This window comes from Clinocottus analis, unplaced genomic scaffold (genome assembly GCF_023055335.1).
Source record: "Clinocottus analis isolate CAN_PGR_092001 unplaced genomic scaffold, fCliAna1.0.p SCAF_5, whole genome shotgun sequence".
Lineage (NCBI taxonomy): Eukaryota > Metazoa > Chordata > Actinopteri > Perciformes > Cottidae > Clinocottus > Clinocottus analis.
In genome coordinates, this window is record NW_027176207.1 from 15,526,407 (window position 1) to 15,670,585 (window position 144,179).

At 39.9% G+C, this 144,179-nt stretch overlaps 2 protein-coding genes across 2 annotated transcripts; one reads left to right on the forward strand and one right to left on the reverse strand.

Moving 5' to 3' along the window:
• Window positions 1-15,242: 15,242 nt before the first annotated feature.
• On the reverse strand, window positions 15,243-43,044 carry gabra6b (gamma-aminobutyric acid type A receptor subunit alpha6b). The gene is made up of 10 exons (XM_068599925.1): window positions 42,541-43,044; window positions 42,268-42,389; window positions 41,808-41,875; window positions 40,586-40,806; window positions 39,949-40,031; window positions 39,258-39,401; window positions 38,791-38,943; window positions 34,162-34,439; window positions 26,045-26,301; window positions 15,243-20,124 (listed from the first exon to the last, which is right to left on the reverse strand). The coding sequence occupies exons 1-10, from the start codon at window positions 42,627-42,629 to the stop codon at window positions 20,112-20,114; spliced, it is 1,428 nt and encodes a 475-aa protein (XP_068456026.1). The 5' UTR covers window positions 42,630-43,044; the 3' UTR covers window positions 15,243-20,111.
• Window positions 43,045-53,591: 10,547 nt separating this feature from the next.
• On the forward strand, window positions 53,592-110,024 carry LOC137802198 (gamma-aminobutyric acid receptor subunit beta-2-like). The gene is made up of 10 exons (XM_068599856.1): window positions 53,592-53,907; window positions 54,068-54,165; window positions 54,828-54,895; window positions 79,133-79,353; window positions 89,106-89,188; window positions 99,591-99,728; window positions 101,516-101,668; window positions 103,936-104,180; window positions 104,932-105,072; window positions 105,411-110,024. Exons 1-10 carry the CDS (start codon window positions 53,828-53,830, stop codon window positions 105,756-105,758), a joined length of 1,575 nt encoding a protein of 524 aa, XP_068455957.1. The 5' UTR covers window positions 53,592-53,827; the 3' UTR covers window positions 105,759-110,024.
• Window positions 110,025-144,179: the final 34,155 nt, after the last annotated feature.

A 144,179-nucleotide genomic window follows, 5' to 3' on the forward strand; every position in this document is an offset into this window, starting at 1 on the left:
ATTTGGCAATAAACCGTTTCTGATTCTGATTCTGAACATAGCAAACATTTGGAGGCCAACAATATTTTTTTCAAGGTGAACTGCTTAATAAACTCTTCAATCAACATCACATAGGTTAATTCCACACATTGCACAAACACGCTCATAAACATGGTTTAGGAAACCTTGTTTCATTACATATCTTGCTGATTAACTTAAAATAAATCAACAAATTGATGACTCAACTCTATATCAGACTCCCCCTGAGGACATGATTGTGGCATGAAATGCTGTCGTCAGCTATTTTTCCACAAAGCAATGCACAGGTTAAATAGAGGAGACACTCACAGCTGGAACTGCAGTGGTGAAATGGAATTGCTATTGTAAAGCAAGTAAAAGAACTATATAAAGTGTTTGGAAATGTTTGAATGAATTCTTTGCAGTTTCTTTGTGAGTATTGTTCAGACAAGGCATTTTGAAATGCCACAGTAGGAAAAGCATAGATTTAAATATTAAAATTAACGATGGCTGGATTGCATTTATAGCAGGTGCTTCAATTTCAGTGTTGTGTGCCTAATTCCAATGTCCTCTGTAAACGGTAAGCCGTGAACACTTAAGGACGTAACTGACATGGTGCGTGGTTGAATGTCAGAGGCTACACGGCTTCAATTTGTATAAATGCAAATGGTACAGGACTTTGCAACAACATATTGCATCACTTTGATGACACCAAAAGTTGAATTTTTTAACTGCCTGATTTGAACATCTTCTAAGCTCTTCTTGCCTTATGAGACAACAGGTCATTGTCAATAATCTAATTTATATCAAAATAACCTCAACAAGCACAATTAAAAGAAATGTCTGATGAAGACACCAGGTTTGTAATAGCTTGCAATCTTCCAATTTGTATTTGTTATGTTTTGTACGCACCTTAATGTTAATAATATCCCTGTGCAATCCAATTTGTTAACCAATTTGTATAGGCCCTGGGCCCCTCCTGCTAACACAAAGGTTAAAGGAACCACTTTATGAATTGTGAGTAAATCCCTCAGGCAAAGTTGGCTGAAATGGGAAATTACAGAAAGTGTGCAAAGGGCTCAAGATGTCTGGGAGCGAGCCCTCAAGCATTTGACAACTTGACAGTGGGACAGCCCTAAGTCCTCATGGACTTTGTGAGAACATGCCTCAGAGTCCGTAAGTCAGTGAGTGTTGACAGAGGAATCGGGCCCTGGTATTGTGCATGCTGGCTCATGGTCACACTGGCTTATGGGGACAGAGGATTGTTAATGAAAAGTCAAAATGTACGCCGTGATAAAGTCTTTTGGCAGTGGTACTTCAATGTCACAGTTAATTAAGTTTGCAGTGAATATGTAATTAAGTCACTTGGTGAGACAGGCGTACATTCAACAGACGCTATTGCATCTGATTCTGATGAGGAATGATCTGTGTCACTAAAAATAATTTGGTTAGGTTACTATGTGTAATCATGACAACACCAAAACAATGTTGTATGGACAGGATGAACAGCAGCAAGAGAGCTGGTTACTGGTGCTGGTGTTCCAGTTGAATTAATTCCCATTAACAGGAGTTAACTGTACCCATAGTGCATGCACATTGAAGTTCTTCACTGGCTCAGAAAAAAAATGTACGAATACTTTTCAATTATATTGGACCTTTTGGTCTAATAAAAATGGTCACTTCAAAGTTCTTTTTAAAATATAATCATCCTTTTAGAGCTGTTTTTCAGCAGATTTTTTATCAAAGCTACTAAAATCCACTTAGACTAAAACGTGAACTGATTCGAATTTGGTGGTCGAATGTCACTGTGACCGCACAAAACACATTTTTTGGCCAGACAATCTCACACAAATGTCTGATAAGATACAATCATCAGGCCACAATCTGTCCAAACTCATGATGTTTTGAATATGTAATCTGATAACTTGAATGGTTGGCCGAGGCATAATTGCGAGCCGGTAGATCTAACTACATTTGTGTTCAATCGTAGCTTCTTTTTGCAGTTCATCTCTGAAAAGTGTTTGACTGTAACTCCACTTCATGCTGAATTCATCAAACGAGTGACCTTTATGTTACTGGGCAGTCTGTCTATGTTAAATTGCCTGGAAATAACCATTTTCAAGGTATCTCTTTTTGGATGAGCCTCTGTGGTGTGACAGCTGTGCTTCTGAGCGCTCTGGGAAAAAGGATGTTTCCTTTTGTTTGGGTTGAGTGTCAAATTCAAAGTGATATATGCTGATGTGAAATATGTCAACTCAACATTGGCCTGAAGGTTCTCCCCACATCCTTGGAGCAGGCATTTACAATCGCATCGTCAGCATATTGGACCAGGCTATAAATTGGTTGATGTAGAATACGGCTGCATCAGTCCTGATGTGTATTTCTATGGGCAGCAATCTCTGACAAGCAGGCCATCCATGCTGGAGAGACACAAAATAGAGGGGTTGGACTTTGAGGCAAAGCATCTTCATCCTCATTATTGTCATCTCAATACAATGTTTTTGCCCTGTATCTTGGCTCTAATCAGTTTCTGTTAATAATTGCTTTTTTCTTCACTCTCACTTATCTTTTCAGCACACTGACCATGTTCAGATGCCTCCCTTCCCATTGGTTTGGTCCGGCAAACTTCCTCTTTCCTCCTTTACAACCTTAATCTATCCATCCACGCACCCATCCAGCTATCCTCCAATCATTTATTCACCCATATACTTTCATCTGTCCATCCAGCCAATCCTTTATCTTCCTTCCACAGTGTCCATTACCTCCGCCCGCCATCCCTTATCCTGCTTTCACCTGCTGTTACAGTATATGTCTCTCATCCTTCCGTTACCTATTTCAACCCCCATGCTAATTTATCTTCTTCCAATTCCCTCAGTGCTCGGCCCTCTGCCCCACTATTCTTCTCTCTTGGGGTCTTCGTCATATCATTTTTCTGACCCATCCTGCTTTCTTCCTTTTCATTTTGACAGGATCATGATTTTATGTTTCTTAGATGCACAAAAAGACAGATTCACCTAATTTACTTTTTCCATTTTTGTTTTGGTCTCTTGCCACTACATTTGTTCACCTATTCTCTTTCTCTCAATTCCTAACTAATAACTGCACTCAGCACAACCTCACCCCATTTACCCCAGCCCTGGTTTTCTTTTCCCCCACATTATCTTGCCTCATTGCTATCTGTATTTTTCCTTTTTCCTTTCCTTCACCTCTGTTAATAACACATTTCAGCTTAACAGTATTCTTCTCTCCCCTTCCGCTGTTCCTTTTTCCTCCTCAATGTGCTCCTTTGGTCCCTTTGCCCCACACATTATTCCCCTTTAACAATTCACAATGTCTCCGTCTTCCTATTATTGTTTATTATTCTTCATCATTCCTTCATTGCCTCATTCCCAACTTAATTTATACTACCAGCCTTTTACTTTATGGAAATGTATGTAAAGAAATGTAAGGTCCTTTGCCCTCATTCCTCTTTTTCTCCCTCACTCTGCTGTCCTTGTTAGCCAATCTGACATGCCCCCTAGTGTGCATTCAACGTCTCATTTAGGTTAGTTTGAATACTTGGTGTTTTATGTGGTTGTTTTTAGGCAATGTTTTTGGGGAATGACTCATACGATGACACGTGACAAAGCTTTTGAAATTGGTGTTGATTATTGTAAAACCCTATCAGAAAATGTTGGTGCTTGCATATCGAGCCACATATAGCCTGTTATTCAGTGGGAAAAGATTATCATAGAAGAAAAATAAATAAAAAAAATAGCTGCCAAATTAATGTGAAAAATATCAATCTTACTCAGACTGTAAGCTCAACAGGGATTATTTAGGTTTTGCTTTCAGCTAGGTCATGCAAAACCACCCACTAGTGGGAAATACACATATACATATACATACACATATAAGAACGGAAAAATAAAACTGTGACTTGAACCTAAACATTACAATTTAAATATTCCTTAAATCCTAAGTATAGTCTTAGACAATGCTAAGGTGTTCTGGGGCAGGTTTCTGTATTATTCTCAGTTCTTTTTTATTTAATTAATCTCCCTGCTTAAGGAAAACATTGTTTTGAGCATCACATTTTCCATTGTATGACATACAACTTTGAATACGGCTCAGTAACTTCTTAAAACAGCTAGCTACTGTTTTATTAAACTGTTTTCTAAACAGGAGTAAACACTATATTTTTATGGGGCTTTGCAGATTAAAGTGTTCACTGGATCACCCAAAACCTTAAAGAGCCAAAATACCATTATAAACAACAAGTTATGTTGCTGCAGTCATATGACACACAACACTGATAACCCAAACTTATTGATTTGTTTCTATAGCGGCCTATTAATGATTCTAGGGGTATATATAGAGTAACATAACTATAAAACAACTTTGCAAAAATTGAAACAAAATGAAATGAGAATGCAGCTGGAACACCTGAGTACCAGTAGTAACATTTATTGATAAAATAATGTTTAACATAATCAAACCAACTGAAATACAAGAAGGCACGTCAGAATCTCTAAACCCAAATTAATAGACGAACCCCCCCACACTAACTAGAAAATACGGAGTTTAACTGTCCTACTGAAACCAAAAGAAACAATACTGAGCTCCCTGACCACAAAACAGGTGAAAACTGAAATGACAAATCAAATGGAAGACAACCCCAAAGTTACCCAGGCTGGTTGCCAAACACTTCCCCACCAACTAGCCTGCCAAGACAGAGGATCACTACACAGACCTGTACCAGGGAACAATTAAAACAGAGGTGTTGCAGCAGCAATGCTCACAGCAGCAGCAACCAACGCACAACTCGGAAACCAAGAGAAAAGGGGTCAGAAATTTGGGGGTTGATATCCAGCTCCACTGACGGTGACCCTCAGGTGCGAGTGCTCCTGGCACTAAAAGGGGGCATGGCAGACCTGAAACACAAAGAGACAGCTCTCCTCCAAAAAGAGGTCAGAGTAAAGTCAGTGGGCATAACAGTGTCTCTCATTAACCTGATCTGCAGTATCGCCTTAATGGCAAAGCAGCTACCCTACTATCTGGTGTGTTTCGGAGTCACTGCAAATTATAATTTCTCTTGAGACGTTTGTTCTCGTCTTTGTATTCCTTTTTTTTTTTTTTATTTGCGTCATCAGGGTTAGGCAATCAAGAGTAGGTCAAGTGTCCAGACAGACCAGCAAACCATTCAACCAAAAACAACCGTGCCTTGACCCATGTGACACAGCTGTCTGGTCAGTGCTCATCATTCAGTTGAAGATTTCTAATTCAGTAAGATTAGCTCACATATTCATGTTGGTCAAGGTTGGCTCAGATATTTCAGATCCCGATCTCATTCTCCACTTGTCTATATTTTCACGGCACAGTAACACGATGGAATTGACAAAACCGAAGAAAAGAAATCCCAAATGCGTGTGACATTTGAGTTTTCATTTTGTCTAGATCTCTGAGCCAAAACCAAACCGTAGATCCAGGAACGTACAAAAGCCATCTATACACTCATCTAAACCCCGCTCACCCCTTCATCCACTTACCTGCCAGTCAGCTATATCTTATTTATTTATTATTTTTTCCAACTTTTCCCATTGCTTCTTACACTCCCTCTATATCTACCTCTCTCGTCTAGTCTACCTTTCCTCTCTTGCTCGCTTTCTCTCTCTCTCCCGAAGCCCATCTATATGAGCCCTGCTCCAGTGAACAATGAGCTTTTTTTCCCAGACATCCTGCTGGACAGAGAGACAACCTTGGCTAAAGACTTTATGTAAGCAGTTCATTAGCAACTCCCCCCCCCCCACCACCACCACCCACACACACACACACACACACACACACACACACACACACACATTCATATGATAATCAGAGAGGCCGCCATGGTGAGAAATTACCCAGAAAAATATCCATTTGACATACAGACTGAAAACACTCCATCGGGAAATATTATGCAACTGTGACCCATGGTCTCTGGTCTCTGTGTGGTCGAGCAGTGAAGGCATCATGGGGCAGGAATGGCCAGTCCGTTGATTTAGAAGACTAATTCAAATGGCTTTATTTAATTGTCCTTTTTAAACGGGTACCTTCTGCACAAGAGACACCTCCTAAACTTGGGTTTGGGAAACCAGCGCTGCGATATGATACAATTCAATTTCACGATAGAGGGTTGTTATTGGACTCAGCTGCCACTTGCAATGGTTAGCAATGGAGCAGTTGAGGTTGAATAGAACATATGTCGCTGAAATTGCCAGTGCTATGGGAATGGTTATCGACAAAGGGTGAACTTAAAAGCATCTACTGGCTTCCGTGTGAAGAAATACATGTCCAGGTGACATCTGTGCATCATTGCAAAATGAATGGTTGAATTAAAATGTTTAACTTGTTGCAAAGACATATGTTAAATGGGAAAGGTCTGATTGCAGATAGGAAAAAAACACATGCAGAGAGGGGAACAAAGTTTCAGTGATTTAGTGAAAATATAATGATAGGCAGGTACTTGTACAGAAAACAAAGGCATGGCACATCATTATAGCGTCACAACTTTGACAAACCGGTATAAGTACAATATGCTGATTATGGAAAACAGTAAGCAGGTGGGTAGAGAAGGTCAAGCAACCGCAGGGCCGATGAGGGAAAGTGGGAACAGGTGAGGAGGTGGGTGGAGAAGGTCAGGAGACTGGGAATGGAGAGAAAGTTTTTTTGTTGTTTTAAAGCATGGATGAGGGCCTGGTGTCACAGTCAGTGATATGGCTGCGCCAAGAGGAAACAGCAAGAGGGATTTGGAGGATAGAAAATTCCCATGAACCAGTTGGGTGATTGTGAAATGTAATGTATGTGTGGAATGTAACCGAAAACATGTTAAACACATTTAGCCAAAAGAGGAAAACGTTATTTTCCTAATAGAAGATAAGAAAATACATTTTCACAGTATGTGCCAGACTATACCTTATGAAATATATTGCAAAATGGCTACTTTATAGCAAACTAAATCAAATTGAAAGTTTAAAAAGAACCACTTCCACAGAATAAGTGAGTTGCACACAGGCACCAGCATGGACATTATTTCCACCTCACGCCATCGTTCCAAATAATCTAACACGGTTGTGATCATATCTCATGCATGCATAACTAAGCCATAACGTGTTAATATCTCTGGTAAGTCTACTACGTGCAGGATAGAGGACGACAACCCTCACTCCCTCGTCCCCCTCTTTTGTTTCATGCACCTCTCATTCAGATCTTTGACAAAAAGTGAACTTAACGTGTCACTTTGTCTCGGTTCCAGTTCAGCTCACTGGAAGGTTGGACGCTGTCTGCTGTTTTTTTTTGGGATGCAGAATGAAGGAGCCATTGTGTAGGCAAACACAAATATAATAATAATATTGAACCGCTCATAAGACCATAATCATTAAATGCACACTGGATAAGAATGTCTTCCTCTTCCATTCAAGTATTTTGTGAATACATTCTTCGGATTTGGATTTCAGTGAAGTTGCATTGGATGTTGCTGCTTGAGTGAACAGATCCTGTATGACTATAACAACAGCAGCTGGTATGAGGTGTGGGAGAACGGACTCAAAGTTAGCCGGAGAACAGATGGACCAGCTGGTCTCTTCTGGTGGGTTACCATGGTAATGTGGATTTGACCTTATTTGTGTCTAATAGTTCTGCTGCACCCCCACAGCACCAAAGCCCAATGTCGGCATGTATTTCCATACTTTTATACACGCAGGCTTACTCACATGGATATGCATCTAAACACATTGAACTTAGCCATCAAGAAAAACACACCTTTATACCCGTTTTGCCCAAACCCGCTGTGCTTAGAGTAACAGTTGCCTCTGTCGTTCAACATGCTTTCTCAACCCGAGGGAGGTCTCCTGTGTTCCTCATTAGCATAGGTTCTGTCCACAGCATGAGGCCTGTCATCAATCTTCCACTTAACATATGCAAACCTGGAGCAAAAAGGAGGAAGAGAAGAAAAATTCAGACGTACAGATTAGACCTTCGTAATTTCCATTATTTTACTAGAGACTACATTTTTGAGGATATATATATATATATATATATATATATATATATATGTCTAACAGCTTGACATTTGGTTGTCTACATACACACTTTGGGTAAGTATGTAATACGTGGGCCTCTCTTCGATATTCAAATATTATTGAGTTCATAAATATCAAATACAACATTGTGCTCCCGCTTTCCGAGATAAAGCCATTCACTTACGATACTATATTTCTTTAGGTGCATGGCACTATTGTTTTCCTAAGATATAATAACAGCAGTTCCAAGTGTCCAAAGACTATATTGTATCATAAGAAAGACTCACTATTATTCAGCCAAGTCGTTTGACTGAAAATGTTCCAGAGTTGTGCTGAAGCCCGGAGAACACTTTCAGTAATCATTTCGTTGTTTATGTGTAATGTCTACTTTATGTCTAGCCTTGACGGCTAAAATGCATGCAACTGCTTCATGAAGTCATAAAGAAAGCATTAGGTAGTATTCTTTATGCGCTAGACGGATTTATGTTTCCACAACAGTCTGTGATCTAAATTGATAAAGTCTGTGTAAATAATCTGTCCTACATGTTGTGAAAAAAACCCTTAACTACCTTACATCTGAGCTGCTTAACTTTGTATTGAATCCCTCTTTTACAGGCTAATGAACTCTCTCATCCCTCCATCAGTTCGGTATTTACTCATCCCAGTCTCAACCAGACAGGCCGATGCCAAAAGGCCTCAAAAAATAAATGTGAAATGCATTGATTTCAATGAGGAGCTTCTAAATGCTAAGAAGGCAGGTTTTCCTGCCAATGAAAACAGTTTCCTCTCTTGAGTGCATGAATCCAGGAAGCTCTGTTGATGTATAGCGACGCTTTAATGCAAAAATCATGGTGCCCTAATATAGAGATGGAGGGCATATATTGATTATAGCTTGTATCTGTTTATAGTGCTGGCCCGGTTAGAGGAAGTGTGCATCTTACGACTTATTTTTTCTCCTGTCCTTTTCTTTTTTGTCATGCAGTGCATGTTGATATGCATGTATCTATTTAAGACATTAACCTGGTTGGCATGAATTTCTTCTGACTAAGTTTACATTCTGATACATAACATACAGGACATCAGCTTGTTTCTTGCTCCATGTTATGTGGATTAATGGCCGAGTGCCTGTACATCTGCAGTATAATCTAGATGCTGAGGTCACACCAAGCTGCTTAATAGCACTGGTTCCTCTGTAAGTATAAAGATCGGCTTTTCCCATCACCCTCCTCTCTCTCTCTCTCTCTCTCTCTCTCTCTCTCTCTCTCTCTCTCTCTCTCTCTCTCTCTCTCTCTCTCTCTCTCACCCTGTAATCCTCACAATTAATTTTGCATAAACTGCAGTGTCAGGGGTAACACTATGCTTCACACTCAGAGTAAATGTGTGATTTAGGTGTACCAGCTAGTGGACATGGGGAATAGTTAAAGCACACATCACTGGACAGCTGAGCCCCTAGCAGTGCTGTTTAGTCGGGTTGTGGGCTTCTCAATAATGTTTGAATACAATTTAGCCATTTGACTGACGCATATAGTATGCCAAACATCTTTGCAAAGTTGAATAATGATGATTACTATTTAATTCTAACGTATTCTCTGTACATACTGACACTACTATTGCACTTCTGGTTGGATGCTAAACTGCATTTTGTTGCTCTCTACCTGTACATGTATAATGACAATAAAGTTAAATCTAATCTAAAAACTTTTACCACAAATAATACCAGTGTCGTCCTTGATGTCCAATACAAGTAATCACAATTCAAGTGCACGATGAGACAGGGTCAATGTCTATAGTTAGACAAAATATCATGGTGTGGGGTAAACATAACTACCGTAAGATAATGTAAGTTTACTTTTGGTTTCCAGGACAGGACCAATTGTCTCTGAGGTGAAAGTCCTGTGTTTGTTTGACCCATCCACCCCATCTCAATCCCACCCTTTGTGGTCGTGCATTTTACTTATCATTACACCATGTCAAATTCATGGGACAAAACGATCAACGGCGGCCTCTCAATATATCCCTTCGCTTAGTCACTGCCGAGCTCGCAGCACTAAGTCACTCGCTCTGATTATTCATTGTATCCCGGGTTCGCAGAAACGTACAAAGCCAACATTTCCGGAGAGAGTCTAGAGTCGTGATGGGTGTCACCAGCACACCAACTCAAGGTTGAATTGACAATGAATGGCATTGTGGCATATCTTTATGAGAGTGAACGACCAAAAAGACTCTTAGAATCACTCATCAAATATAAGAAAAATGTTCATTTCTTTACAACCCTCAAATTGTGATCATTTTTCAGACCATTTTTGTTGTGTCACAGGATCAAGTGTTTCAGGCTGAATGCATTGCATTTTACACCAAACCCCTCATCACTTTAAGTTGGTGATAACTTTAAAAGACCCATTGATTTTGCTTCAGCCTTTTCTACTCCTGTTTGCACCTGCACTTCATTTATAACGACATTACCAGGCATGGAAATGGAATATGGAAAAAAAAAAAAAAAAGAGGCGAGGTGTTTCACAGTTTTGTTATTTTCTCTTGTATATAGTCAAACACAAACACAGCAGCTGTACTACCTTGTTTAAATGAGATGGTTTTGATTACGATTCAGTTGGCCCGTAGCCCAGGCCACAGAATTGCTTCTATTAATTTCTCTCCCGCTCAAACAAACTGCAGCAACTTCATTAAGTGTAGCCTTCAACTCAGATAAATATGTTACACTCAATAGCAAACGTTATTTTGTTTCCCTTTTGTCGGTAATCTATTTGTAATACTTTCAGTTTAGTAAATAAGAGCTAATTTGTGTGAAACAGTAAACTGATCGTATTTAAGGTAATCCAGTGTCTTGTGCAAAGGGTTTCTGTGAAGATGGTGAGAAACACTGCAATGGACAAACCAACAAGTCTCAGTGAGCTCTTTTGAGTGTCTGTGAAATAACGCCTGGATGTTACCAACACAAATAAAGAAACAGATGTGTACTGAGTAGTTTGTTGGAGGCGAGCACAAGCCTGGTGCAGAAGCAGAGATGGGACCTTTCACTTCCCAGCGTGGGAGACCCCGTCTTTGGTACCATGCCATCTTCTCTACAAGCTCAAACTGACCTCTTGCTCTGAGACAAACTTGGTTGCTATGGTATGAAGAGCAATGTTAATGATATGCTGTTGCTACAGGATGTGTAGAGGCTTGATACAGACGAGTGTGAAGCCTCCAAAGAGTGCACCATACCTCCATTACTACGATGGCAAATGCAAAGGGGGATTTGAACAATTCCTTTTTTTTAAGTAGTGCCCAGGTATAGTGGTTAATATTGCACAGAACACCATGTATCCATACATATACAAAGCATAAGCCAATGGCTTAAGAAAAATAAAGTGTCATTCAAATGTTTATGAAAGCAGAAATTTGAAGGACTTTGCACAAATGCGAGCAGAGTCCAAATTTCTTCAGTTATTTTGTTGTTCATTTGATATCTAATCAATGCAATTTGACAGATGTGTCACCACTATTTTTCACAGTCGTAACACAGTTGAATCGGCCCACACAGACAAGACACACAGTCTTCAGACTGTAGTGGAGGGATCTCTAGATACGAGTAGGGATAAACATCTGTATACCTGTTGAGAAAGAAGACAAAAATTCTAATACTTTACTCCTCCGGGTCCGCCTCGAAATAGACTCAACGCAACCTCCATTTTTTTTAAAAGACAGCTCATGTACTAAGGCTCACACCCTTCGAACCTTTCCTCTTGTTAAATAATTTAGACTGTTCGCTATTAATATATTATAATGTGTTGTTTGTTTTGTGAGAAGCTGAACTTAGATGCACACCAGATGAATATAAATGGCAGTAGAACATTGTTGGTCTTTGGTAATAAAGGAGTCGAGATTATTTCCCACCACTTGTATTTCCCTGTACACTTCTGGTTTATATCCAAATACAGATCTGGGTTCAGATATCATTGTCAAATGAACAAAACAGAAAGTAGCTTTCAATCACATCCATGTGCGATAACAAGAAGCACTGAGTTTCAGTGTTCAACCTCTTTTGTACGAGGCCGACATATTTCATTTTGATTCTGTGGGTCCGAGAACCTGAAAAGAAAACGATAAGCACAAGCTTCCAAAACTGATGCGTTGAATCCTTATGATCGTCTTTTAACTTTGTTGTGATGTCTGAGGATTTGCATCTTTTTGAAGTTTGAATTTTAAATCAAATTTGACTAATTGATGAAACGACGCAATAGTGTGTTGACAATCGTGTTCGAAGAGCACAATGGACAAATTCTATCAAATGTAATCCTTTTTTTTTATTTTTATCTTACATTAACATGTTAATTGAAGCTCATCTGCCCCGTGTAGTGCTTCTCTTCCGTGAGCGTGTGGAGCGCTGTAGTACATCCAAGGAGGTCGTTCGTCACTGATTCTGGGGTTATTTTTAACCCTCCCTCGTGTGCAGGTCTAATCAGAACAGGATGTTCCTCATCAAATTAACCAGGAATATATTTTCATGAAATGACTGCACATGTACCCTCCCATGATGTGGCAGACTCGGGTCAATCACACGGGTGGGTTAGCCCACTGTTGAGAGTTGCAATTTCTCCACAGCTGATAATCAGAAGAGGTTAGGCTTGTTAGTTACTCCGTAATGAGGCAATGACACACACACACACACACACACACACACACACACACACACACACACACACACACACACACACACAGTCATATTTGAGATGAATGAAAGACTGAAAGAAAGAGTTATTGTTTTCTCTTTTTATTGAAACCCCACAAACAATGTAAACGCATTTCATACACACTTTTTTCAAATATTCCAAATCAACTATTTGGACGGAGAAGGAACTTTTGGTGAATATCTAAATCTTGAGTTTAACTCTACATGGTGTGAATACAACTTTTGTTTATATCATTACTGTTTAAACACTAAACCCTCAAGTTTTGTTTTAGATTTTAAAGCATTCATATGTATATGGTATATCATTTATTTACACACAAAAAATCCCCCAAAAGTATCATTTATGTCCTTCTTTTGAGGCGCTCTGGGATGTTGTGAAAGAAGGCCTCAGTATTTATTCACCTCAACTCACCTGCACATTGTTGTTGTTGCTAACAAAGTAAGCGTAAAGTCGTCCTGTGATCAAAATGAAATGTAAACATAATTCTGTGACAGGGTTGAACTGTTAAAATTGTAATTTTAGCATAAACAAACTTAGCAAACTGAAAAGATGAGCTCATCCTAGGATCAGAATCATTTGAGCAGTTGCTGAAATGCATTTAGCAAAATAAGTGGTAATGTTATTTTAGATTGGATTCCTACATTTTACAACTACCAGTGTATTTACATTGAGCCCATGTCCTTCATGCTGATGTATAAGCAGTGTTTTCCTCTTGCCGTTACCATGTGTGTGAAGGAAACAGGTTAAACAACTAAATGACACATCAATTATGTTGTCATCAAACTCTGCCTGTTAAAAATGCACTCCAGCTGTGAACAGCCTCTTCAGACCTCATTTACATTTCAAACAGTGACACATTGCATAATATCACTTAACACTGAGGATTTTCTCCTTGGGTCTAAAAAAGACAGACCGAATAAGGAGCCTTGCCGGATCAACACTCTTCAAAAGACTTCGGGCCCATATATGGTTCCCTATATTTGAACAGCTATAATGTGATATTCCTGGCGATGGTTCCGTTCAAAATGCTCCACATTAAGTGAAACCTAAGCAGTGTTTCATGTAACGTACTGCCGCTAAGCAGCAAATGGAATTGGAGATCTGTGTGCATTACACCACGTTACATCCTTCCGAGGAAAAGGAGAGGGAGCGAAATGAAATGAGATCCGGCCAGCACTTCCACACAAAACACCACCTCAAGTGTTTTTGTGGCTCTTTCACACTGGGAGAAATGGAAAGGGAGAGACTGAGTATGTTTCCCCATCTGTGCAACACTCAGCGTTCCGGGTTATTGGCTTGGTTTGCACCGTTGTTTTCCTCCTCGAGCAACAGCTTGGCATGTTAGGCACAGGAGAACTGGTGTTCTGCTTGTGTGCCTACTTTTATATATATATATATATATATATATATATATATATATATATATATATATATACACACACAAATATATTATCCCTCTTTCATCTTAATACATCCCTCCCCCTCTGGTTCACTCCGCTCTCCACTTCTGAGCTTATTCCTGACTGTCCTCTCACCTCACCATCTTTGAATCTTTCCTCTCGGCCGCCTTCATCTCTCCCGCCTTCTGTCTCTCTATCTTCTCTTCTCTCCTGGGTTGACAGTGTGGAAAGTTGATGAATCAGACAGCATGGGACAGTCGGGCATTTGAGTGAATCTGATGTGGTTAATATGGCGCCTGCTGACAGCGCTTTGGAAATTGTTCACAGTGGAGGAGCACCGAGACACAGCTACACTTTGGCCCAGCTGCCCTCACTCACTCCACTGTGTCAGCGCACGGGACGTGTGCGTCTATTGTGTGGAGGTGTGCATGCGTGTGTATTGTGTGTGGGCGTGGATCCACGTTTGTTTCCTGGCGGGGTCAAAGGTCAGCAGGATAAGGCACCTTCCTTTTTCTCTGCCCACACGTATCATCCTTTCTGTAACAGCTATTCCTTCAAGAGTTTCACTCATGACAGTGACCGTACAGCAGCTTCAGTGGACGAATTAAAGAGATACTCACATGCATTACAGGAAACAAAGTGCTCACGAATCTCATGTTACATAATGACTTACTGTGAAGAACTTGGTGGGTAACGTTGGTTGTCTTTCTCGGTCTAAACTTTACTTTACCACAATAAATAATCAGCGAACCTTTTGCCTTCTCAAATTTGTCTCTGCACCTAAAAGTGACATTTTATTGAGAGTGACACTCAGTGTTACCTTACATTGATCATCACATTTTGGGGTACACTTGAATGTAGTGTTTTATTATATAAAGAACAAATAGCTTTTTAAAAATATGCTTTATTGAAATAAAATGGTTTAGGTTTTAGTCACGAAAAGTGGCTATTACATTTAAATTTAAGAAACACAGTTAATGTTTGTACATACTGAATACTAGATGTATTACAGTGTCAACATACTTCAGATTTTTTTTAATATAGTTTTTTATAATAAAGACATTTGGAAATGTCTTTATTATATATTTGAGAATGCAAATATGCCACAAAAAAAAGAAGGGGGAAAGATTCAGAATAACAAAGGTCCCAAGATGATCTGGAACTGGAGTATTGTGGTTTATAATTGATACTTTCAACCCATATAAGCTACCAGGGTGAGCCCTACCAGGCTGAGCCCGGATGTAAAATCATAAATAAAACAAAACCGCTATAGTTACATTATTCAGCTGCATACCTTTTTCTATTTTTTGTTGAGTTGTTAAGTTTTTGCATCTTAAATAAATGTGTGTGCTGTAGTTCTGCTCATACTAGTGCATGCATGAACATCTTCACACAGGCACACCCCGACATATCTCGACATGTCTTTGTGTGCGTACTGTGCATGTAGTCAAACTGTGATTTTCTCTGTGCGTGTGTAGAAAAACATATGGTGAGTCAGTGTGTAGGAGTTCAGCGCCAGTGTGCCTGTGGGAGGAGGGAGAGCTGCTAGGTGGTGGTGAAGAGGAAAGAGGATTCAGGTTGTGCACCAATAGGTGGCACTCTACCCTTTTGTGATTGGCTACGGTGACCGAGGACAGGTCTGGAAGCACATGCGTTTGTATTCCAACGAAACAGGAAGTCGGGTGATACAAGGAGCTTTTATTCAGGCCTCTGGTTAGTTCTGCTGCTGGCTGCTCTTAGTGCAGAGGAATAAAAGCAGAGTGCGAGGAAAGTGTGACTGGGGGGAGGGGGTGGATGTTACACCACTCTTGGTGATTGAATGGAGAGTCATCCCTGATGGGGATAGAAGCTTACTTTCCCTGAGGGCTAAAGGCATGACTTTGTGTGCCATTAGGTGGTTTTGATTAAAATAACCCCCGAAAACAAACAAAACATTGATTGACTTGTTTTATGATTTGGAAATGTACTTCTTGAACTTCTTGTGTGTCTGTTTGTGAGTATATATAGCCACATAAACAAGATTGTGTCCATGTGTTTGCGTGTCACTGAATGCCAACCAACACACAGTGTCAGTTAACTGTAGCATATAACCCATTCAGAGTCGAACGCTTTGAGACGGATTTATATAGATGTGTGAGTCACTGACTAAAACAACATCCCTACAGTTGTGTCATGACATCTCATAGAACAGCATCACTATCATCATCGGGAGCGGTAAAAGACTCACATTAAGTGCACAGTAGCATTCATGTGTGAAATGAGAATTGTTGGATTCATATCGTGTGATTAAAAGTAAAACATGGAACTGGTTTGATTAAACCATTGTGATCTTTATATAGACTGCAATGATTCAAATGTAATGTGCATGAACTTGTGGTAATAATATCAAAATGTCCAGCTAAATAGGGCTTCAGAGATTGCATCCTCACAGTCTTACAACAAAGATTGTATTTTCAAAATAAGCAGAGCCTGAAAATGATGTATCTCTCACTGCACAGCGGCAGCTTTATACAAAGTGGATGAGATGAATGTATTTAATTATATACATAATCTGGCTTTATTGAACATATAAATATACAATCATGTGGGAAAAGTAAGTCGGGGTTCATCTATTAACAGGGGACAAGAGACCTGGATATGCAAATGTTATTTTCCGTTCCAGTAAAAACAGACTTTCCTGATTGACAGTTCAAACTAATGAAGAGGAATGTGTACAAGGAAACAATGTGGATGAACTACACTGCTAGAAATACAAAAGTTGGTGGTCATTGAAACCAGTACAAATGTTAATGCAGTGCAGCTGATCATCAAGCAGAGTCATATCGTTGGAATACAAATAGCAACTTACATAAATACTTAATCATATTCACAAAATATACAGATACAAATCATAACGTAGAGCATTCATTGTCTTCTAAATTGTGTCCACGATTTCTAGGCAAATGACTTATGAGGTGTAAAAAAAAAAAGAGATTAACACTGGCTAAATGAAACAATCAATGAAGCCCATGCCTGTGGAACGAAACAAACTGACTAACGGGCAGTTCATGGCCGCAGTCACCATAGCAATATAAGTCTATATTCTATGGAGTTCACAACCTTCTACATTCAGCAACCCTAGCAAGCACATAAAGGGTCGGAGGTCATGCAAGTGCGCTTCTTGTGGTGGTGCGATGGCACTGAGCAGCTAGGCTGAGGGGGGCAAGAGGGGATGGGGGTCAGAGGGCAGATCAATAGTGTCACTGATAAAAGCCAATGATCTCAATTAAATGGAGAAAAAAAAAAGCACACTCAGTCATGCGTGCACACATCCATACACACCATCCCATTGCAGCTAACTTCTGCTTGACTACTTGACGGAGGTTTACTCTGCAGAAACACTGCTGGAGGTGGGAGGTCGCTGGTGTTCTGAGGCTCCATTGGGTTTGAGCCAGCAGTTCTGGGGCAGTCTTAGTTCACTGGCGGTCAGGTTTTCTCGCAAAAGTGCCTGACATACAGGGCAATAGGGGGGCTGAAATGCCCTGTCTCATCAGCCTCTGCCTCAAAGACAGAGAGGAGGAGGAAGGTGATGAATGAAGTCGAGAAAGCGAGAGGATACAAATACAGTTCATACAGTCTGACACCACTGTTTCCTTAGTCCTCAGGGGTACAAAGAAAGAACAAAAAAAACATGCAACAACAGTCCTTTGAATGAAGAAATCCTTTGCACCCCATAATTGACACTGGAGTTTGTGTCGTGTCACAAGTTAGCCTTTTTATGTCTTGGTAGTCTAACCCATAACCCTATCTCAGTCATATCATAGTTGTAATTCATGGATATTGTAGAAAGCAATAGTTTAAAAATCCTTGGCACTGGATGTAGTCTGAGGTATTGCAGAATTATAGAGTTGCTTGTTTGCAACCCGTTTATGAAATATTTCAGAATATGGTATTAAGCAGTGGATTTGAACCTTGGGGGTCCAACCAGAGTTTATATATCACATTTGTATAGTGTTGCATATATTTGTTCTATATGTTATTGATGAGGCTTTCCAATCATGCATTATTTATGTATGCTATCAGTATTGTTGAACTGAGCTCTACCATTCTGGTCCTGTCAAAAATCAAAGGGCTCATAGAAAATATACATAATTACAACAACTGAAGAGTCTCCTTTCAAACCAGAATAAAATCAAAACACAATAATATAGAAACCAGGATGACACGATGCTTTTTGTTCAATACATTCTATAGATCGGTCCATCGGGAGGATCAAGATCGAATAAGAATAACTGGGTAACTGCCACCTACTGTACAGCTTTTTTAACATAACGTCTGAGTGAGAATTGTCATCAAAATATAACACCCACTAAACAACCAGAGGAGGTGTACAGTTTCCAACTGTACTGTAATCTTTTGGCACCATATGAAGGATTTTATTTGATTCCATTACTAAAGGTCCCTGTGTTAATAAGAGACACCTTTAATGAGAACATCGTCACAGATGATGGATGTCATGAGGAAGCAAACACATCAGTTTATATTTAGACCACATATTGTCTCTCATATTTAGACACCACATGGCTTAAACATATTACAATCTCTACTTAACTTGAAGCTTTGCATAATAATATGCAAATCCAGACGTGTGGACTATTTATGAATATGTGTTGGCCTTTCATATAATTGATCATGATAGGTTTAGGTGTCTATTTTGTTGACGCTTTTTTAAAAGAAGCCTGTGCTGTTGTCTCAAAAGAAGAATTGGCAACCAGTGTAGGCATCCTTTAACTTCAATTAAAACCGCTTCAATGAGTATAAACAATATAAAAGAAAAAATATAATAATGTTATAGCGTATAGAGGACTAAATCGTCTCTGGGGAACAATGGGTTTGTTGCCAGGATACAGGCTACTCTATGAGACTCTAGCGAGGATATGTAGTAGTTCAAGTTACCATTTAAAGTGTTTGCATCCATTGTTGCACTGAAGTGTCGCGCATGTCATGCATGACATTTATGTGTAATCAACACTTGTTCCTAGCTACTGTGTGTTTCTGATACCAAATGGTTTACAGATTGAGCTTTCATTCTGTGATGGTCATTCAATCATGCACTAATGTGTCAAAATGTAGTTTTTTCAAAGGAAATCCAGGACCTATACTATCAATTTTGTTCAATATGTGCACGTTTCTCCATCCACATATGCATGTGACAGTTAATATTCAACCAGGCCTATGTATCAGTGAAACACAGCATAAAAAAACCCTTTGAAGATGTCGCCTCACATCCTCTGAATACTCCACTGGAGGAAAACGAAGCTAATGTTCCAACAAATGGCGAGCGTTGAAAAATGAAGAGTAGAAAGAAGAGCTGGGAATTCAGTCAGTCACGTTGGATTCAGTCAGGACAATGGGTAAGCTAATTCCCTCAAGAGTGTTCTAAATATTATAGAAGGGAATGAGTCATTTCATATAAACATGCAAAATCACTATGTGTGGAACTGCATGCATGTTGCACGCATACAGATATAAATACATACAAAAAAAGTAGTGGCTATACCTCTGGTTCTGCAGCCTAGCTAGCTTAGCCATTGCATCTTGCCCCATCTACTCGGGCAGGGAATACAGACACTGAAAAAGTGTCATACAACTTTCTTTAAATATTGGGAAAAAGAAATAAAGAACTAAAAGACACAGAGATGTTGTACCTGTTTGAAATGCTTCCAGATCCCGGGGCCCACAGGCTGTGAGCTCCCAGGTTAAGTTGGCAATAGGAGTCGGTACATCTGCTCTCAAAACACTCGCTTTCCAGGGGAGTACTTAAAAAAAAAATACAATGCACTGAGGCGGCTTAAAACAGTGCTTGGCAAGCGTCTGTCATCTATTTATTGTGTGTGTTTGTGTGTGTGTGTGTGTGTGTGTGTGTGTGTGTGTGTGTGTGTGTGTGTACACAGGTGTATGAAATGTGGGTCCATGTATCTTTTCCAGGAAGACGAACACTTGGCTTAGACGGTATCCCTGTAAGACAGAAAGAGAAAAAAAGGTAGAATTAGTAGAAATAATTGCCCCTGTGTGAGTGTGTGTGTGTGTGTGTGTGTGTGTGTGTGTGTGTGCGTGTGCGTGTGTGTGTGTGTGTGTGTGGTAAAGAGAGACAGGGAGAGAAGGAGGGCTACCCTGCTATGCTGTCACAAGTAACTAAAGGTTTTCTCTTCAAACCATGGATTTTTATATTTGATCATGTTGCAATATACAGATAAATGCATACACCTCCACACACACCTACTCCATCTCACATGCGTCCACATCTGCCTGCACAACGCACATCGGTATGATGTAACGGCATGCTTTGGATCAGGCTGGCTGTGAAGCTTGGCATCCATTCGAGAGCTGAATTTAAAATTTGAATTCATTCAGTCCCTGGCTGCCAATGTTGTTCACAAAGACCTTGTGAAACTCGTCTAGAAACCTCTGCCAGGTAGTTCACACCTCCACCTCCTCCGCCCGATGTGCTAAAGCAGGAGACACTTTTGACAGCACTGAGAGCCATTTTCAGCTCGAGAACTTACATGGCTGCTGGCAATAAAGGCCAACTTTTTGTTTTGGTTCGTAGGTAGGTGCCGGAGGCACGATAAGGGATAGAATAGCTGATGTGTCCATGTGCTTTAAAGGCCATACATGGGACTAACACTATGTTTATTACAATTTAATGAACAAATAACCACTATTTCTAAACTGTTTGCAGCTCCAGTGTGTTTGTATAGCTATATACGTAACTGTGGGATGGTGTGAGTCTCTCAGCTAAATGATAGGTAACCCGGCCATATGACTAATAGTGTACATATTGTATATGATTTATAAGGTGTGTATAAGCCATTTGTGGTCATAGTTGTTGTAATGACAGCCTGCTGTATTTAGTGTTGTAATGAATGATTTGTTATGTGCAGCACACAGTAAAGGTAAACGTGCAAACTGAAGCTGCTGTCCACAGGTTATTGGACATTGGCAACCATGATTGGCTTTTCCATTTGACATGAATCGATTGAAACATTCAGAGCAGCCATCGAATTAACAGACAAATGCAACAGCCAGATGAGAGCCATACTCAGCCACAACCAAGTGAGGGACAGCTGATTTCTTTGGACTCTCTGACCTTTTTTCAGACACGCTGCATGTCTCATATTGTGGTCTTCACATTCCACTACCTCACAGATCATTATACTGCTGCGGATTGTGAGTCAGTCCACCATTATGTAGCCGACCTGGGGTGCCTGGCCAGCCTCTGTAAGTTTGGGGCACTGGAGGATGAACAGAAAACAGCTAGCTGAACACGCTAATAACCTGCAACTCAGTGATACACTTGCGATGTGTCCTGATGATTTAACTGAGTGGTGAAATGGTGTTCTGAATATGTGGCTTCTTGGGCGTTACACCCTCCAGCCCCTCCTTCTCCCAGCCCCTACTGGCAAAGGTTACCTCAGCATTGTGAAGGAAGGAGTTTAGTGCGGTGGCCGGGAGTTGGTAAAGTCGGCACAGCCTGCATTGTCAGAGAGACGTGGCAGCCGCTGCCGCCACCTCTGTCGCGTCTGCAGAAGCTACTCACGCGTTGGGAACACATCTAGATGGACGTCAATAGGGAGCTCCATGGCATCCCACATCATTAGCACTTCCAGGTGGCAGCCGACAACATCTATTCAAAGTGGCCACGGAGTCGTGTCCAGCTCCAGTGCTATATTGCACTTGGCAGATGACTTTGCTTTTTCAGCCGCACTACCGGGCGACACCACACTCCACTACGGGCAGCTCCTGAGCCTTTCTGATGACAGGGCGTGAGCTTCAGCTTCAGCTTGATCAGCTGCAATCAAGGGAACACAGGGAGTGAAGCAAACTTGGCCTCTATGGTCAGGGACCTCAGTTTCCCTGCTAAGCAGCTGCAGGTTCCAGTTGAGCACTCACTGGAGCCAGCAGAACCCTGATCCAGAAGCCAACCTGGCCTGAGTCTGGTTCAGGCAAATAACCGCTGACAGAATCATAATGGTTCTTGCAGTAACTGAACTTTTGACCTTTTGTTGATGGGACCGTTTCTCTTTTGACGAGGCTGCCCTGCTGCATTAATTTGGATTTGCCAAAGTAATCGGATGGCCAATATGCATCTATACAGTCCGTAAAGTAGACAGATAGACGAGGCATATCAGCAAAGTCCTATGGAGACAAGAATCTGCTTTGCACTGAAATGAATGGATGATTAATGCTGAGTGGATGAAGTAGAGGGACAACATCTTTGCTCATCCTGTCCGATCAAAGGGGAACTTCCTCATTGGAGAGGGAGAGGGAATTGGGGAGTACAGTGGCAGGGATGGGGTATCAGAGAGAGGGGGAGTGTGTGTCTGAAAGAGTGACACTGAGATAAAGTGAGAAATAGAGAGAGCAATTCAATGTTAGGGATGGTAGACGAGAGAGAGAGCCTGTCTGTGTGAAGGGAAAGTAGGGGCAGAGATCAGTTTTCTTGTGTGATAATTCATCTTATAAGGATTTGTAAATGTTCACATTTCTACGCTTGACTGGGCACACAGATGTCCATGTAAACACACGGAGATGTGTGAGAAATGCACTCATGCAAACACTCAAACTAGGTGACAAAAGCGGCTGTAGCAATTCCCTCGAGAAATATGATAGATAGGGGAACGCTGTTTGTATTGGTCTTCTTCGCTCCCTGTCTGAGTGGCCTGTAATTGAATGATCATTACACCAAAGTTATGGCTACTGCCCCGCAGTCGAAAATCGGGATTGAGTTGGAAACAGCATTTAGTAGTTTTGATTTATGACCAACAATGGGGAAGTTGTTTTTCAAGCCCGGCACTCTGATGGGCAATAAAGAGGGGCAAGGCTTATCGCCGGCTGTACCCACTTTGACACACACACACACACACACACACACACACACACACACACACAGACACACACACCAGTCAGCCAGCCAGCCAGTCTTCAACCAGTCAGCCAACCAGCTGGGACTCTTCATAGAAGGAAGTGTTTTCATCAAATTTGTTTCCTTCATGTCTCGCCCTGAATGGTGCTATTCATTAAAATAGCCTCCAGTCGGTAGGCACTGCTGCCATGGCACATTTATACACTTGTCCGCCTGTATCCTCACGGAAGTAGACAGACACACACACACACACACAAATCCACCTGCACACATGTCACACACTTGCACAAACACAGAGTATTTTCTTCTGGTCCAGCACATCTTTGCAGGAGGGCCTTCTATATTAAAAGCAAAGCTACAAAGAGATAAAGAGGTATGCTGCATGTACCGTTCTCTGCTTTCAGTTGCTGCCAATGGAGCTGTATATTTATCTATCTGGAGTGAAAAGGACTGCCCGGTTACATGTAATGGATACGAGGATTAAGGTGGATCTAACGGAGAATCAAAGGGTTGCAAGTGTGGGCGTTGCTCCATAGAAATTGCTATAAACTGTAAAGTGTTAATTATGGAAGTGTGAAGCATTGTATGATTCAGCTGTGGCCCAGATCCCTGAGCAGGAACACTTTCATTTTCACCAGAGATGCTCTCTACAAAACTCTGAACAGACTCACAATCACGTGTGTGGTATTGTATTTTTTTTTAACATATCTGACTCTCTTAAATTCATCTTCATTAAGCCAGGTTTTATTTTAACGGGCTATATGCAAATCAAGTCATACTCCAGTCCAGAGGGTTTTGATAATGCACCTGAAGCGTTTTTTTTTCTCATCATCACAGGTTGACGCAACTCCCTCAACATGCAGATCACTGCTTCATTATCCATACAGATCATTCAGGGGAAGCTTTAATTAGAGATCAGATGAATTAGATCATTTTGTGGTGCATATGCGTAGACGCAAAATGTCCTGGTGACAGCGAGACTTAAAGTCTAAAGTTAAAGTAAACTCATCTGTAAATTCTACCACACTATCTGCAGCAACCATGCGTGAGTGGCAGCTTTTGTCCATGTTTGACATCTTGATTTTCATGGTGGGAGTGAAGTCACCAAAATCAATCACAGTGACAAACTGTGGTCGTACGTCTTCTTTCACACTGGCTGGTCAGCTACAGGTTCAAACACCACTGGGATTTACAGTTATCAGCCTTGAGGCATGGTGTCACCTCCTCTTCCCTGTCATCACTCCCCCCCACTCACTGCACTTGTTCAGTTATACAGTACACTTGAATGTATACATACATCCATGTGTTTTGCACAAAGCTAAACAAAGATGCAAATTAGAATGGTGTATGTTATTTCTTTATTTCTAATTGCTGTTGATTCCCACCGCCTGAAGGCCACCGCACTTCTGCTTTCATACAAGTTCGTCGAGGTCTGCTTTCTCGTTGAAAGTCCCTATCAATTAATAGAAACCGTTGAGACAGTGTCACTAAGAGGGTTAGTCACACAGTACCATCCCAGTGCCTGCCAACACTGTCATGTCATTTGACTCGTCTCAGTTCAGGCCTCAGAGCTGTTCCCTTTTCAGAGAAAGAGCAATGCAGGGAATGAAATGGGCTGCACCTACACAGCTGAAAAGCCCCCCGAGTTAGGAGTGGCGAAGCCTATCGATAGCATGCACATAAATGCACAACCAGGCACGTGCGTCTGCTGGTGGCATTTGGCAAATTAAACTTACAAACTGGCGTACGCACGTGCATAAATAGAGCTTTCTCTTTCAATCGGCATAACCTTCTGCACGAACGGGATCCGTAGAGGTAGTGTACGAGAGCAACATACATTTCTGGGTGTCATCAAAAATACCACAGAGTGATTTTATCTGTCGACAGACATATTGCTCTGCCAATAACAAGGCCACAAAGACTGCCATGTGTTACGACGGTGAATCATATATATGTCACAGCTTATCACATGCATTTAAAGGCACCACCTGTGAAACTGACATTAATGTGCCTATGAGCTTGTTGAATTCAACGCCGGCAATGGCAGTAGCTATCGTGTTCATTTTCAAGTATCATTCTTTGAATTGTAGGGTGTTTGGATTAAAACAGTACCAGATAGGACAGATAGTATACTTCAAAATGGTTCAGGAGCAGTAGATAGGAAACCAGCCAGAAGGGTTAGAGTGTGATAGCGCTTTATAATCACTAATCTATGTCAGGCAGATGGCCGCTTGAAGACAAAAACACTTTGCTTGCAATCATTAAGACACAGCACAGACACCTACAGCCTCTGAGTACTGCAGCCTATTGGCAATACAGTCCTAGACACATGGAAAGCATTGAATGACACATACGCGGCATGGCAGTGTTGCCTGGTGGTCTTGTATTGCAGCTGTAACATAATGTATCAAGCCTGTGAACAACTCTTCCACTCTGCTGACCCATTTGGAAAAGCCATATGGTAAATAATTAGAGCTGGAAGTGTAAAGGCTTTGTGTGGCTGCTGGAAAATACATCAACTCTCAGGCAAACATACAGAAGAAAACCAACAACAAAAAATGCATACACTGACAGATGCATACTTTACATTGCCATGCTATTCCTCATCACACACGCGCCCACACACACGCACACGCACACACACAATGTGCAATCTAATACACAGCGTGCGTTGTGGCCTTTTTTGATCAAAGGTACAAACTGCAACATCATATATATACACTGATATGATTAACTTACTGCATATGTATCCATCTCTCATGTTAAATGACGAGACAATGACAAATGGCACGATCCAAGAACGTTGACGAACTCAAACAGCTCAAGAACATCTGCTGCTGACATCTTTTTCACATGCGCAATCTAATAAGTTACAACAGGCCAGACTTTTTTTGCAGTTTGTTTTGATGATTGTTTAAATAAATCCAATACAACGTGTTCACACATATGTAGAGCTAATGGGTTAACTTATAACCAACACAATTAACACACACAAACATGTCGTCTTCTCACCTGGACATCTCCATCGTGTCCTTAGTGAGATAGACGATCCAGTAGACCAGGTTGAAGGCGCCAAACGACAGTGGAAAGAGGATGCGGGAGTATTTGTCGATGATGCTGGTGCCTGTCAGAACGTTGTTGGATGGCACAGCTGAACCCTGCTGCAGGAAGGCTTGGGCATTGACGGGTGGATTAGGGAATGTTTTGGCAGGGCGGTCAAACAGTTGGGCAGAGTTCATCCTCTTCTTCAGCACACTGCTGGCATCCATCTTGGAGAGGGAACATTCAAATGTATATAATTGGTTTGAGGAAACTGACATTAAAGAGAATAGTGCATTACGTAATACGAGGGTATTAATAATGAAATGGGTGCTGTGCTGTTTCCAGAGTCATAAAATCATCATATGTTAGGAGCTAAAATATTAATACTTTCGTACAAACTGTGTGTTTAAAGGGACAACTTGTTATAGTGGATTTGTATTACACAGATTACACAGAAAATATATATTTTGTTTAATAAAAATGTATCCTGATGTTATTGCCATAATTACACAGCTGTTAGTTGAAATGTGGGAAATGTGTGTCTGCAAAAACTGTCTGGGATGCGAATGAGTACCACAAGTAATTAAGCCCAACAAAGGGAATCAATAATATTGTATTTTCCTTTTGATGTCATTTCAATCAAGCCGGTCCATGAAGATTCATACAGTTATGGGACGCAAACCAAACATCTTAAATAAAAGATATTTGCAGTATATTGACACATGCTTGTTGCTGTGCCTCATCAGCTTCCAGTAAACTAGTGTGACGTCAGCACATGCTCCAATAGTTGTAAATCAGCTACAGTACGTGTATAGAGCGATAAAGGAGAATACATCTTGGAAATGGGGTCAAGGAACACAGTGTTGCCTGTCGTGTCGGAGAGAGTGAGAGAGACACGAAAAGAGAGCAAGACATTTCTTTTTAGAAATCAAAGAAAACTATAAGTTACTGTACCAACATGAAGTGCCATTGTACAGTTATAGTACACGTTTTTGATCTATAGTATCAAACGACCTAACATAGCTCCATTAACCTATTACGGAGATGTACATTATGAAACATTTACACATTTCTTTCTCAATAAAGAAAACCGGATAATCATATCGTCATATAACCTTATCATTGCAGGACTGTTTATAGTGTACTCAGGCTCACAGACCTCTTCCCATCCACTTTCTAGCTCCCTCAACCACTGCTACACTCTCTCTCTTTCTCTCGTGCTCACTCGCTCCCAAGTTGAGCCGAAGACGTGTTTGCCAAAAGCAATCGACAATAGTACATATTATATCTTTAATACAAGGTATGAAGTGTATTTTTTTGGCTTAATGGAAGCTATCACTATAGACACGTATGATTCCAGTGAATAATTAACGGCGAAAAACACAAAGTCTTACAAATTACTTTTACAGAGAAGTACAGAGGACGTATAGAGAGCTTCATCGTGCAGAAACAACCACCTGAAGCTCAACATTCACTAAACCCATATGTTTACCATGCATACCAGAGGAGGACCTGTCCTTTTGTCATCCATGGAGAGGAAGGTTCGACTCATAAAAGCACCTCAAGGTCCAAATCAATTGGAAAAAAAGACACAACAATCATGAATGTTATTGTTATGCTAATTCAGTACCACATGTGCTCATGCAGTTTCCCTGAACTATTTAACAAAACAGGTGTTTGATCCTGAAGTAAACCATTTATTAAAAGAGTAATGTGCATCACAGTGTGGAGAAAATAAACGTAATATATAGTTCACTGCCCAGCTTTAAACTGGCAAGCTTATTCTATTTTCTGTGCATGATCTTTTTCCAGACTATAGTTTTGCAGCAAGCATTTTACTCGTGAGATTTTGGCTGGATTTGTGAGGCTACAGGATTACAAGCTGCTCTACAGGTTGAGAAACTGTCAAGCTATTACAATCGGCCGGCTCTGGGCGACTCTTCCAAAAATGCAGGTTGGCCAATCTTAAAATGTAACAGAACTTACGAGTTAGTAATATCCCAAAACTTGTGTGTATATTTACTGATTCAATTAGGTTGTAGGAGTAATATTATATCACTTGGTTTAAGGCAGCCATTTTGAGATGTTCATGCTTATTCCCTCTGCTGATTGAATTCAATTCAGTCTTCCTCGTTGCAATTCTGTATGAAGGTCTGATGTCATGAGTATAACCATGTAACCATGGGAACATTAAATGAAGAAAAAACCTGAATGTCTATGGATAGATGGTGAGGTATGGCGCTCGCCTTGACTACATATTATACTAAAAGCATCTCGGGGAACCAAAACACATAATAATGATCTATGCTACCCTTAAAACACAATATCATTATGTCCTGTAGTACTTCTAGTTCACAAGTACAAAGGGACAAAGATAGAGAAGGAAAAAGAAAAGCATATTTAATTATCTTCATGAATGTGAGCAGGTTTCCTTAAGGAACTGCAATTTAGAGTACACAAAATGTATCGGCATTTCACCGTTGACACCAGCAGGACTTAACATGGAATCGGGCACTGTGAGAGGTCGATGGGAGGAAGAAGGGATAAAAACAATACATTGGGATTTGTAAAACCCTCGCAACTAAACAGCGGGGAGGGGCTGTGAAAGGGGGGTTGTGGGTCAGGGCCTGGCGATCCAACAGCTGGTCATCCTGATGCAAAGCTTGCTCATCCCCCAATTACAATTTCTGCCTTTATGTGGGATTCAGGCTTCCTGCTGTGGAATAACTGCCCATTTGTGCATTTATCCTTAGAGGAATTTGGTCTTGAGGGTCTATTGTTCTTTATTTCTGTACACGCTGGTCTCAAAAACTGCATATATCAACACATATATACTCTAGCTATATGTGAATATGTATGTATGTATGTATGTATGTATGTATGTATGTATGTATGTATGTACATATGTATATATATATATATATATATATATATATATATATATATATATATATATATATATATATATATATATATATATATATATATATATATATATATATATATATGATCAGATATGCTATTTTTGATGAAGACAACAGGCTTGTATGGTATCTTCCTGGTCAAATCCCAGAGGGATCAGCTCCTCGTCTCTTTATCCACTGCTGAGGATTTCAACAGAATCACTTTGACTCCGGGAGGATGGGCACTGACGGAGGGATGTATGGATGTTTGTTTGGGTCTGGGTATTGATATGCGTGTGTGGGAGCTACATGCAAGTGTGTTTCATTATGCATGTGTAGGTGCGTGTGTGTGTGTGAAAGCAGGTTACTGTGTGCTACTGGTATGGGTGAAAGAGCATGGAGGTTCATCCAAGTGGGTGTTGAGTGGGTGTGTATACACTTATGGATGAACATAAGTGATGGATATGTATGTAAATGTATTAATGTATTTGAAGTAAGTAAGCAGGATGTATTCTGAATACATCAGCTATGATACTCTACTTGCATTCTTTAGTTTTAGAAAGTAAAAGATTCAAAATGAGTTTCAGTGGAATGGTGGTCTGCTGGCGCGCTGCGGCAGGCCGCAGGCATGTGAGAATGTTAGATTTAAACGTTGGTTATGGCATCATGCCAAATCATGAAAATGGAGAGCAAATTTTTAAAAAAAAGAACATTTTGATATACCCTTTATGTTTTCATAGCATTACCAAGTCACAAAGCAATGAGCGTGTGTGCAGAGATTTTAGATGAGGTTGCTAACAACACTGTGAATGTAGCAAGTATGAATGTATGTTGTGTAACTAATAATTCCGACAAACATATAAATATCAAATTCCTAAACTTGTATGAAGACTAAAGACACCCAGAGGAGTTTTTCTATTGTTCACTAGATGTTGTGGAGCACTTTTTCATTAGCATTAGCACATTTCATTCCCACTTGCTCTCTACAAGGACACAAGCTGGGACACATGAAAACGTGCACGAGCAGGTGGTTGACCGAATACCCTTTCCTGCTGATTGCAGAGGTCAATAATGCAAATGAGGAGTGCATGCGACACAGATAGCCTAATTAGCATAAAGGGGTCTCTCGGTTTCAACCTATTCCACTTATCACGGTACAGTTATAGTGGCAGGCCTCAAGGATGTGGGACAAAGAAGAAAACTCCACAGGTAGCTGTAGGTACCTGTGGAGTGTGTCATATCATTAAATGATATGACACATTATCCGGCCACTTCAACAGCAGGACAAATGCTGGAAAATCAAACCTGTCCCGTTGTACTCAGGATGTGTCTATAAATAAAGGTCCCTTCTGTCTCTCTCTCTCTTTGTTTCCCTGTATTTCCTCCCACCGATTTTTTATTTTCTTTTTATTTCTTGCACCACATACTGCACCGCCTACTCACACAAGCCAAAGAAAACGCACGCAGCACCCTTTACTCACACACGGATAAACACCCACTTCCACCTTTGTGTTCAGAGTCGTATATCTAACTCATTAAATAAAACACGTATCTTGTTGCTGAAAGGTGTTCTCTCCTGTGATGGCTTTACCTGACAATCATAACAGGTAGTGTTTGGAAGCGTGACTCTTGGATGGCTATTTCTATCCCCAATGATACACCATTGTGTTTTGTGTGCCTTTTCTCTGTGTAATGAAGAGTCTTTCCTCCTACATATTTGTTGAAAGCAGTCATTTTCCATGATGCATCCCTCCCACTCTCTCTTTCTCTCAGTGTAACTCTCTCTCATTCTCTCTCACAAACGCAACACAAAAACAAACCCCACTGGTCCCTCACATCCATCTCTCCATCTTGCGCCACAAAAAAAAACGGACTGGGCCAGCTTCCTCAGCCCCCACTCCACTGGCTGCCCTCCTTCATGTGAGCCTGCAGTGATCTGCTGGATATTCCCTTAATCTATGGCTCTTACATAATCTGCAACAACATCGTTCACAGAGCCACTGGCTGTCTCCTCGTGTCACTCGGTGGTTATCACACAGTTACAGGGCAGAATAGAGGACTGGGAGAGAGGGATGGATTGATGATAGATACGCTGGAGATGGATGGATGGATCAGGCGTCACATAGAGTGATGAGTGAATTGTGTGAATGTGGGGGCCCGTACATAGATTACGTGTGTGCATATATATATATATATATATATATATATATATATATATATATATATAAAGGCCTCTATCAGGGTTGGAGTGTGTGCCGCAGATTATGTGCAGACGTGCGTTCTTGTGTGGGGCTGTGAGGACAAGCGTGGATAAAGTGGAGATTGTGGCGTTTCAGTGTGTGTATGTGGACAGCACATTCAGGCCAAAAGAGAGGGGAAAAGGCAAAAGAGGGATGGCCAAGAGATGTGTGCATGCAGAGCGCGAAAGAGAGAGAGAGAGAGAGAGAGAGAGAGAGAGAGAGAGAGAGAGAGAGAGAGAGAGTCAAGGATAGAGGGTTCAAATAAAGAGCACCGCAGGGGGTTAGAGAAAAGGCACAACGAGAATCATAATGTTACACGTTAGTGCAGTTTTGTGTGTGTGTGTGTGTGTGTGTGTGTGTGTGTGTGTGTGTGTGTTTGAGGGGCAAGAAAGGAGAGAGAGATAAATGTATGGATTAGATGCGGGCGAGAGTACGACTTGGTCTGGGCTGAGGCAGATGATGAAAGAGAGGCTGTACACAGCCCAGTACAGTGTGCACTGTTTATATTGTGCATGCTGCATGTGTGACTGCAAAAAAGGAAAATTAGTGAATAGGAGGGTAAAGAAAGACATCTAAAAAGAAGAAGAAAGGACAGGAATGTCAGGAAGTAGAAATTCTATATGTGTGATATAAAAATAATACAAATTGTCTAAATCAGTCAAACACAATTCCACACTCCTCTCTTGAATAATCGGCGCTATGTGGAGGTATGCAGATAACAATGGAGAAAACATAATGAACCACGCAGCAGCAATTTCTCAACAAAGATGTTCAACTGGTGGAATGACTGAAATAAAATGATACAAATCTGCAGGGAAGCAAAATCTGAACAAAAACGGAGAGTTAACAACAATGAACCGGAGATTGCGAGAGGTTGCTATATGAAATGATGAAAGCCACCAGAGGACCGCTGGCACACATGGAAACAGTCCAAAAGATAAAAACACAACAGATAAATATCATAGTTCTGTTAAAGCGAGTTCAGGGTTCAAAACACTGCTTAATGATACAAATAAATGGCATCAATCATTCATTTGTGGTTGCGCCAGTTGGTAACTGCTGCAACGAGGCCAGACAGTATATATGGAGCATGTGGCATTAATGTATGTAACAGTCACACTTGAGTTATCAGGGATTCACAGTGTTTGATCATTTGCTTGAATGTTCACTGTTAATATCTGTTCACCGGTTGGTATAATATTCATAATTGCTTTCTTTTTCTCGATCCACTTTTCATTTCATATGCCTTTGTCACCCAGCTGTGTTGACGTGTTGTGCTAATAAAGCTAATTGGAGAGAGTTGAAAAAAAGAGCAAAGCATTGGCATTGTGATATGAAAGGCAAAGATCTGAGAATGGATTCATACAGAAGAAGAGACAAACACAGTAAGACAGGCAGGAGGAGAAATAGAGGCATGTTTAGCAAGAGACAACAACTGAGAAGCAGGAAGATGAAAAGGGACGCTGGAAACCAGACATATAGAGAGACGATAGTGACATAAGGATTACATGTATAAATCAAAATACTATCCAACTACAGTACTGCAGGCTGTACTAACATCATTCTCCTTCATTTAGGTTCACCGTCTGCACCTGAATGACAATCATGACTGCACAAAATCACGCCCCAACTTCCCAGAGTTATGAGTCAGTCCAACCAGAAGAATAAGTCATGAGCATATTGTTGGTGGAATCTGCTTTTTGCTAGTCCAACAAGTTCCAAAAATGTCGTGAAATACAGTAAAGGTTTGCATCAGCTCGATGTGACCGATCCACATCACAGAGGAAAAGATGTTTTCTGGTCATTTGCTAGGATCGACTCATTTTGTTGTGATGCTAAAACTGTCCCCTTCTGCAGGTGCTTCAATGACTCTTAATATAAGAGCATTGCTACATCACTGATGTGTATGTGGAAGTGTTGACCGTCAACTATCACGACCAAAAAAAAAACAACAGTCCAGACATTTCAATGACAAACTTTTGGCAAATGTAGTTAAATGCCCTGCGGAAAGTTATGTTATTTAGCAGCTCAGTTTAGATTTGGGAGCAAAAAGACAGAATTGTGGTGGAGCCAGTGGAGTGGTTTGATGAAGAGATGTAGAGGCATGTAATGAGGCCAAGTGAAGCCCTTTCCCTTTTCTGTGAGTGCAGCATCAGCACTGATCATCATTTATCACAGAAACTCCAGTAAGTAATCCTACCTCTGCATGTAAACCACATTAATAAGACGAGACGGGAAGTGACACATGGAATAATGATCTTAATTAGTTTAACACAGTATATCCATTAAAGTATTTTATTTAAGAATCATTAGAATAGCATTATGTAAATGACACAATGCGATAAAAACCTGCGCGAAATGGAATATGGAATCATCTCGGCCAAATGTGAGCTGACATTCAACTCATATCACCAGAAATATATTTATAGTGTATGAAACGTAGCCAATATCAGCCGACGTAAAAGAACAATAAAAACTTGCCCAATTGAAACACATTCCTGAAGAATCTCTCTCCATCTCTCTGGTGGATCGGTCAAGGCGATCTGACAAAACACTGCAGTCTAGTTTATTGGCTTCAAACCAGTTGAAGTACATTTGCCTATTTCACATTTCTTTCGGGCGACACTTCAAAAAGTTTCTTCAAATTTCTTTGAGAATTGAATGGAAACACAACAACTAAATTGCCGACTTGAAACTAGAGAGCAAAAAAAGCACTGGTACTCGTAGCATTTTTCCATTCCACATCCAACCTAACCTGACGAACAACCTGCATGGACCATGGCTATACGTGACATATCCATTTTGACAACGACATACTCTGAAAACCTGGTTCCCTTTCGTTGAGTTGACGGTTTAGTGAGTTTACACAGGTTTGAACTGGAGCCGGAGCTGCTTTGTGAACGCATGTAAGCATAACAAGTGTGAAACAGCGGGGCATGCTTACCGAGGAAACGTCCCCGTCGTTCCCCGCGGCCGCAGCCGGTGAGGCAGCTGCGGCCGCCGCCTCCTGAGCCGCCGCCTTCATGGCTACTGCTTTCCTCAGCTCCCTGTTGGCCTGCAGGGTGGAGAAGTAGTTGACGGCGGCAAACTCAATCAGGGCAGAGAAAACGAAAGCGAAGCAAACGGCGATGAACCAATCCATGGCCGTGGCGTAAGAAACTTTGGGGAGGGAGTGGCGGGCGCTGATACTGAGTGTCGTCATGGTCAAGACGGTGGTGATACCTGGATGCAGGGAGGAGACAGAGGTTGTGAGTGCACTGCTCCGTTTATATCGTATCGTCACATGGTGCTTGGGGTGATAAGCGGGTCTATTATTGTGATTACTGGCGTAGTATACTGTGATAGTATGTGAGCTGAAAGCTGTTTTGTCTGAAAGAAATATTCAGAAATATGATTGTCAGAGAGTCAGAGGATAAGACGGGTCACACTCATGTATTTTAGATACATATGGACCAAGAGCCTGCAGGCTGTTAGCTTCGCTTTGGATTTAAAAAAAAAAAAAAAGGACATGGAAAAAGCTTTTCTTTCTCCAAGTTTTCAAAATATGCCAAAATCCTATTTCTATTAATACATGGACCAACAGGGGCAATTTGCCATGAACTGGACTCTGTGTTAGGAATAGTAATGTTCCAGAAAAAAAAAGAAAGTCAAAGAACAATGATGAATATGTGTGTGCCAGAACCATCATTTTAGTTTGTCAATGCATAACAATATCGACGCTTGATTAGGAGAGACCATTGCAATCAGCTTGATTCGAACAGACACATAAACATTTACACACGCACATGCAAATAAATGTAATGGTATAAACAACTTAAATCAACTTAAAGGCAAGCAGCTACCATTCAGCCTGACATGTGTCTTTTTATAAAAATCAATAGATCATATCTGGTCTGCTCATGGAGGGTTTTTTTGTATCATTTAAGTGACAGTAAACTGCAGCATCGCTTTGGAAAAAGACATTTTGATTCTCTTAGTAAGATATAACATCTGGCAAATAACGTCTGTGATCACATCAGCATTGCCGAGATGATAGCAGTTGAATCCCTCGTGGTTTCAGTATTTATGAGACCGAGATGCTTCAGAGGGATTCAAAGCTACTACCGAGTGAGGTCTCGACATGAAGCGCTGACATACGGGTCTGACAGCTATCAACACTAAAATAAAGTGCTTTTCTGAGGACTCGGTTAAGGACAAGATTCACAGGTGCATGAGATTTAAATATAATTTCTATGTGTAGACGCTAATTAGTGTTTAGCTTGTATGTCTATTGATGTCTAAATGGCATGATGTGCACAACTTAAGTACATAAAAACAAAAGCGTTATGTTGATTCACATTTGTCCAATAGTGTTAAACTTGAGACGGATCCTTATTAGACATGTATGCAAACTACAACAAATCTAATTGAAACTGAAGGCAGTTTAATAATCACAATGTATGCTTTTGACTGGAAGCCAAAATTAAAAAAAATATTGTTTAACAATATTCTATGGAAATAATATATGAAAACACATAAATTAGCACAACATGGGTAATGCCCAAGCTGTTAAAAGCCTAACGAGGAATGCAATGAAATGAAATTTAATAAAACAATTAAAAGTTTATTGTAGCGAGTCATTTCATTTTCACTCATTTTCCCAGGGATTAACTTTGACACATGGCAGCAACTCTGTTTGATGCCATACAACTAGAATGTCAGGCCATGTGGCAGTTCTGCCCCGCGAGCTTTGCCAAAAAGTCACTTCAGCGGGAGCTAATCCGTCCGTAAGCAGACTAACCCGTGCCCCGACACTGGCGCGCCAATATTAAACCTAAAATCTGTAAACATTCTGGAGAAAGCCATCCAGGAAGATGACCCAGACACGAGACACAAAGCGTTTGCTAATATTTGTTTATCCGCTCATAAGTACCTCACAATAGAAACTGAGGTTCAGATAGAGACAAACAGACTGAAACACAGAAGTGTGGAAACGCAAAAAACTATTGTGAACAACTGAGTGACAAGCAACACTGTTTTTAAACTGAATTAAGAGTGCTCTTTTCAAAGACTGCCAACAGTTCCTCACAACGTCTGGCCATTGCTCAAAGTGCAAAGATTCTTTTGAGCACATCCTCACAACTAAGAAAAACAATGTATGGATCTGAGCCTGCGGGCCATTCATGAATTCCCTTAAGATACATGACGGTTTGAAATGAGCACAAAAGGTCCATGGAGGTGCATTTTAGAGGCACTTTTGAAGTGTCAAACTATCAAAACACAACAACAACAACACAAATATGAAGTGCAATATTGCCTGTGGAAAAATGGCTCTTGATCACGAGAAAGGGATTTTCCTCTGTCTTTCCCAGATCTTAACCCTATTAAGTCAGATAAAGATGCTGACATTGAACAACTCTTTTTAATGGCCCATTAACAAAGTACATTTCTAATTTGCTTTCAAAGCAAGCAGGGAGACGGGGCCATTGGATACTAACCGTGCTTTTAGCAAATGTGCATTATAGTCGTGTACATTTCATTGGCAGCGTAGGAACTTATGGGGGAGTTAATGCACCCCATAATGTATCTAAAGCATGTTCGACTCAACACTCGAGTCAAAGCTAACAGCTCTCAAAGCACAAACTCCTCCGAAAGCCAGTCATCGCCGACTGTCTCAAGCTCAAGCACAAGTTAAATGATTGCGAAGGGGAGGACGGACATGGAAAGAAAAGCCTGTCAGGGTAGGAGGGAAAGGCAAGGGAAAGAGAAAGGAAGAAAGAGTGTAGGAGGGAGGGGGATGAAGTATAAAGACAGGATAGAAATGAAATGCTTGGGGCGTTTATGTGCTTTTACATGGAAAAAATGCAAGGTACAAATTAGGCCACACTCAATTAAGTCTGTGAGACTTGTGCTCAAGGGACTTTCAGCTTTTAGAGAGGTTGTTGACAATCCAAAGCACAACATACGATGACTTAATGTGCTGCCAGGGTGGCTCACATCCATACGATAATGTGTCTTCTCTTTTCCCTCGTTTCCAACGTCCCATCACACATGCACCATCGAGAGAATTCATTCAACTTAATCAGATAATGGCTTCATTTTTGTTGCAATTTGATTGCTGTGTTTGTTTTTTTTTACCAGGGAAACGGAGTACTTTTAGACTTCCTAAGGAAGGTGCCCAAAATTCAAGAAACATACTTTATCAGAGTTTGAAGATAGAGTTTGGCCTTGTTATGAAAGAATATCCAATACGTGGTGTTTGACTTTTGCAATACAACCCCTTCTAAAATACTCAGTGCTCACAATTGGTTCACCCAAAGCTCATGTTTTACCAACAGCAAATCCAGAGAATGAATAGTTGTTCCTTTCCCTCCGATACTGAATACTGGGTGAAATGAAGACGAGAGATGTGCCTCTTCCTCACGGGGTCCTCAACTTTCACGCGGACGCTAATGATTGAGATCTACTCTCCGAAGAAGAGCGCAGGCTTGTTGAAGCGTCGGCTCGCTTCCCGAGACAAGCACAGACTACCGAGCCATGATCTACAAGGGCCAGCAACGTTACTGCGCTCAGCTTGTTGAAAATGAACGTAAGGGGGAGAAGAATTACAGGAGGGGAATTTCACACACTCGCCCCATGTTTTTCCTCTGGCTTGGTCTCCGTCTTTTCGTCTCTCATTCCCCTCAGTCTCATTTTCTCCGTCTCTCTTCAGTGTCTCTCACCCTCTCTGCTCCCGAGGCTAGAGCTCGGTGGCAACCGTAGCGTAATGTAATGCGACCAAGCGGAACCTGTGAGTGCTCGGAAGAGGGCCAAGTAAACATCCTCACTCTGACTGCCCTTGCATGACCAATTTCAAAAAGGACATTTATTGCCAATTAATTCAACTCCACCACAGAGACCGAGGAATGGAGATAATGAAGAAAGGTGGAAACATACTCTGATGACTGTGTCGGTCTTTGTTCTCTCCTGCGGACGGATGCATTTTAAGGAGCGCTCCGTGCAGTTTCAACCAATCAGATTGCAGTAAATAAGTCGGTGTGCTTGCTTAAAGCTCACACTGGGGTCGAGCAGTGGGCGGCGAGTTTGTACATTTTTATTTGAGTTTTGGATACTCGAAGAAAATAAAGTTGGCTTTTTTTTTTCAGAGGTGAAAACTGAGTGAAAACAAAAACTTGATATAAACTCTTAAAACATAGTACAGATCTCGTTTGACTCTTCAGAGCCCAATGAATTGCATATTAATGATCCGTCACTGGCACAGCTTTAGAAATGTCTGTTCTACTGAGCTGATTTACATTTTCTCAAACGTTATACTCCTATTTTGTAAAATAACAACTGAGATTGCTATATAGAAAAAAGAAATCTGTTATTTGATTGTAATCTTGGCTGCTAAAATGAAAAAAAAAGTTTCATCGCTGCAGGAAAACGACGTGCAGGAAGGACACAAAGTCAGAAAAAGGACACATACTTAAGGACACACACTTCTTCCATTTCCATTCAAGATGGCATTAATTCCCCTTCTCCTTTTAAAACAGGCTTGAAACTTCAACTGGAATTTCGGCAGCATTTGAAAAAACATGTAAATAAATCTTACCAAACACCGTCCTCGCTGGAACTGATTCTTTATTAATCCAGAAAGAGACTTGGGCCAGGATGACGGTCATAATACAGGGAATATATGTCTGGATCAGGAAGAAGCCCATCTTCCTTTGCAGGTGGAAATGAACCGTCATGATGACATATTCACCTGAGAGAGTAAACAGCAAGGACAATTGTATTTCTATTGGTGGGAAATCAGTAATTCATAGACATATGTAATAGTTTAAATGATTTACTTAACATGATTGTATCTTTTTAAATACACAGTTGCAATGATCTATCTTGTAATATACAATAAACTATCTCATCCCGGAGAAATCTCGTAAAGAACAAATCACACATCACATTAAAAAAAATCACAGAGCTGTGAAATGGTGACCTGAGGGGTTGTTCATAAATATAAACACAGACTGCAGATTGCGCAGCACAACTCAGAGCAGATTTCTGAGAACGTCTCCTCACCTGTGTTGGACTTTAGCCTCTCGCTTGACACTGTCTGACCGATGAGGTCGTACTGCAGCAAACTAGACGACTCCTGTGGCACCTCCACGGAGGACAGAGGACCTTTCTTCCAAGTGTACACGATCTCGCTCATGGGGTAAGCATCTGGGCAGGATGAATGACAACTGTGAGAAAACTAACGGCCACCTTCTAAAGATGTCTTTTTCTTTTATAAAGGGGCAAATATTTCTGGCTTTCAAAGAGGATCGGATGGTCTACGTTCAAGAAATCAAATAGCATTAACTAAAATAGATGTATAATAAAATGTAATAAAGGAATCAGCATGCAAACAAGTAACCGGGAAAAACTTGCAAATGCAAAGACTGAGCAATCAACTAAAAACATTATCCCAAAACATAATTTAAGGATAGAGGGGTAAATGGCTGATGGTACTGCTGATGCAAAATGAGAAGATAACTTTTAGAGTTACATTTTTGCAGGCCTGGTCTTCGAAACACTCAGTTTTATCGAATAAGGAATGCTGGAATAGTTTTATTTGTACAGTTCCCCAAAGGTACCCTACTGTCTGAGACATTTCAAACACAAATCCTTGACTCTACGCGTTCAGACGGTCAGTTACTCGGTGACAGAGTGATCATTTGAGAGTGACACCATCTGTCAGACCAGTGAGGCTTAACAAAAACAAACTCACAACTCCCAAACTTGAGCGGGCAGGCGTGGCCGTCCATCGGGAAGTTCATCAGACGCATGGGACACTCTGCATTTATAGTTAATCTGTCAGGATGGAGAAGAGTTGAAAAGAGTGTTTGATATATATTTGATACCCTGTTGCCTGCTCAGCAATTACTGAAACCAGTCATTGTGGTGCCACGCAGTATAATGGCTGACTAAGAGAAAACATAAGTATAGAGGAGAGAATAAATTAAGTGCACCTCCTGCAAAGGCAAATAACAACACACGTTAACAATGTGGATTAAATAAGGATCTTGAACCAAGTCAGTCAGTGTTTAAAGGAAAGTTGATCCACTCAAATAATCTAATTATTTTTCAAAAACCTGTTTTGGTGCCATCTGTAATTTAAAGAGATATTGATGAGTTATTTATGCTATTGGAGCAAAGCTGGAGTCATGTTTGTTTAAATTGCTTTCCATGCCGGTTTTCAATATCAGATGGCACATATCTTGTTGTTTTTTTTTTTGGAATGGCACTCCTCGTTTCTTTTCATGTCTGTGCATATTCTTGGATGCTTGTTTGTTTGATTTGCTTTCCAGGCTTGTGCTCTATTCCGGTCTTGGCTGGGTCTGGAGCTCACCGTCCAGCACTGTTACCTCATGGTGTAGAGGATAGTTCCGTTCTGCATGATGCGGAACAGCTTGTTGGGGGTGGTCATGTTGTGAGAGATCGACCTCTTGCCATTCCGGAAAAACGTGTCCGGCGTCCAGATCTTGCTGACCATCAGGTTGTTGAGCCGCAGGATCTCGATGGGGCCCTCGAATTTCAGCCGCTCGTCGATCCATGTCTGACGGAAGAAGACGTCCATGGTGTATTCCTGGATGGAGGTTGGAGTGCGGGTTAAGGATTTATTTACTACCACAGCTACTACGACCAATCTTACTGCCGGTGCTGCTTCTGCTTCTCCCACTACTATCTCCACTACCCCCGGAGAGAAAGCCAGATGGGTTTTGTGAGCCATGTTTTTGTTTGGGACCTGCTGGATGGCAACATCCTTTGTTTGAATATATATTTATTTATTTTCATTTTTGGACTATTTTACGATCGTGACTAGTACTAACACAAAATATGGGCTTATTAAAATATGTTTTGTTCATTTTAAGGGAGTTTGTGTGAGAGTTTTATGTAGGACTTGCATACAGTCATCGTCTGAAAAGATGTTTTTTCTTCGTCATACATATTAAATCATTTCAATACAACTTAAACAGATACCAAGACATGGAAACATGTATGTTTCCATCATATAGTTGATTGATTAATGATGCAATCATTGAACAGGAATACAGTTTAGTCTATTTTCAGTCACCGCACAGTGGAGTATGCTCTTAGATCACATGGGTGGCCATGCTGCCCCGAAGAGCCTTTTGCATGCATCCCTATAGAGCTGCAACTAGCCTATCACATGGCAGTTCAAGTGGGCTTTAGATGCAGTGAAAGCTAAATCCCGAGGGTAGAGTACTACAGACCTACAGCTCAGCCTATCCCATGGAGCACAGAGCAAACCTATCCCGTCCCAACATCAGCCACATCTCTCTCTCTCTCTCTCTCTCCATCCCTGACAGGGGGATTGTCAACCAGATTAAAACCCTAAGCTGCACTAATGACGTCCTGCCCAAATGCAGGAATAATGAAGGCTGGGGGAGCCGTGACGAGATGCTATATGCACAGAGTTGCGTGGAAAACTGTACATATTCTCATTTGTATTTACATATTTGCACTGACTTTGTTGACGAGTGATGAAACACATGTGTACGGCTGCCAGTGAATTAGCATGTGCATCCTCTATCGGTGTGTCAGAGGTCAGCATGGGTTACGTACCATCTCAACGTCTGAAACAGGTCCAAAGCTGGTGACAAAGATGTCAGTTTTGACCTCTGTAACTGGACCTACAGCGGGACGATAAGTAGTTGAACTTTGGTACAGACATTTGACATGTATTTCAACGTACAAAGCAGTGAAAAATAAAAGCTATATTTAATGCATCATCTATAATAATAAAAAAAAATGTTCACTGGAAATAATAAAAATATGCAATTGATTTGAGGTGATTTTAAATTGAGTATCCAGTTGTTAGCTGTAATGTTGGCGTATATGTAAATTAAAATAAACCAATATTGAACCGTTACAGCGTGGATGCTGAATGAAAATGAGCCACACACACACACACACACACACACACACATCTACTGGAGTAAAACTTTCTCTCCTGAGAAAAGACACTCTGATCCAATAATATATGAGACAATATCGTAAAAATATGTCAGTGTCATTAGCATACCTCCAAATCCAGGTCGCAGCCTGTTGTCATAGCCGTCCAGTAATCTATCCAATATGCGCGTGATGTTATCCAAATAGATGTTGTCGCCGGGCTTATTTCCCCAAACACTGCTCACACTGTAACTAAAGTAGATATGCACGACTGAAATCTCATTCCAACAGATGATTCAACAGCTGAAAATACAGAGTTTATCCAACGCACATGAATCCACGGTCTTTGGTTCCCGTGCGTAAAAGTCGGAGAACATGCAGAGAAAAGAGTTGTCATACTCACCAAGACAGAAATAAGCAAGTTAAAAGGAAAGCCATGCCTCGCAAGCACCCCACAACTAGAAATCCTTGGTCAACTTTTAAAATCAGCATATTCCATCATTTAAATGCATGATTAAATGCGGGTCAGGTCTTCTTTTAGTTGCGAACCGTGCGAGGATATCGCGCCAGTCCAGCACGACTTGACTTTCCCTCTAGTGCGGTTGCGCCCGCCTCAGAATCGCTCAGTTAAAAAAAAAAACCTGAAGAGTTTTTAAGAGAGTGAACAGGAAGGACGAGGGAGGGGGGGGGGGGGGGGGCATTAGCATGAACTGAACAAGACACTTTACAAGACACACTCCGGTCTCGAGAGCAATTTGTATATGTGTCTGTTTGATGGAGATTATAACGCGTATTGTGCCTATTTACTTAAGGAGGTTGAGGAGAAGCGATGGCGAGAGAGAAAAAAAGAGAAACTGGAGGGAGAAGTGCACAAATACTATCATCTCAATGGACAGTATACCAGTGACCTTTTGAGTATCATTTAAAAATTATATCATTGTGCGACCGCCTTCTCTCTCTCTCTCCATCTCTCTCTCTCTCTCTCTCTCTCTCTTTCTCTCTTGTGTGTGTGTGTGTGTGTGTGTGTGTGTGTGTGTGTGTGTGTGTGTGTGTGTGTGTGTGTGTGTGTGTGTGTGTGTGTGTGTGCGTGTGTGTGTGTGTGAAAGCACAATGAAAGAAGGAAAATTGCTACTAGAGTAAAAGCATGATTCATATGGTGGTTGGGTGGTTGAGTGGAGTAGGTGGTAGATGCATTTAGTGCAACTTCAAACTCACACTATCCATAGAATGAGAGCGGGAGGAAACCACACAAAGGCAGCTATTCCTACAGCGCTGGCATGAGGTTAAATCTGTTGCAGAAACACAATTCAAGAAATTGCATCATTTGATACTGTTGCTCAGTAAAGGTGATCTTTCAGTGGCACACCTGCTGGCAGTGTGCACAACCATCAAGTGATTATGACAAGGGTAAGGATGTTTACCACATTTGAGACTAACATGCCAAACTCTTGCATAGAACATGTATAACCTTATGATTCTTAAACAAAAGCACAAACAAGAAAAAGAAGAAAATAAAATGGCAAATCGGATGTTCCAACTTCAGCAAATATCTTCACTACATTGTTTCCTTATTGATCAATTGGCAATAATACATTGTCAAGAATACATTATTTCAGCACATTACTTTTTTATTGTAAGTGGTATCATAGTTATCAATAATTCATGTGAGAGAGAAAAATATAGGATATTCTTCTGACAGCATTCAAATGTAGAGACTGATTATGCAACATAATCCGTCAACTCTGGTCTCTTTGTACTCAAAACACAAGTTATATAATGATCTAAAATATGATTCAAATCACATGCAGAACACAATGGATCACTTCTAGATCAGGCGCATCCAAAGTTAAACCTCTCAAAGAGTAGACGAGGTGGGGGATCAGTTAAAACCTCTGGCGAGTACAGTTTACTCTCCGTCGTATAACAAGAAGGTTCAACACGCTTAAGCTGTCTTTACATGTTCCACATGGTATAGAAACTAGAGGAGTTTCTTGATGCTGGTGGTGTTGTTCAGGGACACATGTAACCTTGTTGGGTGTACTGGAGGATGAAATCAAACAACTTTAGATCTTTTTTTTTTTCTCAGGATCCACTGCAACCCACCATCTAGGAGTTGACGCAACAGAAGGCATAGAAGTAGCGGGTTTAGCAGTAGGAATAGTGAGCATGGTCGACGCAGAGGTAGGACGAAGCAAGCAAGTAGAAGAAGGAGCAGCAGTGTTCATACACATATACTGGAATCTCATATAAATTGCAAACAAGTTGATGTTTCAGTTTCTCTGTTGGCTTGCTGTATGTACACAGTCATTTGACCCGAACGCTGTGATCAACTTGATCTGATCAACCATGAGGTCAGCTCATCTGACCAACCGCGGCGCACTGGACGGCTCCTGACCTGATTCACTTTGCTGGCACTGGGCGAGCTGGTGGATGACCCAGGGCAAGAGTGAACTTATCCCCCCCCCCCCCCCCCCCAATTGTTGCGGGTGTGTTACATAGCATGCTATGCGATGGCTTCTGACGTCACAGCCAAGCAGAGACCCGTGTGTGACCCGGGCAAGAGCCATTACTCTTTAATCCACCTCCATGCCTGGCACACCCAGTCATTATTAATCTCTGCTTTTTAGGCATGTCACAAAGTCCATCCAGAATTCACACCGAATTAGCACTCCAGCGTCACTGAATTCATTCTTGTTGAAACAATATCGATGGCATGATTCATGTGAAGTGGCCGCAATCAGGATTTCTCGTGCGCACTCGCACGTGTGTTCCTGCATACATCTGTGTCCTGTTTGTCCTGTCAGACGGGCTGGATAAATGGCCCATTTATAGAACGGTGTCCTGAGTGGCTGGATGCATCTCCTGAATGTCTGGAAGAATGACTGAGTTATAGACAGCTATTCAGAGGTAATGCCTGTCTTCATGACTGGATCACTGTCTTCCTGGATACCGTCTTAAAGCAAATGCGCCGTCAGGCACCCGGCCAAACATAAGTGCTTCGGAGAGCAGAGAAGCAGATGGTGAGACTGGATACAATGGGAGCTGTGTAAATGCACATCATTACATAAGACAGATATTAATCCTAGTAACTGAAAGTCAATGGAGATAATAGTCGGCTCAGGTGAATCCTTTCACCAGTCTTATTGATTACCCTGATATAACCAACATCTTCCAACACCTCGTGCTCTATTCCATTTACACCTCGTGCTCTATTCCATTCGGCTGAATTCATGCCTCTTTGTAATTGGTCATTACGTTTTAAAGCCTGTGTCATTGGGACAATGTTAAATAATAGGAGGCCATTACATCTTATAGACAATATTTCCACAAAACATAATCACCGAACCATTATTCGACTTTTGTCTGAATTGAGATGAAAAAGGCGCAGTGATTGTGATGGATTGTAATTATGTATGCTTCATTCCTTGAGAACAATACACCTCATATGCCAGGGTGGGTAGCAATTCAATTATGTCAGTTTAGGATGTGCAATTACTTTGGGAAGATAAGGGGACATACTTCGAAATCCAACGTGTTTTGAAGAAGAAGAAGAAGAAGAAAAAGCCTTGAGTAGGAGTTTGTTAATTAGTTCATTATTCAACAAAATAGGATTTAATTAAACATGTCATGATATGTACGCTGTATTTGATTCCCAATAACACTCGGCTTGGTGCAGAGCTAGCAGATTATTGGAAGAAACTTTCCAAAACTCGCTGACCTTTTGAAGGAAGAGGAGCTCTCAGATGGCGGAATTAAAAAAAAAAAAAAGGGTTGTTAAGCTGTTTGCTCTGTGCGAGTCATTCTAGTGTGTCTGTGGAAAGACAGAGGCTGACATACACAAAGGCATGACGTGAGGAAGAGTTTTAAAAAAAAATGGCTGAAATGGATGACAAAGAAAGAAAGAGAGGAAAGAAAAACCGTATTGGCTTCATATCGGTACATTCTCAATGCCTTTACTTTACGTCCAGCACCACGGACAGTTCCAACACGCAACTTATGAGTATTACACTGAAGTGGTGCAGACAATTACAATTAAACATCACCGCTAACATACAAGTGCAATGTGACTCACAGTACCTCTTACCCGCGACAGCACTTCACTGCTTATTATCGCCCCAAAAAGCGCATTGTCTAAACTCATTCCTGGCCACACCACAGTGCTTCTATAAATACACGATGGCTCCCACGTGAGATGGACCCACTGTACTTCATGAGCCTCACCATGTGGTATCTATGGTAACCACTTACAGTAGAAGAAGCTCAGCATGTGTGGTGGAATGCGTGTGTGTGTGTGTGCGTGTGCGTGTGTGTGTGTGTGTGTGTGTGTGTGTGTGCACATCCAGGCTATTTAGAACAAAATGTCTTCACAGAAATAGGGTTGGATAAAGTTAGAATGAACTTAAGGTAAGTGTGTTTGTTGAGGTTCAGTCAGTATGTCGTCGTCAAAACGGCTGAACTAAGAGTTTTATTCAGGAATGTTTTCAAGGGAAAGGTCAGGTTGTGGTAGAAAGTAGAGTGTAGTGGTCAACCGTTGGAAGATATGAGCTACAAGAACAAGATATTGGTGATGAAGATTCCCAATTACATGTGTATGTTAGACACAATGTATTGGACATGCAACACAAAGTGCCTCTTCGTCAGCGAACTCATTGCTTAAGATCTACTTTAAACTCAGAGGTTTGAAAACTTTGGGTTTCAGCCTGGGAAAAGGATTGTTCTCTCCCCCATAGCCACACACCCACAACCGTGAACACAAGCCGTCGTTCTTTAACATCTCTGCTCCTCAGACGTGATGTGCTGCACCACCTCCAGTGGATTCGACTGTTGGAAAAAATAAAAAATATATATTCCAGTGCAGTTTCCATGGGAACCAGACCATATCATAGTAAGATAAAATAAATGTTGATTTTGAGAAAACAGATGTCCTCACTGCCTCGATCGACCTTTCACCCGACTGCAGCCAACAGCTTTACAATGAGCTGCTCTGGGCAACTGCTAACAGCCGGCAGCAGAAAGAGGGAATAAAGGCAGTAAAACACACATCAAGTTAATTTTTTAAAAAGCATTGCCTCAAGGGTTGAAGTTTTATTGAAATGTAAATGTTATGCATTAAAATTGATCTTTTCTCCAAATATCACAGAACTTTAGAAATGAAACTTATACACTTGACATACAAATACATCTACGGAAGAAACAAACTATTTTATCTGCAAATGAATTATTGAAGAAATGTACTTTTTTCACTGCCTCAGCTGACCTGTAAGCAGGACAACTTCAGCGGTGTAAAACTTTGCCAACAGCCCCCAGTGAAATACACAAAGAAGTCAAGACTATTTCAACACCTACACACACACACACATACATATATATATATATATACATATATATATATATATATATATATATATATATATATATATATATATATATATATATATATATATATATATATATATATATATATATGTGTATGTATGTTGAAGCAGTTAACTTAGTGTGCAAGCATTCAGTACAATCACAGCATTACTGTGCAGCAAGGACTTGTCCAGAAAAAGGTAATTACTCCCAAAAATCATACTTATTGTTTAATAAAGACATGTATTAATGACTTTCATCACTGCCATTGAAACATATCTTCCCTTCCTCGTCACTAAAGTCAAGACAGGCACACGTCTTGTAAAGTGTGTCAATTAAAAAACATCTGCAACTGTAATTCAATCATTTTTTATAATTACTTTACAACACCTCTTTGAGTGTCAGTGATGCCCACAAACAAATATAGACTCTGATTTATTCAAACTAAAAACAAATGAGAGTAACACACACACACACACACACACACACACACACATCCACCATGATGTGCACACATCATGTGAGTCAAGTGTGTTGCCCTTTCAACACTTGTTCTATTCTGAAAAACACACGAAGCCTGTAGCTGATGCTAAATGTGTGCCGTGCATATGCTATCAGCAGATGTAAGAATAGACCGTTAGTATTTAGTCTCTATGGTTACCACTTGTAGTTATGGAAAAATAATCAATGTCAAGTTAAAGTCAGCGAGCCTGCGAGGGAGGTACTTTTCCAACCCTGCGGAGCTGCGTCTTCAAACTGAGTTGAGCCGATTACACTTGACCTGGTCACGACAGCTGGTTATCACCTGCCAGCATGTGGGGGCTGGGTAACTTTTAAAGACAAAAATATCAACTAAAACCTTTGATTCCATAATTATAACCACATCATAATTGAACCGCGTGTTGGATTTCGAGACAAAAAAGACTTATATGACAGGTCTGTATACCATTGTACGTCCAGTACATGGTTTCAGAATAGTCTCAGTTGTGTACTATCTACGTTGCATGTTGAAAGTGCAACTTTGAAACGCATCGGATGTCTGCCTCAAAAGTAGCCGTTAATCTTTGAAATCTGCAGGTGGGATTACGAAATGGCGATCGAGTGGCCAACTGCTGTGTTATCATCCTGTGTCATCGACTAAATCATCACTTCAGTCACCAAAAGACGGGCTTTTGGCAGAGGCCCTCAACATAATCTTCCTATCGCTCGCTCCTTCCACCACTCCCTCCATCTTTCCACCCGTTCCATCTGTGGCCGAAGCCGACACTCACCCCGGACTCCTGTCAGCAGTTCTGGCAGTGGTAACCAACGTCTGTCAGGAGCAGAGTGAAAGACTGAGCGAACGAGAGAGAGAGAGAGAGAGAGAGAGAGAGAGAGAGATGCAGAGAGAGAGAGAGAGAGAGAGTGAAGGTAGGCAAGGCATTCCTGTCTGCTGTTTTGGTGGTAACTGGGGAAGGGCACCATGACCTTGAGGAGGTAACAGGTGGCAGCTCTTCTGGTAGAGGGAGTGTAATGAGGCATACAGTTTGGCTGCTCGACTGCGTTTGTCCTGCTTATTTACACTTCAGAGGTCGAAACCACCACCGTGCCATTTTGCCAGGGACATGTGGAGACCTGGCCAACAGCAGCCCTCTGGTGGAGCGAGGGCTTGCATAGGATACATTCAGGGGCATTTTCAGGCTATGATGATGGGCTATTTTGACTCCAGTTAAAATGAAGAGTGATGGATGGAGGGCAACTATGGGCCTATGAAATATGGGCACAAAGTCATGAACGTTTTTGCCGGAAAAAGTGTTCGATCCTCGCAGACTGGATGCTAGAGGGAAATGCCTGGTTTTGGTGTCTGAATATTTAGTGGGTGATTTATGATGAGCTGGAGGGAAAATATATATATATATATATATATATATATATATATATATATATATATATATATATATATATATATATATATTATTACACACAGTATAAACACAGAAATTCAAAAGCTGTTGTGGCGTTACTTGTGGCGTTACTTGGGTTCATGCTTTAACCATCAGTTATCTTGGTTATTATAACAACTGTGTAAAGTAATTGGTCGGAAAAAAGGACCTTGAGAAAAAAGTAAATTATTTTTTTTAAATAGTATAATTTCTCAGACAGATAGCTCCACTATACTTTGGTGGTTGTCCTTTTTTTAAGTTGCTTTCTGCATTATGTCTTGCATCATACATCTAAATACTCACCAAGTCAATAATTAGAAGGCCATTATTTAAATATGCCCTCCACTGTCCTCTACTAGAGCTTTCTTGCAGAGTTAAGTAGCTCTATTCAGCAATGTCAATGATGTAATTGCAGTACAGCTAAAACCAAAGGACTGAAAGTTTCAATGTTTTAAGTACAGAGAAAGGCAGAGAGTAATGGTCACCAGGCACATTGTGTATGATTATACTAAACAAGTTAATTGAAGTCACTGCATTTTTTTTAGCTGACGTCCAATCTGAAATGCAGTTTTCCGAGTTATTTTAAGCTAAATACACACACAAAAACACACACTTGTACACACGTATGTATTCATATAGTAATTGCATCTCCACACTGGAATGAAAACACTGTCATAGATACAGCCCCGAGTGGGTGAAATGATGCTACTATCGTTTGGCCATGTGCTTTGGCATACTGCCGCTTCCTCCTTGCGGGGCTGGATGGATATCAGACAGTCGTTCCAAGGGAGGTGTTACCTGCTGAGAACAGACCAGGTGCAAACTCCACAGTAAAACCACAAGCTGCAGAAGCTTTATAAAGCACTGCATAGTAATCCACCCTCCTCCCTTACCACCTTCACAATGGACACATCTTTCATTTGTAAATAAATTAAAGCTGATTGCATTGGCTTTAATAATTTGCCAATATTTGGCGAGGTTTAACAAAAGCTTTCGAAATATTGAATTGAAGAAACACTCACAAATGAGACACGTGGTGGGTAGAGACATAATTATAGCCATGCAATTTACCATGCGTGGTGTATTACTATAGACAAACATCTTTTCAGAGCAACAATGTAAAAACACTGGAAAGAAAAAGGTAAACCATGACAATGTGTTCCATGTGTGTACATCTATATGTGTGTGTGAATAACTAAAGCTTTAGACATCCAATGCAATGACCAACTAAACACTGAGTGTGTGACATTGTCTGCCAATATTTGTTGTTTTTTTCATCCCGTCAAAAGTCAATGTCATGGCAGAGAATGGACTGAGATGTGTTATCTATGTACTCAGGCACAAAGTCCACGCACACACACACACACACACACACACACACACACACACACACACACACACACACACACACACACACACACACACACGCTTCCTCTCTACTCATGCACATTTTCCATCATCTTGCCATGTTTTCAGCAAACAAACCTTTTCTACTGACATGAAACAACAAAAATGCCTTTTTTCAGACGTCGTGGACATCCCTTTGTATTCATCAGGACACAAAAACCTGAATATTCCACTGGCGGAAGCGCACGGTGTTTTACCAAGGGGCTCAGAAAAGCAGTCATTATGTTCCCTCTTAGTGCAAAGATGCAGAACGACATAGATAGAGAGAGAAAAGATGAGCGCTAGAGCCCTTTTGGGAATGTTAAACAATACAGTAAATCAGGCATTAAGAACAGCATAGCAGGTCAACATATTTGTCTCGCTCGCCTCTGTACCAGTTTCAAAGGGATGTGAAAATACATCCGCTGACAATGCCGAGTTGCCATACAACTTTTTCTTTACTCACAAGATTGTGATTGACAAAGGGCTCATGGTTCCACCATCTGTTCGCCCGCTGATGATATTAGGGAGCTCCGAAATGCATGCTAAAAGAGGTCATGGTAAGCTTTGATGGATAGTGATCACGTCCTAATCACTATCCATCAGCCAAACTTATAATTACTAGTATTGACTCGCTTCTCATGAACATCACTCAAATATATGCACGCACGGAAACCAAACACTTGACGTTTGATTCTGACATCAGACCATTTTTAGTGGATGACACGATTGATGACACTATTGGTCGACCCTTGAGTAAAGTTTACCAAATGCCTTGAGCGCTATCCATGGGACTGATCGTACTGGATTCCCCCCCAAGCAGACGAAGGCACATACTCAGGAACACACTAATATTCTAACAGTCACCAGACTAACATTGCTTAACAGCATCAACATCAATGCACACTATGATAACATTGTGCTGCCTCTATGTATACACACACTGCACATATTTTGCACAGGCTTTGCATTTTTGCACTTTCTTTATTGTTTAATTTCCTAAATGAATACGTTCTGCTGTTTTGTTGTGAGTATTTTGCATTCCTGTGTCTTTTGTGTCTTCTATGTTGTGTGCTACTGTGACAAACTAATTTCCCCTTGGGGAATCTATATGAATATCTATATCGCTTACTCTTGTAAAGCTCTGCTTGTAAATTTAAATATTCTGTGAAGGAGCATCTAATTGAATGTACAAAACGACTCAAATTCAAAGACAGGTGACTGGAAAACCAAAACGACGTACCAGAGGAAAACTGCAATACCCAGCGAGTTAACACTTCAGTACATCTTTAGTTGAAATCAGTGCATTAAGCGACGAAAAGAACATTATTATGAACAATGTATAATCTTGATTAATTCCCTGTCATATATTTTGTTCATACATCTGTCAAAGCAACACAAGACAAAGTGATGAGGTGCAAGATTGTGTAAATATATTGCCATGCATGTGAATTGGATTATTGACATGTGTGCAGGCTTATTGGGTAAATTCCCAGCCAGGAATGTGGCAGCTAAACTAATCTTTGTCTCAATTAAGGTAAAATGGGCCGCCGAATTTGATTCGATTTTCGTATGTGAACAAATCAATAAAATCCCAACATGAAAAGAGAAGATAATGGACCATCATCAGGTTGACAATCCAGTGCACTTAGCATCTTCCAAGTGGGATCAGTTTCGCTCCCTTCCTTACTTGGGCAACAGAGCCGCCGTGGGACTTCTACACAGGGGCTCACAGCTCCAGCATCCGCCTCTGATCCCACCATATCCATGACGATTCATGTCCAAGTTTACACAGTGGCGCACATCCTGCTTACCAGTGCTTGGAGCCACGAGCGTGCATGGCTGCGAGAGATGTGCCGAGTGTAGGCTTCAGTGCATACTGCTCTGCTCGGCTCCATGCATGCCCGCTACCAACCCCGAGGCACTGCACTGGCACGGCGCCGCTCAGAGTATTAAGCCACGCTTTCGTGTTTCTCGTCACAGGCCCGAATGCTTGGGGATCGATGCGTGAGCAACTGTTGGTGCGGGGACGCGTTCACGTACAGCTCGGAACTTCTTCGTTTGTGCGGAGGGAACGCGATAGTGAGAGAGGAGAGCCCAATTAGCGCGATATAAAAGAGTCAGAGAGAGGGGAGGGTGACCGGAGTCACACATTTCAGCACCATGGACAGAGTCAGCAACTGATAGTGAGGATTTTGTTCTATGTTTTATCTTCATTTTTGTCTCTCTGTCTTTTGGAAGGAGTGAGCAAACGGTGAATCTGTTCTGTTCCCTCAGCTTTCCCGTGGGACCTTCTTGACAGTACTCATAAAATCGGCAAGATAAAAGAACAGTTCTTATCCTACTTGTATCTGCCTCACGTACAAGTTCACACCCACGCGCGGACGGTAATGTCGCTATATCAGTGAGCAATATCAGTATTCTGCAATAAATGCAAATTAGATGCAAATGCAATAAGCCTAATAAGGCAATACGATCTTTATCGGTGTCATTACTGTCCCACATAAGCATTCCTCTTGATTTAGTTGAATGCGCTTGCTTTATATTGTTCTGCTTCACGCTCAAGAAGTTACATACACTTAAACCAAGCGGGGAGACCCCCGAGAAGCTCTGCTGGAGCAGCGGGGTTAAGTGCCTTGCTCAGGGACAGCTCGATGAGTTGGCTGACGGGCGTCTAAAGAGCGAACGGCGAAACACAACTCCACCCACATTTTTCCTCCTCGCCCCCATTGGATTTGAACCGACAACTTCCCCCGTCACGGTCACCGTTTCTAAAACAGTCACACGAGGGTGTATAGAAACCAGGGAGATCCCCATGTACCACTGAATAACTTGTAGTCATGGTTCTTCTTTAAATTTCCTCCGTGCCCGGGTACTCCATCTGCCACTACCATTACCGGCAGCAGCGCTGCTTCTTGATGTTGTGGTCGGGAATACGCATGCGCCCGGCATTGGAATTACTGCACTGGGAAGAATAAGTTGGACCTCGTCTGTCTTCACTAAAAGAAAAACACACATAACATAAGCATGGCAGTGCTGAGAATAAGAAGAATGAGGTGTTTTTGCGTCTGGTTCTTCCTCGTAGTGACCGTGGTGTGCGCCCAGAGGTAAGTGAGCGGTTCGGAGGATGCTCCACTCGTTTTTTTTGTTTTTTTTAAGTGTGACTGTGTTACAGACGGCATGGAAAATACTTGGGCACTTTATGGTCCAACAATGTCTCCTATTTAAATTTCCTGTGCACCTTTTTCTCTCTTTTCTCTTCCATAGTGCCGGTGTCAATGATCCTAGCAATATGTCTGTGGTTAAAGAAACGGTGGATAGACTGTTGAAAGGTTATGATATACGATTGAGGCCAGATTTCGGAGGTAAATGAAGTCGTATCATCATCAACTCTGATCGAGTTTTCGCCTTGTCAGCCCGTATAATAGTACAGTGTTTAATTTCCGGTAACTCAGATGATAATTGCAATTTCGGAAAGTAAAAGAGACATGTCTTATCAGATTCTGCCACAGTCTCAGGCATGTTACGATACAGTCGAGGCAAAATATGCCAAAACAAGCCAGAGTAGCGACCCGATGAGACAACACGAGTGATATGGGGATGAAGGTGGACGATAACATACTCCATCTTATTTTCTTTAATTATAAAATCACTACAGGGGGAGGGGGAGCGGTGGCTGTCAACTTCTAGTGCTCGCCTATTGGAAATTAAAACAAACAAAAAAAAGCTGCCTATTCTTGTTTATGTCCATGTTCCAATTCAGGTGTTCACTTTGACGGAAACGTGTTTAGGGCGAGGTGATTTAATGTCAACAACTTTTCGGGGAATTACCAGCACCTTCACTGGCGCTCAGCGCGTCTAATCCCAGCCCAAAATGAACACTGCAAACTATTATCCGGCTGACAACAGCTACATTGTGTCAATGTGTGTTTTCATCACGCACACCTTATAATGTGTCAGTAAATCATGCAGGCTGCACCTGATGTACAATGTCTGTGTTGCTGACTGTTGTTTTGACCTGTTCTAGGTCCTCCGGTTGGAGTGGGAATGAACATAGACATAGCCAGCATAGACATGGTATCAGAAGTCAATATGGTAAGTAGGCTATCATCACCTCTACTTTGACAATGGGAGAGCATTCTGGACCAGTCATTCGCTGCTAAGCATAAACCTTCATGGGGAATACCCTCCCGAGCCACCGGGGAAACCCCCTCTAAATGCAGGCCTCTGTTAATGTGTCTTTTGCCCAAACACTCTCATTCACTTGTGGGCATTTGGTCGTTTTGTTTGAGGGTTGAACACATGGATTACACTTGTCTAGGGTATTGAAATTGGTTGACATAGATTATCAATTTCTTGTAGGTCTCATGAGCTGATTTCTAGCGAATTGACTAAGCAGGCAAAAAGCCTAAGCGTCCCTAACTTCACGAAACAAATGATTTGGGGAAATAAAAGTGAAATCCAATCATCACTTTCCCATTGGGGTCGTTAACGTATTAGCCCAAGTCTTAACTCTGGGGATATTTCACACTGACATTTATGTTGCTCCATGAGAAATGTTTTAGATTGTCTCTTATGGCTGGTTTAAAACACTGAACTAGAAAATAGTGACAGTGGAATAACTTAAGAGCAGTGGATATGAGAAGTGGATATTAACTTTTGCTTCATACAAGTGCACCTCCTAGTGATGAGATGTTGGAACTGCACCTCCGTTTACAGGCTGCATTATTTTCTTCATGGAAGGTCAACCTTGACATGTATGATACAGTTGACAGAGTGAGGAAACATGTTTTAATACATATATATATATATATGACAATATGCAACATGTTGATGCGTCCACTGTCATTTTGTAAATTCTTTTGTAACACTGTCTTTTTCGTTGACCTCTACTGTTTTAATTTACAACTTCTTTACATCTCACACAGATGTCTCCTGCTGTTGCAGTTATTTAGGTGTTGCAAGCTGTGATATGAGTCATGTTGTAATCTCGGGGAACGGTTACGCGCTGGAATATTTTTGGCAGCAGCACCCAAAGGCTGTTGCTCATGTTGTTATCTCCGTGCTCCTGTGGACTATGTTGATGTGTCGAGATGAGATGAGAAAACAGATGATGCCAGGTCTATTTGCATGTACCCAGAAGACCTGCACATCCACAGGCACATGCATGCACAGGCATACAATACAAAATGCATGAGCCTTCCAAAGTGGCCTTGAATCCTTAATTAAAGGCATGTTCTGTGTGTAACCGATGCCAGAGCTGGAGAGATGTTGTGTTCGTGCACATGTGTGTATGTGTGTGAATGATGCAAGTACAGTATGCATGTTTTAAGTGTGCACATGAGATGCACTTCCAGGAATCAAATACTTAAGGATTATGTAAGATGTTATTTGTATCTACATCCCAATCAACTAATGCACACGAGACTTCTCACTCAATTTATATAAAGCTTGTCTCTGCAGAAAGGAAGGAAGTGATTTAGTTACGTCAAAAGGCCAATTAATTGGTTCAGCAACAAGCACATGTTGATATCTGTGGTATTTGTTCTTAGAAGATAGCATAGAGCAAATAGAAATCCAGGAAGAGTGAGAAAACAGGGCACATGCAAGATTTGTAGCCACGATGTTGTATGTTTATGATTTATTATGAGTATACGTCCAACAACAGGAAACTCCAAATTGTTTTGTGCTTTGTCCACTATTCTCTCAACTACTATCATCTTCTCTCGTTTACAACTTTCTGAGAAAAAAAAAAAGTACAGTATATCCCAGGTTCATTACTCCTACCCAGAAGTGCGTCATGGACCGGGGCTTATATCCACACACACCCACACACATGGCCAAACAAAAATAAATCCCACTCGCCATCCAAACACACAAAGCCAAAGGCGCACAGCGTCTTTGATCATCCCATTCCTTTGTCAGCTTTGGCCCACTAAACACCCTCTAATGTGAAAGGGGAGTCATTACCACCTGACCCATTGGAGTCTCATGAAAAGAAGAGGCCACATGTGTGCGTAATGGTTTCGGCATCTTTGATCTGCTCCCCTTCCTATAAATGTAACCACTTTTCAGGAATTGCAGCTGGTGTAGAAGCACTTTCCTTTCTTCCATTTCCTCTCCCCCATCTGGCTCTTTGTCTGCCACTTATTTTGGTGTGGGGACGGAACCATCCTGTGTTCTTTCTCTAGAGAGCAGATGAGAAAGAGGGTAGAGGATAATGGAGAGATGTCACAGAGGGGTATCTCCAGCAGTGTCCTATTAGCCGTTGGTGTGTATTAACAATACATTTTTCTATCCCCCACCACTGCTCTCCGTTGAATGCCTCGCATTGAAAGCAGAGATGTGAACTAGTGAGAAGACAGTTATGCATTGAATTATTTTTCCAGGGGGGGCTAATCAAATAAGGAATTGCAAAGAGATTTGTCTTAAACCATCTGTTTTAGCACATTGTTACCTGTGTCACATCGCAGAAGCCCATTTAGGAACTCAGGCCTCTAATCCACTTGAGATGAGTCACCAAACTAAGTATGCAAGTCCTCAAGCGTGAGTCCCCCAGAGGACATGGAGTCCCCCTCCACTAATGTCACGAAAGCAGGTCCAAATGCAGAACCTGGACTCAAGCATGTTGCAGAGCCTTTCCCCCAAAACCCCATACAAGACAAGCCTCTAGAATGAGGTAGCAACTGGTGACTGTTTATACATGCTAAGGTTCAGACTGTGTACTGATAGCTGGCCTAACTGAGTCATATACTATGTAGAAAACTACCTTACATGTCACTTGGGCCTGGAGCCAGACACGCAATGGAGGCTGTGGCTGGTGTTCATTACAAACCCATAAAAGGTCACTTGTTTCTAGGTGTCGGGGCCACAGTCCCAAGCCTTCGAGGGAGAAAAGCAATACGATTTGATTGTTTAGGACCCAGGAGTCAAATTTTTCACCTCGGTATTCATGTGACAGAGAGAGAGACAGAGATAGATAGGAGAGAGAGAGAGAGTGCCCTGACATTACCAAGTTACCATGTGGAGAGCCAGAAGCGGTGCTGGTGCTGGAGAGAAGGTCATGTACCGAGTGCTGCTGAGGGTTCATTCTGCATGACTCAGAGGTGGACATACAGATAGGGAGACACACACACACTGCATACCAATGTCATGTTAGACATTCAACACAAGGCAAGTGGTTTGGCGAGCCTTAATTCATGCACAGGTCAAAGGAAGAACAGGAAACATATATTTCTTTCTTTGTCTATCTTTCCAGCAATCTCTTTTGTGCAATTTCTTCCACTTCTGCCATTTAAGTCTCAATATTTGCTTTTGGTTGAGCTCCTGAGCACTTGAATCCTAAGCCAACCGTTTTCACAGGGGAAGAAATACTCCTGTCTGAGATGAACTAAAGTTCTCATCCTCCTCCAACAGGCAGAAATACCATTATTGATGCACACAAAGGTCAACAGGAGCTTATTGATTGTTGGAGAAGGATTGTGAATTTCAGAGCTCCCCCATTTTTGTACCGTTATTTCCGCTTCTCAACAGATGTCTCTGATAGGATGTTTGCTATAAATTCATAAGGTCGCCCGAAAACCTAGATCTATACTTCATATTATACAAAAGATTACATTGTAATTGATGTCGCTGAAAGGCAAGATATCATTATAGGCTCTTTGATAATAAAAGACAAGGAAGGTTGGGAAGTACTTATAAGCTGTTGCATGATATCTCATCTGCATATCAGAGAGCTCCAAAAATGGTTCAAAGTCTGCATCTTGTGTCAAGATCTATTTTAAAGCAGCCTTCAATTGTCTAGTGCCAATGTGGCCAGACTTATACATTTATGGGCAGACGTCATCAGCCAAAATAGTATGGCAACATGATTTACATTTTTTCATGGCACAGATTTAAACATCACAAGTTTATAATGGCAATGGTGAGGGAAAACCTTATCCTAATCAGCTCATTTTTATGTTAATGATACACATTACAAGATGGATGATATCATTAATCTTTGAAGATTATGAATGCAATGTAATTCAACTTATTTGAAAGGATCCGTATCCTTTCAAATAAGTTGAATTACATAGTCTCTTTGCACACACACACACACGTTTTCTCTGGCCGGGATTCACCACAATTGTGCTCAAGGGTTGATCGCAGTATTCTTTGTCAGAACTGAAATTATCTCCAAACTCCTGCTCCACCATGGTTGCATGGTAACTAATAAGAGTGTCGAGGCAATGTGCGAAGATTCACAGACTGAAACACATTCCAATTGTGGGGAGAAATAAATACACCAGCTTTTTGAGCTATTGTAAAATAAACTATTCAAACCTTCTCCACGATATAATCCAAACTGGGAACAAGTTAATAAGCGACTAGGATTGGCTTTAGCCCCCAGAAGTAATTATGGGTGATAAAGCACATATTTGATGAGTATTGTTTAGGCTATCAATGTAATCCACAAAGCTATTGTCAACCCAAAACCAACCAATAGTTTACTTTGTAACTTTGATTATTCACACCGATCAAATTGAGTTGGCTGTAAAGGGCAATGAATTACTCAAAACTGCTTCATGATCGGTTTCAGTGACTGAAGTCCTTTGGAGCGTTGCTTGCAGTGTCTCCTTTCATATTCAGTCTATATTCGGCCTGCTCCCATAAAGGGCCGACATGGGCATACTTGTACACTTTTAATGTCTCTAGTGAAAATGGACACTCTCTTTCGGTCTGTCATACACACATTTTCAAATTCTAATCCCTCCCTGTTCTCCAGTGGTGACGTCTCACAAACTGGTATGTTAACGTAGCCTCCAGGAGAGTAGCTGTTTGAATTACGTAACAGACCGAGCAGAGACAAACTCAACCAGAGTTCAACAAGGATTTGATTTGGTGCTGCAATGGGGAGAGGTGGAGAGAGCATTATGTATGAAGAAAGCCTGGGCTCTAATGATAACAGTATTGATTATTTTCATTGTTCAGGATGGATGATACATCGGTCTGACTCATCTCCTCCTGCTCCAAGATAATTTTATTATAAAACAGCTTGAAGAGGATTTAAAATACATACTGTTGACTTATGGTGCAGTGCACGAAATAAAGGACTTCATGCATATTTAATAGCTGCATATTCTGAGAAAAGAAAGCAATAGACAAGTTATAGGTTAAGAACAGTATCAAATCAAAACAAATGTTTCAAGATTATGTATCATGTTAACTATATTGTTAACCATATTCTTCCTGTTATAAGTGTCAACGTTTGTATCACTCGACTGACTCTGCTGCTACTACAACAATGTTTACATTATCATTAAGATGTTTTAACAATTATTTTCATTACATATATTTTATAAAACATTATAGTCTTTTAAAATGGAAAAACTCTACACTATCACAATCACACAAATATACTTTTCTAAGAACTTTTTTCAGATTGTCATGGAGCCAGAGAATCAGGATTCGTATGGAACTTTAGCTGAATTTAAAATTTGATCTTGAATGAATATGTAAAGATATTTCCAGCCAAACAGATTTTGTGGTGCGATCGCACATATCAAATGAAGTGAAAAGCTCAAAGTAGCAGCGCCTGTATCAGGGATATCTTGACTTCACATGTTAAAGTGGCATGAAGTGAAGATGCATAGTCCATTAGTCAATGTTGTAAATTAATCAAATGCTCCCAATGCAATTTACTCAACTCGTTTAACCCCGCTTGAGCCCCAGCAATTTTTATTAAATATTCCAAATTGCATAATTTGCATACCTATACTAAATATAGAATATCTTCTCAACCACAAGTGATATTTGAATAATTTTTGAATAAATGTATAATATACAGAAAACACTTGTGAAACTAGTTAAGAGGTTCATATTCATATAGCAGTATATGTGTTGCTGGTTTATTGGTTGATAATCCTTCCAGCATGTATCTCCTCTTTTTTATTATGCACATCATAACTTCCTTTTCATCTGTAAAATAGCACTATGTGTTAACATTATCTCTGCAAAGTTTGACTTTAAATAAGTGAAGTTAAATATGTTTAGTAATTCATTTAGTGCAGATTTCGTGTACCGTAAGTTTAGGTCTGCTGAAAGCCAAAATGCCCTAACTTTCTTCCTGGACCTTGAACACCTCTGGTTCCAACACAGGCGGCCTCTGCTCAAGTAGATGCACCCATACATACTAAGCAAGGCTGTGTGGAATATTGTTTAATCCATAGGTAAGTCATGTTTCACTTTTTTGGCTGGAATCTGGTTGGTATCTTGCCGAGGCTCTGTTTGACGGTAGCGCAATTGGCAGATTCTGTAGGTCGTAAGCTTTCTCGAAAAGTGTGCTAATCATGTGGGGCATCAAGCTCGGGATATAAAAAATGGATTTGTCCATACCTTGAGGAGCTCTCCCACGCCACTTTTGAGTCCTCTCGAGTCCTATTTAGGATTTATGTTGATATTCATGGTTGGATTGTGTTATACACATGTAAAATAGATTTATATGTTGTAAGGCCGGGTTTTATAGTTTTTTGCTATGTCTGTCACATCAGTGGCTTTGGTATAGTTTTTGGAAGTACGAGGACTTCGAGTGAGGGAGAGCTCTTAGTGAACAATTTAGCCAAATTATTTTAGGGCTGCTGGGGTATATATCTTCACTGCCCAATGCACAGATGTGACCAATGCAGTAGGTCAGCTCGACAAATATCAGGTCTGATACCAATTATGATGGATTATAGTCACTTATACCAATAGTATTTTAGGGAAGGTTTATTTGTTTAGCTGTGTATTTTAGTCCTTTATTTATTAGGCATTGATGCAAGGCTTTTTTTTGTTGGCAATATATTCACAGCCAACCTATTGTGTATGTTTCAGTAAAACGTTTTACAAACCTTTTCATTTGGCCGTGTCTTTTCTACCTCGCTCCATTTTTTCCCAAACCAAAGACACTGGCAACAACTTGCTTCATTCATCCACAGATTCAGCAAAGAAAGATAGAGCAAAACATGAAGCTTACACAGGAGCTGTATACATTGAGCGTGCATACGAATACTGAAAATTGTACAATGTGCTTGTGCAGAGGAAAGTCACAGGGGATGTTGGAGGCAGTGAAGGAGGAGTGGATGAATTGTGTGAGTGGAGTGCTGAAACAACCCATGCCCCAACTTGCATTATTCATGCTGGTAGGTTTAGATACATGTGTCTAGCTCTAGAGAGTTTTAGTAATCCATTTAGATTACACTGCGTGCCACTTGAATGCAGAAAAAGTACAGACATTAAGTGGGTTGTTTGCAGGCCGAAAAGAGGATTTTATATGTCACCAGTGAATAAATGACATATGGGCAGGTGTTTACCCCATTAGCAGACCCAATTACCTCAATGTAAATGATGATGAAGGTGGCGGATGTGTTGCTGTGAGGATGGTGGTGATCATGATGATAAAATAAGGACAGAAGATGATTTTTCACTTTGTATAGAGGATGAAGAACAAAAAGAAAAACAAGGATAAACATAAAAGAATCAACAAAGTAGCATTTTATAGCTTTGCCATCATATGAGAGCAACGGTACAAACACATTAGAGTAGTGGGAGCAACTGGCTCCGCTATACTGGAATGCTGGTGGGCACAGCCAGAAGACTTGCAATTTTGTTCCGCGTACTTCACAGCACCTAATCAATTTCCCAGTGACTTGGATGTGAGTTTAACATTTAAAAAAATGTGAATATACAAGAATGAGATGTTAAGTAAGAATGATGTTTCAAATGATGAGTCAGGCTCAGTTTGTACAGTAAAGTGTTATCATAAAAAGCAACACTAAATGAAGGCAATTGACTGAAAGCCTTCTGTTGGTAATATTATTTATAGTTCATATCCTGGAGCCAAACATGTGAGTGTTTATTCATTATGGCATATTCCACTAAGTTGAAGACCTCCCCTGTTGTTCAAAAACTATTTTAAAATTTAAATTAGCCACTCCGGACATATATTTTCCAGTACAATCAACTTTAGAACCACAGTTTTGAGTAGATCCCACAAACAATTACCTGCGCACCACATTTGTATTAATACACAACTATTCACAAGACACACAAATAGCCACCAACAAATGCACTTGTTTCTCCGGTTTAAAAAGTTTTTGCCAACAGCCACAATGCCCATGCTGTTATTGTCTTTAAAAAAAAGTCCAAAAAAAAAAATATATATATATATATGTATGTATATTCCTATTGATTAAGATTTAAGATGTAATCATACGGTAATCATTGCCATATGTATAGTGATACGCCAAGACGTACCAATAGGTCAGCATTCACACTCTAACTAAAGCAAAAAAGTGATATCGAAGTAGTAAAAAAATAAACACAAATACAGTGCAATAATCAACATACAATTAATCTGGAGGTAATTGGGTATTTTGTTGGTCAATAGACAAGCTGTTAAAAACCAAGTCAATCATATAGAGCAAACAAATCCAAAATACTGAGGGTGTAAGGCAGTCAATCAAAAGGCAGGCAGATGGCCATATATAAACAGGAACAGACAGGGAAAACAGAACAGCAAGGCAAGAAGACAACACAGACAGTCTGGCAGAGGATAACTATGCTCAGTATCCTTCTATATACTTAAGCTAAGTACAGATGAGGTGCGACTGGGTGAGCAGGTGACTGAGTTGCATGTCGAGCAGGGCCGGGGAAACTCAAGAGCAAAAGGTGCAACTGGAGGAAGTTAGAAAAATTCGGAAAAGAGGGAATTGTGAGGGGGAAGTAAAGCCAGAAGAGGAAGGAGAGGTAGACGGAGCAGCTGTCGGCCTGACAAGATTACCTCAGGTTTTTGTACACTCAAAATCTCATAAATTGAGTGTACAAAGATGTTGGGAAAATTGTTGTCTGAAGCGGTAAGCTTCCATTATGGCTGTACTCACTGCAAATATCACTTTAAATCTCATCAGCAGTCTGTACAACAAGTTTCTGCTGATGCCCAAACTTTGGCTTTTCATTTGGTGAGAACTCTTTAATTAAATGTACCTTTCCTCTGTGTTCTAGCATAGTGTGCAACCTTGTAATACCATATTAGCTCGGACTTTGGTGACGAGTGAAATATGTCCATAGCTATTGAAGTGATTGCCAAAAATGACTGAATGTTGGTGATCCTCTCACTATTCATCTGTAGCAACATCATCAGGTCACAATATTTGGTTTACAATCAAATCAATAACATCCCCATCAGTCTCAGCTGAACTTTGTGTTTAGTGCTAATTAACAGTTAGCATGCTAACGCACCTAACGTAACTGTCAGCGTGGGTTCTTTCCTGTAAAAGGAAATGTAGAGACACAATGGAGAATGAGTGAAAAAAATAATATGACTAAAAATGTATCTTTAATTGAGGTGTTTGCTCACCCCTTCGTTGTGTGAAAAACTAAAATAATCTCAGATCTCTTTTGAGAACAAAGCCTTACTTTTAAAGATGACTCCATTAGATATCAGAATCAGAAAACCGTTTATTTGCCAGGAAGGTTTTCACAAACAAGGAATTTTCCTTGGCGGAAGGTGCAAGAATCTCACAGCAGGACAACAATAATTTTGTATGCCTCTGTTTATGATTATCACCATATTACTTGTTATACAACACACATTTGGATATCTTTTGAGCATAATTTACAACATTTAGAAATTAAGTGCCATACGCTAATCAAGGTACACACACACACGCACACACACAGTCATAAAGTAGCAGAGATGTACTGATTAAGTCATTATTAATGTTACAGACACTGCTTATTGTACAATTAATATGGCAGCTCCAAATGTCAGGGGAAGGAAGGCGTGTAATCAATTCCCCCAGGTTAAACAAGCTCACTAGTTAGGCATCTGATTCACTGTTGCCTGTGACAGTGAATGATGGGGTGGATGTTTAGCCATCAGAGATGCAGCTGTAGGTCTGACTGTTAAACGGCAGCATCATCTATTTTGGTGGGCAGAGCTTAGGGAATTGACAGCATATTGTCATGGTGTGATCCGCTCAGTGCGGGGTAATAATTCCCACGCCGTGTCCTGTGTCAGGCTGACGTTACTCTCTTCTGCTACGTTCCCTCGTTCCTGGCTGTCTGGTCTCTCTCACTCATGCGTTCTCTTGGCCTGTTTGACAGTGACACGAGGCCGGGGCACATCTACTGGGGGATTAGACAGAGTTATGAATCAAAGTTTGTTTTATTGGCTGGCCTTCCATTTCAGGAGGTGTCTCTGCATTCACTAACCCCACCGCTCTATTCGTCTGTGTGCTTTTGCTCACGCTCAACAGATCGAAGTTTTAGCGGAGTTGTTGTGGTGAAAACCATGCAACAAATTCTCACTTCCAACTCTTGTTCAATGGCCCAGTGTAAAGTTCTCCGCTCGTTCTGTGCATCTTTTCAAAATATACTTTAGAGTTCATAGCACATGTACAGTTTCTGCTCTTTATAGGCATATAGTATCTCAAATAAACTGTCAATGGAGCCCTAATTAAACAACAACAAAATACTTGGTTAGGTATAGGCAATAAACACACTTGGTCCTGTTTCACTCTCAGAGAGTTGTAGAGAATATGAAAGACATCTAGCCATGTTGGGTTGTGTACCTGCTGCCGGCTTGGCTCCATCCTTCATGGACCTTTATCCCAGCTGCGGGAGTTGCCTCGGGTTATTGCCGACCCCAGTGGAAGAGCTTCAGCAACGAGTGGATGCCTTCATGGTACTTTTTGTTTCAGGTGGTGGGAGACTTAGTATTTGCAAAGATGTGCTAAGAGTGACAACACAATCTATTGTTTGCCAACATGTTCCAAAAACTAAGGTTAAAGAACAAAAAAAAAAATGCATGATGCAAAATGGTGGTAGTGCCAGCAAGTAAACAATTCAACTTAAGTGAAATTAAAATATTTATGAATCTGCTTCATAAATGCGAGAGGAGCTAAAACAAAAAACAGCCCAAAATGACTTATTGACTTAAACCAAAGACTCAATGTCTATGTATGTAAACAGCATTGTTGATCATTATTACATATTCACTGAAGCGTTTGGCTTTGACAAGTGCTGACTGGAGTATTTTTCACTTATAGAGCTGATCTGGATTGTGTCCAGGTGGTTATTTATGTATTAAAAGTGGTACATTATCTCAGACACTTACAGTTTGCTATGCCCATATATCAGCAATGATAAGAACTGGACAGTGCAGTATGTCTTTTTGTCACTGTCGGTGTGTCATTGGAGAAACAAAAAGTGAATTTATCGATCGGAGTTGACCCTCTCTATAGTTTTGAAAAACACCTGCATGGTTTTATTAATTTAATAGAAAGGACATGTGATACAGAGAGATCATTGAGGTTCAGGGACAGAGGAATGAAGACAGTCAAGGATGAGGAAGTCAATAAGGATTCGACTTTTCAACAATAGCAATATATGAAACAGTATTTATGGGTTAAACAACAATGATCTATTTTTCATAAACTCCCTAGGCACATTGTTTCCAGCAAAAAACAAACATTCTCATACTTCTGTCTTGAGTGTCAAAGCAACTATTCTGTGTTGTGTTGAGGGGACAGCACTCATCATTGTGTGGGACCTATTTTTAGATTGTTAATCAAGGTAACATGTTCAGACTGACACACTCAGTATGATATCCCATAAAGTGTGAGTAGAGTGAGATTGCTTCATTTCAGCTCATCCACCCGCAGTGACCTAACAGAGGTCAAAATCATTGATGCAAGTGTGTCTGCAGCAGAGGAGGCTGTTCCACAGAGGTGGAGGAGGTACATGATCATCCATTTTTGATAAACAAGTGGATCGAAATATTGCTAAATTGTTTTTAACATCCTGCTCGCCAGCGTGTGGACACCGGCATTAGTTTTTTAACGAAATATTAGCAACTCTAATGTCCGTCTTGGCTATAATAAAATGGAATACCAGATACTTTACCTTTGTCTATACACCGATCTGATAGAACAGAAGACTCCTGCTACTTCTTTATGGTGCGCAAGTTGGAGGCGCTGACAGGATTGCATTTTGTTACCTTCTACAATTTCTTGTTACATGTAAATTAATCATGTGCTCCAGTTTTTCGGTGAGTGAAATTCTAACATTAGTATTGCGTTATTTATAGATTAGCACCGGTACCAACTCGCAACCAGCAGCATTTAGACCACAGCAACAGCCGAGCTTGTTTACTTAACGATAGTTGGGAGTGTTTCATCAACCAGGCTTCCTTCAGCTGCCACGCTCCACTTCTTTGTCCATTTTGGGATGAGGAGGCAGTTAGGCCGTGCTCTCAATGCCCACTTTGAGCTCATTTTGGCTTTTCAGAAAACTACGGGCGACATCACGGATAGGATCAGCGTCCTATCAAATTGATAGGATCAGCGTCCTATCAATTTGCGTCTACTTTTAAGAGGATCCCCAACTTCAGTTTGTCATCTTCCTGTCCGCAGTCAAGTAACTCAAAGTGCCAGGCTTCAATGTGGTGTTCCAAGGGATTAACTGAGTGTCAAAAGGCTGGGCCGATACTAAGTGAGTAGGTAGGACTATGATCTGACGCTGTGGTGGAGTTGAAGCCCGGTAATTAATGCAGAGTTGATTGAGGCTGATGAGCAGACACCAATATACCTGACCCCACTCCTGTAATCAAGTACACACACACACAAACGGTAAGAGAGGAAAGCTCCGGGACTAGAATGAAGCATATAAGGGTGATGAGGTAAAAGTATCACTAACTTCACCATGCCCCACATGGCTAAGCTTAACGTAATGTATGTCTAAGTGTCAAAGTTAAAACTATCCAAACCTCAACCATGTTTTTTATACTTTCCTTTCAGTATGTTTGTTTCCATTTTGGTAGACCCCCACTATAACAAGTAGAGACGATTTGTCTCTACTAGCAATTCCTGTTTCACTTTACAGCTGGATTCTGGATTTTGGGGGGTTTGATAATAACACTGAGGTCAAACGGCCAACACAAAGATAAAGTTCTGCATTCAGAACAGTGTGTGTGTGTGTGTGTGTGTGTGTGTGTGTGTGTGTGTGTGTGTGTGTGTGTGTGTGTGTGTGTGTGTGTGTGTTTGTGTGTGTTTCTTACAAGCTGACAAGGTTTAGTCACATGGTTTCTACTTGTGTGTCTTGTCATCAAAGCTTTATAATTAGACTTGTGGGTCACTGTAGTTTGTCTCATGTCTAGAATATTCACCAGGCTTTCACAGTGCGTGCAAACTCACAGTTGCCAATGGAGCACAACACTGGATTCTGCTTCATCACAGCATGTCAACATACAAGAAGTTGATAATGGACAAAAAGGAGAGATGGCGGGTGTGGATTGGATTTCACACAATAGCTGCACGTGACACTGAAAGCTGATAATGGGATAGCAGCGAGCAGAATATATGGCATAAGTTGCTCTTGATTCAAGTGATATGTTCGTCATCACTTCACTTTCTTTATTTGTCTGCATTTCTACTCGTATGTTACCCGCACTTTGCAATGTTACAGTTTGTCTTTAGTACTATGTTGTACAATTTTACACATCTGAAAAATAGGAAATCATTGTTTTCACATTCTTGCTTTTCAGGGTCTGAGGTTAGATCTTATTTTATAGTTTCCTTACTTTATACCAGGAAAATGTGCAGTTAATGAAATTAAGCAAAGAGCAAGTGTTGCTTTTGTTCTATTGTGCTATTGAAAGGGAGTTTAACATCAGCATTGGTGCTATAGATGCGGCCTGACACAGTTTCCAGATTTTCTTTTTCTCTTCGTGGTTAGCCAGGCATGTAAGAGTTGCCTTATAGATACTTCATGTATCCCACTTCTGCATGTCCCACTCATGAAGATTTCATGGAGGAAATGTACGTCCAGTCTTTTGAATTTGCGTATTGTAGTCTGTGCTCTGGTTCTCGAAGAATATCCTAAGTGTTCCACGTGTCTGTAGCGTTGCAGGACTAAGTGTTTTAGAGCTTGTTAAGTAGCTGAAGAGCTTGCCAGGAAGTGGCAGGGAAGGTAGTCGACTCCTATGTTTGGTCACACTCTCTTTTTGTGGGGGAGCATATTTTGTACTTTTAAAGTGTCCTTTGCACTAAATGTTGCCACTCTACCATCTATTTGATCAATATCAAACCTAAAACGGGAATGCAAAAAGGCTTCTTCCGCTGAAAACTCAGGATTTTGTCAATGGCAATGTAATAAAAAAAGAGTCTATAATCTTGATCTCTCTCACCAGTTAAAGAGGTCAGTTCGGGTGAGATGAGAGGAACAACTCCCTTGAAAAACAAATAACATTGTGAGGATTAGTGTTCACCATGATGCATGTTCATGTCCGTGTTCGTGTGAGATGCACTTTTATCCCAGAGTAATATGGATATTAAGGCTTTGTGATGCTCAAATCAAGTTTTTGTTCACTATTATTATTCCTTGTTGCATGCATGAAACGACATTTCAAGTACTTTAATCAAGGTGTTTCGCATGACAAATCTTCGAACTAGCACAGAAATATAAAAATAGTAAAAAGGTTGATTATAAAGAATTGAACATGTTTTATATGTTGGATGTACTTGGACGCCTTAATCAGGTTACAGTGCAAACTGCCAATGAAAATTTTGCCACAACTCCAAATATGTGGAAACGGATTACATTTAATTGATGGTGTTTAAAGAGCTGAAAAGTGACAATTGAAAAACTTGGTGATTGTTAAATGTCCCACGACAATCCACAGACCTGCATATTGACATTAACTATTGCTTTAGTAAGAAAGTCAAACTTCCAAAGTATATTTCCAAAGTGTGTTTTGCCAATTTCAGCACTGACTGTATCACACTTGACTCTCTCAGCAACTAGATCTCAGTTATTACAAATAATATCTGGAGATACCAGAGGTTTTCATGAAAGCCGGTTTGAATGAAAGTAATTTAAATTTAATATTTTAATTAAGCAATGTTTCCGGGAAGAAAAATGGGGAAGACTTCTAGAGAGAGAGAGAGAGAGAGAAATACAAGTATTTCTCTCTCTCTCTCTCTCTCTCTCTCTCTCTCTCTCTCTCTCACCCCCCTCTTAAATCACCCCTGTGTCTCTTGTAGGTCAGTCCAACTGTGAGGAGATATTGCTTCTTCTCGGGTGTCCTTGCTCAAGGAGACATTGTATGCAGGCCATCAAATCTGAGCTCACACAACCTTCTGTTCAGTCCCCCCCCCCAAAAAAAGAAAGGAAGCACACATGTAATTTGCAACTGGATTTGTTCAGACATAGGTGGAAAACCAGTGCTCTGTGCTCACTCACGATCTACGCACGCAATCAATCCACAATTGTCTACACATTGCATTCTCATTGTTGACAATGTGTTGTGTGCTTCTTGGTACTCTGTTTGAATAGCAATCAGCTTCTTCCTCAGTTCCCTAGACCTCCATAATGCATGAGCTGTGGGACTGCTCCAGTGGATCAGTGCATTTATATGGGAATTGTGTATGTGGGATAGTCAAAGGGCAGCTGTCTAATGCTCTGGCAGAAATGTTACCAAGTCTGTGGTCAGCGACACATACAGCTACACATCTTTAGCTGGACAATGACTCAAACCCCAGCTGTGCACGCTCACATAAGCTCTTCAAGCAGGTGAAGCAGTAAATGGGACGGATGACATGTTTTTTTCTCCCATCTCGTCGGTCAGCTAACCTTTCATCGAGATTGAATGACAACTGAGAGTAAAATTCACATCAACTTCCTCCCTGTCTTCCAGTGGGCTTCTAAAGGCACCCTGGTAATTTGCCTTCTGCGCTACTCTGCCCCAACCCTTCCCCTTTTGGAATTGCCACTCCACTCCACTCCTCTCCGAGGATACAAAAGGGCCTGCAGATGCTCCAATCGACTCTAATAAATAGTATGTAGTCAGTTAAGCTGCACCGCTGCCAACTGGCAGAGCGTTGAACCTGTGCTTTGGGAGCGCTCTCAGAAGGGAAGAAAAAAGGTTCCTCTAAATTTGATTTCACCTTCAGCAGCAAGCTCCCTTGAAAGCAGCGTCCAGGCGGGAGTAAATGATGTATTGAAGGACAATGGGGACGTATAGAGAAAGAGGGATAAGAGACACAAAGAGAGAGAGAGAGAGAGAGAGAGAGAGAGAGAGAGAGAGAGAGAGAGAGGAGCAGTTTGATGGAAAGGGAGGTTCGACAAAGTGCAAATAAACAAACAAGAATATGGGCATTATTAAAATCCGTCATCGAGTTTGACATGAAATTTGGAAAAAGCCAAGGGAAGAAGAAAAATGCAAAAAGCATCCATAATCTAATAGCTTTGGTCAGAGTAATGTTGTTAGGTAAAATCTGACGTATCAATGAAGGCATTTGAGTTATATAAATGATCTTTTTATATCAATTCTTGATAATGGTTTGGGGGCTTTTGCTGAAGCTGTCAGTCTGACTGTGTGGTTCAAATATATCAACATTATATATTCTGGAGCAAACGGACCAAACGAAACCCCTGCAGCAGCCCCTGTATGCTTTCCTGTTGCAGATTTACAACATGCGGTGCACAAGCTGTTCCAGATACGCTGCTGAATCCTAAAGTCTCCATACACAGATCCCCAGAGACTGTGGAATATATGTCACTCAGCACTGTGGGGATGGGCATGTTTATTATTAGGCCTCTTTGGAAATGCTGTGCCCTATGCCAGGTTTCTCTTACCCTGTCGCTGACGGCATGAGGCCTGTGTCAGACAGGAAATTGAAAGCCACTTGTTGTTGGAGGGCTTTTTGGAGTAACTGAAGTAGGAGGATGATAGAGTGTGGTATGGACATGTGACTGAGTGCTGGAGCGATCGCATTTCCTCCCCATTAAAAGGTATTGCAAAGAGGAGAGCAGAGGAAGAAAGACACAAAGAGGATAGATGTAGAGAAAGATTTAGAGGCAGACTGCTTTTGGATTCAGTACCAGTATTTAAGGTCCCTGCATTATAGAAACAATTTAAAGTGGCACATACCTCTTTCAAAAAAAGGAAAATAAAGGAATAAATAAAGGTCAAAATCACATGATTTGTCAATATTTGTGAAATATCAGCCACTGCAAACATGTGGTTGATTTTGTATATGGCATTTTTTGGAATATAAAACTCCCAAACTATATTGTCAACAAGCTTTGAGGAGATATTCAAATCTGACCGTGGCCCTTCAGAACCCATAAAACACGTCAGAGGCGGATCCAACACCTCTCTTGTTCTCTAGACGGCTCCCTCGACTACGTCTATTTAGTCGGAGTGATCTCAGCCGTTCACACTCTACACCAATATGTTCCCACTTCCCTTTTCTTTGCTTTTTTTAACCACAGCAGGTCCTCTGAGAATGAGATAGATGGATGGAGAGGGGAATACAGGAGAGAGGGGGAGCTATGGAGAAAAAGTAGATGGAAGAGGATTTGTGTAAAGAAATGAAGGGAGAAATGGAAGATAAATTAGAAAAAGAAATGATCAGAGAACGATAATCGGGGTGAAATGTAATGGATGGGGCAGAAGAGGAAAAGGATACAAGAGGAGGGAGGTCATTGCTGCTGCTGAAATCAGAGACTGGAAGTGAGGAGCTGTGAGAATAAAAATAATTTGCATCACTACTCGATTGAGCTTCCCAGTGCCTTTCATTTACTCCCCCTCGAAAAACCCTCCCACACCCTCTATCTCTTCCAGTAAACTCACCACACCATTTCACAGCTCTCAAATGGAAAACTGGCTTCAAGGGTTTCGGGAAGAAAGCGATATATAACCAGTACACACTATTAAGTCATCCTCATTTTGATCCCTCTTTTGCGTTTCTCGCCCTGCAGACTCAGGCCTCCATTTTTCCTCATCTCCCTCCTATCACTCCCCAACTATACTCAGTTTTTGTTATCCTGCTTCTCTCATTCTGTACTATACTTGTTTTATATTTCTCCTTCACCTTATTTATCGTCCACTTTGGACTTCTCCGTTTTGCCTGTTTCCGCTCTACTTCATAAGACTACTTCCAAAAAAACCCCTCAACAACTTGATTTGGGTTCAATATGACTTTTTGATCTCGTGTGAAAATTATGACCTCAGCCGTTAAGGAGTAAAGGCAGCAGTTATATAGCAGAAGTTGATGTGGATAGATCTGTGATGTGTCTTGAATGCAACCGGCGGACACACAGCATCATTAGCATTCAAATGGAGTTGTATTTCTTTCCACTTTGTAAATGTAAGTCCACTCTTATTGGTCCGCACTGACTCTAGAGGTACACCTCTGATTCTTCACTATGCTCCTACATGCTCACCTGCTAGGATCTAGCTTTGCCTTTCTGCCATATGTTGTACATGTAGCCTCCAGTAGATATTTAGAGCTTGGCTGCTGGAAACAACACTATGTGAACAGTGACAGCGGGTCTCAAATCCAAAACAATGAACTGAAAGATGTTCTAAAGCACTGTGCATCGCTGACAAGTAACTGCAGAGTTGTGTGATAATTCCACGCAGATTCATTACAATCAAATTACAAACCCTTTTCATTTTATAGAGAGTGTGATCCCAAAGAAATATTGAATACAGTACCTATAATCAAACCATGTGTTGCTGAAACCTAACCAGATCAGGGAATGTTGTTTTGTAAGATAATGCCAACAACACAATTTGTCTTTTCATTTGTTAGGACTTGCTTTAAAACAGAAATGGAATAAATCCCCTCTCCAGGGACATTGCAAATTATAAATAACAAAGCTAAAACAATTGAACCACACACAAAGTAGAATTTGCAAAAGGCCTTGAACAGTCCAACTAAATAAGTCTAATGTTAGTTCCTGAATCTGTCCTCAGCCCAAGAGAGGCCATGTGTTGCGGGGGTGGAGATGAGATGTGAGGGGTTATCAGACAGAGCCGCTTGGAGGATGAGTGGGGTTGACGAGGTCAGAGTGGGCAGCTGGAACCATTTTTCATTTTTATTTCCAATTGTTTGTTGTTCTCCACAAGTTTACACTGATCGCAGCTGATCTATTTGGAAAATTATAATAATTAAGTCCTGGAAGTGTTCGTATGTCTTTAATTCTGAGAAAATCATGCCAGGCGTAGAGGCCGATACAGTGATCGATCATATTCAAAGCCGATTCAGGCCACAGACGAGTCTCAACAAGCGCAAAGCATTTGACTTGTTATTTACTTGTGCGACGTGAGATAGTTACTTACTCACACAATTGTGGCCTTCATGACTCTCCGTGGCAGTCAAATCATGTCCGAGTCAAACTGTAATATCCATGGCATGAAATGCCAATATGAGATGTTTCACAATCTTCTGCCTGAAGAACTGACTGACCAAGCATATATTGTATCTATAGCATTGTCTGAGAAATCTGCATCTGGCAGTAAAACATGCCCTTTTTAGTAATAAAACACACAAACTTGAAGTTTGTAGACATCATGTGGATGGACCTCGTCACAGCTTATGTGTCCAATTAAAAAACATAGAGCTCCAGGGAAGAAGATGAGGTCATCCATGCCGCATGGATTCACTGATCCTCAGTTGACTTCATGAGTGCCAGTTCCCACAATTCACATTATAGAGCACTTTAATCGTCAGACATCTCGCCATTCACTAATGTCTGCTGTCCTTCGCTAAATCTGACGTGAATTAACTTGAATTGCGCGAGAGTGCCTAAAAGTAAAGTTTTCCATTCATGTTCCACAATATGCATACTAACTATTCTCCAATCGGTATAAACATTAGTAAGTGCAGGCTTACATTTGTCCAGAAAGGCTTTCATATCAGAAGGGACATTGGTCGTGATGACTAATTGAGGCTCTTGCCCCGTTTGTGGCTCGGGGTAAGATGACTCGAGATGTCGAGGTCAGAATTGCAATACGGGTTGGCGACTCATCGCAGGCCGTTAAATTTGCCTCTCACTTGCTCAGATAGCTATATGAGCTGCGCTGCAGAGCGGGGATGACGGTGCCTCTCTTGGTGTACAGCATATGCCGTCAGTGGGCCAGGTGAGAGGAGTCTGATGATCCAACACTGCCAGATTCTCCCCCAGCAGTGGAGCGCACCCTTGCAGGCCTTTGATGATGAAGTAGCTGTTGCAAATGTGTCATGTGTGCTGAGCAGCTGTATTACTTACATAATAAGGCAGGTGTTTTACATAAAAGGCTAGACTTTTAGACATATTTTTGAAGGTTTGGATCATTTATTTCAGTACTGTAAAATGACATCGTCAACAAATCGTCGTTTTCATTTCCATACAGTGTATTTTTGGATCGAATAGTCAATAACGGGTAGCAAATATGAACAAAATTGACTGATTGACTTATATGAAATAGCTTGGGTGAACTGTAAAAACACAGCACACAATGGGAGGCATGCTGTGGGACTGAATATTAGTTATTAGTTATAATGGACTCTCGCCTTCTGTAATGGCTTAGAGTGAGAGAATATAATGATTACTTTGTAATGTCCTTTCCTTGGCAGCACAGCATATTCTGCACTCATAAATCCAACATCATTCTTCCTGGATCACTCTCCGTCTCCTTTCCTTTATCTTTCCGATTCTCTCCCTCTCTCTCCAACATAGTTTATGTACTGATGCTCATTATGACTGTTGTTATGACAGCCTCCCTTGCACTTACATGCACACAGCCACTGCAGTTATTCTGGTGATTTACAACCTCCTCCTCCTCCTCCACAGAAGGAGAAAGAGAGGGGCACACTATAGCTGTCTTCAACAACAGCTTTATGTTCACTGTAAACTAGCCACGGTGGCACCTCCACAGAGTTCGTCCCACAAAGCAAACCACAACTTCCTCAAGTATACAGGCCTGCGATAATAGGCTCTCGGGGATGACAATGGAAACATTCACTCTTCAATAATCACGCCCCACGTCGCAAAGTAGCCTACCTCCTTACTCCATCATGCCATTCAGCTTTATATCGAACCTCTCACGGCTACTTAAAGAGTACTTCACATGCAAAACGTGGACACTGGTGAGGAGAGCTGTGCATATGCCAGAATGGCTGATGGCTTTTGCAAATGATGCATTTTATAAGTGCTGGGGCTGGCAAGTGATGCAATATACAAGATGATGATTCTTGTTATCTAATCCCTGCTGTTAACATATTGCAAAGGACATATTGAAATATTACATATTGCATCCCAAGTGCCAGGCGACAATCACAGCTGCATTGTTCGCTTCTACATTATTTTGTAATCTCTGAAGCACAAAAAACACACACATAAATAAATGTTCTATCTATAGAAGAGAGATGCTCTGTGTACTGAGACAGACTGCAGATGTCCACATTTCTAACAAGATGAGCTGCAGCGATTAATTTATTCATCGATTAGAATGATGATGATGAATGCTTTTTTTTTTCCAAGGGAAAAAGTAAATTCTGATTCCAGCTTCTTAAATGTGGATATTTTCTATTTTCTTTCCTCTTCCATGATAGCAAACCTAACATCTTTTATTAGTGGACAAAACAAGACATTGGAGTCATCTGAAGCTTTGACAGGTGCTGAGCTCAACAATTGATTAATCAAGAAAATCACAAGATCAATACAATCTAAGAACTTAACGAAACTAACCAGTAAGACTGACAAAACAGGATGAGACACTGTGTGTACATGTGTTTGCATGCCCACAAGACATAAACATGGAGAAGCCTCTCTGATGTTTCATACATCACAGTAAACCCGCCTGCTTGATGTTGCGTATTGATGAGTGCAGTGATGGTAGTTAAGGAGGCCTACATGGCAACAAGCGTCTCTTCTGCCACATGAGCTGCAGTGCACAGCGTGCCAGAAGGAGTGTGAGCTGTTACATAACCAGCGACCAGGCATGGAAGTGTTGCAAGGGCAGCACGTGTAGCCAAAAACCTGTTGGTGCAAAGCGACACATATATTAGACTTCTATAGTTATGTAGTCTATAAGGAAGACACATACACAGTTATTCTGCTATTTCCATGCACTTCTAGCACATATTTAAAAAAAAAAGTATATATATATATATATATATATGTAAAAGTCCCACCAATCCCAAACAGTTGTTCAGCCTGGATCAACTCTGTTCCCAATACAAGTCCACTTCCAGTGTTGAACGCTAGAATTGCCACTAGACTATTTATGTCTTCTGAAAAAACTAAAATTTTCAAACCCGTGCTTGTCAGCACTCCAAGCCAAATAAGGTACAAACAACAACATAACAAAAGCTATTTGTCAAACAACGACTTCACTGAGAAAAGCTGCCCCTGTTTTCCTGACTCCATCCAGTCAATATCCGAGCCTCCAGTTCCCAAGGTGCTGTCGGATGTCAGATCTGTAGCCGACGGGCATATTCAAAAATGCATGTTCAGCCTCTTTGCCAGGAAGTGGATGTGCCAGTCGTGACAAAAAGTTCCCTGAGACAGCAAGTTTATTTCACTTAGTTTTTCATGGATGATTGGTAGGCTTCGTACTTCAGTGAAATACACAAACATTTGACTGCTGGCTTGACTCTTTTAGCGCGTCCTAGATTTAGCGTCATGGAATTTAACTGCAAGTTTCAAATTTCCTGCAGTTGTTTATGAATTATTAACCTCTTGTTTGCGTTTCAGGTTTTGAGTGTTTCATCATAACAAGAGAAAATGTATCCTTGTACAGTCCCCAAAAGCCTGAATTTTGGAACAATCATCTCTCTGAATGCTTTGATTTTTAAACTTTTGAAGTACAGTAAATCTATTGGCCTATATAGAGAGTTTTTTTGTCATGGTAAAATTATGTGTGTGTCTTACCTCGATCCTTTGGATGTGGGAATGTATGTGTAAACCTACTGGGAAATAAAGCAGTTCACTTTTTGTTGTATTATTGATGTCCAAATAATGGATTAACATCCTCATAAAACATGGGCAAAGCTGATTTTTTTTAATAATATCTTGATATTTAGCAATCTTCCTTTACCATTTGTTGGCACTGTGGTACCTTTGTTGCCAGATTACTGCCAACAACTGCTGATCAGACAATTGCAACAAACCGTAACAGCAATGCATATTGCATTACCCGCATGCACATGCATGCATGTTTGCGACCTTGTGCGAGTGCTTGTGAAGCATGAGGTATAAATACTACCTGAAAACACACAACAAATTGCTCTATAGCACAACTAGTGGTGACTATAAGTCCATAGTCCAAGTCCTTACACGTCTAAATAAGATAAATTCATAAAAGCCTGCCTCAGTAACACGCAGCACAGCTAGTCTTCGCCTTTATATCATTCATGCATGCATATGAAGGCAAACACGCATTTTATTCCCAACACACTTTGATGTCTGATGCTGCTTCATAAAGCATATGTGCTTGACTTGTGATGTGAGAGGATTGTCTACTCTTCTAATTGTGGGAGGAAAAGCAGAAGAAAATGAGTGAACATGTTATGCAAGTACAACATATTGAGCTCATTTAGCAATATTTAATCCCAGAAAAACGGCATCTGTCAGAGCAACTAGAGCAAGGAGAAGTTTTGCAATACAGTTTTGAGGTTGCTTGGGGGTTATTTTCGTGGAACATTTGATATTTAAACAGACCCAAACTTACACCAATGCGTCAAATAACTGGTGAGTCACGCGAGGAAGGCGCGATAAACAGTTTACGTGACTAGCGAGTCACAAACAACTCATTATTGCTTTTGACCAGCTGGCTGGACAAAATGTGTTTGTTTGACCCTTCCAACCACCACGACCCCTCCCGATGGTGCCGTTTGGACTGTTCTCATTTTAAACTGAATGTTGCATAAAAGAGCGTAACCTTGCGGTGGTGTCAGACTCCGGGGAGCACTGACCAATCTGCGTTATGACGCATTTTGAGTGGGAGCGGTTTGCTTTGTGTGTCACATCCACACACACGATAAACGAAACAAGCAATCCACAAATTCATTTTTTTTTATCATATATTAACAGACCCAAACTCTCTCTCTCACTCTCTTACACATGCGCAAACCCAAACCATCTGTCTCTCTTTCTCTCTTCCCCTCTCTGACACGTACACACTCTTTCACACCGTCTGTCGAAACCTCATGTTTCTATGAAAAGACGGAATTCCCCATTGCCTTCTTCTGAGAGTTTTTTGGCCTGTACTCCTACTGTTCCATTTGCTTTTAAGTGAACTTCATTCAATATTGAAGCCTAGTCTGGTCTAATCTGAGTGTTTGTAGTACAGAGCAGCTGTGTAAAATGGTCACTTCTTGGAATAACCGTGTCTCCTCTCGCTTTTCTCTCCATTTCTCTTCCCCCACCTCTCCCGGCCGCTCCCTCTGTCTCCTTTCCTTCTGATTTGCTGTCTCTTTCCCTCCCTCCCTCCCCCTTTCCTCTGTCCTCCTTTGCTCCCTCTCTGTACACATTCAGGACTACACACTGACGATGTACTTTCAGCAGGCCTGGCGAGACAAACGGCTGTCCTACTCCGAGATCCCCCTGAACCTGACCTTAGATAACCGGGTGGCTGACCAGCTCTGGGTGCCCGACACCTACTTCCTCAATGACAAGAAATCGTTCGTCCACGGTGTCACGGTGAAAAATAGAATGATCCGACTGCACCCGGACGGCACCGTACTGTACGGTCTAAGGTGAGATTTAATCTCTGGCAATACAATTTGACTACACAAGAACAAGGTGGTAGACATTTACATTTGCAAATAAACAGAAAAATACGTACCATCTCCCCAAATGTTGGAAGAATATGGCACCAGATTGACAAAATATTAAAATGTGAAGTGTAAATTACTATTTAACATTACTAATGTTTACTATGTAGTTTCTCATTTAATTGTTCTATGTACTTATTTTATGGAAATGAAACCTAATAAAAAGAAGAAAACTTTCGACCACCTTCAACACACTGAGGTAATGATTGCTGCATCAGTCTCAGCCAGTAATTAGCTCATTAGAGCCAAATGAAGAAAAACTACTGATGTGAGGTGCAATATTGCCCTTGGGCAAAATTTGAAAGTTGATGTAGTGACCTACTTGAATCCTCATTGTGCACATCACCAACTAAAGGCTTCAACACTGAATTGAGCTCTCATACAAGGTATATCACCACCAAAAGTATATATAAAGTTTGACTGTTTTTCCTGCTATAACACATGCATATATATATATATATATATATATATATATATATATATATATATATATATATATATATATATATATATATTTTTATTTGCTCTGTAAATTGCAGTTCACATCCATAGAAAAAGTAATTAGAAACTAACATAGAGAAATTGAGGTGATACACACTGGGGGTTGAATAGTAAAGGGTGTAGTGCAGCAGAGTCAGCAGGTGAAAGTGATTGAGCTGACGAGGTGGGTGTGACTAGCAGGTGCAGCTGATGAGGTGGGTGTGACTAACAGGTGCACTGAATAAGCTGATTAGGTGAGAGAGCGAGCTGAAGCAGACCGGTGAGGTGGGAGTGGCTGAGGGGTGAGTGTGATGCAGAGTGACAGGGGAGTATGGAAGCTGAAATCTGACATTATGTCCTCTATCTTTGCAGTAACCTGTTGCAATGCTTGAGTTCTCCAAATTGCCCCTTAGAGAACTTCAAATATACAATCAAACCCATGTGTGCGTTTTAAACAGTTTATTTGCAGAAGGAAGTAACGTCATCATTTTATCATAGGCAGCCAGACAGCAGCCTGCTGTGTGTCTGTTAGGGCCTTAGACTTTGAACAACAACTTCCATTAGCGGTCTTACAAACACTTATTGTCTTGTGATGCAGCGTAGCTCGCTAAAATTATGACCACACCAACATCCACCAGGAAAGAGTGCACTGCTATATGTTGTCAGCTTGCCAGATAAATAAAAACACATTAGATAGCTTAACAACTTTACTGCAAAGGTTATATTCGTCAGAAGTTGACATGATCATTGCTCCTTAATATTACTGATAACAGAACATTGTCTGGCCTTGGCTTGTAAACAATCCAGCTTCCAGCACGAGTATGTTTTTTTGTTGTCTCTCTGTTCGCCTGTCATTGCTCCATCACATGTACGAACATGCCCCTCCAGAGGCTGAGAGGAAAAGGAACATTTTGGATATTCCATCATAGACCTTTTTTCTTCTATTCCATCATGAAACGCTATTAACATTGAATTGACCACTGACATTATTTTTGACAGCAAAATTGGATCACCAATTAGGATTTTGGTTGGACTTTGAATGAAATTGTGTCAGATGATTAAAACATTCTTGTATCTCCGTGTCTCCTACCAGAGAACATTTGAAAAACATACAGTTGTAATATTTTTCAATCTTCTCAAACTTTGTGAGATGGATAAGTTTCTCAGACAAAGACTGTGTTTGTTGAATACTTTTACGAAACATCAGGGTTGATCTTTTCATCCTAAAAAATACTCTCGAAGGCCACTAACGAAACTGTTTTGAATATTGCCCCAAGCTGAGACTTTTGCATGTTTGATATGTTAATGAGAACACCCCATCTGTTTTCCAGTTGCCAGAAACAAAACCCCAATAGTACAATGTAAATTGATTGACTCATTCCACTGAGTTTTAACCTCTCAAAGTTAACATGATTACAGTGCACTTCTCACGCCTCACTGATGTCTCATCAGTTCATTTTGCAAATAGGCCTCTGATGCACAAACTATAAAAAGTTATTGAAAACCATAACATCTTAATGGCCATCATGGCAGCACATTGGCACTGCAGCGGAAGAGTGAAATTAAATATATGTAGAGACCATCAATGAAACAAAGAAGGAGAGCGAGGGCTGTTAGGGAGAGTATTAGAAAGGAATTGTGTCCTTTTTTTGCCGTCGTCATCAATGTTATCCGTCTTCATTACTCACCCAAGGCCCATTTTCACTGTTCCACGTGTTCCATATGCTCAGTATTGAGATAAACTGACGTAATATACATATGGTTTCATTATGTTAGTTTTACTACTTTCATGCCAACTAAAGCAACATCTCTGACAGTGATGGATGGAAGTGATGTGTTGAAGTAACTTTCTAAATGCGTGAATAGCAACACATGGGTAAATAGTTGCTGGATATGGTTAGTGTATAGATACAGCAAGAGCACAAGGGAAGGGGAGGATAAAAAAAGGGCAGTCATATCATCTTGAGAGATGGAAAAAAAAAGCATTAGATGGAGAAAGAGATAAGTATGAAGAAATTAAGTGCAACACAAAATCCTACAGCTATATTTTCCCTCTGAACATGACATTGTATAGCTATGTAATCTTGATCTTTACACAACTATTTGTCACATTGTACTTTACATGCAACAAGTGCTATAGCCTTAGCTTAAATAAAGAAAGAAAAGGAATACCAACTTTCAGAGTGCTACTGAATATATTCCTATATAGCCACTTGAGGACTTTTCTGCCCAACAAAAGCACAGTAATTCAGTCCTTAAGTGTTTTATTGCAGGACAGAAATGACCTTCACTTGAGTGCGGTGTCCAATTAGACCTGCACATTCATGAGTGCAACGTGAATTAGAATCTGCTTCTTTTTTTTCTCCCTTTCGCTGTGATACATTTTATTGCCTTCAGATGAAATCTGAATTTCCCTTACAGTTGGTTAACTGACATAACTATTGGTGTTTTACGTTATTTGAAGCATTGTGGGAATACAGTTATTTTCCAAAATAAAATCTGTGATATCCGAGAAACGCTGTACCCAAAATACAGTCAGTCCCCGATGCTGTTTCATAGCAATGGTGCTTGATCACTGCTTTGAGATCAGTGCCTATCTGCTCATTGCCTGGAACATCAAAGGTAGACAAAAGCACAGAGAAGGAAGCTAGAGAGGCCCCAGCAGATTGTGAGGGTCAGATTATGCTGAAACAGAACCGATGTAATGCAAATCATCCCTGTTTCCAGCCATTTGACTTCAAGCCAATAACCTGCAGTATCAAACCAACCACTGAATCCAAAATGCAAATACAAAATCCATAATCACTTGGAATATGGGTTAACACGTTTCTCATGCACTGCAGATGTTATGACAAGTCAGTGCAAATATTAATTTGGATCAAGTAGGATTAGATTGAAATGGGGAGAAGAAATCCATCACCCCTTGACACTCAAGATCATGTAAGTAGGATGACCAGAGTTTTACAAATCCTAAATTGGGTCATGGGATCTTGCATATGTCAGTGAGTGCACACAAATCCACACAGCACATGTAGATACTGCATATTACTGCTCACTTAAAGCCTAAGACAAATTATGTAGTTATATATTTGCTATGCCAATAAATAGATTAGACTGCATGAAACTGTAATGGTCTGCGAGATGAAAATCTCAGAAGGCAGTAGTAAAACCATACAACAGAGAAGTTGAAATTAATTATTTATTAGATTAATTATGGAGGTAATGGAAATGATAATGTATATACTCTGACATAATAAAGATGTGAATAGCAATATCTGTACTTATTAAAAGATGTATTCAGTATTATAAATCAGGGATAAAGTTGGCGATTTGTTCTCAAGATGTATTGAATGCATTTGTTTGTATGTATTTTAGGGAATATAGTTAGAGCCAGTATAACCTTAGCTTTACATAAAGAAGCATGGTGAAGCGCTAGAATGACACTCTTTTATGTTCAAAAACATGAGTCTCTCAAATAAACACATTGTGTCTTGTTTAGTTAGTCTGTACACATAAATACAGAAATGTATTTAAAAAGTAATATAAAACAAATATATAAACATGTCATAGGTGTACAAAAAGTTGCGTACTGGAACTATTTCCAGGCGATCAACAGCCAGATTACCTCATCATCGTGAGGTTGCCAGGTAACTAGAAGAAGTGGGCGGATGGACAAACTGTTATTCATCCAGACATATTCATCCAGACATAGTTACAGCATGTAACTTATATCAAACAAGTCAGAGAAGCAAGTCAAAAGAAAAACAATATCCAAAGTGATAACAAGCATTAGGTGGAACTAAAGCTGGTATAATACAGCTATCTGACACATTTCTTCCCACTTTCTGGAGATGTTTAATCAAATCTAAATGTTAATAATTTGTGGCACACAATGTCACTTCATAAAAACCTCCCATAAACCTCACAGTCGACTTTAAGATTGATTTACGACTTATAGAAAAGTCAGGTAACTGAATAGTTGAGATTCATATCCTTGTATTATTTGACTCAAAAGGATGGAATTACTTTTTTATGACATTTTGAAGTTGTGATGCGAGTGAAAGACCAAAGTTGTGCCCCTACACTTTTCCTAGTGGCGTTACTTCTAAACCTGTGCGCCACAGTTATTAGTGACCACAGAAATACAGTCCTTTGACAAGAAAAAAGGGGCCGGATCATCTGTAAACACAAAAAGTGTGAGAGGACCTTCTCATTGGTGCATTGTATTTTGGAAATTTAATTGGATGCAACAAGTCCATAGATGCTGAAAATAGAGAAAACCACACCGAGAGAATGTACAAACAGGTGATGAATATTCACACACACACACACACACACACACACACACACACACACACACACACACACACACACACACACACACACACACACACACACATTTTTCTTTCTTGGGGGTTCTAAATATTTATTTGCCTACTTGTGGGGTCTGCACACACACTGTACAAACAGCTGATGAATATTCACACACACACACACACACACACACACACACACACTGTATTTACCATTGAACTACTGATGCATCCCAGGAATTTATTGTGGTGGCTAAAAGGATTATTTTTACATATCTGTTGGCTGTTGTTCTTTTCCCACGCAACTTGTAACACCCACACATTGATCTAAATCCAGCATTTCAAGGGCATTCTTTTTTAACCTGGAAAAACACCAACTAGTAGAAATTGACTTCAGGGAGTATAATATTAGCGCAAAAGCTGATCATGTCAAGCAACAAAAGTGCCTTGCAATGTTTCTCTGGAAGGATAGGTCTAAAAAGGCGTCTTACCCTTGTTCTTTTTCAGGGTTAAACAATGAGCTTTCCTAAAACTACGGTGAGAAATTGGCATATTCAAGTATTATTGGATTTTATTATGAATGTTATTAGGTTTCAATTAACATATAAAACACATGTCAAACAGAATAGTATCCCTTCCAACATTAAATAGGAGACATTTTTGTTGAATATTAATGTCACAGCATCCAAGTGATTTGGTAGTCTGTGGGAAGCAGCTGGTGAGTGCTCTCTGAACGCTATCATTATCTTAAATATCAAATATTGCGGCTCTGGCACAAAATACATTTCCTGTCTCTGAATACATTTTGTAAAGATCTGCAGGCAATGGAAGAGAGGTATTCAGATGATTTATGAAAGTAAGCATGACTCCACAACCATATAAACTAGATTACGTTAAAAGTGCATGTCTTTGGGAACTAAAATGGAATATGTGCTGTGATTAGACATACGAGATTGTTGGTATAAAGTTAACATATGATGTGTATGCCATTTCAGAATTTGCAAGCTCTGAAATATCTAAAAAGTAGAATTATGGGTGAACGGTAGCATAAAATGTCACTCAAGTAAATGGCCAGTATGTAAAATGTTGAACTGGCATAGTTCACCATTAATATGCTCTTGCGATGAAAACGTAAGATTAGGACAAGGGCCAATGAATATTAAATACTGTAATTAAGTTAATAAAAAAGTGGATTTAGTCTTCTGTACAGAATCTGAGTTAAAATATTCAATTCATTTCCACCAAGCATGTTGTTCCGAGTACGTGATAAACACATTTACTTGGGCTGAATCCCAGTGACTGCTAAAAAAAAAACCCCTTGAGGCTACCTGTCCCTGATTTGACCTCAAAAGTTTGATCCATCCAGGATCAGAGTCTTCGAGCAAATCTGGAGGGTCACTGCAGGTGATGCAACATATGGAGGCTCAGGCGCTGCGGTTGGCAGTGTCCTCAGGCAGCAGACCAAACAACCAAACACTAAGACGGAGTGAGAAATGTGGCTGTGCATCATTTAAAGGATGGGACAAGCGGGAAAGTATGCGAGGGACAGCTGCATACAAAACGAGGCACTTACACACACATACACGTTACAAACACGCAACATAGCAAACATGCTCAGGGCCACACGTACACACACACACACACACACACACACACACACACACAACCCCACACAGACATGCGTAACCTTTACCTTTCCCACGCTGTTGTTTTGAAGACCCTGCCATAGGCTCTTGCTCTCAGTTCTACACTGCTGCCTCCGTCTTGACACAGATCAAAAAGTTGCCAGAAAGTAACCGGCAATTTACTCCTTGGTTAAACACCTGGAAGCCACAGTACCAGCAGCAAATCCGTCAGAGAGAAATAAACGCTGACAAAGACGAGGGGACAAGAAAGAAAGAAAAGGAGAATTCATCTAAACCTCTTAGGCTCAAACAACCTCCCTGTCTCACTCTGGGGGGTGGAAACCCCTGAGGTGTGTAATATTAAACAGCATGTTAATGCTAACGCTTCCCTTTGAACGGCTTTAATGCTATTAGAAAGCACAGTTATGATAGTCCCCTTATTTACTCACCTGACATCCTCTATCCCTAAATGTTCTCCCATCTCCTCTCTCTATCGTTTCAATTCTTTCTCACATCTTTTGCCTTTCTTTTGCCCTTCATGTCGTTTATCTGACAAAAACATATACATCTTCTGTTTAAACTGTACAAGTGATTGTAAAATAAACCTGTGTGACTGTTGGTAGGACAAGGGACAAGAAGTTCCTGAAGTTATTTGGTTTATACCGTTATAACCATAAGCCCTTTAAACAAACAGCTAGCGGACATTTATTATTTGACTAAAAGACGTTTCTATCTCGGGGGAAAAAAAAACTGTCATTTTTTTAAGCCTTTTAATGACCTATATTATGTGTTTCTCCTCTTTAGAGGCCTTAATGGCCACCCACTGTAAACTGTATTCATGCCAGACCATTTAAAGTAAGTAAAAACGATGTGGAACACTTAAAAAAGCATTTTTCCAACAAGCTTGCAAATGCACTAAGGGAAAAAAAAGACCAACGCAGTAAAAAAAAAGAAAAAATATAGAGGGAATGATTAAGTGATTCAGGGAGGTTCTGGGTTTTAGGGCGAGAAGATCATAAATATTTGTTTTTAATGAATTTCAGTATTTAAAATTACACTTCATGAAATCTTTACTAAAAAGCTCCCTTCAATGTGTTGCTTTATCTAAATGACTGAGTATACCACAAAGCCTGTTTGGAAATGGGTAGGTGTGGTCCACCCTGTTTGCCATATGTTGCCTGCGGTGAGCTTGGTTATTTGGACATAGACACATATTTTCAGACAGAATGCGATGCCGCTACCGAACACTGGCCATGTTGTGTAGATGCATGTGATCATCATTGTGAAAGTACTGCTGCATCATTTCAGAAGTCTGCTCGAATATTGTTCAGTATGCCATTGTGTGATCCTTAGATGGCTTGGATTTTCAGAAAATGTGAGGCAAAAAGATTTTCATTGCAGTGTCTGTTAGTCTGAATAATGGAATGATGACAAAGAGAAAGCAAAGAGTCGAGGGCGAGAGAGAGAGAGAGGGAGAGGGAGAGGGAGGGGCACGGATACACACAATGGTGATTATCTCTGCTGTGTAACGCAGAGGATTGGACTCAAGATGAGCCTCTCCTCTGGCACACATATATCTATGTTGTCAGGTGTGCCTAGACGATTACCCACCATGCTGTGCTGCTCTGTGGCAACTCCCTCAGCGGGAGTCAAGTTCTAACACAAGACCAGAGCCAGGCAAAGAATGGCAGCCTATTACTCACAGCATAGTCCTTATGTTCCCTTCACAAAGTCTGATGGACAACATACCTGCATCTATTGACTTGTGGCTGGATGCTGTTATTATCCCTTATTATCCATCCCTGTCTATTTATTTTGATAGAGATTTGGAGGCTAAATGCTACTATGCTGACTTATAAACACACCACATCACAGAGGCAATAAAGACCTTGGCCACTCTTATTTGTAGCTATTATAAAATCACATACTTTGCCAAAATGTTTCTTTTTGACTGGTAGATTACGTTTAAGAGCAATGATCCAAATAAATAATGCAGATTTAAACTGCTTTTAATTAAAAAGCTTTGCTTCATTTGCAGTTTGTTTATTACAGTCCATATATGTGGTTTAAAATGTGTTCACAAGTTAGAGTAGGATTATAAGTAGATCGTCGTATTGACTTTGGTTCACTTTGTCAAAAACATTTACAGTTATATGTTTTAAGTCAATTTTGATGAGCTGGCTCATTGTGCTGCCACTCAAAAAGAAATAAATTAAAAGTTTGAGATCAACTGCTGAGGTGTTTTTTTTAATACAATCTTTAATAACTTTAATAACAACTAAAGAAGTACTCTAGAGAAAAAATAATAATCACTGAACTTATTCCATGCTCAAGCAATATTCATCTCTGACAGTTATGAAGTAGTTTACCAAAGTCAAAATTGGATTCTGCAAGATCCTATAACATCTATCTATCTATCTATCTATCTATCTATCTATCTATCTATCTATCTATCTATCTATCTATCTATCTATCTATCTAAAAAAATATCTTTGTTTATTCATGTTCATTTCCACACTGTCAGTCAAATCAACAGAGGGAGGGATGTGCAACCGCTAAAACATTACACCTACAAACATCTTTGGAAATCACACACGCCTACACAACTAAACCTTTTTATATTCATATATATCGACATATTTGTAACAGCTGTAAGAAATAAAAATGAAAAAAAATAAATAGAACAAGCTCAATTATTCTTTTTCTTGTTGTCATAAAGTAGGAGCAGTATTTAGTATAAGCAATCATTTTGACTTGTAAAGGATTTGCAATGTCATCAGTTTGTAAAACACATGATAACATGCCCTCGCCAGAGAACAAACACTGTTATCTCTGGCCTATTGCTGCCACCACTATCCCACAGAGTTTGATCCCTGCTGTGACTCACATCTCAGCTGCGGCCTGACAGAGGACCCACTGGATAATCCAAACAATGCTTGAACTTGCACATAAGGATTAGTTTTGGACCTGTAATCCCCAATGGAGTTCCCACCACTGCTGTTAAAGGCTCCGAACGTAAAGGCTCCAACATTAACATTTATAGCTTTTAGTTGAACATGGTTAATTGGAAGTAATGGGTATTTTTGATTAGTAAGGTTAAACTGTCCTAACATGTGTTCATAAATATATTTAATCTTTAATGCATCACACTGTTAAGACTGGAGTCTGACCTCTACTTTGCCAACTGAAGAATAATCACTTTACTGTCCATCAAAATCTTCCACAATGCTGTAAAATCAATGTTTTGTGTTTTCAGGATCACTACCACCGCCGCTTGTATGATGGACCTGAGAAGGTATCCACTGGACGAGCAAAACTGCACACTCGAGATAGAGAGTTGTGAGTACTTCCTCCATTTATTTATTCATTATTTGCTTGTGTCATGTATTATTTAGTTTCTTGTCCAAGCTCTGAATCTCTGGGCTGCCCTAAGTGTTAGTACCCTCATACACTGGTGTGGCCTCAGCTTTTTTTTATTCAGCTGTCACAGGCTATGTTAGCTGGGTCCAAACAATTTATGCTCCACTGTAGTGCAAGGATTTACTCAGAATTTCAATATTTTCAACATAATCCTTTCCATCCAATTTACTGTATTTTCCTGGGTGAAAGTAGATGCGTTATTTTGTTCCTAAGTACACCCTCCCATGAATTTACTCTTTCACAACAAAAATAAATACATATTGTATCAATTCAGCTAATATAGAGCTGTTTTTATTGCACAAAAGTATGGTTCAAGAAGAAATGTCATTTTCAACAGTATTAAGGTGTCACACAGACTTTGGAAAAAAAAAACAGTTGAACCTAAGATCAATTTGAGCAGCCATCTTGTACACCAGCTCGCTCTCATCAAATGAAATAATGGTCGTAGTTCAATAAGTGCCTGTACCCTCATGGAGCAGCAGAGTATTGTGTGTAATATGAGCTGTCCGTGGTGCTGAAGTGATATAGTAGAGTTATCGCTAATGCTTTCCAAAGCTGCAGCCCGCTTTCGAATGACAACAATTTATGAGCATTGCATGATACGGGGTGCCGTGGTACCTCTATGACACCAACTATTTAACCACAGTGTACTAGGTTTTAAGGTTTGAGTGCATACCAAACCCTTTGTTGTATCGCCATAAGTCTCTTTCAGTTTCCCCTTGCTCTGTATTCCTGCAGTTTAACAGAAGAAAAAACAAAGTACAGGATGTTCAGGGTTTGTTTTTTTAAATGTTGTAATCTCAAATGGCAGGTTCACACTTCTCAATTTGATGTCTTCTTTCTGTATAAAGTCGTATGCTAACCGCTTCTCCAATGCAAAAAAAAAATAAAAAATACAAATGAAAAAGAATACCTCTTTAGTTTCTGCCACATTTGGGAGGGATGACAGTCTAGTTTCAGTGGTGATTGGGGAGGTAGAAAAGGTGTCCTCACCGTTCATTTACCATCACGGTTAAAATTATATTCATGGATAAAGTTGCTCGAGCTTCGTCAATTCAACTGAATAACTGTGAATGCATCTGAATCTAGTTTCCATCAAAAGAGAGTTAAGGGTTTTGTACTCAACTGTGCAATGTGAGCTTGAAGGCTTACAGCTGGTGTTGGTGTACAGAAGGAATTGGAGCATAAGGAGCAAAGGAAGTGATTTTACTTTTTTTTTTTTTTTAAATTTTACCCAGCATTGCACAACACAGTTATAGTGATGTTTAGCAGAGGCCTGCCACTGCCATCAATAGTCGAAACAGTAACAGCTTTGAGAATTTTTAGAAGCCATAGTTGTTGTAAATATTTAACTTTTCATGAAATGTGATCATACGATCTGGTAGTTCCTGTATCCTAAGCTAAGGATGCACACAGCTCTATAACAAAATGTGAGACCATTTGTCGAGCAGCAGCGGGCTAAGTTCTGTGAGAGTGTGGTTACAGGAATGCAGTCAGCTAATGGAGTATAATGTATTTAGCCTGGTGCGCGATGGGCACATAAACCAATTGCACCAACAGCATTATATATTGACGCAATTTATATGAACTCCATGAAGATAGTTTGTTGATATAAAATGGAATTAAAATAGACATTATGTCCATCTTTGATAAGAACCATTTAGGACATCTGGGCTCGAGATGGGTACAGTTGGGCTGTCACTTATATAATATAATATATAATATGAAAAATAAGCCAAACAAACTGAAGCGAGAACATCAAAAGATATAATTGAAATCTTGCTGTGAAAGAACAATATTCCATCTATAATGGAATGGGGGTTGGGGGGAAACATGGCAACCGTGTGCCTCATTTTCTGATTCCTACATTTCGGAACACCATTGCTGGACATAAGGTCACAGATCTGTGATACATTATGAGAGCATTGTAGCAGCAGTAGTCTGCGTATGCTACTGTTGAGAGGATGACCTTCATGCCGACACAAAACACAAGAATGCTTGCTTGTCACGTAGAGTTTAACTTGCCGGGGGGCAAACGGAGCAAAAATGCCTTAATCAAACTTAATTGGGAACCTGGTAAGCCTTTGGTAAGATTGTGAAGAGCTTGCAACTGCAAATCTTACCTCAGACTGTTGCAGTGTCCATTTAAACTACTTGTTTGACCATGGTTCAGGGAATTATGGTAGGCAAGTGTGGGGCAGACATAGAGGGGCATTGGCTGTTTACTAATGAGTGTGTCTCACAACACAGCTAGTCATCAGAACCCCGAGCACACATCCTTCTCTTTTCATTTGGTGACAGGCTTCAAGTTTAAAACACACTGGCGAGGAAATTTTTAAGAAATCCTACTCCGACCCTGGTTTGATTACCATTTTAATCACTCAATCACGAGCTGTTTCAGTGTGGTGAGATCTTTGTTAGTGAGGGCATTTTATGCAAAGAGGGATGGATCATATTGTTTCAATTCTACAAGAAAATGGAGCCAACTATTACCGTTATCAAATTACCTTCACACAAAAGAAAATCTAAATAGAGAACGAATCATTTTCACATTTGTCATTGTTCCAAACTTACATAGCTCTATCACTTATATATATATATATATATATATATATATATATATATATATATATATATATATATATATATATATATATATATAGTATAAAATATAATATAAAATACAATAATATATTATAAAGGGTGATTAAGACACGCCTGAGGCCTCACTCAATAGTACAGCTGCACTGAGCCTGAAAAAACCAGCATCAACTATATTTGCTTGCAGGTAGATTTTACTATTGTAAACGGCATCATTTACATAATATATGCAGAAGACTTCTTGTAACTGTGTAATTTTATTCAGGAATCGCGTCAGGACTTGATGCATGAAAAAGGAATGTGTCCGATATGTTCATCATTAATAGCACATTTGACACAAATTAGTAGTTCACACAGAAAGATAACTTATTCTTAAAGTGGTGGGGATGGCGAGACGTAAATGATTAATACTGTAGAGCTCAGGGACTTTCCCGCCCAGCCGGTGACTAATGGTTTGGAGGATTCACAAATTGCTCACCTGTGTTTTGGTTTGCGAGTTTTGCAAGAATAGATGAAATAGTACAAATGATTAACAAATACATGCATAGACGTTGCACGGCAGGGATTGAGAGAGAGGAATATTTACTCGGGTAAAAGTCAAATGACAAAGTTTAACGTAAGAAGTTGGTGATTAAAAATACAAGGGTAACGGGTGTTGCATGATAGACCTTTAAACTAAAATAACCATATATAAAACATATAGTGCTTTAATATGTTAGTATATACATCAAACAAATGATGATCCTTTCCAGTGGGCACTTGGCAGCATGAATATGCATTATCAATCAAACGAATTATCAATTACACAGCCACCTTCCTCAGTGTAGCGTCACTACAATTAACAAGTAAAGTGGACACAATTTTGACAATATAATACATCAAAGTAATGTCCAGATGCTGAACATTGCACGTAGCATGTTAGCTATTCCCAGCATGCAGCGGTTGCGTAGGCTCGTGGGTGTGTTTGCATTAAGTCACTTAGCGCGCTGCTTGAGTGGTGCATTGAACAATTGACGAATTAATGTATACGCTACCCTATGCTATCAATGCCAAGGTACAATATTCCGAATTGTGCATTCTTTCTTATACGGTGATATTTTAACACCTAAAATGAAAGAAAAAAAGTTAATTAAATAATCGAAAAAATGTATTCTGGTAAATTAACTTAAGCTCAAGAAAAGATTTCACTGGTTACATCACAATTTACCTCTGGGTCACATTCATAAGTGCACTAACAGAAAGTAATTTACCACCGAACCACTTTACCCCGCCTCCCCCAAATTTAAAGGTGCCCTGTGGCGATGTCCTTTAGACGCTCACAATAACGTCTTCTAGAACTACGAGGGAGTAATTCTGACCGTTTTCTAAAATGTTGTGACGTAATAACTTTGTTCAAATAGAAACCATTTAACTATCGGACCCTGACTTTTCCTCAATGTGTGTACATTTTATTATAACATTGTTATTTAATTGAAATTACAAAACACAAAGGAGATATGAATGTTTCTACCGTGAATGGCTTTAAGGGTCATATGGACAGCGTACATACATACATTATCGGTGTTTCGAGGTAATTAATGTCCGGGGAAGAGAGAGATGGAGTGTCGGCGTTAAAAACATTCTTTTGATCATGGAGCCCCGTGTTCCGGTGTAATTCTCTGGTTTGTCAGTGAAGTGTATGACGTGAACTACACGGCAGACTGGGTTGGATACACATCGGCAGCACCTTTTGACTGACAGAGGAACGGTAGCCTTCAGGGTTGGTACGCTATTACTTTTGACGTGTAACCAATCAAATAGTGCTGTCGGCGGGTCATCAAGCGCGGCTCCATAGTGGTGACTTCAGACAGAGAGAGGTGTCTGCATGAGAGCAACAGTAGCACAGTTTTTAATTAATCAATTCAATCAGCGATCAGATTTTTTTAAAGACGCCAACAATGTATTACAGATCTATTTGTTCTTAGAATTCACAGTGATTATTAAACTGCTATGCTGTTAAGGGATGAACGGTCGAAATGACCACTTTTCTTTCCAATTGAAAATCCAGAATTATTCACATCAATGGTTTTGCATTCTTCTTCTTTGTTGGCTTCTAAATCTTTAACACCGCAAAGACGACGGCAACACGAGACGTGGTCAATAAAAAAAAAGAAAATCTACACCTCTAGTTTAAGACATTTCTCTTTATTGTCATAGTTTTATTCCAAGTTTATCATCCATGCAGAGCTTTGAGACAGTTGGTTAACTCTTGCTCATAACTTTTGCAGTTCTATTTTTAAAAAAAAGGTAATTACTTAAATACCACAATACTTCAACCTCACTTTCAGCAGTATCATAAAAGAGTTGTGTTTATAACCTGGAACAGCAAGGCCTGTCAAACTGCATTGTTACTACGTCCCCATCATCTCTATAATGCATGTGTAATCCAGGACTTACACTAGCATAGTAGCACACTCAAGGTTTCCCCTCAGTGCAAGGAAATACCATTTCACGCATTATTTAAAAGGGTTAAACCTCCTGATGTTCTGGGTCACCGTTAGAGTAGCTTACAATGTAAAGTATTCGCTGCTTTACAGTAGCCCTTCCTTCACAGGAAGCTGAGTCGAGTTCAAGATGTAACACTGACTTCACAAGTACAGCTGCTGTGCATTTTTACAAATAGCCATGCTAAAAGCAGGGTCACTAAGTCGTTTAACACTGAATACTACACAAAAGCTTTTTTTCCCCCTGATTAGCTGCTTTAGCTTTAGCATAAGTGGGACTGCAGATGGCTCTACAGGACAAAGAGACATTAGGAATCTAAGTACTTTGAAAATACGTGAAGAGAAAACACAAATTTGCAGTCACCAATAAATAACGTCCTCACACGTGCAAACACAAACAGACAAACTGTTGTTTTGTTTGTATGCACTGAGAGGGGCGTGAGAGGCATATTATTGTACTCAGTTGCTATGCACTCATGATGAAACTATCATTTCATTACAGCATTTCTACCAAGTAATAGTTATATTTTCTGCACCAGCGATCCACATCATATAGCCAGAGCCACTTCCACAGTTTATCTCTCTCTGGCTATCCATCCTTGCCCATCAGAGCTCATTTTAAGACATCCTGTGGGGTGTGAACGGCTTTCTACACTTGGGCTTGCGTGGCTTATTTATTGATCTTATCTTTTAGATGTTCTGTCCCTGTCCAGGCATGCAGTCAGCTGCATCTTGCTGTGTACCGCAGAAGTTCCCAAGACATTTTTAATTTGGACACCAGGAATAACATTAAAGTCGCTTTGAACTGTGTGGAATCAAAGATTCATCTGAGACATGTTTAAGCATGGAGTGGCCTTCTCCGATCACAGGGAAGAGCGAGAGGCAGGCAGTGGTTCAAGGGGTTTGATTTGACCTGTGTGCCAGTGTGTGACGATCTCTTTGTGGGTCCAATCCAGCATGTGTATCTTTTTGCGTTTATACACGGTGGCCCATGTCTGTGGATATGCACCACGCATCTATGTCATGCAAGTTGACATGCATTTCCACCTAAACTGGAAAAAGTCAGATTGCTGCAGATCTTGTTAGGTTGGATAGTGTATTATAATTTTCAGGGTATAGTATGTATCATATATTCCGCCAGACTCCTTTGGTTCGTATTGGTTTTTTTTTAAAATTAAAGGTGCTGTTCTCCAGCAAGGCTTGTAAACAATATAATCACAAACAATCCCTTCTCAAAGATGTAAAGAAAATCCGATAAAAGCGCTTGTTATCGGCGTCGGTGCGGCCTTTAAAAATGTCAAATACATGTGTACATTTTAAAAAAAAAACACAATTCTCTAAGTTGTATTACAGTGATTTAGAAGTAGAACAAAACCGTTGTTGTCCTTAATTATAATTTGGCCAGAGCAATATCAAAGTCAGTGTTTTATCACCTTCCAAAATCCGTCTTTGCCCATTTAAACAAATCAACGGAGACATTATTTCATAAGCTTGATAAAAAGTCAGATTTGGTCAGGGAGATATGCCAGAGTCCCAGTTAAATAGCTTTAGAATTGTATTGCTATCTCCTCTGATGCTATCGGGAACAATTTCATTTATTTTTGGCCTGCCAACACTTCTAGACTTTGGAATCCACATTGTCTCACCCTTAGTATTTTTTTTTTGTACTGAGAGACGAGCTTGCCTCTCGTGCCACTGAGGAATCAGGAAGCTAATTCCCTCTTTTCTTATTTAATTGGTTAATAGTTAATACATATACGGTAGAGTACCTTCTTCTTGTCTTTCATGCATTGCAGATCATGTCTCTTACTCATCCTTACTCATTTCAGTCATTTTAATGGGAATCAGGATGATCTATCTATGGGAAATACTGTGACATAATCATTTAATATGAAAGCGAGGTGATGCAAAACTGCACAGTCAGCCTCAATGACGTCGACACAATGGAGTTAAGTGGATTGGATGCCTGGGCACTCAAAGAAATGTGGGCCATTTCACATCGTTGACTGAAATGTTTGCACAAACCTTTCTCTCCTATTTTCTGACTGAAAATGTGTATGCACAGGTGTGTTAACTGAAGCTATACCTTTTGATTCAAATACTTCTCCCAATGTGCCACGGCCATTGGGCTACTATTGCAAAGCTTGAATGTGTGTTAGAATCTACCTGCTCAATATTGAGATCATTAGACAAACATTTCTGCGTGAGGAGGTGCAAAGCAGAAACGGTTCATCCTCATGGAGCTGGGGATCAAGTCAATATGCCTCACACATCGATACATCCTTTGTTTTGGCCCAGTTGCTCAAGCAAGAGGAGAAATCAGGGGGGTCATCAATAAAATGAGCTCATCATTCGGGGCCAATCCTCTGTGACTGAACAAATTGACTCATTTACATTTTTAATCTCCAGTAGAGGAGGGCGTTCAGGCACGATTTAATCACTTAAGTAATGTATCCAAAATTAAGTTATTTCTGTTTGCCCCTGACCTGACCTGCCTTCATTTCATCCCATGTCGACTAATACAATTTCCTTATGCTCTGCACTTAGTAGAGAAGCACTTCATGGTCTGTAAGTTGTTTCAAACTGCTGCTGCCAGGCTTTTTTTTTTTTTTTAAATGGAACTGAGTGGATAGAACTCATCTCTTTCTCCCATCCCTCCGCTTTACATATGAATGTTTTGGAAATACATACTTTTTATAGTATATCTGAACGCGGCGAACACCCGACTCCACTTCCTCGTCGAGAGGACCAAGAGATGTCAGCGTGTGAGGGTGTAGAACGCAGCCACTGAGGACTCTGTGTTAATAATTCAGAGCAACTAAATAGGTCACACAAGTATTAATTAAGCAGAACAGGGTATGGCGGAAGGAGAGGAAGAGGGAATCTGGAGTGAAAGATCGACGGACACATAATAGTAGTAAGGAGGAACGTAATCAACTGGAAGAAGTGGAAGGAGGATGTAGATGAAAAACAGAACAAGTCAGAGAAGAAGAGTGGTGGAGAAATGGAAAGACCAGAAGAGGTGTGGTTCATGTTATATGCACCGATCAATGAAACAGCACGGGAGTTGCCGCTAAAGTGTTGTTTCAAACGTGCTTTCCTTTGTCATCCAGCCAGGGCTTTTGTCATCTCTGTCATGCCCCGACACAAACAAGCGCATTTTGTACATATGACAGAATACTGGTCACACACCAGTGCAAAAATAACTTCCACGCATAATAAAAGAGCTATAGCAATAACGGCTCAGGCCAATCTTACTTGGATGCATTGTAACAACTCGTGCGTGCCTCAGGAATGATTATTATGTTGCGTGTTGAGTTATTGAAAAAAAAAAAAAAATCCAGATTTGTTGTTGAGCATCTCCTGCTGTTGCCTAAAATGCAATATTACACATGGGAGGGACTGAACAGTGCCGGGAGTTTCATGATATAAGACTACAATATCCAGTTGTTTGTCTTAATGCAGCATAGTGTATTGCAAGTCTCGGCCTCCTGCCTCCCAGTTGAGCAAGTTCACACTTAAATACATGCATTGTGATGAGCTGTCAGACATTTGAGACAATCTGCTGCTATATATATATATATATATATATATATATATATATATATATATATATATATATATATATACACACACAAATATAGCACTCTTGACTGTGTTGCTCTATCAAAATGAGCTCTGTGTCGCTTCACAACCCCTTTTGTAGCCCTAAAGAATCCCAATATGGAAAAGTAATAATGCCATCTGTGCTGTAGAAAAAGCTCGTCGGCTGTACGTGTGTTTTATTTTCTGCATTCTGCAATTCTTTCTTTCTATAATGACAAGTTCTACTGTGGTGTAAGGAGGCTTTAAAACAGCTTCATTAAGACCTTCATGCACATATCATATAGTATCACAATATGTTCATATGTATTGTGCAAATTGCTGTTTTAATTGAGTCCAACAGAGTTTTAACTTGTTGTTAATGGGAAGCCAGTTTTCTAAAAAAAAAAAGAAGTGCACTAACCCCAGCTGTCTCCTGTCTCACCCCGTCTCCTCATCTCCTTCCCATCCCCTCTCTGAGACCACTACTCGTATGCCCCGGAGTCAGCAGACATGTCAGCTGCACTAGAGCAGACAGTAGGCAGTGGATTATGCAAGAGCCAAGTTTCATGGTCTAATGAACATTTTCGACTTTTCTTCTTCTTCTTTTTTATAGCAGCACTTGTCTTCAACTATAACTACATGCTACTCAATCATTTATTGCTCCTGCCCACGAGTCGCCTTGCTGTCCATGTCTCCACTGATTGGGCCAAAATGAGAGCAAAAGAGCGAGTAGCTGTGGTTCAGATTAATATTAATGGACTTACTACTTGTCCCTTTTAAAGATTTTACTGGGTTTTAGAGATGAAAATGGAATCCAGGCCTGTTTACTTAATCATTTTTGCTCCTGGTATTTAATCATTTAGTTGCTCACGGGACGAAACATAAAGATGACTCGTATGCTATATATATATATATATATATATATATATATATATATATATATATATATATATATATATATATATATATTAGTCATAGTTTCAACAGACTTATCCAGCAGTTAGTTATTATCAAGAAAGAATAAGCATCTGCATTACTTGTAGGTACCTCAGAAGTTGGTTTTAAGGAGCCCTTGAGCAAAGGCTATATCTGTTTTGGATCTGCTTTGCTCAACTGGGGAACGAGAGATGTTACATTGTGCATATTTTTTTGAACGCAGTATTATTATTATTATAATAATAATACATCATGAACATAAATAAACACACCCTGAGTTATATCTTTCTCTAAATTGACTCATCACTAATCAGAATCATAAAGTATCCCATACAAAGATATAATATCAAAATTAGCCTGGATGTTTTCAGGTACAGCTTAAATAAACACGTTCTGAGCAAAAAGTAAGATGTAACAGACTATATCCTTTCCTTGTGGAGGATCTCTTGTTTTAAGTCGGTGAACCAAAGACCAATTACTTTGTCTACTGTCAGCAGAATGTAAAATGATGAGAAATGCAACCCAAATCATGTTAAGTGATTATTTAACTGGGCTGCATGGAATCCAGATGGGAAATGATTATGATCATATATATATATATATATATATATATATATATATATATATATATATATATATATATATATATATATATATATATATAATAAACCATTAACAATCCTCAGTAATTCCTGTGCTCTGTTCCTGCATCTCAGATGGCTACACTACCGATGACATTGAGTTCTACTGGCGAGGAGGGAACAATGCCGTGACGGGGGTGGACAGGATCGAACTGCCCCAGTTTGACATTGTGGATCATAATCTCATCTCCAAGAATGTCGTCTTCTCCACAGGTAAGGCTAACACGCAGCTTGAAATGCATGAATCCTAGCTGATGGTATGGTGTGCAAGATAATGCAATCCAACAGTATTGGCCCGGAAATAAATATTGATTTGAAGCATATTTAATGTTATTTGTTAGCACATATGCACACACGTATGCCTTAATTATTTGTCATCCTTTTGTTATCAGTAAGGTTTATTTCACTTTCCTTATTATCATGGTAGAAAGAGGGCATTATGGAAGTTGACTCTTTTCTCAATTTGCACAGATTGATAAGTGAAATAACATCTGCCAATTTCCAGAAAAAAAACACACACACATACCAACCTTCAAATGAAGGACCGTCCTGGGAGATGGAAGACGCTATGACTTATTTAACAGCAATAAACAAAAAGGATGCTGTCTGATACAATGTAATATTCATCTCTTCTGCATTTTCATATTCATGAATTTGTTATACAAGCAAGCAATCGTAAGCGGGACAGCGGTGCCGCTGAATATACTTTTAGTATACCGCAGAGAATGAGAGCTAAACACTAATACAATAACAGCGTAGCGACTCCACCAATGAGAAAGCGAGTTGTTAGCTGCAGGGGTCACATGTTCTACGCAACCCTATTAATAACATAATGCTTTCTGATGCATGCAAAATGTTTGTGTATGCATGAGTGTATGCGTTTGTTAACTGCCCAATGTGTCCCCGAAGTGAGCTTGATTGTATTGCCCTATATGGCAAGCAGGGATTCCCTTTTTTAATTTGCTGTCTATTGCGATATGGAGTGAATGACCTGGGGGGCACCTGGAGATGCAAACATCAGCACAAGTGCCTGGGCATTTACTAAATACAAATGGCATGTTTCACTCCAAGGATAGGCAATGTCATTGTTGCCTGATGAATAATGAATATGTACTGTCGCGCCTCCGCTCTGCCATTTTACCGGTTTAACAGTTTCCTCACTCCATAAAGACATAATTAAAGGATTCTCTCAGTGGCTCATGCTAACATTAGCTAAATTACAAAGCAGGTCTGAGTGGCAACGTTCCAAGACGAGCTTAGGCTGGTGGGTTGTTGATGCCGTCATTACAACGACTTAATATTCCTTTCTTGGCCCTCTTCTGTGTCTTCATTACTGTATAGTGCAGTGCAGTCTAGCTCCTACTTTGTTGCCTAGAAGTTGCAACGCTACTCAAACCAAAATGCAGGCAATTCCCAAAGGAGAGAAATATATGTGGTGATACAATTTGCCCAACCCAAAACCCCTACTGTAAGTTTATTTTCAATTGAGCAAGATAAGCGACAACAAAAAAAGGCCCATCAACGGAGAAACCATCAAACCTCTTGAAATATTGTGGATAAACACAGACGGTGGAGATGAGGTCATTCTGGAGAGTGTTGACGATTTAACTTCAGCCCCACGGAAATTGGGATGAAAGTCTCTTTTTCAAAAAAGGTCAAAACTTAATGGATTAACCAAACCACATTTAAATCAATAATGTAATTAGTAACTTCTATGTTTTTGAGAGTCTCTCCAGAATACCTTTTTTGATTAACATTTTAAAAAAGCGAAGTTAAAAAATGATGAATGCACAAAATAGCTGACTAGAAAAACAAACTATAGCATCCATACTCTATATTCTACCACTTGTGAACTTGGCAGCTAATTATCACACATGACATTCCCCAACCTTGAACAATAAGATGTTGTGGCTGCATTTAACCAAACTGTACTTTTTTTTAACCAGAAAGCAAATAAAAAACGTGACTGTTTCCTTTTCTTCCCTGTCTCTTCTCTGCAGGTGCTTACCCTCGTCTGTCCCTTAGTTTTAAACTGAAGAGAAACATCGGGTACTTCATCCTGCAGACATACATGCCTTCTATACTTATCACAATCCTCTCATGGGTCTCCTTCTGGATCAACTATGACGCCTCTGCTGCCAGAGTGGCTCTGGGTGAGGCCCGCAATGCAAATATAGACAGATTGACAGGAGATTGGGGTAGATGCTTTAAATATAAAAAATAGACTGACCCGAGGAAGCTAAACATAGGTTGAATATGTTTTACCCCATGTGTACCTCATAACATAACACATCATTCATTGCAAGGCCAAATAGAGACGAGGAACACAAGTTGAGGGAGAAAAGAAATCAGAACATATATCACACTAAGTCACACAAGAACATCTATAACAGCTCTAAATATACTCACAAAGGATTAAGCAGTGGTTTGTAGAAGAGGTTTTTGCCTTTTTTCTGGGGAATAGCAAAAACTTTTTCCACAATAATCATCATTACAATTACATGTGATAGTGCTGCAAAGACCATGACTATATATAAATAAATACAAATTAAAAATGTCCTCTTTACATTTTACTTTTATAGATATATCCACTGAAATATGAATCACATTGCTTTTTGTCTTTATTAAGTCCATGCATGGTCATTATACAGTCATTGCATTATACCACTGCACTGATCCACAAGTACACATCCTTAGATACAGATGAGCATGTGACTTTATGGCTGTTTCATTTGTTTAACACATGGTGGATGTTAACAGGTACAACACATGCTGCTGTACCCCACAGACACAGGATGACGGATGAACTGTTTTATTTTTTCCCACTTAACCTCAAGAGCCTCTTAGCTTTTCTGGTAGTCACAATATCCCCCGTCATCCTGAAACATGTAAAGACTGTGTAGCCTGTAAGCTTTGTATTGAGCCTCTGGCTTCCTCAGTGTTTATTGGAAACTCCCTGTCTTCTTTTCACCCAACTCCCTTATCCATCCTTCAACCCATCCCTCGCTTTAGTGGACAAGGCAATTTCGCTGATTGACGACTGAGCTGCATTTAGTGATCCGGGCGTAAGGCATGCATGGGATTTAGTGAGGGGAAAAAAAAAAAGGTAATACTCCATAATGGAGGCGGGTCAGCAGAGTTGGGAAATGTTGGGTCAGCCTCTAGTCTACACCAGATTCAGGAACCACTTTATTCTGACCTGGTTTCTGACAATAAAATGGACCTGTAATGGCTGCATCACATGGCCACTGTGCTGTCGGAATCCTTTGTTGTTATTGTTAAGCCCTTGGAGCAGCAGCTTGGAAAAATTGCCTGAATCCTATTTTGAGCGCAGGTCACCTGACGGCTTTTGTGACAGCTGTAAAATAATTTAGTAATTGTTTACTGAGACTCTCAATAGAAATTGCCTTAAAAAAAAATAAAAAATCTGGCTTTGTGTGCTTTCACAGTAGAATAGACGGGTGCGCGTGGGTGGATTTGTGAGCGCTATAGGAGAACACAATTATTTAATCATGCAAGGAAAATCTTTAGAATCTTTAGCTTTAGAATCAGGCCTCTCATGCCATATACAATTCCTGCATATATATATATATATATATATATATATATATATATATATATATATATATATATATATATATATATATATATATATATATATATCATACAGCAGACACACTAAATCCAACAGCAGCCAGTACTTTGCCAAAACAACAAGGATATGAAATGAAATGACTACCAGCAAGTGTAAGCATGCCACTCATAATAAGCAGAAACTCAACTCGTTGATATGCACTGTCAATCTGACAGTAACTATCCTCCACAGCGTGCTGGGCGAGGATTTAAGAACCGTCTACAACTTTTCTCAGTAGGAGTTCTCTGCTAATGAACAGGGCCAAGGTTGACATTTGAATTTCAAATCGCTGCAGCGCTTCAGGTGCACATCTTTTAGCTCGTCTCCTGATGCATGGTTTGATGTCATGGGGGTAAGTCCCTGGGGTGCATTGATCCTGGCAGGCTTAATCAAGCACAGACATGGTATCCAGTAGATCACAAAGATGTCTTGAAGTCGCAAGCCTTAAAACACATGAAACTGTCACACATTCAGTCAGAAGAGTACAGAGAGTAATGGTTTGAAAGCATGGTGCTACGTAATGTGTTATAATGACATGTCCGCACCACAGAAACGATGCCAACGGGAAGTCAAATACCCCCCTTTGAGCCCATGGCCCGATTTGGCTTTGCGTCTGCTGTGATCTCATCGCAAATTGGCCTTTAGTTGCTCTTGATTTTAAAAAAAAAAAGGAAAAATGCAATAAGTCAATTTGTGCGTGCATTACATAAACAATGCCATATTTTCAACTGCAACATTGTGGATTTGTACTATTTGTGTTACAATGTAATGTTCTTTCTCCTCCAGGTATTACCACGGTGCTGACCATGACTACCATTAACACCCATCTGAGAGAAACCCTCCCCAAAATCCCCTACGTCAAGGCCATAGACATGTACCTCATGGGCTGCTTTGTCTTTGTCTTCCTGGCTCTGCTGGAGTATGCGCTGGTAAACTACATATTCTTTGGCCGGGGCCCTCAACGTCAGAAAAGGGCAGCTGAGAAACTAACCTTAGCTAACAATGAAAAGATGAGGATGGATCCAAACAAGGTAAGAATACGTTAGCCTGGAGTTTGTCAACTCGTATTTCTTCAAATATAGAATGTTTCTGAAGAAATGCCTCCATGTATGCATTTTTTTTTCTGTACAGGCACAGACTTGATGATGAGCTTCCACATTCTCACATTTTCAAGTGAAAGCGATTTTCTTTGCTCTAGATTCAGAAAATCACATGTTTTCTTCACTTTGCAGTGGAATATCAATTTAATTATTCATAAAGCTGTCTAAGGAGCTTAGAATAATTACAAGGGGAAAAAAAGAAATGTCACCACTTCAAATAGAGGGTTGACCTAATGTTTCCTGCCTTTAGTGTGCCAAAGAAGGCAGCCTAATAAGCTTGTACAAGCCCGGTTTGAAATCCAAATGAGACATGTTGCCAGCTGCAATAGAGGGAAAGAAGGTCTCAGAGCCACTTGGCTCTTTGTCTCAATAGAAAGAGTTGTGTTTACTTCCACAGTGTGTGCTCCCAGGTGAAGTGAACCAAATACTTACGAGCAGAGATGCAAAATGGCCACCATGACATGGCTGCACATGGACGTGATGATCTTAGTCGAATACAAAACACTGTCTTTACAGCGTATTGCTTTTACATCCTGTCATATCAAGTGAAGGCAGAAGAGGAAAGTAAAACTGAAGCCTCTGATGACACTATTCCTTATTCTAAACTGAAGTGCATGTCCACACTTATTTGCATTTACTTTTCAGTGGCTCAAGTAAATGCGGTGATTATGTTTGCTTGCAGTGGCTTGTGGGGAATGTAGTCGGCAGAGATGATACTCTGTATGCAAGAATGAAACAAAGAGATCTCGATGGTCACGACTCGTTGTGGGAACCAATCTTTGTAGACGACGGCGCAATTGGACTCGGTGAACAAAAGAACAAGGTACCGCAGGAAATGTATTTCAAAATGTCAAACTGCTTCTATACATTTCCATTTCCATTGCAGAACAAACACAACATTGACATATTATCACATTATTAAGTTGAAGATAGGTTACCAGGTTGCACATGGAGCAGACAGAAGTTTAATCAGCATATATATTGAGTTGTGTTTTTGGCCGCCTGGCAAATGTAGGTCCAATGTTCTTCGGAGTCGATTCATACCATCTGCCTCCTCTCCATCCAACATCTATCTTTGTCATTTTAGTGAAATGTAATTGAGAGAAAACTGTTATTGCATGATATTAATACACTACACAAACTTGACTCTTTCTTGGGTAGATGGACACACACGAAAACATCCTTTTGGGCACCTTGGACATCAAGAACGACATGGGCGTCTCAGAGCTGGCTCTGGGTCTCAACGACCCGCGAAATACCATGCTGACATACGACAGCTCGACTCTGCAGTACCGCAAAGCAGGGCTGGCCAGGCACAACTTTGGTCGAAACACGCTGGAGTGCCACATGACTCAAAAGAAGAGTCGACTACGGAGGCGTGCGTCACAGTTAAAGATCAACATCCCAGACTTGACTGATGTAAACTCTATTGACAAATGGTCGAGGGTCATCTTCCCGACGGTCTTCTCCTTCTTTAACGTTGTTTACTGGCTTTACTACGTCAATTAAAAGAAACAAAAGGACATCGGTGCGTGCGAGAACAAACAGCAAAATATGTTGCTCATTTGTTGTTTGTATCCGGTTTGTTTCATTTTTATGTGATCTTGTAAACTGGACTGAATTATATATTCAGGACTGGAACATCATATCTTGGAATACCCCATTTGCTGGCTAACACGTGAAAACCTTATAAAAGAGAGATTACAAACATATAATAAGGTGCCTGTACCTGAGTAATTGTTTAAATTGTACATACTATGTGCATTGTGTATATTGCCATTTTTTTTATGTTTGTTTGCATATTTTTTTTATGTTTTTATTATGTTAGATCTACAGCACACATAATCTTTTGCCAAATTATATCAGTCAGAAACCAATTGACAGTAACACAAAATGATAATTTACTATTAACGACGCTTCAATAGTGTTAAAGCAAGTTTCAGGTCAGCAGGGTTTTCTAAGAATAATTATGTCAAACAGACAAAATGTATTGTTGCTAGCATTGATTTCATACTATACAAGGGCCTGAAGTTCACAACTTACAATATTGTGTGCTATGGAAGTAATGTATCAATCTTTTTCTACTTTATTATACTGGGGGCACTAAATAATTTATTTCTAAGCATCTTCTCAGATCATAAACCATTTTAATACAAATGCATTATGTAATATCAACAAAGAGCATTCCAAAAATTCCAGGTTTTAACTCAGATTGCACTAAGAAAGAAAATATTATATATTTGTCTTTTGCCAAATTGGCTTCACGTCTATATTATTAGAAGTATTGATGTTGGATTCTACCCCAAAAACACATATACACAGTATGAATGTATTTTGGGGACATCTGAATCTGAAGAAAGTAGTTTAGTCTTTAGATGTGTGTGTATATATACACATAAATATCACATGTATAGCTTTTATTATAGGGATACTATGACCAACAACATTCCCATGTCAGCCCTCTATACTCACTTCCCGGACATGTATTTACCACATAGACAGAAAAAAAAAAATCAGAACTGCTGAAAAAGGCACTTTATTATCTATGATTATTCTTTCAAGGTTCAATAAGAACACTGATACTTAATTTTGAAGGACTCTATTGGGCCACAGAAAGGCCACAATGCATACAAAGCACAAACAAACCTTCAAATATCAGCCTTTGACACCATTATTTTTAATATATTTTTCATGCAGAAGATTTTTCCTTTTGTTGCCTCTGAGTTTATTTATTATATCTGCCTAGCAAGCCAAATTAATATAATTATCATTAGTTTACAACCTCTTAGTCGTCGTGCAATGTTTCCAGATTGAAAAAAATAAATGGATTGATGCTCATAAAGGACATAGCCGTAAATCAAAAACTGACATGTAACCGATAATTACAGAGTATTTACAAATGATGCTGTGCTTTGGACACAACGTAGATTTTTATAAAAGATTTTGCACACGAGTTCTTAAAAAGCCATAGAGGCTGTATCGTTCTTCTAATACCTGGTGCTTATGGGGACTGTCTTACAAAGAAGAACTACATTAACAGGACAACAGTTACACTTTATTTTTCAGTCACAACAAGTAAAACTAGGGCTGCAATACATACGAGTTGTGTGTCCCTCTCCCGATAGATTTGCCACAATGTCCGCATGAATGAACTCGAGCATTAAGGTCTCTTTCCCGCATAATCAAACTACCAAACCAGGAGCTGGAGCCGCCGCGAGGGACAAAGGCTCATGTGCGAACGTTCAGTATTGCTGACGACATGAGAAGGAAGAGGAGGTGAATCCAAATCTCCTTCACAAATCACACTAAAATGCAAACTATGAACTGGAGCCTTTGTCTCACGTGATTCTTAGGAGTTTAATAACAAAGATCCAACTCCACCTTGGTATGCCATTCAATTTGATTGTGACGGTGTGTGTAAACACTTAATGTTATACTTTTTTTATTTTACTTAATGTAGCCACATACAGTTACGTCTCACTGCATGATCTGTACAGTAGTAACGCCTTGATATTTAGTTTTTGCTCACTTTCTCCTTTCTCACTGAAAGTTTTTTTCATTTAATGTGTGCTTATTTGTGTTTAATTCGCTAATTCCACCGAACTTCAATTCACAATTGAGCATACATGAGTTTGTAATTACAATTTATTAAAATATATCTGATTGGTATTAATGATGTTATTAAGAATATTTCCATTTTTCTAAAAAAGCATTTATGTAACAGTTCCAACTGTTTAATGAACGACACAACGATGCATTTTCACAAACACTGCCCAACAACTAAAATGTAAGCTTTGACTGAACTTTGTGCATCGGTCTAACTTACAATAACCTCACAGATGTTTACATGTTGCTCATCAAAATGAAACATTTTCACATTGTGTTGATCTCGGTATTGAAAACTGCGCGAGTAGATTGTTATGTTTAGTTTTGGGAGGTTTTTTTTTATAGTTCTGATGATTAGGTCAAACAGAATTATTCTCATCTTTCTTGTTTGCTTTATTTTTTAAGAATAAAAAAAAACATACAGAAAGGGATCCAGATAGATTCTGACGTTACTTAAACTGATTATTGGCATTTGTACATTTTTCTATAGATAAGGGTGAATTGCACTCAAATTTGGGATCTCGACCCCGACACAAACATATTTAAATATGTAAATATATAAACTTTCAGATAGTATAATATTAATCAGCAATTGGAACATTTTAAATGTGTAAATAAATACCTAATAACTTTCAATGTAAAAGACAAAAAAGGACATTTTCAATATGGTTTATACAGTAATGTTCAGAGAATGCGAAGGCTGAAGTAAACTATGTATATAGTCTATTTTACAGTATCACTTGTTCACCTTTTTTCTTTTTGCTCAATTTGTCGAAGCACATTTCTTTGGTTTTGCCAAAATGTAACGTATACTGTATTCATGAATGTAGTTGATATTTGTTTGCAGCATGTATTTGCTGCAATGTGTCAGCAAAAGTATTACAATTTATTGGACCAATGATCAGCTAGAAATAGCTGCATGTACACCACCTTTTCAAAAACACACACAGACACACACACACAGACACACACAAGGGTCAAGTGATTTAAGAGGCTAGCGATGCCTTTGTATCAGCCCGAAAGTCAACCATCTCAGGTCAGCACAATTCACACTTCGAACAACAATACAACCCACAAACAACAACTTCAGACCCACAAATTGTACTGAATGACATTACCTTAGTGAGTTTGTCTCAGATGTTGTTTTTTTTAGCTTTACTGTGTTTGCTTTCTTCCGTTTCAGGCCCATCGTACTGTCCACAGTACACATTTACACTATGAACAGAATGGCACACTTTTAGCATTGGCAGAAACTAAACACTTAAAATATTTGAAAGTTCATTGAGCTACTAAATCCACCTCAGCCATAGGACCTGTCTCAACGTATCCAATATCAAGTTCTTAAATTTCAGAATATAACTGTATGTGGATGACATGGCATGTGTGAGAGTGAGAGTGTGGTGGATGTATGTTCGTCAGGCAGTAATGTGTTTTCAAAGCACACTGGCTCAAAGGTCTGCTTCATAAGTTCTACACTTTGAATATGTGTTTGTACTTCACAGCGCTTTTTTGTTTCATATATTTTTATACTTCTATACTCCTGTGTAAAAAAAAAAAAAAAAGAAGAAAAAAAAACTGCAAACACTGTTTTTGGCAAAACCTTGTAAATCCAATTTTGGCAATTTTCACATTTATACTATACAGAATGACTACATTGTCCTCTAGTGATTCTGAAAACTTAATATAAGTATGCTTAAAAAATCCTGGCAAGGTCCCTTGTATGAAACTGAAAAAAAAAAAAAAACGAAATACATGGGTTTACATGGTTTGAAAGTGGCTTTTATCTTTTCATTCCTGGAAAGTTAAGGTTTTTTAGAAATGCAAGGTTTTCATCAGACAGCAGAGTCTTCTCTGGAGAGCAAGGACGGACCGACATCCTAAAAGCCTAAATGACACATCTTGGTGACAGTGTATGTTTGCACACACTCACAGAAGAAGCCTTAGCCTCCTGCTACCCTGGACTTCACTCCAAGGAGCATTAATCCTTCTACCCTCTCAACACCCTCCACCTTGAAAAATCCGTGTATGTGCCACTCACAAGAACATTTCCTCAAATCCTGAGCTCTACCTTTCTCAAAGATAAGCCCTGTAAAAGTCAGTGTCTATCTTTACTATGAAAACCCTATGGAGATTAATACATCGTCAATAAATATTGTATACCGTTCTAAATCTGTGAGTGTTCATTTTTACGCTTGCAGGAACAGAAAACTGAGCATGTGGGTGAGTTATTACATTTGTTATATTCAGCATTTGTTGCTAACCAAAATAATCCCAGTGAGACAATGTCAAGGTTTACAAGTTATAGTGTATCAACACAATGCATTGGGATAAATGTACGTACATCACAGTTAAAGAAAACATGTCTTCTTTTTCCTCTTAAATCTCCACCATGTTGAGATAAATTACAGAACATTACTATATTTCTGCGTACAAGCTGTTTTACATTTGCAATTTGTATGTATGTCAGGAACCTCCTTGCAGACATATATGTCTACTAGTATAATATGTGACAGATCATATTCTGGTTCATCTATTTTTAGTGCTTGTGATGTGTGGATTTAATGCTGATGGCCAAAGTTTGTTCAATTTTTAAATAACTTTATTCCAAAGCTCAGTAGCTTCAAGGTCACCTGTCTCGCTGGCAGTGAGCGGCTAAATGTTCCAAACCACTGCTCATGCATTTCAATGGCAAGGCTTCACATCACACAGATCAGTAGTACACATTGAAATGTTTAGGGAAATAATGTGTTCGTAATGCTGAGAGACCTATACCTACCGTTCAAACAAGTACCGCCCAGTTCTGCTGTCAATCATTTAAGGGCAGCAGCCACTGCAGATCAACTTCACAAGTTGGTCTTCTTGAGTAAAGTTCACATAGATTCCTCTCATCTGGCTGAAACTGAAACTGAGGCAGTTTACAACTCCCCAATTATTGTTAGTGCTTTTCTGTGCTGGGGTTCGTCCTCCAAGAAATTCATAATTACTGCGTTACAGTTAAATATTTATATTATTACTGAGTTCATCAATATATTTTACTTTTTAGAGATCCAACAATGTGTGCCTTGAACAAGGTAAGTATAATGGAGTGTTTCAGCGCTACAGTTCACACAGTCAATCATCTTTAATATGTTTTACCATTGTAAACTACAAGCAAAGGCTAAATAGTCGTGTACTTTAGCAAAAATGTGCTGTCAAAGGTCAAATGTAGCTTTGAACAAAACATGATTTGGTCTGTGACCAAGGACATTTGTCAGAGTTGTGTGAAGATTTTAATAATTCTAGAGCTACCTTTGTCGAGATGGAACAGATTTTTATTGAATAAAATAATATTTCTAATCATGTCTTTTCCTATTTTATACAAACTTGAATCACTGCAGTTTTTTTTCTTCCAATCATGCAAACCTTTACATACCGAAACCTAATGAGCTTCACTTTAACACTTTTATGATATGAGGGATTTTTTTGTATCATTTTACTTTTTACCATTGAACCTCACCTTAAAATGATGCTCTACGTACCTCTCTAGCATCAATTTCAGACGTGTCAATATACGCTTGTTAGATGTGTAGTAAACGCCCTTTTAGTTAATGTTAATTGAAATTAATAACAATTCAAATGACTCGCAAATTACATTAGCTACCAAGTAAACTGTACATTGGACGCTACTAAAAATAAGTGTAAGGACGCAAGTGTTTTGACATCGGAGTAAGTTGTGAGCCTGGTGTGAAGCATACACATGCTACACAGTGCCCCCCTGTGTTGGTGATATTTGACGCATTTGGAGTAAGAACAGTTCGTATCATGATATTGGATCAGTTTACCACATCCCAATATACGCTGACTGACGAGATGAAAAGTGTCCCATTGTGTTGTTCGTGGTAAGGCATCCTCCCGCCTCGTCATGTGGATATGATCAAAGATTTCCAGTGCTACAAATGGGTTTGCGGAATCACCATAAACTGACTGTTTTGGCCTGAAAAAAGTGTCATGTGTGATCTGTACCCTGGTGGTCGTGTGGCGCTTCAAATCCCATTCCTGATATGAAGCTATTAATGAGAGAATGTGGTTTCTGGAAGACAGCTGTCACTACAGACTGCTGATATGAAGCAGCACCACATGACTGCAGTCTTTAAAATATCTGACAGAATTTTGCTTCTAAAGAAATGGGGATGAATGAAAAGCCATCAAACAAAAACTGAAGTGCCTTTGGGCAAAGCAGTAAAACATCCCAAAGTTCCAGTAAAAGTTTTTTGCTGGCACATTTGGGCCCATCTCCAGTTTATGTGTGTGTTCGAAATGCATACGTAGCGTAAGCCAGCTTAATCAAAAGAATCTGCATCCCATTGCAACAAAGACCTTTTCAAATTTTCATTGCTTTTTTCATACAAGCACTGTGTGATGCTGAATTTGAAACCAAGGCGCAGTGGTGTAGAAATAGAGCTCTGGGGGCTCTGGATAGGACATGAGTCATGACACAGAACTGTAGGCAAGCCTGGCATTGCAACAAAGACATTAGAGTCTAATGCAAAATGCTCCTTTTCATCTTTCACCCACAGCACCCTTTTTGGTCACCACCCACAGTGTGTGTGTGTGTGTGTGTGTGTGTGTGTGTGTGTGTGTGTGTGTGTGTGTGTGTGTGGGGCTGTGTACAACCCACAGCGTCATTTTCCTAAATCATCCGGTGTTTCAGATTAGACTAACAAAAGAAAGCAGTGTTTGTTCAGCCAATATTTCATACCAGCTTTATTGTGGAGGGTGACTCACCTATGAAAGACACTTGTAATATTAAAGCATAGTCTTGTGAGAAATAGTGAGAATCAAATGGAGAAGCCAAGGTTCCAGTCGAAATTATATAATATGCATGATAGGGGAAAGGACTTGTTTGCACTGGATCCTAAACTGTGCCTTCCTAGAAGTAGTACCACTGTACCGACTCTTACTAGAATATTTTAAATTTGAAATCGTGTGGCCATCATTAGTGGAAAGAATAAACAGAGTAGTTATACTATTCCACTATATCACATGACCTGAGTGTGGGACATAACAGGTGGTCATGTACCGTAAAAGTCGGGTTACAAGCCGCTACAACCTTCGGTGGTGTACCCACTGGCTTCCCGCTGTGGTCAGCTAGCGCTGTTGCTAGCTCTCCGCTTACTATACATGAGCTCCCTGCAGCGCTAGCAGAAGCAGCAGCGGAGAGCGAGCAGCAGCGGAGAGCTAGCAGCAGCGGAGAGCTAGCAGCAGCGCTAGCTTGCTACAGCGTGGACACCCATTAAAAAGGTATGAGCGGCTGTAAGCAGACTTTTACAGGAGTGAGAAACACATTCTCACTCCTAGTGGGTCAAATACAGCAGCTTGTTCAGCCTTTGGTGTTTGTATAAGATGCACTATAGGCTTTTAACTAACTCCAATATAAACACACCTATGTTCTCAGTATATCCTCAGAACTGACATAGTTTATACAATCCACACAGGGCAGGCAGAAGGGTTAATGATTAGATTGATGGAGCAAACACAGGACTTACTATATGTCCAAGAGATCAATGTTTGTGTCCCAAACCAAATTAAAAGTGGATGTTGACAATTGTCCCTCACACATCTAAAGTTGAGCTGGAGTTTGAAGCTTAAGAGGAGTGATAAAGCTCCAGGCAGCCACGTAATACTGGTCAAAGGCTTTTCCGTCAAAGCTGAGATGTGTTTTCTATCTCGTTCACAGATAGGTCGGTTTCATTTTCCATTCAGTCATGTGTCCAGTGAAAATATGCAGACACACAAACTAGGTAACACGGCTGATGACAAGGCCAGAAACATTGCCCTGAAATGATTCAAATGTAGATATTCAGCGGATGTGAGCTTTTTCTTTCTGTCAGCAAGGAAGAACGAGGTTGATTGTTTAAACTTCACGTTTGTTATTCTGCTTTGTTAATATATTTCCACATTTTATAAGACTTCAATAAACATCTTATATTTTTCTGGCTCAGCCTCTCTCGCTCTGTATGTGTGTGTCCCGAGTTAATTAGGAGGAATATATGTTAATGGGACGTTGCTATCAGACTAATTAAGATTCAGATTAGAGCAAAGATACTGTCAGCCAGTCGCAATGTAATGTTGGTGTGATTGTGTGATTGTGTGTGCTTTATGTGTGCGTCTTGCTGCTGGCTTGCTTGTCGAGGAAATAACCCCAGCTCCAACATACACCGGATGAGCAGATTTAACAATGTGGAAAATGAAACGGATTCTTTGCTACAATGCCGAATTACCACTTCTTAAAAAAGCATGTCGCCCGCCTGAACATGTTCTCTCCGAGAATGTGTCGTTGGATTTGTTGGAAGCTGTAGTTGTAGCCAGAGTGCGAACCTCTGATTTGTGCTCGCAGAAGACCACAGGCTGAATTTAAGTCAGGAACACAATGATCCGTCTCATAATGAGTCTATTTGTGTGGTTGTGGGTGTTCCGTTTCTTTTTCTGTGTGCAACTTTTTGTGTTGCACAATGTCACTTTGAACCTTGGCGCTGCAATATGCAGGCAGGCATCCTGCTGGAGGAGATTCATAACATGTTTTCCTCATGTTGTAGGCTACATCCACCATAGCAACAGTGCATTGACAAGTCATATTAGCAATTCCTTTTGTTTCTCTCCATCTTGTCTTCTCCCTCCCAGTGTATCTCCCTGCGAGTCATTCTCAGTTTCTCTTCAAGTGACTCACACTCTCTTTCGGTCTCTTTATTCTCCTCTATTCATTTCTGTTCTCTAAAGGATTTTCTCCAGTTGTCTTTCTACAGAATTACCCACATGCTGGGCCATGTGCATTGCAAAGATGAAGCAGGAATACGGCATGTGTAGGTCGTTAAAAAGAGTGACGCCTCTCTGGTGCAGAGAGCTTCTCTACATAGCAAAAGGAGATACTATGTGTCTTCACAAATGACGTACTCATGAAGTATGCACACATTGATTGATGTATGCACTGGGGAATGAACTGCAAAGATTAGATTAATTCATGACAGGAAGAGATATTTTGATAGAAGTCCGTCTGGTTGCACATACGGAGCTTCACTTGTGGAAGTACTGAGACATCCATGTTGGATGTAGCAGGGTGATATTACACGATATGATGTGTTGTATGGGCATACATCATCGTTTGAAATAAGATTTATATTTGTCAAAGACTGAAATGCTCTAAATCAAGATTAAGTCTTTGTTTGATTTAACATGTTGGATGATCACGCTGTGTAAGTTGCTGCATTTTATTATAAAGGGTAAGGGCAAATTAGAAATAAATTACGGTATCATTTTGGACAATTACAACCTTAATCCCAGATTGTGTTAAACTGTTATTGTGGCTTTAACCCATGAACTAAATCAGGATTTTGTGAAGAAGTTCTGTTTTTAAATAGCAGGTGTTATTATTTTAATTGTTCCATTGACAAATGATGAAATTCCTCTTTGTCTTTCTCATCTACAAATCATCATATGTGAAGTACTTTTTTTTACATACATCGATTTTGCACTTCACAAATATGTGGCAAGAGAACACTTTCTCTATATGTTTGACATTAATACAATCCATCTGATCAGAAATCATAGTGCGAATGGACACGCAGAGGCATGCAGCAGCATCTGAAACAGGCTATATTAGAAGAAATAAATGATCAGAGCCTGAAGTGGGGGCATGCCATTAGTCATGAGCCATCAGAGCATACCTTTTTTTTCCCTATACCCTTTTAAAAGTGCACCATAGCGCTCTGACAGTTTGGTGGATGAAAGACAACAATTTACAGCAGACCTGCCATAACCGCGGATGTCCTTGTGTGGGAGGTGCAGAATAACAATGAGTGAAGATAAAACACCTCACTTTTGTTTAGCCTGGGAGGAGAAAACACCTTTTTAAGTCCCCGAATAAGCACAACCCATTGTAAGAAACTGTTTAATAATTCTAGGCCAAAAGCCAAATACACATTGGTCGTAAAAAATGTTTTTCCTGTGAATTCAAATGTATTACCTCCAGGGAATACACAGTATCATTCCCTGGACTCATCACCTCATCATGTAATAATCAGCATCAGCTATTGAGTTATGGCAACAATTGTGTTTTGTAAGGTCACAGTGACATTGACTTTGGACCACCAAAATCATATCTGTGCCAAATTTGAAGAAAATTCCCTCCAGGCGTTCCTGAGATATTGCATTCCAGAGAACGGCCAACCCCAAAAACATATTGACCCCAGTCAAGACTGTTGCCAGCTCGGAGTCATAACAAAACATATGCACATATTATTTTGTCATTAGCAGATAGAAAGCTTCCGAGCAGTTGTCTAAAATCCTCTTGGGAAATGAGGTTGAGAACACGATGAGATCATTGGGTGCCGACAGGTGTTGATGTTCTATTTTACCAACAGTTTAGGACATTATCAGCCTATTTGATGCTGCCAAATAATCTGCTGGTAACACCTGGCATGCACTAGCTGTTCCTTCTTTACACCGCCACCTGCACCTAATGATGGGTTTGAAGTTAAACAGAAAGCTGGAACGTGCTACAATGCCTTTGTTTTTTTGTTTTTTTTTGGAAATAACTCTTGTGTTTTTGTGCTACAGGTTAACACATAAACAGACACATTACAGGAAACCCCGAATTAATGAGTTTATTGCACCTCACAGCGCGTGGCTATGAAGTAGTGAAATACAAAAGGGGTGGAAGTGAGAAAGAAAAAACTAGACTTCACACAGAGACATCCCACTCAAGCCTTCAATGGAAAAAGGTCCATAGGGAAGCAACAAACCTCCCACCGTCCATGTGTTCAAACAGGGTTGAAGCCTTGCTGTCTGAGAGAAGAGCGGTTGCAAGGTTTCTGGCTGGTCTTAAGCTGGGTTGGTCATAACCTGTCGTTCTAAGCCCGACCAAATAGTTACGCAGGTCAGGAGTAGATGTGAAGTCAAAATTTGAGTCGGAACAATTATGTATTGACTAATAGCAATAGCCAGCGATGAGGTCATCAAGGTCCAGACCACAGTAATAACTCAATAAGAGCACAGTAATTAAAGAAGTTATTGAAAATTGTTGACAATATTCTGCGGTTATTTGATGATATCCGAAGTTCTTTTGGATTTCTACAAACGAATGCTGCTACTTTGCATCCAGAATGGCAATATGTTGTTGTGCCGGCATTACAGCTCTTGTTTATGATTTGTTGTTTCTTTTTGTCGACCATGAGATTTCCTATTCTATTCCTCGCATCCATCACTGCTGGGCAATAGCCATTGTTTGGAGGCCATTCACATGACCCTGCATCGCTAATAAGGGGTGTATACAGGACCAGGCTTAAGTTTGGTTGGTGCAACCAATTTAATGTCCATTCTAAAGATTGACATAGCAGTTAAAAACAGGCTTAGTAATGGCCAGTGAGTATGTGCCCTCACAGCCATTTGAAGTCCTCTGGTCAGAGCTATGCCACTTATCTCCTGCTCTTCCTGAGATGGGCAGACAAATCCTGAAAGGATGAGAGGGAAAAAAAAAGGTTGTTGTGGTAATACTAATATGAATTTCAGCACGGCTGGTCTTTTCTTATGATTCAGACTTCAGTAGAGCCAGGCAACAGACCATTTTCTACATGATAGATGTAGCAATTTGGTATATTCTCTAGTGGATACCAGTTATCCAAGCCAAATGCCTATTTATCAACAGAGAACCAGAAGGAGTAGAGGGCAAAGAACACACACACACGCGCACCTGCATACAAACACACAGGGCGGTCTTCCAGTCCACCGTTTCCATGATGTGTCTGTGTGTGTGTGTGTGTTTGTGACTGGCTTGAGCAAGCATATTAATCACATGCCCTTTGATGTTAAACATTTATAGTGCAGGCATGAACGTAACCGCATGCTTAGTTTATATATGTGCTGCCAACCATTGGACATCATTGCTCGGAGTTTATGTAAATAGGTCACTTCTGATGAAGCGAAGAGACGACGAGAGGAGCATATTGAGAAGAAGAGTTAAATGTTTTCCCATGAACGCATCCGCGGAAGTGATGGTTATGTGCAATCCAGACATTAGCCGGGTTCAAAGCGATCACTGTGTCACGAGGTGAAGTGGTTGAGGACCCAAACGCAGACACAGCCAAGGGAGTAATAAAGTGCAAAGGTTTATTTCCAGAGGGACGACGGTGGGGGGGGGGGAGGGGGGTGTAGTGGAGTAGCGGGGGACCGAGTACAAGAGGGCGAAGGTCGGGGATCGGGCAGAACGAGGCAGGGCAGGCAGAGCGGGGTGAGAGCGTGGCATGGAGACAGGCTGGGGAGCTGGAGGGGATGAGCCGAACTGCGGGAACAGGAAGACAAGGTGAGTCGAAGCAAATGGAAACAGTTGGATTAAACTCAGAATCTACAATACTGCGCGGCAGGGACTGCCAGGTTACCACGGAGATTGCTCCAACAATCTGTTAAACCTGCTGGCAAAAAATAATGCTGAAAACTGCTGTTAGCTGATCAAACTGATATATTGATGTGTTTTCTTTGGCGTTGTACTGAAGCCTCGGCAACACTGTAAGAGCACATGAACAAAGTATCTAAGATTCACTCTTCGTAGTCCATCTTTGGAACATAGTAGCTTTACAGCTGCAGACCCTCGTCACTAACATAACTACGTATCTGAGTGAAAGTGGCATCGGATTCGCTAAACAACGCGGTTGTCTTTTCTCAACGCTTCATGAATTATCTTTCCCGTCTTTCTGTGACCCTGTGACATTTTCCAAAGAGGTCAAGGAAAGATGGTTTGGAAAAGACGTTAGGAGGTAACTTTTGGACTATTGGACCACAACCTTTGGTTCTATGGCCTGGACTAATTATTCTTGAGAATAAACCCAGTAGGGCTGATTACAGGAAGCGAAGGGTCACAGTCTTTAGCAGCTTTCTTGAGTTTTGATATGGTGGATATAAATGTTATTATAATTTGCTTGCCCCATTTGCTGAACATAAATATTGTATGAACTGTAACAAAACAATGCAAGGAAGTAGAAGAAAATATACAAATTACAACGTTTATTTTTATAAAAACTCACTGTATTTGGACTGTGGAAATTCATTTTTTGATTTCGGTGCAGTTTAGATCAGACAGTAATTTAGTAAACACAAAAGCCCACACAAATATCTACACACAATAACAGACTGATGGAATTCAGCCAATGCTCTTGGCCAAAAATAAAATAAAAAGCCAAAAAATTGCACTGATGGAAAATTGCATATAACCTTCCAAAAAACCCCCCTCCGGCTATGCTTTCCAAAATAAAACAGACGTCAGTGATTTTATCATCAGCGTGTACAGTATACAGTATAAAAGCCCATGAAGTACCAGGGGAATGAGGTCATCATTCAACATCACCCCCACTTCCTGTGAGTAGCATGTGTCGAGGAAGAAAGGCGCTGTGAAGCCCACACCGTTAGCTTCATATGCCAGGTGGATCCCACAGGGTGCCCTAGCTGTGCACAAATGTTGTATAATTACCTGTTAATATGCCTGTGAGGATAGGAAAGACAAGTGGAGGTAGAATATGACAAAGCAAAGAAAATTGCTCATTAGAACTAGATGATATGGCTTGAAATGTTAAAAATAGCCAAGCACCCCGGAAAGAGCGCCAGGCTTCGAAGAAAATAGTCCATAGCATTCAAATGTACACACACACACACACACACACACACACACACACACAAATAATATTACTTTAAAATAAAAGCGTGCAATATACTAGTTTTTACTTAATTATTGAATTTGGCGCATAATGTGATTAATGAGTTACATTTCTTTAACTTTGCCCAGCCGTATTATACATATAATAGTTTTACTTTTTTTAGGTGAATCAACCAGTACAAACACCAAAAATGGTTATAGGGTAACCTAAAATGGTTAGGTCATAGTGCAACCTCAAATGGTTAGGTCATAGGGCAACCCCCGAGTTCAACAAGTGGACCGAGGCTGGAGTAAGAGCTTAGAGGCGCCGTTGAGGGAAACACAAGCGCCCTTCATCTACGGGCCCACGAATAAAAAAGATTGGGAGAAGTTGCAAGCAATTTTGTATATGGAAGTCTAAAATGTTTTGCTTTTTTGGCCAATGAACAATTGTCATAGGAATGAACAGGGCCTTGTGTCCAACACTATATCCAATTCTGTGCATACTTCCATGGAAACATCTCCACTGAACAGCACATGCACCAGGAGGCCTCATTTGCATGACATCGAAAGCATAGAAGGACATATTAGTTATTGAAAAGAGTCTCAAACAGTTCCAAAACCCAGAAAATGTGCATGTTCTTCTGTTGATGAACATCCTAACCAATGCAACCCTTTGTTAACTGCACTTGGAAATCCATCTTTAGATTAGACTGTGTATGTTATTCTTTGCCAGCTTGGAAAAATTGTTTTGAATACGAGTGACAAATATAGACATCACATACACATGCAGTCTCCTTAGTCCATAATCTTCTAAAGCGTTTGATGCCAACTATTGAACAAACCAGCAAGTCTATTATTAAACAAATCCTTGTACCACAAATCTATTTCAATAATGTACACTGTGCCTCTGATTGAATCCATTTTAGAGGGATCCTAGAGAACAAAAACACATCGAAAATGAGAATAGTCGTGTGAGAGAATAGATCCACAATCTCTTCACAATAACAGGGATTTTTGAACCCGATGGAATAATACAACAACCAACGCACATATAGACACATACGATTACAACATTTTCTGGTTTGTAAATCACTATTTTTGAGCTGCATTTACTTTCTTCAGCAAACTAAAACACTCAAAACCCGACACTCCAGGAAATACATATTTTAATCAATTTACAAAAATTGTTATTTGAGTTTGTCAGTCTGTAATAAAAGGAAATGTATTTAAAAATCTATATTCGTATACCCTAATTATAGGATAATTAATGAGTGGGTTGAGACAAATAACTGAAAAATAAATAAAGGAACTCTCAGTGTTTGAAAAAATGGGCCACGTTTCAGATATCAGGGACGATGTTATGTTCCTTTAAAACTGCAGCACAGCCCCTACATTATTAAATCCCTTCATACATGAATTATCAGAACTTGATTGAAATATAATTATGTGCATGAGACAGTTGATATGGCAGTTGTATGGCAGTTCCTGTCAGTCTGCCAGAATGTGTGGTGAACATTAATACTTATGTAACATTATTTTTCATCATTACGTTCCAAGCACATATGATTTTGACATGACATTAAAACATAAGAATGCACTCAGTTAAACTGGTTTTGTTTCTCCGTTCGAGATGTCTTTAATCATTGCTGTGATGATTCTGTCTCCCTCTGGCTTTATTGTTACATTCCAGATGATGTAGGAAGGCTTGTGTTTCCGTCTCCTCGACAGAGGTTCTGATTATTTCACCATACATGACATGTACCATGCCTACGTTTCATCAAAGGCGCATGTTCCAGCACATCCATCGGCAAGATGAATAAGCAATGCCGTGGGGTAACAAGTAGGGAGATCAAAAATATTGAAACGCTGACACTTCATCAGACATAGAGATCCATGCACTTTGTAAGCAGCCTGGAATGGACAGCAAAAAGAAAAACACTGATCACATGTACCTGAGATCATTTGGAAGAATCCTAATCATTTCACTGAAAAGGAGTGCAGAGTAAAAGACAATCAATCTTGGTTTTCCCTTCCTTTTTTTTCTCGAGTACAGTGCTCCAGTAAAAGGAAACATCCAATATCCAAAATACACATCCTTATTTGCATTTGGGTAATTAGAGGTTAGTCAGTGACATTTCCAGCACTACATTTAGTAAATTATTATAGTATATTATTAATCCTGTTTCTGACAATTTCATTTATTAATGTTAACCAATGGTTTGTGATACTGTATATGTTGTCACTGAAGCCAGTAGTGAGGTCTATACAGGACTATCTTAGCTGTGACAGTAATAGTGCCAGAGATGATAGACTGAAAAAGAATCGAGACTGAGGCACATGATCACAAAAGCTTACATTTTTGTGAACAAGATAACAGCCACTCCTCCTGCAGCTTCTCTGTGAGGTTGTACACAGATACAGTCGTGCTAGCAATGCTAATATAACGCACAATGCTACTTAGGAGGTACAACGTTACCACGATCGCCATCATATTTTTGGATTCCAGTTGAGGTCGATGGAAACACATTCAGTTTTGCAGGAATTGGTCATGAAGTCAAATTTATGAACGGCATACCCAAATGTGAACGCACCATTTGGTTACTTTTGTGTCCTCATACATGCACCAGTGAGCCCAGATGATGAGTAAAAACCATGATAGCAACGCCTGCACCATGGCGTTTGGATCCAGATTGTTTTTACAATGTGTGTGAATATTTCCCCTCGGCCCTGAGTCTTCCTTCACTGCCAACAGAGCATGCTGATTATCTGGCTGAATGTGACGAGGTGAGTGTGGTCTATATAGTTTGCGCATGCATGGTCGTGTGACAAATGATGTGGATGTTAATGTGCTTTGCAGCCCCCCCACAGCATGTAGCCTCATGTTTGTGCGCTCTCTGATGAAACCATGTGGCTGTGCAGGATGAGTCATTCACTCGGTCAGTTAGCCAGCCCCTCTTGGCTCCTCCTCAAGGCCGTTTGGTTACTGGATGCCTGGCCATTTAACTGGCCGATGCTGCAACGGCGGCAGAGCTCAGACTCTCCCTGCTGAGTGGCTCCTCTTAGTTCATCAGCAGCAGGCTCACGTCACACCATCGCTTCTCCATTTACTCTCAGCTCGCCTGTCTCCAGCAGGCAGCATTATGCCGGTTTTCGATTATTGGCTATTGCTTATATGGAGCGGTTAGCACCGCAGCCCGATGGAGTTCATGTTGCAGTGAATAAATCGGCCTGGAGAACGTAGACGTCAATTGGCAGGAAGACCAAAATCATCTTTTATCGTTTTGTTTTTTTTGCATTGACGAACAGCGTCTCAACGGCTGCCTTTTTTCCTTCTCATTCATATAATTGTTATTATCTCGGAAGAGCTCTTCGTGTTGCCAATTTAATTGAATGCTTATATTGTTGAATGAATCTGATCATTTCCTCATGTTCTCAAAGCTTAACAAACATGAATGACGTCATGAACACAGTATTTGAATAGCCCAAAAAAACTGACAATATTAACAGAATCATCTAAAATTAGGGAGTAAAAAAACAATGTCTCAACTTAGTGTCATCATGTCCCTGTCAAGAAGCAAATACCACACAAGCTTAAGGTGTTTTTGGCTAACGAGTAGTGAAGTGATTAACGTGCTTCCATATGTTTTAGCGACTGGAGCTTAAGGACAGTATCAGCCTCACACAGATGGTGATGGTGAATGGTGATCTTGACATTGAACCTTGTTATATGGAGCTGCATACTGGAAAATGGCACCAGAGTTGATCTGATAATACTCTTTGACTTTACAGCACAGTAGATTATAAGGAGAGGGACAAGGACTGTACAATAAGGCTTAAGAACGATTTCAACAGATTGTTTTCTGACTGTGGCCACAGTCTGAGGAGAGAGTGCAGTTAGATTATCTTTGCACATTTGAGATAATTGGTTTTGTAAATAAGGATAATAGTAAACACAATAATAATCTCTTAAACTGATTTCCATTTTCGTCTGTGTTCCATAAAATTGAGCTTTCCAATCTCTCAAAAGCATTTTGTTGGGCCTTGTAGTTTCAGTTTAAGTGAAATATGTTTAAAACAGTAATATAATAAATATGACATTTTTACAAATGTTTTTAATACAATAATGGCTGCTGAATTGTTTTAGCTGCCTCATTTTCAGGCCCCTTGTATTGTGCTCGCTGGCTCAATCACACTGCCATGACTTATGTGGACATCGTTAATGTTATTAGTAACACCTGTGCTGGCCCTGCTATGACAAGCAGAAATGTCTGCTGTGAAAAATGGCTGTCGTAAATCCTAAAGCAGTGTGTAGAGGCGAATGAAGGCAGGATTGTAAAGAAGTTTATGTGGTCTTTGTTTAGGAACAAGGTCAGCAACAAAAAAGTAGTCAGAGGAAATCAACTCGGAGCAGGCGAGCAAGCAAAAGTCAAAAACAAGCAGGGATTATACGCAGGCAGGCGGGCTGAACAAGGGCTGGAACTAATAGTGCAGTCAGACCAGACAGGAGTTGTAATGTAGCAAAAAGGCAGAACAGGACAATGTAGTGTGACCTGCAGGTAAAATTGGTGTCACTGTATTGCCATTACAGAACTCGCCCACCCCTTCTCTCAAATGAGCTGCACATTAGAGAGCCTCACAATGTCATGTCAAAATTCAATCAGAATGAACTCAGATTGAAGTCAAGAGCCGAGGTCAATTTGCAACTATAAGCAAATACCCAGCTTTTCACAGAAATGAATGGGGCGCAAAATCCAGTCTCCACGTTCAGGCTATGAGGCAAGATAGATGATGTGGCAAATGAGTGAAGCGGGAGACTGATTAAAGGGAATGAGGGGGAAGTGCTAATCATGAATGGCAGGAAAAGCTGAGGACCGGAGGGGTAAAGGCAGTGTGTGAAATGACAAGGACAGTTAGAACTGGCAGGGATAGAATAAGAATAAACCAAGAACGACTGCTGGTTTGCTTCCACTAATATGTTACTATATTAACATCAAACAACTTGTCTAAACTACTGGTATTGCCTTTCCAAACCCATGTCAACTGAACCTTACCAAATGCTATATGTTTTGTTTTTTTCTCAAACATCTATCCCAAACCCATCCCAGGAATTAGTAGTTCATCCTATATATAAAAAACAGAAACAAAAGGTATTAATCTCAGTGGTTTAAATGAACCATCAGCCACATAATTACACAACTAGGTTTATGGTGTTTATAGTTGGTTGTTGGTATTCTATCTTTTGCTCTCAATTGCTAGTATAATAGCGAAAGCATTCTAAATGCATATAACATTTACATGCAAAAGCTTTAATAATCAAACACAAAAATATTACTCCAGGCAAATACCAGAACGCATCGTCCCAAAAAAACCCTCAATCATTGCCCCACTTCCTGAACTTAATCAATTTGATGTATGCCAACTTCAAGAATTCTCCACATCAAGCACTAACAACCATATCATTCAGTCAATTATGCAATTCATGGCAAAGATTTGGTCTATATCGATTCATAAAAAGTCTCACTCATTAGTCAACCATTACTGACGCAGATAGAAGATTAATTAACACATCAATCAACATTGGAGGAGGGAGAGCTGAACAAAATTCTTAACCCAACCCATTCAACTGATCAGCAATAACTAGCAGAAAAAAGACAGAGCATGATTAAGCACTATGCTATCTAATCACCAAAAGAGCATTATTACACAAGGAGTAAAGGGGGGGGGGGGGGGCACTGACAAACTAGACCATTAAATGTAGCAGTTAAAACCATGACAGCAATTATATCAATAATTCAACAGTAAATCAATACTCATTATTTTCATTGCTACATCAATCATTCTCCCATATTGACATGGGAGTCTTGTGTTATCAGAAGGGTCAAAGGACAGAGGGCGGCGCATGCTGTTCACATTGTAAAGCCCCTTGTTGCAAATTTGTGATATTGGGCTCTAGCAACAAAATTGACTTTTTCCTCATTCGTCACTAAATTATTAAAGGACTCTGATTTGGAAAAATGCCTACCTTCTTCCACACACCTTAGTTTTCTATAGTTTATAGTTGTTACATGTTCTTCTCATTGAGTTTGTTGGCTTATTTACTTCATGCAGATACATTAGAAACCGGATAAAAACAGTTAACTGATGACATGGCTTTTGTTTAATACATCATTATTGATTCATGCATATAGCGTCAGTTTTAGACGTATCAGGGCTGGGGTCAATGTTTTCACTCATTATTTTTTATTTTTTTACTCAGTTTACTCATGCCACGCTATGATTTGGAAACAAATGCACTTACTCAGGTTCAGGAAATATTTTGTAATTTGGTTAAAAATTAGTATGTTTCTTTTTTTTTTTTTTACATAAAATAACTGCTGTGGTGAGTTCACACCAAAACACTTGTGAACATTCGCAGCGCTTTTTCACCTGATTTTACTCGCTTGACTTTATGTGGTTAATTTGTTTTTTGCAACCATTTGCGGCAGAAAGAGGGCTCGGCTACGTTACCCCAAATTACCAGCACATAGCCTCACTAGCTAACCTAAACTGACCCGGTCACGTTCCTGTTAAATGCTGACGACAGAGTGGAGCCTCTCAACGCTGATTCAAAGTCCTAAAGTTACTCAATTAAACAATGGAAACATAATTCAACGTGACATGTTTGATAATAATATCAACAATGGTTCCTTGGGGTTAAAGTCCTTTGTTTGCAATTAATTAACAATTAGTGTTTTAAAAAATCATAAAATGACTCCTATTCCAGTTTAGTGTCTAGCTTGAACCGTAAAACTGTGCCGAAAAGCTTTCAACAAGAGGTTTTACAGAGTAATCCCTCAGGTGAATTGTTAAAATTAAATAAGCCCACATTTAAGGGTTAGCACTATATATTTATAAAGTATTCTGCGTTTCTCACGGCATTTAAGATGTAAAGGGCCCATATTGCAATTCTCTCAGGGCTGAGGTGGAGAACTACTTAAGAGATCTCTGGGTTTTAATGGGATCCGTCACATTGATCTCTGGTTGTTCATGCGAGCAGTAGCACAACTGCCTCATTCACAATGACAGCATAACACTTCCTGTATGAATGTAACTGCAGGTTTCTACAGTATGTCCTCACTTAAACTCAACGGAACTAACACAGGAAAAAAAATTATCACTCAAATTAAAAGAATTCCTCAAAAAATGTGAAGTTATGTCGTTACTAACAAGATTACATAATATAACACAGAATATAGATTCATTCAAAAAAATATTTCCCAGAAAAAAAAAGTCTTCTCGTTTAATTTAATAAATATGTTGTACATTTCATAAATGCTCTCTGCGGTTGTACTTTGATGCGCAATACTTTGAACTTCGGTTTTAAAAGGAAATGTAGAATGTCAATCTTTTTATCTCAAGTACTGACTTTGAAGGATAGTCACACAATAGCAGTAGACTTGTGAAATGAAATAAAAAAATATTAATCTATTGCGTCTTTGTAACGTTTAGACTGCACAAATCATCTTGAAGCAAACGTAAAGAGAGCCCTTTGTGCACAATAAACACATGTTTGTGCTGAAACGTTACGCATGAGGTTTTTTTGTGTTCTGCTTCAGGAAGAAATTAAGCTGATAAATGACTGCAGTAGTACAAGCAAAACATTGAAAGGAATGATTGATAATGGGAACAAACTATTTAATTGAGTAAATTTGCATTTCATTGTATGAAGTGGCACTTTTTGTGATTCTTTTTGACCAGCCCTAATGGAAAGAAAATGGCTTGAGAAGAAATCAGGCCCAGTCTAATTTCCTATTGTCACAAGGCTTTATGAAACTAAAGGTGACCTTCAGCTTCCTACACTCATCTCTCATAGTGTTCCTAATTTTCCCCACTATAGATAACCAGTCACGAGATGACCGCTAGAACAGACTCATGTGACCAGCCATACTCCTTTGGGTTGCATAAAAGACAAGATTGGTAGTCCGGGCAATAAAACACAACGTACCTTCTGTCTTTGCACACAGAGGTCATCAGCCCAATTTGCTCTGCTTGAAACAAATTAAAAAACAATTGCTTGTGTGCCCCTTCCACCTGAAAAGAAACTGAGTTTAAAATATTCTAACTTTGATTAAACTCGCCCAGCAGGGCTTTTTCTACAAAGACATTGACATGTATTGTTCAAATATTTATTGTTTATCTTACCACTATTTTTTTGTTTTATTATTTTTCAGGAACAATTAAATGTATTGTAGACACTTTTCTTCATATGAATGTATCAACAGGTAAAGAAGTACTTACAGAGAGACTGAAAAAACAAGAGATTGCAAAAGGCAGCAAACACTAAAGCCTCCCTAAAGTTTATAAATATCATACATTTCATTCATATTGTCACTGAAATACAAATGATTGTGGTGTAGGAACACAAAACATCACACTACGTATTGCTTGTTCAAGTATACATATCATTTAAACACCAACACATGAATTGGTAAGGGTTGAATGAATCCTCAGAGGACAAATTAGTCAACATAGAAAAGCCAATCTAGAAGCTAATTATAACATGTAGCCCACTCCTGTATGCCACATAGTCACGGATGATTCCAGAGACAATGCAACCTGGAAGAAAAAAAAAAGAAACATGCCCTAGAGAGAGACAGTTCAATTAAGACACATGTGATGGAAAATTCATCAATCTCTTAAAAAAAAACATCCATGGTTAAGTAGTGAGCCCCTACCTTTTGCAGTAATTGGACTGTTATAGCCAAAGGGGAAATGCGTGCTACATCACTGAAGGGGAGTTATACTCACAGTAATAAACTGCTGTGGTGCGATAGGCTTTTTAATTTTTTTTATACTGAGCATCTTGATTCCGCTACAGCACCTTTACCAATAAAACAAATCATAAAATTATGCCTCAAACCGGATTATTATCAGAATGAGGTGAAACCAGGCAGTCCCTTTTCTGATGCATTTATTTATGAACACCAATTAAATACCAGCATCATTATAATCAGCAATGCTGGAAGACAGCCAAGGATCCAATTGTCTATCCCCCACCATCCAGCAAGGAATTGACATCTCATGAACATAAGTACACATGCACATGTCTGCCCGAACACGTGAGTATAATGCATGCAAAAGAGGCATGTAGAGTTACCTACCAAACAATAAACACATGGAAAAAACCTGCAAAGCCTGGCCTTACAAGAGCATATGCGTCCATTTTACATGTTTATAAAACATTTCAACCATAAATATTAACATAAACCATGAATATGACTCGAAGAACTCAAAAGCTACCCAAGTTATGGAAATATCATTTTTTATATCCCTAGCTTGGTGCAACACATGAATGGCACACCTTTCTGGAAAGCTTACAACCCATGCAATCTGCCAATCGTGCCCAAACCACTGTCAGACAAATCCTCAGCAAACTCTTAACCTCATTTTTTCAGCTGAAAAACTGAAATACGACTTACTTTATGGATTAAACAATACTTGCTTGGTACTAAGCCCCTCTGTTGTGGAACCAGAGTCGTCCAAGGTCCAGGAAGCGGACCTAAACCTACGGTTCACGAAATCTGCACTAAATGAATTACTAAAAATATTTTATTTCACTTAATCAAAGTCAAACTTTGCAGAGATACTGTTAACACATGGTGTTATTTTATAGTAGACAAAATGCAATAATGTGCATAAATAAAAAGAAATACATCCTGGAAATTTTTTTCTTTTCTTTTTTCTTCCTGTGTTCTATCAACCAATAAACCATGTATACTGCTATATGAACCTCTCAACTGGTCTCACAAGTGTTGGTATATTATACTAATAATGCTAATATTAAACTATTCAATTAGCCCTTGTGGTTGAGGAGATATTCTGTATTTAGGATGGGTTGCAATCCATTCAGAATTTGACAAAAATGTCTGGGGGGCAACATGTATAACCAGAGCTCAATTGTCTGTTTGTGCTCGGTTACATGATTGATGACACGCTACAGTTTTACTTTAATTGCTAATATTCTAAAATGATACATAAAGCACATTTGTTGAAACTAACTCTTAGAGCAAAACATCAGCTCAAGTCTCAAACTGTAAACATATTTTCTGCTATGCATCTTATTTGCGATTCAACATTTTAGAACAAACTATTCAAATGGTTCACTATGTAAAATTCAGAAATCTGACAAACTTACTTTTCAAAACACTAACATTCAAAATGTCACTACCGTGGACTAATTATCCAATACACGGAATTGCTTGATGTTGAACTCATTGGTCCAAGACAAGAGACAAGTACAGAAGACCACAGAGGAGTTGCCGTTTTCCAAACAAAATATAAGTCATCAGTGAGTTTTTGATTTTTGATTTTTTAAATTGTATTTTAGATATTTTTCAAATACTCAGCTTCCGGGATAAGAGACCACTAATTTAAGTAGAATACTGTAACTTTCGATTGCATTTAGGACACCACCCAATTTTGAAAAAATAGGGCTAAACTATTTAAATTTCAAATGTTATATCAATTAATTAAATCTTAATTTCATGGCTGCTATTTTTGTCATGGTGAACAGTGAATTAATATTTCCTATACACACACACAAATAAAATTATAGAATTATTTTATAAATAAAATATTTATTAGACCACAAACCAGAAAATAAATGAAAACAATAAAATCCACAAAACTAATCAAATGAATAAAAAATATGATGATGAGTAAAATGAACACTGAACCACAAATACATGAAAAAGATTGCATGTGAACACGATTGTAAAATCTATTGCTGAGACGAGCAAACTCCAAGTATACTCCATGTTGTGTCCGGTGCTGTTGTGATTAATTCTCTCATGAACAAAAATAAACCTGCTCTGCCATTTATGAGCCAAAACCCAAGACACATTGTTCAGAACAGAGAGTGTGGGCTATACACGCTACACATGTGCTTGCTTATACACACAGACATGTGAAGGTGCACTGGGTCATGGGTCTCCAACATACATGCAGAGACACACAGATGCAGTGCAGTAGCACACGTGCAGAACAGGAAAAAAAGCGCTCTGGTTGAGCAGTTCTTATTTCACACCTGACCTGTGTCTGGAGGGACGGCCAGCCAGCTGTCAGCAGAGGAACTGCTTCACTTGTTTGAATTCCGCTCGTTCCTCCTCTCCTTTGGCTGCAAGTGTCAGTTAGAGGGATGGCTAGGACATTGGGGAAAAGTAAGGTGAGGAAGCAGGGAGGAAAGCAGCAAGATAAGGGAGATGATACTATGTGATTTGGTGTCCCTTGGCAAAACCCCTTATAGGGCCTCTCTCGTGTCTGATTCATAACCTTCGAGAATGATGGCACGAAGAAGAGGTGCAAAATGTCAAAACGATATCTTTCTATGTAAGTAAATGTATAGAATATGCTCAAAATAATTGTAAAAGTACTTTGTCACAGGTAAAGGTCCCGCATGGATACATTAATTTTGGATGGGTTTAACGTTACCAAACCGGGAAGAGCCATTTAGAATAAAATGATGAAGTGATGATATTTTGGAAAGACATGTAAACTGCAACTTGACTGATTGACGGAGGCAAACAACCATGAGGTGGTACTTCCAGCTTTCCTCTGTTCCATGGCAAATAGCTGCTCACTGAAACAGGTGGACTATAACTAAATGCATTAGGCTACTGTATTAAAAGCTGGTGTAGGCAGTATTTGGGCAAGAGTTTGATAACCTGTCAGCATATTGTAATTAAAGTGTTAGCCCAGGGTAAGCAGTTTTCTGGAAAAGGCAAAAAAAAAAACAACAACAACAGCTCTAATCCTGCAGCACTCACATCTCTCTTTTAAACCTCTCCCATCAGACTTGCACTCTCATATGCATCATACAGAATCCTGTACGAGTACTAGTCGTTCATGTTAAACACCCCTCCATTGTGATTGAGGTTCTGAAACAGAAATTCTATGAGAGTCACTATCCTTTATTTCCATGCAAACTGGGCCTGTAAAGCCTTTTAAAATGTCACACTACTCTGTTTAGAAGTTCTACCTAGCTACAATGTCAATGAAGCGTTTTAGAGATGGAGGAAACATATTGCTAATAGTAATAATGAATAGCTCAGAAGCTTGAAGAGCTTTGTGACTGATATCGCGGCTAGCTAGCGTTTTAGAGATTAGCTAGCTAGCTACAAGACATACTAAGTATTGTTCTGGAAGCTAAACACTGCTTCAGGGGTTTATGCTGCATAGTGTGTTGGGGAATGCTAATATTAATATTTCTCTACTGATACATGTAATTTGTGTATGATTCCAATAATTTCTATAACCAAATTTGCTGAATTTGCATAGGTCCTGTTGAAAACAGAGAGGAGACACGTGAGGTGAGGCAGAGACCAGTTTGTAGACACTTTTATTATATGTCCTTTCTATCCATAGTTTATTTCACATATGTGTAGAACCAATTTAGTCTGGCTGATCTGATATAAACCCACAGTGGAAAAGCACAGAGCCAATGGTACCTCTTCCTCAAGGAAGGGGGCATGTGAGAGCCCTCGGGTTTATGCTTGCAGTTGCTCTTCTTCTTATGGAAGCTCATTTCTGTCACAAAATAATATTAATAATTATGAGATAATAAAGTTGAAATTATGAGATAAAAAGTCATAATTATGGTAAGTGTGCATGCGCTTCAGTGACACTAGCTTTTATCCTTCCTGTTATCTGTGCTGTCTTCGCGTCTTTTCTTCCCCTCGCTGGGCTAACCATTCAAACTATGCAAGCGTAACTGTTGACGTTTGAGCTCAACCAATAATAGCATTGCTTTTAATGTAGTGGTTGCTGTGTTTCTCAAAAGGGGTTACCGGTACAACAGACTCTACATAGCTATTTAATCAAGAAGTGGTGTCATCACAGCCGCGATGTTCTACTAACGCAAATGCAGCGTGTAACGCACACATTGTAACTGTGCACCGAGTTGTCCTCTGTGGTTTAGACAGGCGCTCTGCAGTGGAAAGTGCGTTAGCACAATACCATTTAGATAGAGAATGAAGAACAGTGACTCTCAAGCATAGTGTAGCGAGCCTTGGTCAGGAAAGCTATGCGAAGTTATCTTGCTCATTGTGGGATTTATTATTTTCTTGTGGCGGAAACAGGCTTCGATATCTTCTAACACTTTAGAAACAAAAAAAAGATAAGGACTTTTATGACAAAGTCACGGATATTTTTGTGCAGAAGGATAGACGAATGGACTTGATTTACAAGTAAAGAGACCATGCGTACACTGCAGTCAGCTATGTAGCCTATCTTTATTTGTATTGAATGGGTATGAATTGTGAAATTGCGATGGCAAATGAAAAGCACACGGAGGTTGCAGAGGAAATACGCTTTCTCTGAGCCGCTATAAATTGGTGGAATCAAATATGTACCTCCCAACGTGTGTAAAGAATGCTGATATGAAAGACAAGCAGTAGTCAATGTGCAAGCTGCCAATTGAATGGTGCTTTAAGCGACTCTATTGGGTTCATATATTTGTAATTCTGACTCAGCGCTTCACCAGCCACGAATATCACCGCACGTCACTGGTGGTGGCTCATGGTGTTTTTCATGTGACAGAAATGTCTTCATTGTCTGAGTGACTACTTGCGTTAATACCCATATATAAGGTGATTCACCCGCTGCAGTTCATGTCCGCTTGTTGCTTCCTTTTGGGCCTGTTTTGCCTCCGTTTTCCCTAGTGTTGCCTCTCTTTTGCATGTTTTGCTGTTTTTTCCCTTTGTTTTTTCTCTCTTGTGCCTGTTTATCCTTCTTGGTCATTTTTTTAAATTCCTTTTCATAAAACCTTTGGGCAATTTTTCACGACGTAAGGTCGTTAAGCTTATAATTCTTGGGGCTGTAATTCCGTTGTTGGTTCCCTCCTTTTCCCACTAAGGCCCCGGCACAATAACATTCCACATTACCCTGAGGCTGCAATACCAGTGATGCAACGTTCCTTAGATATTTATTGTCAAGAGGAACGTAATTAAGATGACATATGGACATGGAATTGAAGCAATCCGGGATCTTTAAACAGGTTAGAGTTGAGAGAAAAGCTTTTTCAGGAACATGTCAAGAAGAGGGAAGTGATGTAGATGCAAGCTGTTCGTTTCATGGGTGTTTGTTTTTCACACACCAGCTGGAGGTAGAGAAGGGACTTAGTCCTCTCCAGCAGTGCCAGCTGGTGAACCAGTTCGAACGCAGAATTGGTTGAAGCTCGCCCACTTATCGACACATTTATCTATGTCGAGTGAACTTGTTTCAACAGGCAAATGCACACACACTTATAGAATAGTAAGCTTCAGTAAGAGAAAAGAAAATCACTGAACCTCACCAAAGCCAGCAATTTGTTGGAAAACGAATCATTAGCCCAGGCTCCAAGGCAATCACAACATCATTTAGTTTTTTCCTATACTTTTTCACAAAAACCAAACCGTAGGGAAAGGGATTTTAGTGGTTTGACGGATGTAATTATATGCTTGTCGTCTGTGATAACAGGTTGTCTCAAATGTTTTGTTGTCGTATTGGCTTCCATTGTCTATAAGGTTGAATGAATATGAAAGATAACACAGTTATTGACAACAAAGATGCCAATCAATGTTAACTCTCATTGTTTGCGTTTGACTTTTTTTTAACTGGGCCTATCTATTTTAGCCTACCAGTGTTTTCTGCCTCTTTTCATCCTGAGCCAGAATTAGTTAACCTCATGGAGGAGTGTGTTCCGGTGTAGGAGTGTGCTTGTGTGCACATTTGTTTGCAAATTTAATATGCAAACAAATTAGTTGTGGCAATGCAAGACACAGTTGCAATGGATAATTGCACCGTTTTGCAATGGTATACTCACTAAAAACTTAGATAAAATCAAAACCTTCACATTTGTAACCTTAAAAAAGCTTCAACAACAAGCAAAAAGCTTCTTATAAAGTGCTTCATGCTGTTTCTCACATTAGACACTTTGCTCCAGAAGAACATCTCTTGAGAGTCTTGGGTAAACACTTCTGTTCAAAATGCAAAACATACCTGGAATTAGCGACACAAACACAAATAAAGTGTTGTATTACAAATCAGTGTGGTGTTGCTGCTTCAAAAGATTAATTCAAAAGTGTGGATCATTTTGTTTCAAGAAAAGCCATTTTGAAAAAAAAGGTCAAAGCATACAATGTCCTACAAGTCTGTAATTTGCTTACAGCATAGCCTGTTTTGGAAAGAACTTTTTTTTTTGATGAGGTTTGTAACTTCTGCAGATTACAGGCATGGCAGGATTGCAATGTATGAATCAGCATCTTCCTTAATTTCTTTGCACTTTGTTCCATATTGAAGAGGCAGGAATGGAAATAGTTAATAAGCACTATAGCATAGCATTCCTGGTGTCATTTGGGGGCTTATTGAGTCACTCATTATGGAGAAGCAGCAGGCGTAAATGTCTAAATGTATAATCTTGGAAGCTAATGAGACGAGATGGATGAGGCAACCTTTGAGAAGAAGCATTTTTATTTAAAAGCACACTAACTTTTTGGTTATATTTCATGTTAACTGTAGCCATATTATCCTCCAGAGACATTCTGGGTTGTATCCATGGCCTTACCAATAAAAAGAGAAGGGGGTAAATGTGTAGGTGTCAGAAATATTTAAAAACAGCCCTCGATACTACATTACATCCTCCTAAATGCAAGCGGCTAATATGTTCACAAAATGTGTTTTTAACACATCCGGCCACATACTAACCACCTGCTGAATGTAAGCCCTTAATGTTGGTTACGTTTCACTGGATAAAGTATCACGGTGTCGTCCAATTTCTGAATGTAAGCTTTCTTTAACAGCTACTGAATTAAGAAAGTGGTTTAATGCTATGCAGAGCCGCAGGCTGAAGTCTGATTTTCATTGGGAAGAAATGCTTTGTTAAAACCCTAAGATGTATTTTAATGTGATCATAATAATTGCATGAATATACACCACTGTCTTCAAATAGACTGAGATAACCAACTAGTATCCTCTCTTTCCAGAGACAAAAATACAACACAGATTGTTTTTAATTTGGAATTTATAACCGGTTCCAATCATGCATGTTTTTATTTTTGAGGAAAAGCAGCTGGTATGTGTTTTGAAAATTTATATTGGTCTCGGCAGTGTTTGACAGAGACATGAGACTCCTTGAAAACACATTAACGCTAGCCAGGGCGGTCACGGGAACTCAATCTATACTGCCAGTACGGCATGGACACCCTCTTAGCTCTCACACTGATAATGAAGCGAAGGAAGTCATTTTGGGGTAAATCCCACGAGAAAGGCAAAAAGTCATTTTTACCTGTTTACAGCTTCAGGGATCACGTTCAAGCATGAGAGATGTGGAGTATTCTCGGACAGTAATTACTCTTCAAACTGCCTCTAGGAAGGGAAATAAGACTAGCCAAAAAGGTGTCGTGGGAGCCATGTAGAGGAGGATTCTCTGATCAACATGTTTTTGATTGATTTTTTTTTATTTGCGGAAAGAGGGGTGGGGGGGGGGTCAAATTTCTGAGTTTAGAGTGAAGTCAAGCATGCTTCAAGTGACCGGGCTTCAGCCTTATTGTTTTGTTGCTTAAATGTTCCTTGTTCCTGCACATTGCATTTGTCGTCGCAGTGTTTCTCCAATATTTTATATCAATGTTGCTTACTTCTTTTTTCCCGTTTGCTATCATTCTCTTTTTGCCTGCTCTCCACTCCCTCTACCCATGTGCTAATGTAGTACAATACTAATATTAAAAATTCATGATCTTTTGTCAGCCTGCATGGCATAAACAAAACCGTTTTTGTCATCTTTCACACTGTATTTGCTTTCCCATAATCAATCGCCCTTTGCCAGAGAGGGAAGCTGAATTCTTTCTTTGGAGATGTTTTTTTGTGAGACCGACCGGCACTCATGAGCATTTGGATCACATAGCACTTCAGGGCAAAGTTGCAAATTGCACATTTCAGGTTGGATTATATGGTGTGCATGCATAGCAAATATTTAGCTACTGTAGCACGTACGTAGTTGCTTTTGCATTTATTTATTTTTGGTGCCCAAGGCAATGCCTAAGCCGAGGGGAGTTGACACTAATTCAGAAGTGTTTTCTATGTAAATTAAAGACCACTGACACATCTTTCATGTTTAAACTGAGGCATGCAGCATGATAAGTGGTTGGTATTTTGCAGCTGAATCAGGTGTTTCTCAGATTAGAGATTGCAGCACACGGACTGATTGCAGCCTTTAATAATGCAAACGGATCATTATAACATACCAGACAATACTGACTGATGAGGACACAGCGTTTCAAATGGTCAGTGTTTTCTTACCTTACTGAAACTCTAAGCAGAACATTTTGCATTCAGGTTTCACTCAAACATAGCACATATTTATCGTAGCTTAGTTAGTATGCATTGTATTCAATTGTAATTGATTGTAATGGTCATATGTTCTGCAGGCCTCAGCTTCAGTCCCACTAGGACAAATTCCTCGTCAATTAAGTTACATTTCATTGCAATATTATTTTGTGTTATGCTCATGTTCAGTTTCCAAATAAAGGTCTGGCCACGTGTAACACATTCACTACTTTATTAAGTTATTTGCTTTCTGGTATAGATTGCTTTTTCAAAAATATCTGAACTTGAACGTAAACCCATTTTAATCTAAAAACTCTCGTCCTTGTAATAAAGTTATCTTGGTATTATGTGAACAGACTTGAATGACTTACAAAGATAAATAATGTCCTAAATGTTATTTAATGAAGTGTCTTCCAGAAATAATGATGGCTGGAACATGACAAGGATGAAGGAAAATCTATTAAGAGTCGCCGAATGACGAGGTTTTCATGAAGTAACATTTAATCCAGACATTGTGGACACTGGCAATGTCTCTCATCATTGGTTTCTGAAATGTCCCCAGCCTACAGAAACTCATAAACTGAGCAATATTTCCTCTTGATTGTATTGAACATGGACCGATTTGTGTGACATTCCCAAACACGTTCAACCTCCTGGATTAAAAACAGCCGGTTTACTGGTCAACAGGGAGCCAATCGCTATAATTAACTGCAGCTTTAACAGGCATTATGTTGCAGAAATCAATTCAAGGCCATTTTAGGTGATCTTGATAAAAAAAAAAAGTAATAACCAGGTTATTGAGTGGAGTGCTGATTGAGTGACTGTGGAGCCTTAACATGAACACCAAGCAATTTATTAAATGATACAACAGCATCACTGGGTGATGCAAGGACATTTGCCTTAGGTTCAAATCTGGTCACTTCGTGTTCATTGCAGTTACGTTTGAGATGCGCTGCAGGTGAAGCATATATAGACTCTATACAAAATTAAAAGCCATTCTAATGTAAAGCGATCAAAACTGACAATGTTTTGCCCATTTTCAGTTTCTGGAGCTGCTGACTTTTTAATGCTACTTTGAAAAATGGAGCTACAGGAGGAGCACGACTGTACAAACAAGGATGCCAGGTAAGGCATGGCCACAAAGAGATAAAAGGAGGAAACTGATGGCACCTCAATAAATGTTTACTGGCTATGCTAGAATAAATTTCACCGGAAGCTACTGCCCTGACCCTGGCTCAAACAAGTATTCATCTACAAATACAGTGCGGCCTATTTTTCCATGAATTTCCTGCATATGCTGCTCATTCATTTCAAATCGACCAATTGTTAAAACATATCCAATACAGTCCGACTGCAATTCACACAAACCCTGCATTATGGCAAATTGGGAAGGTGTACAACAATTTCACACAGCACCATTTTCATATACAGAATATAATCTCATCGATACCAATTGGATTTGGTTAGATCCTATTAATTACTGATTAATTACTGACTTTCAATAACTGAATATAGCATGGAGTTGGCTGAACACAATAGTGTAAGCTAACAGCTGGATGCAATTACTTTTTTGAGGAAAACTCAACATGTTGTCTTGTTTTCGTTTTTTTAGCGGCTCAGTGGGTTCACATGTGAACTGTGATTTTCTTTGATCGCTGCATCTTGGATGCTGCGTGTCAACATGTGCGTGCTGTGCAACCACAGGTCACAACTGGGCTTAGTGGAGTGCACGAGCATTGTGGTCATCCCATCAATGGGGGGGCGGTGAGGGGGTCGCTTGCATGCTGCTAGCTTAAAAGGGAGCAGGATCACAGTTCGGCTATAGGGTAAGTGTTGGAGAGTTCAAGCAAAAGTCCACTGAAAAGAGCATGAACTGGATATGAAAACAACTGTATTTGTCAATTGTATTGGCCATTTTATATCAGAGTCAATGCTGGTACAGCATGTGGGGTAATAGCTGCGGGCTGTACATGTACTTTTCCAATTTACACTATATATAAACCAAGAGTTCATTCATGATGTTGGATGACGTAGAGAAAGTTTTGCAGGTGATGGCAGCAGAAAACCTTGAATCAACATGACATCAATAAACAATGGGCTGTGTGGATTTATTCAGCTTTAAATGGGCTCTTGAGTTTCATACAGTGGGATCAGGTTCTGATTGTAACGGACTCCGTCTTTTGCATTTTTTTTAACCTTTGTGAAGGATAGATGATGGCTTGGACTTTATGTGTTAATTTAAGGGATTATTAAACTCACCACTGCCTCACTTTGGGAGGCATTACTTATTCACATTGACATATTGACATTATATGTACAATATCAAAAGATCTTTACCACCCCATGTTTGCTTTGTTTGGGATTCACTTTGAGTCACATTTGATCAAATGTGATAATCGATATCCACAGAAGCAATGTGTAATTTACAAATAAAACCCACTCTACAGGAAGGTACACTAAGTAAAATGAGATTGATTGGCTCGTGTAGAAACACTGTAACTGATAGATTATATTGCAGCTCATTTAAAGTGATGACATGTCTTCAGTTCATATATATATATATATATATATATATATATATATATATATATATATATATATATATATATATATATATACACACACACACAATTCAACAAAGTAAACAAAAAAGCTCTCCAAACCAAATGAATGAAGACACATATATCTGGTTGATTTCTAAATGGAGAAAGGTAGCAGGTGATACCAATCAGATAACGATGGAAATGTCAATTCATTGAATCATTCTTAACAAGCCAAGCCGTAAAAAAGTCTACCCAATGCAAGTTATCATGTGGAGCCCAAACACACACACACACACACACACACACACACACACACACCCACACACCTACATATACAAAGTCAATATAACTTAATCTGATCAAACACTATCCGATATTTTATCCAACAAAGGGCTATGACGACAACCTTATCTCAGTTCATGGGTTGTTTTTTTCTTGACAGCTGTAATAAGATTAGAAGGAACCCGGAACCAGGGGAGACATGTAGCTCCTTTTAAATGAGATGGAATGAAACTGCTAAACTATTCATCAGCTGAGACCGTGTGAAGTGCAGGAATGTGAACAGACACACACACACACACACACACACACACACATGCAAAAATGAAAAGAAAAATGTTTCCCTACCTCCCTTGACTCAGCACGACAGCCTTTCAAATTATGGAAGTCATGTCAAAGTGTTGTATGAGTTTCCGGAAAACACTAGATTGAGCTTTGACTTTCCGAGATGAGTGATGCCCTGAGGAGGAGAAGCTGTATGCTCTGCGTATGTCACTGCGTCTGTCTCTTCTTCTCTGCATTGCGCAATAGACTGTATTGTTCAAACACTGATGGCTGATGGCAAGTGTCTTGCATCTACAGTATAAAAGGGATTTAAGAATGTATTATTATAAGTATCTTTAATTTTTAATGTAGACATGGTTGATAAATGCAAATGAGTTAGTTGTATTCTTGCCAGAAGGCGCATTCATCTGTAGGAGCGGATTACATGTGATTTTAAGTTTATACTCGACTGTGGTATCAAGAGTGGCATGTACTGACACTTTTCATGACAGGGACAAAAAACTAAATGGGGAACTCCCATTGTTTCGGATAGTAAGGGCACTGGGGAGAGAGAAGGCCAGACAGGGATCATGGGAGATAAGGTTCTGATCTAACAGCTCACTGTGGCTGATCCTGCTTGCATTATTCCTTCCTGCAGACCAGACACTGACTCAGAAGGATCATTTCAAATGTCTGATTCCTTCACAAACTAAGCTTGAAATTGTGATATTTCAACAAAAACACGATATTCTGTGTGTCTCATTTGAACTATCGCCCGAATAAACCATTTAAAAGTAACCAGATTCTATGAAAAGCATTCAATTATGCACCACTCAACGCAATTAGGAAGCCATAATTGATTTGCACTAACAGTCACATGACACAAACTCCTTGAATTGGGTGAAAAGCACATTGCATTGTTGAAAGGGAAGGCTAAAAGTAGAAGTTTTAAGTATGTGAATAGATTAATATACATAGCACATAAAACCTCCATTTATTCTTTATAAGATTGGTATCATGTGTGGTAACTTGAAAAATGTTACATATATATTTCATCCTTTCGTTTTTTTCTCTTTTATAATTTATGGGATCGGAACTTTTTTATACTGCACAAAAGATATGTCTGAATTATCTTTACTTCCCGCCATGTTTGCGCTGTTTCCAGAGAGTTGTTCATATATTGCAGTGAAAATCAAGATTAGTGCCTCGCATCCTCGTGCTGTGGTTGAAGTGGCAAGAAGGCCGAGGTGGGCTAACCTTTAAGTGAAAAGCCGCTGCTCTGAGTTCTGCTCAGCTTTATCAATAATTAATTTGGTGATTTGTAACCATTTTGGAAGGTAAAAAACGGACGAAATACGTATTTGTTTGGCGGGACTTGTTTGACTGAGGTCAGGTCCCCTGTGTCAACGTTCTGAGCTATATACTTCCTTTATTCCACCCCCATCGCTTTGACATACTTGTGAGACAAGAGTCTATTGAGGGAGGCAATGCGTTTCTATATAAACAAAAATTTAAAAAAGCATCGTTTGGCAAAGAAAAAGGGAAGTATAAATGTTTTCTGAGAGACGAGATTGCTTTTAGAGCTCTGCTTGGTCACGCGTCCGTCTACATTAAATCAGCCCTACACCACCAGTAGGCTTGAGATGTGTGCACACGTTCCAAAGAATTGTGGCTTTCTTTCACAACTTCTGTACTTTCAATGTTGCAATTTGTAAACTTAACCGCAAATATCCCGAGCAGCAAGCACCGGCATTTTCCACTTTTAGGCAATTGTGAGTAAGAATCTAATGACTGGAAGGCTCAGTGAGACTGAGAAAGAAACGAATGGAGAGACTGAGAGAGAGAATGGATGATGGCAGATGGATTGACTGAGAGTGGGAGAATGATGGCGACTAAGGTCAGGAAGGAATTTGTTAAAGGAATAGCATAATTGCTGTGGAACCCTATATGTGTGTGTGTGTGTGTGTGTGTGTGTGTGTGTGTGTGTGTGTGTGTGTGTGTGTGTGTGTGTGTGTGCATGCGTGTCAGAGGTGGGTATGGGTTGTCCTATCAATGTCTAATTGTCTTTGTGTTAAATTGCAATTACATTGGTCTGCCAGTGGACCCATTAGGGTGACCTTCAGTTGCTAATGGGAAGGGAATGGGAAACATGTTGCCCATGATAGAGCTACGCAGGAGCTAAAGGGTGTGTGTGTGTGTGTGTGTGTAAGAGAAGAGAGAGAAAAAGTGTACATGCTAGAAAAAGAAAATTGATTGAGGGAGATATAAAGCCAAGAGATGAAGAGAAATACCTGCAACTGTTAATAGTTTGACACTTAAGAGCGGTGGGTAACAGAAGGAAGGAGAATGACGCTTCTATGACGGGAGCGATGGAGGAAGACGAGGAGTGTGAAGAACATGCAATCATAGGTTGACAATCAGTGCACGAGGAAAAAGCCAGCCTGCCCTGCCTTCTCCCTTCGTGGCCCGTTTTTAAAGATTAACATCTTCACAAGTACTTAATGGCCTTTTATAAGCAAGGTCACGGCGCAAAGCATTTAGTCAACTTATGGATTGTCTTTCTTTCTTACCTTACAATCAAGCATTAACCCAAACACTCCTGTAAGAACTGAGGATGTCACTGTACACAAGTACGCTCACTTACTTGATGTAAAACTGCAATGGGCCTCACAAAGACTAAAGGTATACAAAAAGTACACGCACTCAACAACTTATCCATTAAACTTAAGACATTATTGCTCCCCCTTACCCCTAACCAAATGCACTCAAATGGAAGCTATATATAGAGCACACTCGCTCAAAATATGTCGCACACAGACACACAAACATTAATATACACTAAATGTAAAAGCAACACCTTTACAGACACACCTACTGTGTCGCCCATCCCCTTTTAATAAAACTCAAGTGCATTTCGGTCACCTGACGACCTGTCCGCCACTGTAAGGTGCTCGTTTTTGAAGGCCATTCAAAGTCAACTCATTTTCTGCCTCCATTCTGACAAAATGTGTCGCTCTCATCAGCCATGATGCACCAGTATGGAAAGTATTGGAACACTGAGCACCTAAGCACACAAACACCCACACGCATCTTCTTTGAGATGCAAACACGGCATTATTTTTGGAGTGAGTGGGATGGTTTTGTCTCGGACAAAAGATTATTTTCATTACACAGAAATCAATCATGTTAAGCGACAATTAGTGGAAGAGAAAAACACCTACTTTTCCTTTTGTGACTCTTCCCTCCCTCTCATTCTTCTCTGCCACAGCCTTTTTTAACCAAAAACACGCTGAAAGTCATACTACAAAGTCAAAGATCTTCACAGAGAACAGTGTCCCCTACTGGCTTACCCTGAATGCATTTAAAGCATTCTCAGGCCAAGTTTCCAAAATACTAACTAATGTTTGGGGAAAGAATTCGTGGAGGAAAAGTTGACCTGTTTGTTCGCTCAGACAATAAAAAAAAAAAGAAAAACTTGAAACATTGTTGTCTCCTTGATTGTCCCGTGTTCCCAAACCAATCTGTGCAACGCAAATCGTGAGATTAGATCAAACCTGAGTGTCTAGCAATGTTAATCAGATTTATTTTCATTTGGTTTCTGTGATTTTCAATCACCACAGGTGATTCCCCTGATTATGCGACAGTCTCTTTATGTTGGTGCAGTGCACTTTTATACATAAAGACTTAATTAGTCATCCGATATTCACAATGTGGCAAAAGATGCCTCTGGGCTCACTTTCTCCTTTCCATCTGTGAGTTGGAAAAGGACATCTCTTTTGTTTCAACCGGTCTCATCATTTTGTTGCCATAGTCTTTGTTTACTGAAGACCACCATATTGCTTTTAGTATCGCTGTCACGTTCCTGTTATTTAAGCAACCCACCCGCCCTGTCCTTATCACACACCTCTTCAGGAGCACATGCTGTCTGAGCAGCCACAGCCTCCTGCATGACAAGGCAGATAAGGGAAGATAGTGTTCAGAGTTGCGGAGCATGATATTAAATTGCCCATTTCAGTAGTTTGCCTCTTTTTTTTGTTGCCACGAACTCATTTGTGTGATATGTCTAAAGTGTTGTGTAAGTGTGAGAGGAGGTCTGTTAATGATTTTTGTATTCGTGTCCAGCATGTACCCGGTAAGTACACACTTATTTTGCTCACTTTCTTTCCACTATTTTGCACACACACACACACACACGCACACACATGTATGCATGTGGTTTAAAGGTTTTATCAAGTACCAAGT

Coding starts and splice junctions, on each gene's coding strand:
- gabra6b (XM_068599925.1), bottom strand. CDS start 42,629: ATGCTGATTTTAAAAGTTGACCAAGGATTTCTAGTTGTGGGGTGCTTG. Junction 42,390..42,540: donor ACTTGCTTATTTCTGTCTTG/GTGAGTATGACA, acceptor TATCTACTTTAG/TTACAGTGTGAGCAGTGTTT. Junction 26,302..34,161: donor ACGACGGGGACGTTTCCTCG/GTAAGCATGCCC, acceptor TCCCTCTCCAAG/ATGGATGCCAGCAGTGTGCT.
- LOC137802198 (XM_068599856.1), top strand. CDS start 53,828: ATGGCAGTGCTGAGAATAAGAAGAATGAGGTGTTTTTGCGTCTGGTTC. Junction 54,166..54,827: donor ATTGAGGCCAGATTTCGGAG/GTAAATGAAGTC, acceptor GACCTGTTCTAG/GTCCTCCGGTTGGAGTGGGA. Junction 105,073..105,410: donor TCGGTGAACAAAAGAACAAG/GTACCGCAGGAA, acceptor TTTCTTGGGTAG/ATGGACACACACGAAAACAT.